The sequence below is a fragment of the Gasterosteus aculeatus genome, chromosome 5 (genome assembly GCF_964276395.1).
Source record: "Gasterosteus aculeatus chromosome 5, fGasAcu3.hap1.1, whole genome shotgun sequence".
In the NCBI taxonomy this organism is placed as follows: Eukaryota; Metazoa; Chordata; class Actinopteri; order Perciformes; family Gasterosteidae; genus Gasterosteus; species Gasterosteus aculeatus.
In genome coordinates this window covers 7112259-7253987 of record NC_135692.1, presented here as the reverse complement: position 1 = coordinate 7253987, position 141729 = coordinate 7112259, and the positions used below count along the sequence as shown (strand labels likewise).

The 141729-nt window shown below is 47.5% G+C and overlaps 8 protein-coding genes and 1 long non-coding RNA gene across 17 annotated transcripts in view; 6 read left to right on the top strand and 3 right to left on the bottom strand.

The window, feature by feature from the left end:
* The window catches only part of shisa9a (shisa family member 9a), a 41757-nt gene extending 26896 nt beyond the window's left edge, over positions 1-14861 (bottom strand). The window contains exons 1-2 of the mRNA XM_040175978.2: positions 13907-14861; positions 13111-13217 (exon numbers count right to left, since the gene is read on the bottom strand). Of these exons, the coding sequence (XP_040031912.2) occupies positions 13111-13217; positions 13907-14421 (622 nt within the window). The 5' untranslated portion in view covers positions 14422-14861. The remainder of the gene's footprint in view (positions 1-13110; positions 13218-13906) is intronic.
* A 945-nt stretch (positions 14862-15806) lies between these two features.
* cpped1 (calcineurin-like phosphoesterase domain containing 1) lies at positions 15807-40038 on the top strand. 3 transcript variants are annotated; one of them, XM_040175979.2, is made up of 6 exons: positions 15807-16084; positions 18301-18519; positions 27588-27760; positions 28038-28160; positions 28233-28365; positions 38088-40038. In XM_040175979.2, the coding sequence occupies exons 1-6, from the start codon at positions 16021-16023 to the stop codon at positions 38312-38314; spliced, it is 939 nt and encodes a 312-aa protein (XP_040031913.2). In that variant the 5' UTR covers positions 15807-16020; the 3' UTR covers positions 38315-40038. The 3 variants fall into 3 exon arrangements, with proteins under 3 accessions (XP_040031913.2, XP_040031914.2, XP_077958990.1); XM_040175980.2 differs by having other exon boundaries at positions 15874-16229; XM_078102864.1 differs by lacking the exon at positions 15807-16084 and adding an exon at positions 16171-17821.
* Positions 40039-56982: 16944 nt separating this feature from the next.
* Positions 56983-66855, top strand: LOC144407959 (uncharacterized). Its single transcript, XR_013467687.1, has 2 exons — positions 56983-62116; positions 62193-66855. It is a non-coding gene; the product is annotated as an uncharacterized LOC144407959 (long non-coding RNA).
* Positions 66856-70140: 3285 nt separating this feature from the next.
* LOC120818877 (uncharacterized) lies at positions 70141-79334 on the top strand. The gene has a single exon (XM_078103211.1). It carries the CDS (start codon positions 74449-74451, stop codon positions 75400-75402), a length of 954 nt encoding a protein of 317 aa, XP_077959337.1. The 5' UTR covers positions 70141-74448; the 3' UTR covers positions 75403-79334.
* Positions 79335-86574: 7240 nt separating this feature from the next.
* Positions 86575-92440, top strand: ercc4 (excision repair cross-complementation group 4). 2 transcript variants are annotated; one of them, XM_040176516.2, is made up of 10 exons: positions 86575-87010; positions 87496-87676; positions 88558-88753; positions 88900-89107; positions 89601-89781; positions 89885-90016; positions 90116-90220; positions 90526-91177; positions 91265-91377; positions 91506-92440. In XM_040176516.2, exons 1-10 carry the CDS (start codon positions 86834-86836, stop codon positions 92249-92251), a joined length of 2691 nt encoding a protein of 896 aa, XP_040032450.2. In that variant the 5' UTR covers positions 86575-86833; the 3' UTR covers positions 92252-92440. The 2 variants fall into 2 exon arrangements, with proteins under 2 accessions (XP_040032450.2, XP_077958989.1); XM_078102863.1 differs by having other exon boundaries at positions 86686-87099.
* A 544-nt stretch (positions 92441-92984) lies between these two features.
* Positions 92985-110443, top strand: mrtfba (myocardin related transcription factor Ba). Of its 6 annotated transcripts, none has more exons than XM_078102860.1 (18): positions 93032-93210; positions 97170-97247; positions 98755-98971; positions 100750-100821; positions 101323-101388; positions 101557-101612; positions 101699-101774; positions 101952-102113; positions 102312-102484; positions 102585-102728; positions 102817-103064; positions 103401-103572; positions 104066-105121; positions 105250-105363; positions 105987-106112; positions 106279-106413; positions 106514-106574; positions 106690-110443. In XM_078102860.1, exons 3-18 carry the CDS (start codon positions 98818-98820, stop codon positions 107184-107186), a joined length of 3312 nt encoding a protein of 1103 aa, XP_077958986.1. In that variant the 5' UTR covers positions 93032-93210; positions 97170-97247; positions 98755-98817; the 3' UTR covers positions 107187-110443. The 6 variants fall into 6 exon arrangements, with proteins under 6 accessions (XP_077958987.1, XP_077958986.1, XP_040032445.2 ...); XM_040176511.2 differs by having other exon boundaries at positions 101952-102137; XM_040176513.2 differs by lacking the exon at positions 97170-97247 and having other exon boundaries at positions 93037-93210.
* LOC120819267 (uncharacterized) lies at positions 110306-113273 on the bottom strand. Its single transcript, XM_078102862.1, has 4 exons — positions 112901-113273; positions 112008-112319; positions 111236-111362; positions 110306-111092 (listed from the first exon to the last, which is right to left on the bottom strand). The coding sequence occupies exons 1-4, from the start codon at positions 113136-113138 to the stop codon at positions 110984-110986; spliced, it is 786 nt and encodes a 261-aa protein (XP_077958988.1). The 5' UTR covers positions 113139-113273; the 3' UTR covers positions 110306-110983.
* Positions 113274-117387: 4114 nt separating this feature from the next.
* On the bottom strand, positions 117388-133035 carry ubald1a (UBA-like domain containing 1a). Its single transcript, XM_040176686.2, has 3 exons — positions 132415-133035; positions 131741-131800; positions 117388-119626 (listed from the first exon to the last, which is right to left on the bottom strand). Exons 1-3 carry the CDS (start codon positions 132520-132522, stop codon positions 119306-119308), a joined length of 489 nt encoding a protein of 162 aa, XP_040032620.1. The 5' UTR covers positions 132523-133035; the 3' UTR covers positions 117388-119305.
* A 2973-nt stretch (positions 133036-136008) lies between these two features.
* Positions 136009-140337, top strand: foxj1b (forkhead box J1b). Its single transcript, XM_040177387.2, has 3 exons — positions 136009-136433; positions 136580-137239; positions 137947-140337. Exons 2-3 carry the CDS (start codon positions 136652-136654, stop codon positions 138829-138831), a joined length of 1473 nt encoding a protein of 490 aa, XP_040033321.2. The 5' UTR covers positions 136009-136433; positions 136580-136651; the 3' UTR covers positions 138832-140337.
* The last annotated feature ends 1392 nt before the right edge of the window (positions 140338-141729 follow it).

Genomic DNA, 141729 nt, shown 5'->3' with positions numbered 1-141729 from the left:
ATCTTGCGCATGTCATTTGTTTTTGCTTCGTAACTTCAAGTTTCCTTCAACAACGTTCTAAACGCAATCCTGTTTTGTCTTTTTGATCTCTCTCAATGTTAGTTTGTGCACGCTCGGTGCACAAAGCAACTCAACAGCGTGAGACTACCGAGGGACCAGGTAGAGAGGCTGTTCTGGGGTACCCTCTCCTCCGCCTCTGTCTGCGTTTCTACGCATGGGCATGATTGATATCAGCACATGGTAAGCAGCACAGTCCTATCCGCCTGTTATTTGTGTACCTGCTTCTTCTCTTTCTCTCTGTGCCTCCTCTTCTCAATCAATCCCCCGTCTCCTCAGTCCATCTGTCTCTGCAGAGGAGGCGGGTCAGCTGACCATCACCGTGTATTCAACATGACGCTCGCCTCATTCCACCCGCTCATAAAAGCGGGAACCTTTTAGGGGAGACAAATAATCTTTCATGAGCCCCCGAGTGGCCTCGAGGGATCGTCGCACTAAGAGCGACAGATTAGCCTTGCGAGTGAATCCCACACTACCGCAGGACCTGTCTGTTCGCGCCCCAAAAGAGGCCTCGCTGACGTTCTATTGTGAGCGCTGTGAACTAAACGTGGCGCTTATTGATGGCACGCGCTGCAGGAATTGACTCAAGGGAGACATCCGTGTTCCCTTGAAAGTTTTAGGGATGCCTGCGGGAGGAAGGGGCAAGGCGGGGGAGGGAAGAAAAACTAGGTTACTGAAAACAGACCTACTGCCTCGCTCCATTTGTAATCAGGAGAACACATGGTGCAACGAGCCTTTGAGTGTTTGCCCGTCTGATGATGCGTGTGACTGTACGAACTGTATGACTGCACATTCTCAGATGGGTGGCTGCACCCATTGTCCATTTGTGCAGTTCACAGCTGCTTTTCCAGGGAAAGTGTATTTTTTTTTTTACATTCACGTGCCCTTGTTAGTATTAAGTTCCGTTCATGTGATGTCTGTTGCGCAACTCATCACACTCTGAAAAGCAGGCCCGTCAGAGTAGATGACCACCGGGGAAAGAGATACTGTATGTAACTAGGGGCTAAATCGCTAAAAACTATTTTTCTATGTCAAAAGATTATTTTAGCACCCAATGTCTTCCAGGGGGGCTGTTTGTAACAAAAAGGGCGACGGGGTGGGACAATTAACAGTAGATTTAGTTAGAGAGCTAATGTGTCAGCGCGTTACTTTAGTAAGCCGAGGTACTCTGATGTGTCCACATTCTACTGTGGCATAAATTGCATAAAACTGGATTTTGAACAAACTAATTGCAGCAAATGTAACATGTTAGGCACACTAGGGGTCAGGATCCCACACTTTTCCCATTATTTTACATATTTTTGTGTGTACCCTGGCAGTTTTTTGATTTTGCACTTTCTAAAACATAGGTTTGTGTTCTTTAGCGTGTTGGTACGGCGTCTGACAATCAATCCAGTGACAAAGAAGCAAGTTCCACCGCAATAGAACAATCCCTCTGGCGGGAGTTCGACACTCCATCTCTATGGTCCCGCAGAGTGCCAGTGTAACTGTCGGCTCTTCTCCTGCACCGCCTAATGTCTTGGCAACAGTGAGTGCGAGGGAAGCCCCCCCGTCCCCCTTTCCGCTTAACAAATGCTGCAGAACTGGGAGGCAAAATGTGGTTTCTTCTCGACAGCATAGTGTGGGGGGTAAGAAGTGGGTCGCAACATAATGAAATCCCCACATGGACGACCCCCACAGCCTACCTGGCCGGGGCGCTGCCTGCACTGCCAGCTGCTCACCAGAAACTAACCCAGAGCCAGTTTATGAGGAGAAATATCCGCTTCAACACCTGTCACATGACCAGCACTTCTGCATCAGTCGCTGTTAGCCCTGACATTTAATCAGTTGGTGTAATAGTTTTCAGTGAGGCAATATTGTTGGTGATTGGCCTGTTGAGTCTACCTTCCCCTATGTTGATTATTGTTTTGGGCCGTGTCCGTAATCTCAAAGGAATGGTGTGAGCAAATTGCAGCAACTTTGTGGAAATGTTGTTTTCTAAATGGTACAACCACCATCGGACATGTAACCCTTGAGCAAATGATCCAGTGATGATGTCACATGATGTCATCCTCAAAAGGAGAAATGAGGTGCAATGCTCTTGTTTCTACATTATCCACAGTAGGATCCCACTGCCGGGATTTCTGCACGCTGAAAAAGGGCTCTGGCAGCTAAAAACTTGTTGTCCCGACCACAAGAGAGGACAACATGACAAAGAGAAAAAAAAACCTCGTCTGGAGAGTCACCGCTGAAATAACAGAAACACCCACCTTTGCAGGAATGTCTGTACATATATGATGTCTCTGTGATATTATCCTTCTCCCTCCCTTCTGTTGTGTTTGTGTGCGTACTCACACACTTCTGCATCCGCCGCCTCATACTCACGTCTTCCCAAATGTAAACTGGTTAATTATGAGATTCATCGCTGTTAGCACCTGTTGGGTAATTAATGCCAATCACTGCCTTCTGGGTAGGAAAATTATCCTCCATAAAAACACTATTCAGCTAACCTCCCTCTTCTCTCTTGTTTCCTCTTTCCTTTCTCTCTTCCACACTCATTACCTTCAACAACCTGTGTGCCCTGCGCCTGCTGTTAGCAAATCAACCCAGAAAAATAAATAAGCGCTGCTATAAACAGATGCTGCAGCGCTGGCCTTGCTCGTGGAGAAAGCGTTTTTTTGGAGTACCGTCAACCACAGATTGGCAGAACGTGTAGGTGTGTGGATGTGGCGATGGAGAAACCCGAGATGTCAGCTTAGCAATCAGAAATTGGTAAATAATTCAGGGCCGGGCTAATGCCTGGGACGGTAATGGTGGTGCTGGCCAGACTGGCGGTTTGCAAAGCAGAGAACTGTGCCGCAGCTTCATGAGTGTATTTTGATATTCAAACTAATCATATTCTATCAATTTTAAGACCTTTTGCAAGTTTAATTTTTAAAGTTAACCACTTGATATCGAACTGTGTAGTCCAGGTCTGCAGCAGTTGCAGTGACGGTGAGTTTCATCACCGTCTGCAATTTTGTTGATTTTTTGTTTTTTACGGCTTTTGAGCAGCTCCTCCATTTTTTTTGTGCATTTTCAATAAAATGGCGTCAACAGCACACTTTTAGTCGCATACTGACATCTTTGTCTTTTCATTTCCAAATGAGTGAATTCAACAAGGGTATTAGTTTGAATTCTGATTCTGTGATTCTGTTTCCATATGCCCAGGTCATTTGTCTTGTTTTGTATAATATTGCTATCACTCAAAATAATAAAAGCCAGAGCAAACCAGAACTCAGCAGTAAACACAACTAGAATGTTATATGTGAGAGAAAATTGACTTTGCAGGATATTGAACCCCAAATACTGTGGCATTTGGGGTGTGAATGAGGACCCAACTAAACAGGGGGCACCTTTTATTGCAGCCTCTGCCATCAGTGTGTAAAGGTGTGTGGGAATGTAAGAAAAGAGTAACAGACAGCGCTTTGGGCGGTCTGATTGCTGGAAATGTGATTTTTCCAATTTCTTTCACGCATCTGTGCACCGGTTACCTGCACATGCACACAATTCCTACTCATTTGTGCGACCAAACAAAGTTGTGTACACCCTTTTTTCAATTCCTCTCATTGCCTCCCAGCAAAAAACAACAAATCAATGTCTCTCATCTACTACCCGCTAACTAGGCAAGACTGACAGACCCTGTACATTCACATCAATACTGTTTATTCACACTTGTATTTAACAAATGTGCCGATGCCACAGAAAATGGGGACCAATTCAAGTATAAGTTAATGCCAAAGCACCAAAAGCCCACAGAACCACATCTTCAGAATGCTGCCATTGCGAGCTTGAAGGCGAAAGGCAACATGGACCTCTGTCCAAATCCGTCCTGCTCTATGTCCCCCCTAACTTACATATCAGGAGAGGCCTAAAGGACGGATGGTCTCAGTATAGGTCTCCTCGCTCCATCTTTCACCAAACACACTCAGCCTCCCTGCAGTGGGATCTGCTTTTCCTTTTCCACAATCTCTCTCCTCTCAAGTCTGGTCCTCCGCTTGCCTTCCACCTGCCTTGAATTTCGGTTCCCGTTCTCTATTTATCCCCTCAGTCCCTATCTTTAAGACTTGGCATGTAGGACTACTCTTAAGTAGTCTCTGTTCATCCGGATAGGATGGGAAAAAGGCGCTTTTCAGATCCCCTCTGCTTCAATTTCCCAGGGTTCCTGAGGGGGGCTGATTCAATTGCTGCGTGCTGGTAAAGTTGACAGTGACATCTAAAGGTACTTCTCCTTCTGGATGCCTGTCTCTTATGCTCCTCTAGAATTACTATTTGTTTAATCGGTGAAGCAATCTCTGCAATTGCTCTCTAAAGTGAAAAAAGTCACTTTCTTGTGTGATTGTAGATGTCTGTCATACATACAAAGTCATGCAAAGTCAGAGTTGCAGGATTACAGGCTGTGGCTAGACACTTAGAGGAAGTATTGAATCGGCATGCAGATGCTCTACCGCGGTAAAGCTGCTGCATCATCACAGGCTGAGCACTGTGTATTATATGTTACTGGGCAGCCAACTATATTAATGTGCTCTCTGATTCTCCAATAAGGTAAAGCCCGTTGGTACAATGAAGCTCATTAAGTTGCTTTGTGCACTGACCCAGTGGCAGGCTGCTGGCTGTGATCTGATGAGAAGATGAAATGGAGCATTTGCATATATATATATATACATGATGCCAAACAGTGGCCAATGAAAGGGCAGGAATGCATTTCAATGTTCCATTTTTAGTCCACGGGTTCATCCTAAGGGGGCTTTTGGCAGGAGAAGGTTATGATCTGTTACATCCTTAGACATTTTCTTGTCTAACATTACGTTGCCAGGCAACCACCAGCTGTTTCCCCTTCATTCCGGTCTTAGCTAAGCACCTCCTAATGTGTTGTCGTTTTTTAAATCGGACAGCCATTAAACTGTTAGCAGGAAGGCAAATGAGCTCATTTTGTTCCGTGTCAAGCGATTCCTTAAATGCGACTGGATGAAACGGCGTCACAGAATTCCAATCGTTACATGACTGGAGTCTTCCTGCAAGACAGCTACTAGATTTCAAAGCAACGTTTCACACTAACAAAAACTATATAGGCTTTTGACAGATCAGTCCTTCAAAAGATTTCAAAGCAAGAATTGAAAGTCAAACTGATGATGTATTCAATGAGTGTGTTCTCCTTCACTCCCTCCTTGTACACTGAGGTTGTTCAAGCTGTGTGAAGTTTATCACTATCAGGTCATGTGTGGGCCAAATACATTCAAACAGCATGACCTTTCCTGAAGCAAAAAACAGTTTAAATCCTCCAAGGAAGGAGATTGTAGACTGTCTTCTAATATTACAGCACAGCGATGTGCAGTATCATTCTAAACATGCATGTTAATACAGTAAATGGCTACAGAGTAGAAACACACATCTGTTTCTCTCTGGGCTAAAATGGTGCGCAACAAAAACAGCACAAGGAGAAAGGAAGACATGGTGCAACCGACTCCTGCCTAAAGGGGCAGGAAATGGCAAGAGAACGAGGCCCGAGTGGCCAGAAGCCGAGGGGGAGCTGAGAGCAGGGCGACGGCTACACCCAGAAGGGCGGAAAAACAAAACTCCGTCTCGTTTTTTTTTCCTGAGTCGTTCCAGGCCGGTGATTTGCAGGCGGCGCAGACAGGCACTAGATCTGTCAGAGCATCGTGACGCATTTCGCCCAGCCACATGTCCCCTATCCATGGGCCAGTGCCCAGCAGGATGGGGGGCGGTGTGGGCGGGGGGGGCTGTAAGCCTGTCCACGAGCTTGTGTGTCCCGGTGTTTGTGTGTGTCCATATGTATGTGCTAGCGGCGGGAGGGCTGCCAATGTGTCCCTACCTCCTCGGGGCAGCGTGGTGAGTGAGCCAGGCCATACTGAAGCCCGCGGGCCAAAAGAGAGAGAAAGAGGTGCAGTTGGTAATGTGCCAGTGTGTGTCTGTGTGGGGAGAAGGAGAGGGGGGGGGGGGGGGGGCACGGATGCCACATGGGGACGGGGTGGGGGTGGGGGGGGCTTCACAAACGTGGCTCCAGCGTGAGATTTCCCTTCCTGTGGCTTAACATTGCTGGTGGCATGAGCCGGCTCGCCAAACAAAATCTGCTGCTTGCCCCCGGGTTGTGTGAAACACAGGCCTGGAGAATACAAGAGTGTGTATACGGAGGTTGTACACGTGTGGGTGCCTTTTGGTATCCATATATATGTGTGTGTGTGTGTGTGCGTGTGTGTGCATATGGAGCATAAAGAGGCCTCGGCTCCTTGGGGACATGGGAAGTGTTGCTGAGGCCAATTCATCCCAAACAGACTGCTCTCTTTCAAAGCCAAGACTTTGGAAATGCACACACATGGAGATGTGACTGGCCGACATACAGCTCCTATAATACTGGAGGTGTGACAATGATCCCCCCCCCCTCCCCCCCAACCGGATCCGCCCGGTTCAATTCATTAACGCAGTCTGGATCCTACATAAAAGCAAACCATTTTACAATGTATATGAAATGACATTTTCCGTATTTAGAATGGTTTGGTTCTACCAGTAACATAAGCTAGACGTTTGAACCATTGACCCATTCACTTCAGATGACAATTACAACTTTGTTTTGTTATTAAACACTGGAAAATACGATTTTGTTTGATTGAAATAAATGAATCAAAGTAATTGTTGATAATTCATTCATAGCCTTAGTCTTTGCAAACCTCATGTTAGCCAACCATTTCAACTGTAAACTCTATCCATCTTCCGTTATCTCTCTATTTGAACTATATACAAATTCAACCATTTATCAATTACATGTTTTATATTAGCCATCTATTTTCACCATTTAATTCCAGCCACTTCACCCTGTGTTACCCTTAGGTTACATTCCTTTCAGATAACTGCACCGTGTATCCGTTACTTACCAATCGGCCTGCTTGATAACTAGTTTTCAGGCATCCAATGACATTCAGGTGACGCAGACGTCTGTATGAACGTCAGCGCGTGGATATATATTGTATATCCTTTCACATCAAATCTTTTTCCTTGACTAGTTGGACTCATGGGGAACTGCAAAGGTACCCCTGAGGTGCAGGCAGCCCTAGCTGGGGATGGAATCACTACCAAACCCCATGAGAGGGATGTTTCCACTGTGAATATCATCAGAACGCAGTTGGGAAGTGGCAGGGATGTATATGTAGTCAGCGCGACAGAAGATTAGAGCACTATTTCCCCTTTACAAGAGGAACCATGTGTTATAATTCTAGTAGATTAAAGAGGATTCCACGCGGTGTAACACGGCTCCATGTGAGGGGGCATAAGTAGCTTCACAATGCTTCCACTCGCCGCCCTTTAGGGTACGTCTGACAGACATGGAACTGGTTTTTACTAAAAGGGACAAAAGCGTTTCCTCGGTAACTCCAATCCTGCAATGACAAAGGATGCATCCTCCAGTAAATTAAACACAAACAAAACCCTTCACTTAAAAACTATGTTTAACCTTGTCTTCCTTAATATATATATATTAATTTTTTTTGCCGCATCCAGAAAAAAATCCTAATATTTGTGAAAGGCTTGACTCCCTCATTTGAAAAGTCGATTAAGAGGAGTCAGTGTAGCAGTTAATTACAAACCAGTGCTGATAACCACCTGTTCAAACACACAAATGGGACGTCTGTCTGCTGATCCCGCCGCTGCCTGCGAGTGCTCCAGCACTCCAGATATCCAAATGCAAATGAGTCCGATGGATCGATGGATGGGACGATGGTCATCCCGCTCCGGGTTTCACCGAGGCGTCCCGCGGGTTATGTCGCACACTCTCACACAAGCGCACGGCCGCAGACGTAATTACCTGTCAACTGCAAGATGTGACTTCCTGGGAGCAAATGGAGTGATTAATATTTGTGAGGACGGCGGAGGGGGAGCTGGGAGGGGCGGGGGGGGGGGGGGGTGGATGGCTGATTAGATGTTAAGATATTCCCTGTCCCTATTGCTTCTTTTATTACAGCAGCACAATGACAAGTTGGCAAATGACATGCCCGGGGATGGGAGGGAAACGGCTCTTGATTGTTTTAAATCTCCACAAAATGAGTGCTTGTTCCAAACGTACACTACCTTACACAAATAACTGTGACGCTGAGGTTTGCTGAGTTTATCTTTTTTCTTTTTTGGAAATCATTTGTCTTCCGTTCCCCGGGCCAAGCCTCCCTCCCCTCGGCCACGTTGACACCTCCCTGGCCGGAGCTCTCTCTGCGCCTAAACTAAGTGGCTGTCTGATGCCGGGGCGAAGCCTGCCGGCTGCGAGGCCCCAGAGACCTAATAAACAGGCATCTAATGGGGTCCCCGGGCGACTGACGGGGGCCTCACATTAAAATAACTAGGCAGAGAGATGGTGCAGAAATGAGGCCCCGGAGAGGAGGAGGAGGAGGAGGAGGAGGAACCACCTCTGCACTTTTTGAGGATCTGAGTCTGTGGCTTAATGACTTTTTTTTCCTTGTTGCTCTCTGTAGCCCGATTTGCACCTTTAGTGTATTTCAACCCAGTCTCACAGCGAGACGTGTAATAGCTACGTTGTGGAACGTGGTATAACGCTTTATCTCCAAAATTGTGACAATACTACGTTTTATTTTGGCCCATTCATTTACATTGGCTTGCAACTACTAGAAACTAATAAACGGAAGATCTTCTACATTCTCTGACAGAATATTATGAAATTAATTATACATACCTCTCACTAGAAATGCCATCGAAATGCATGCAAATGCTTTCTTAAAATATTGTGTTTTCGCACATAATAGACCGACAGTCCGCCATTTTCATGTTCACACAACGTAGCTATTGCACGTTTTGCTGTGTGACTGGGTTGTGTATTTTCATTGTCGGGTCTGTAGCTGTGTGGCACCAAGGAGAGACAACAAATTCACACCAAACAAATGGTCAATTGTGCCAAAGACTGCATGCAAGAGTATCATGAGTTGCATTATGTTCACTGACTATTTATTATGTTCACTGACATTATGTTGTCTTTTAGTTCAACTTGTAAGACGTGTATTTCTAAAGGCCATTTGTATTGGCTTCTCAAGAGCCAGCTTCACTCTTCGAGGTAACTGGTGGAAGTTTAGAAAGTTAAAGTCCATATCGTCAACATATTAAGACCTCCAGCGAAGCGCCATTTGGGGCATGTTAGCCTTGATTGACAGGTATCTCAGATGTAAACTCTCAATCCCCGGGAGGCTGTGGTTTGTTTGCTTGGACCACCTGAACCCTTTACCACGTAGTATGTTGGTGAAGGCACAGACCTTGCGTCCGTCTACACAAAAGTAAGACAATGCCTCCAGTAACAAGCACATGGGCCATTTCCACAAACACACTTTAAGTGACTTTTTCTGTCAGCATTAAGACGTCACTTTACACAGATACGGAGCAAACAAGTGTCACAGACAAACATGGGGATGTGGCACTTTGACTTCTCCCGCTTTCTTTTCCTGTTAGAACGCGAGTAGAGAAGCCGGGCTTAAACACCTAACTGCTACCAGACGACCACCTCCAGCCCTGTCATTTCCTCTATGGCGCGGCCTCCGTGCACTTGTTTCTATACGGCGTGCGCAGCCGTCTGTGAGTCTGCACGCCGGAGCTCCTCTGTCAGCTCCGACACTCCGCAATCAGTTCTGACGCACTGAGGGCTCGGCTGACAGCTGGGAAGAGAAGGTCACACAGTCACCTACTTTTAACGAAGGATATGCACAGCTCCTTTTGACAGGCCTGCACAGGGCGCACGCATAAACACACACACACACACACCCTCGTACACACAGTCGGAAGGCGGAGCGGGAGTATTTTGCAGACGGGGCCTTTCCTCGTGCCTGTGCAATCGCAGACGCAATTATCTATTAAAATTTCATCCTTTCCATCTCAGAATGTTTAGGGAAAGATTATAACTGCTGGGGAGGTAATTAAGCCTTCAAATGGTGAATTGAGTTGTGAATACAGAGTGCTCTGTGTGTGTGTGTGTGTGTGTGTGTGTGTGTGTGTGTGTGTGTGTGTGTGTGTGTGTGTGTGTGTGTGTGTGTGTGTTGGCCCACCTTAAGGCTCTATGGTGCAGGACTAAAGAAGCACTCTATTGGTCGGGGGGAGTTGTAGTAATTTGCAGGGATAAATAGAGTTTTACAATTACATTTCATCAGTAACTTCTTCATTAGATGGTACAAGATTAGCTTCTGCCTGCTCGTCGATTACACTTAAAAGACCTTCTGGTGCCTTGAACTGTAGCGAAAGTCACCCTGAACTCGCCGCTCGGCTCAAGATGTTGTCAGACTGTGTTTCGAGCATCAATCCAAATATGAGCGGAGCTTTTTTTGCAGACAGATACGGAGGCAAAGCCCCCGTCCTTCAGAGCTTCAGGAAGGGCACCCTCTGAGATCTCTCGACTGGCTGTTGACTCCCCCCACACCCCTCTTCTTCCTCCCTTAACCCACCCTTCTCTGTCTCCTCAGCTCTCTTTGATGCTGCAAGCGAAGAGACGCAGGATTTTCAGCCTTTTTAAAGATTCAAACAAAGTCTCTGGGTTTAGAGGAGAGATGAAAACGTGCTGCGGGCCGGCCCCGCCTGGGGGGGGGGTTGGTGGTTCAGGCTGGTTCTGTTCGAGTAGCAACCGGGGTCCGTTTCCTATGACGGAGTCGTCCAGCCACGCAACATAAGAAACACGGGCCCACTAATTGCTACTTTCTCACTTGTGTGGTAATGATTATGGACGTCCAAAGGGCGTGTTGGGGGTCGGGGTCTGCTTGTTTTTCTCTGCCTCCGTTGACACACGTATTGATCAAAGAGGAACCCTTGTAAACGATAAAGCAGCTGGGGTCATCAGCGATTCCTTAACAGACAAACGGCACTCTGACTGACTGATGGAAGCCGAGGAGCCATTTCGCTCCCCTTTGTAAGCAGCCGGGTCTTTTAGAGATTAATCAAAGTCAGTCAACGGGGCAGTCTAGCCATAAGCTGTAATCAATAGAGGCAGTCAGTGTAAGAAATTTATTTTGCAGTATGTCTGGACAAACTCCCTTTGCGGACACATACAGGGCCGTTGAACCCAAGCACTCGTCTTTGTACATCCCCCCCCTCCCCCACCCTCCCTTTCTTCTCTCCTTTCTCCAGTCCGTCGGCTCATCCACAGCGGCTCTCTCAATGAAAAATCGCCCTGCCCTTTTCAGTCTATTTATCTTCCGCAAATGACTTAAAAGAGGAATAACACGGTCACATCCAGCCAATCCATATCCAACCCCCCCACCACCACCACCACCAACACCACCACCACCACCGCCCACCCCAGTGATGAATCGCCCTCCTCGGCCCGGCGGAGTCACGCGTGAACCGATCAGGTGGCCGTAGCGTTGTATCCGGGGAGATCCTAGAGGTTAATAACATTCCACATGATTACCCACAACCCCCTGGGGAGGGTGGGGGGGGGGGCGGGGGGGGGGAGCGGGTCCCATACTGTAAACAACAATCACTGCTTCACAGCAGCGTTCGCGCTGACCGCTCAGCTGAAAGGCCGCTTCGCTGTAGCTCATCTCTCCCACGGGGACGGAGGGAGGGGCGGAAAAGAAAAAGACTCCAGTGGACCCCAACACCTACCGGAAGGGTTATTCGTCTTTTCATGGCAGCGCAGTAGTGAGACTGAGACCCCCTCCCCCACCTGACCCCCCCCCCCCCTCTGAAACCAAAGCATTTTAATAAATGCAACCTTTTCAATGAGATGGGCTCTCCTCATGATGTTGATGGTGTCCGTGGGCGTAGTGCTTCATGCTGAGTAGGGTTATGTCACCTCGTCGTTAGCTGCGCTAGGATTACATGTTTATCTCATTCTCGCAAAAACAAGGAGTGACTCAGCCCCTCCCCCACCACCACTTCCTGTCCATCGTAGGACTCCACAGATATCCTCAATAGCTCTTCTCCCAACACCATTCTGGAAGGCACTTTTATTTGCAAGGTAAAAATGATCTCATCCAACTGGCGTATCCTTTCACTTTTCCTCTACCACACACTAAACGAATGGGTCAAATGCATTGGGTTCCTTTTTTTAATATTTGCTGGGCACCAAAGGCTTGCAGTCAAAAAAGGAAAGAGACATTTTGTTTTTTGATGGTGTTGCATGGAATTTTTGACTGCAATTTCATCATCAGTCAGAAGGAACTGCAGAGAGAGAGACAGTCCTCTAAAGGACCAGTTGCTATTTATCTGCAACACATTCATCTCAGATCTGCCTTTTGTTTTGGCAAAAGACATATGATGCAACTTTGAGAAGATTGGAATGCCGTGTGCTGACTTCATTCCACGTGTTTATGACGCATATGTACCGTGTGCTCGGGTCTGCACATATTTGAGTGTGTGTTTCTGTGTGGATGCATCTGTTTGATCTTCGACGTTAAAACACAAAGAAGCGCTGTACTGTATAGCAGCCCACGGGACGCAACAGAAATAGATGGCATTCATGCGCTCTGTATTCCACCACCACCGCCACCCTTCAACCCCCCCCCCCCCCCCTCCCCCAATCCCCCCTACACGCAAACACACATCCATCACCACCACTTACTTCCTCGCCGACTCGCACACACACTCCCACTTCCCTTTCTCTCTCTCTCTCTCTCTCTCTCTCTCTCATTATATCATGTGGGCATGAACCAAAATAAAACGGTGAATAATGGTTGGATTGGAAAAGCTGCACAAAAGGCAGGCAGATATTCTCTTTCCAGCACGTTGTGAAATGGATGGGTATCTGGCCGATGCGAGATAAAACAAAACCCAATGCTGTCATTTGCAACAAAATAGGAACACGCCTGCGGGGATGTGTGTGTATATTTGAGGATTTCAGTATGAGATATTGAGCCATGAGTGAGTGTTGCATCCTTACATCACTCCAGATGACTTCACTGGGGCCTCTGACACCAACCTCGACACACACACACACACACACACCCTCCCCAAAACCCACCTCTGTACGCTGCTTTATGTTCACCAGTTCACAAAACTCAATAGAGGGCTGTCCACACAAAAAACAATAACAAAAACACTCACGGAGGTTTGTGGCCCTGGAAACATAGTGCTGCGTGTGCATCCCAAGGGCCTCCTCCCCGCGATACTGCTCACCTGGACACCCGCCCTGCAGCACGCTGGCGACAGCCCTGTCGGACAGGGGAGAGAGAGAGAGGCACAGAGGCTGTGAGGGACACACACATAACATGGCTAATTGAAATATTATATATCCGGCTGCACAGAATCTTTTTTTGTATGTAAGAAACTGTGATTTAGAACAAAAAGAAAAGTGATTCCCTGTGATGAATGAGAAATGTCTAGTTTCAACGGTGCTGTTTCTGGAGCACATGACACACTCTTGCCTGTATTAAATGACACCGTGAAAGTGTAGAAAAGTGTTTTCACTTATCTACAGTCACACACAAAGGAGCGCGATGCCGCCTTCACTCTAGTGAGAGAAAACCGCCCCCGCTTGACGAGGGAAGAGTAGGCAGCTCACGTAATGTTATTCTATACCACAGCGGATGATGGACACACACATACTTATGAAAATTAATACAGACTATGTCCTGAGATGCTTTGGTTGCCACGCAACCACATCCTGTGTGAGAGACATTAAATGCATGATGCATTATTTCATAATTGATTCTTATACTTGTGATGTGCACATGGGCAGATAAGGAAACGAGCGAGACGTTGCGCGCTCCGGATCTCTGCGTGCGTAGGCTACTACTGCAAGTCTCTTTGTAAACAAGCGCACTGAGAGAGAGAGAGAGAGAGAGAGAGAGAGAGAGAGAGAGAGAGAGAGAGAGAGAGAGAGAGAGAGAGAGAGGTTTACCTGGTCATGTTCTCTCTCTGAGGCCGGTGCGCCTTCTCCAGCCCTAATTTGGTGAAAATCCCCACGAGGGCCATGATGGCCACTACTCCACATATGATGTAAACAATTAAGTTCGTCTTGTCTTTTGTGCTGTCGGCGATCTTGCTGATTTTTTTGTAGGGCGTCTGTCCGGTCTTCATCCACACCGGGGTGTCGTAATTCTTACAGGTGCTCTGATCCAGCCGCGAGTGCTTGAGGGAGCAGCAGAATCGGAAGCCACAGGTGCCGCAGCAGTACAGATAGTCGCTCGTCTTGCAGATAAACGGCGGGTCCCACTGGCCCATCACGTCGTAGTAACCCCGGCACTTGTCCTCCGTGTGCGGGGTCTCCTCCGACAAGCTTTCCTCCTCCCTGGAGCCGTTGGAGGTGGCGATCATGACGAATCCGCCGAGCAGTCCCGGCTCCCCGTCCGCCTTGCACACGAGAGCCATAAGTTTGAGTAACAAGAAGCCGAGCAGAAAGTATTTCCCTTTCATCGTGCTTCCTCCGCCGTTCAACTTCACGCAGACACGAAAAGACTTGGAGAGAGGGGAAAGGGCGCGCGGTCATGATATGCTGAAAAGTCCAGAAACACGCATCCAAAAAGCAACGCACCGTCATCCGCGCCGACGGACATCTTCATTACCACATCATCATCCACAAGAGAGAGGCGCAACGGGCAGAACAAAATCGGTCTCCGTGAAATGAACTTGATGTAAACTAACAGCGCTCCGACGCGCGCTTTCCGCTGCGCGTTTGTTGGTCTCTCACTGAGGCGTTTGCAGGCGCAGATTTTTTTGGCGTTTTGAGGAGTGCATCGCTTTGCGTATCCTTCGGGTGCGCTCTTACGCACGGGAGCAGGCGGAGACACGAGCCGCGCAGAGGACGGGAGCGCAGTGAGCGAATGGAGGAGGCGAGATAGTCTGGTGCGCAAAAGGAGAGGAGGAGGAGAACATGGGGAGGGAGTGAGACTGTGGAGAGAGACACACAGAGGGAGGGAGAGAGAGAGAGAGAGAGAGGAGGAGAGAGATACAGATGGAGAGAGACAAAGATATATACTTTATTGTTGAATATAATTAAGATAAAAGGATAGGCGCTTCTCTCTTTAAGTTTGCCGTCGAGGAAAGGTGTTTCCCCCCTTTCCCCTCTTGTTTAATCCATTTTATTTATTTTCCGTATAGTGGGTTGCCGTTGTTTTCACGAGTGGCTTAATGTGCTGAGAGTGTGCCTGACATGGCTTCTAAATCAGGGAATACATTTTCAAAAAAGACCCCTTCAACAAAGATGTGGCCCCATTTCGCACTGGATCCCTTCTGAAAGGTTGTAGGCCGTTTTTAAGATGGAAAAGAGAGAGCACGTCAAATGTGCGAAAAACGCCTCTCCCATAACTAATATTTCAAAAGAGAAACATGTTTGGCTTTCTAAATCGAACTGAAGGGAATAATTTTCTTCCTGCAGAAATAAGTTGAAGTTGCTAAAAAACCTCCATGTTATTTGTATGCTTTGGATGAAATCGAATCCCGAAAGTTAACTCTCATTCAAATGCTGAAAATAATTAAGCAACCGGAAAAGCAGTTTGTCCAGTAAGATGAGAAAAATACTGATGGGAGTATCCTTCCGACAGTGGGACCACCTCTGTCCATGGTGCTGAACGACCCCAAGGTCCTTCCCCGAAACCTGTCACACTAAATGCAAAAAAAGTATTATGACTATTAGATGTTCAGTCTAGTTTCTGCTACATCTGCTGACGAAAAGAAATGCATTTATAATGCAAAAAAAAAACAAAATGCCCCAGGCGTAAAAGTCTAGATGTTTGTTTTCGTAAGGGCATGTTGTTCGAGCGGACACACGCTCCTTACTGTGTAAAGACCGCTGCGGCCGCACTGGGGGCCGCTGCAGCGAGGAGGCTCACACACTCGCCAGCAGGCATGTGTAGTCGATCCCCGATTAGTCACCGGAGGGATCGAGCCGTAGAGAGACCGCCGGGGCGACCGATCACTCACGCAAACAACCTCACGCCGTCCGCCTCCGCAGGCCCCCGCAGACGGGCTCGCGAGTAGCGAACCGGTCAGACGGCTCTTTCACCTTTGGATGTCATGGCTAAGAGCGAGGACCTCTTTCTCAGAGCCAAACATCGGACCTTCAGCGGACTGACCGAAGGTAGCCCGCCGGTTAGCCACCGCCGGGCGCGCGCCGGCTAACGCCGCCTCCAACTCGGCCGTTCCACAAGTGGTTGTCGCGCGCTGCGGGGGACAGTCACGGCGGAGCGACGGCAGCCGCCGGCGGGCCGCTGCGTAGCGCAGGGGTCGGTAACCGGGACACGGTTGTCCGCCGTAGCGAGGCTAGCATGCTAGCTTTCTTTCTTGCTTTTCTCTAAAAAATACGGCGTATTAGCACCGTTGCCTGTTTAGGCAGGATTAATTAGTTCAATTAAATCAGGCGCAGGACGACAAAGGTGGGCCTTGCTGTTGTTTACGAGGAGTTGTTGTTGTCTAGAAGTTTAGTAGCTTGTTGTTAACGGTCACACAAAACGACCGTTAGGTGTTGGTGGTGTATTTAGAGTGGGCTCACGTTATTATTTCACACTTTTGATGAAATAAGACACGTTTGCGTTGGTCTCTAATGAAGACTTGTCAACGTTTCCTCACGTTTATCGAAGGAGTTGCGGTTAAACTGGTTTAAAGGGCCTGACCTCATTTGAGTCAATTGAATTAGTGTAAAAAAACCGCGTCATTACTAAAGTGGTCCGTCGCTGGAGTCCACAGTAATCGCACTAACATGTTCATTTACGTGCTTTCAGCCTTTTGCTGCCTGTTTATTTTCTTCAGCACCGGCAGGAGGAAACCGGTTAGGTTAAAGGAACTCCAGGGAAGACATTTAAAATGTTCACAATCGTATTATTCTCTGCAAAAGCCAGCCTCCCCCCAGTGTGCCTTCATCTCATATGATGATTCATTTTGTTTTGGAGGGCACAATCCGCCACCTGAGAAATCTGAGCAATTTTCTGTTTGAAGTTGTTGCTCAACCTGCCTCGCATCTCCTGTCGCGGGAGCCTCTGCGGCTGCTGCGTGTCCGTGTGTCTTTTGTAAATGTGTTTTTTCATTTGTCTGTGAAATATTTCACACCGCAGGCTTCAGAGTGAGAGAGAGAGAGACGCTGTGCTGTGGAGTCCGCCCGGTGACAAAAGGCCGGTAGGATCTGAGTGAGTGGGGACGGATCGAGACCCACGCGCACTGTGGTGTACAAGCTCGTATCGTGTAAAATGTGTGACTTTATGGTCACCTGCAAGAGTTTAAGACTCGCTGACGAGAGCTTTCGGGATCTGGTCTGCCTTCCCTTAGTAGATGCTGACTGAAGGAATCTTAACTTTATGCTTCAGTGGTCACAGCAGCTGTTGTTTAAATGCATCCTCGGTCCTCGCCGCGCAGGTATCAGTTGAGATCGAAGCCCGGCCAGTTTTACACGGAATGCCCGCGAGTAATCGCGTTGACGAGACAATGACGACAATCGACGAGGTAGAATGTCTTTCCCCCACCTGGGGTTCATTGTTATCTTTGTTTTACTCGCCTCGGATGGGAGACACACGGAGGATGCTGAGCAGCTCCTCGTCCCCCCCCCCCCCCACGCCCCCCCCCCCCCACCCGTGTGAGTGATGGGGTTTGATCAGAGAGCAGATGCGGCACACGCCGCTTCCCGCATCCTCCGGGAAACTATAAACGAGTGGAGCGGGAACCCTTCACACCTTCTCTTTGCATCAGGTCCATTTGCGGGCAACAAAGAGGCTCCACTCCACAGACGCTGCGTTTTCTTGTGTGTCCTTTGTGTCAAAACCGTGTCATTACCGTCTGCCAGTCGAAGCGTCTGCTTCCCTTCTGTACGCGGAGAGCCCGGGAAACGGTTAGCCCTTTTTTAATGAATATTTGAGAGGGATCGGATCGCGGGGACCTTCTGTTACGCAAGTCCGGGATTATGTAAAACACTTGTTCTCCGGCGTGCTCGCTCTAACATGTAGCTTTGTTAATTATTTAGCAGAGGTTCCTGATGGAGTGAGCCTGTGCATGTTTAACAGAAGGCCGTACATGTTCATTCCAGTTTCTGAGGGGATGTCTTTAAGTGTCTGGCTTTTCCCAAAGATATTCAGTTCAATCAATTCAATCTGATGTAGAAAGAAAAAGAGGGAATCGCAAATTTGACACTGAGAATGATTTGATTATTTGGTAATAGTTTAAAAATAGGGGTTAATTTCCCTCTGTACGTAAATGTAAATCTCCATTGAAATGGTCTGTGCGCACAAAGCGCTCTACCTGTAAAGAGGCACGTCTTATCTAGTTTGCTCATTCGTGTCTCTGCTGAATGCGTTCTTGCCTCTCCTTCAGATGCGGAGCGGGAGTGGAAGGGGCCGTTTTTCTTCATCCAGGCCGCCGACCCCCAGCTGGGGCTGATGAAGGCCTGGAGGGACGGCGACTGCGACGGCGGAGGGGACGAGTGGGGCGAGGAGGTGGAGCTCACCCAGCGGGCCGTGGAGGCCTGCAACCAGATGAGGCCCAGGCCCAGGTTCCTAGTGCTTTGTGGCGACCTGGTCCACGCCATGCCAGGTGGGGGCAGAGCGCATAAACGCATGCATGTTGTACTGCCGGCTTATTTTTCAAGTGCCCTCATCATTTTAAGTGCTGACTAAAAATACATGTTATTCACTCAAAAACTTCTCTAAAATGTTGCGGTTTTCAAGAAGCTCCTGAGGGGGCTTCGCTACCATCTCTCCTCTAAATAAAGAGGTTTTTGTCGTGTCTATGCAACTACTTATCAGTTAAATAATCAGGCTCACACGGAGGTTTAGTTCAGCCGCGAGACACCGCCTTGTTTATTTGAGGTTCTGCACGCAATGTATACATGCGCATGGCGAACAACCAATAGGAATTGAAATGCGCAGGGGCGTGCTTACGCATAAAGAAGCAGATTCCTAATAAACACTACAGTTTTCACTGTATTTATTTCTCTTTCTGAGTCTTTAAAGAGTGAAGATTGTTTTGTCGTGCTCTTTGGAAGTACATTGGTTTTCTTTCTTTTTTCGTTCAACATTCAACTTCTCAGAGCTAAGGCTGTGCGGAATGGCCAACATTCATATCACGGTATTTAGAAAGATTCTGACGGTATTCCAGTATATAGAAGTAATGTTTTTTTCAAGTCAACACATTAATTCATTGAGCCCGAAAAGGACCGCCCGCTACCCAAACAGCTGTTCACGGCTCGCTGGCCGGCGAGTTAGCTTGTTAAGATAAGTGTTAATTTCGTCGCCGAAAATTTTTCGTTACGAACCTTTTTTCCATGACTAACACGTGACGAAAACGATCTTAAATAATAAAAACTATGACTAAATCTATTCTAACTTTCGTACGCTTGATGCGAGTTTGAATGTGGCTTCGTTAGTTTAGCTCAGCTGTCTCGGTTTAGCTGCCTGTTAGCGGGCTGAAGCCGCGCTGCTTCACAGAAACATGAAGAGCCGTTTAAAGACTGTCGGACCTTTCTGCTCTGTTCTCTGGCGACGGCAGGCAGCGTTTCCTCGGTGGATGAGACGCTCCGTCACAAACACGTCTAACGTAATAAACTCATTGCAGGTTCTGAAGCCAAGAAAATAATGTATTGCACCGATTGTAGGACGTTAAGGTCTCTTTTGTTGGGACAGTGGAAACAATAAAGGACCATCAAGTTTCCGGTGGCCATGTCAAAAGCATTGCAAGTAAACAGACAAAGACAACAAAGTGTTGCGTTTAGGTCCCTTAAGTTGTACACCTTTGCCAATTTGTTAAACTTCCTTGCAAATAAATGCTTTTCATGTAATGATTTTTCACATGTCATCTATATTAGCTCACACAAACACTTTGTTCTTGGCCCGGCTCCTCCGTCAAATTTTACAACCCATTGTGGCCCGCGAGTCAAAAGGTTTGCCGACCCTCCTATAGACCTGTCCTAGGAGGGACATCTGATGGACAACCAAGTACTGCAAGCTACACTATTATGCAGTTATAGACACAACACAGGGGGTCCCTGGGCCTGAGAAGGGAAGAAAAGGAGTTTAATATGGCTATTAAATGTGACTAAAACTAGACTAAAACAATTACATTTTAGTCTAGTTTTCGTCGACGAAACCTAGACTAAAACTAAGAAGGATTAAAATGACTAAATGTGACTAAAACTAATAAGCATTTTTCGTCTGAAGACTAAGACTAAATAAAAAAAACCTGCCAAACTTAACACTGGTTAACATGTTAGCGTGTTACCTTGTTGTTATAAGCACGACTCAATCTCAAGACACATAAGACAAGTACATGGCAATCCTAGCAGCCACAACAGGCTAGCACGCTCACCAGCTAACAAGCTAACTGGCCGGACAGTTACGAGCAAGGTGGCCAGCGAGCGGCGGCGGGGTCAATGAATCTTTCTAAATACCGTGGTAGGGGTATTTGCCCACACCTATGAGAAATGAATACCGTAAGGAGATGTTAGCGGTGTACCGCCCCGCATTACTCTGAGCTATGAATGTATGCTGAGTGGTGTGAAGAAGCGACAAGCTACAGGCATCAGCCACTGTAGCCACCAATTACCCGCCAAACGTCGGGAGACACAATGCGACCCACGGACGCTGACGGAGTTTAAACTCTGCTCGCCTTTTTTAGTGCGACCACATGACACAGCAGCGGTCCCACGGGCGCCATCGCACAGCATCTGGTGCGTCGTGCTGGCTTCCACGCTGGTCTCAAAGTGTGTGCCAAAGGACTCTCCCGAATCACAAGAGAGCGCGCAAACCATTCAGGGAGGCGAGCTGGGACGTCACGCCGTCTCACCGACCGACTTGATTTATGCCTCCTTTGTGTTCAGCGCTTCCAAAAAGCGGCGCGTTGACAGATTCAGCGCCCCAAAACTGACAGATCAAAGGGTGGTTGAGAGCACCGTTCGGAATGATCAACAACCACCAGCCGAACCCTTTAAAGTGATTGATTCCATCAGCCTTCAAACCAATGTCATATCTTTTTATTTTCTCTCTCACACCTGCTGACTTTTCTAGCTGTGTGTGTGTGTGTGTGTGTGTGTGTGCGTGTGCGTGTGCGTGTGCATGTGAACATAAGAGTTGTTCTTACTCAGATAATGAGGCCGCGTCCTGCTATCGTACACACAACACAGAGTTTTAATACAACCGTGAGCTTTGATCAGTCGGTCTGCTGTGAACATAAAGGGAAGTGAAACTTTATCTGGAGAATTTGAATCCATGATGTAGATCAAGGCACAGACATTAAAGGAACAGTTGGTTGGATCTGCTGGCAAATTGCAATCAACTAAATTCCCTCCAGTTGTGGAGCGACGGCAGGAGGCGGTCCGGCGGCTGACGGGCGTGTCAGAGAACCACGGCGGCCTTCAAGACTCTCGATGAGGTCATTGTTTAGAGTGTCTCCTCTGGGTTACCTTGGAAACAGGGCAGTGCAAAACCACTCCTGCGCCAACGTGGACATGGCTCTAATGGGAGTTCCACACGATGCGCCGCGTCTCCGTATCGCTGTCCTCCAGACACGCTGTTCCATCGCAGGAACACGGAGCTATAAATCCACTAAACCGACACTCACTGGTGCACCGCGAGCTGAAGAGCGCACGGCCGACCAACCGCCGCCGTTGCTGAGGGCTCCCGCTCACTAGTGGCCTTTGCGAGGTGGAATATCATTCCGTTTTAGACTGCTATCTGAGGTGTATTGGTGGTTCACCTGCCTGACGCGAGATGACTCTCCGATTAGGCGGGAAAGCTGCTCTGAAAGGAGCTATTATGTAAATGCTAAATGGATTTGTCATAATGGCAGAGTGTGACAAGAATGTTTCTGACTGAAACCATTCAAATGTCACAGCCTGTCACCTTTTCTCTGTCGCATAGGCAACCGGTGTAATCTGACTCTCATTGTGCGAGGAGGCTGTCATTATTATTTATTTATTTTTCGCCCCGGGCAGAATCGTTTATTTGTGACCCCGGTGCAGCTGGTCGCTGAGGCTTTTTTTTGGTTTGTTTTTGTGACGGCACGCAGAACGAATGCATGTCGGCACCTCTGGGAGGAGCAGAGGGCACTGGACCAAAACACTTGTCAGAAAGGATGCGTACCGCAGACGTGTGTTGTTTTTCTTCTACCCAATTCCTATTTACGCATCTGGCTTTATGGAAAGCGTGAAAATAAAGTTTTGACTGCAACAGTCAAAGCTCCTCGTGCCGGAGACTCTCAGATATCGACAGAAGTCGAGGTTCTGAGAGAGTCCTGGTCTAATTAATGGACCGCGCGAAGAACTTTAGCTTTGGGAAGTCTTCCTCGTCAATGACCGACCTCTTGTGTCAGCGCGGCATAATGGTCCCCACACAGCACCTAGATTCAATCATTTGTGAATAATTGGTGAGAGCGAGTGCGCCGCTGTTTTCCCTCCATCGATTCACCGGATGCTTCCGCCGTCCAGCCAGACAAACAGATTGAGAGTGTCCTCACTGACGCGGGCGCGTAAAGCAAAACACGATGCCGCTGCTCACTTTCCCGCCTTGTTAGGAATGGACACGCTGCGCTCGATTGTGCTGCCCCTCGGTCTGCCGCCGTCTCTGAGACGCGATGGCGAATGGCGAGCTGTCGACATCGAGCCAAATGATTCCACCTGTGAATGAAGCCGTGTGTTGGGCTCGGGACAATGGCCTGGATTTGTCAGCAGAATGCGTTCGCTGTGCCGCTTGGCAGGCATTGGTGGCAAGCGGAAGCTTTCATTCAAAGTAATGAAGTGACTACAGCGCCGTCTGCGTGTTCCTCCGTGTCCAGCTGTCTGACTTAATAACAGGATAGGAGGGGGCGGGCGGGCGGGCGGGACCCACAGCACGGTTCATTTTTTTTTTGCAGCTAAAAAGGACCAGAAGCTGCCAGCTGATGCAAACAACCTTGGCACGGCAATTGGGGAGCAGGGTGAGGGGCCTGCCTGGCCGCCTGACCTTGATGAATGGGCACAAAGAGAGAAGAGAAGTCAGCGGACTCTCTCTATTTCTCCCCCCCTTCCACCTCCTCACTTCAGCGTCCGTTTATGTGTTTGATTGGCTGGTGTTGGGGGAAAAAAACATGACTCGATTCTGATTCGGAGACGTCTTTCGCAAGAACATTTTGCGGTATGGGGTTGCACCATGTCCTCTGTAAATTGTCCTCTCGCTAGCTCTGCTTAGTCACAGGGCGACTCTCGCCTCCCGCTCCTCTTTTTTTGGGGGGGGTCATAACTACAGCCAATTTTAGCTCAACACTCATGCGGCCTCCCGCTATCATCTGAGAGCTCTGCCGTTGGCGTTCGAGTGTCCTCATCATCTCCACTGGCTGCACCGTTTAGGCCACAACATGGCTGCCATCCGTTCCTCCCGCGCCGCCATCCTCCCCCCTCTTATTAAGCCCCATTTCATAGGTGGCGGGTGAGATCTGTTTCCCGCGCACGGCGGCGAGGAGCGCGAGGGAGGGGATTTTAAGCGGCGAGTCCCCGGGGACCCTTTAAGTGCCGCGGCGTCGGGCCTTGTTACTGTCAACCTCCCAACGCGACAGGTGGCGCGTGCCATCCTCATTACTCGCCACGTCCGTCACTCGCCTGGCAACCGGGCCGCGGCATCAGCAGGGAGGAAGGGACGAGATATTAGAGCCAGAGCCGCTACTTCCGTCTCCCGGCTGACATTTCCCCTTAAACTGTTTATTTACAGTACAGAATGAGAGGGTGGCGGCCAGGGGAAGCTGGCTGTCAACCGGCATTGTCAACACTGCTGCCTGTCGGCGACAGGAAATTGGCAACTGTATTTCTGTTCCCACGGATTTCGCTCCCTATCGCTCCTCTGCTGCCGTCTGTGTGCTCTCCTCAGCAAACAGCTGCGGTCTCGTGCCTCGTACCTTGTTTCCACATCCTTCATTGGCAAGTCTGACACCGCACACGCATTCATTTAGTCTTGGGACGTGAATTCCGTCTAACGTGGCAGACTGAAAAAACGAACCCTGGTGGACTTGAAGGCTTGTATTTGCACTGCACGACAGCGGGCAGCGAGGTACCATCCCATCCCTCAAGCCTCAAACACACAGTAAAATTGGACTTTAAATAAAAAGTGGGTTTAAGAGGCTAGAGGGATGTGTTCTGTTACAGTAGATTATATGACCTCTGTAGTTTGAGTCTCAGTGTAAATCATACAGTAATGTGGTACCCTTAACTCTATTTATTGTTGCATGCATGATAATATCCCCAATAGTTTCCTGTTACAGTGAGTGAATATATATCCAGTTTTAGTGCTGAAATACAGCTATTTACATTAAAGGATTTGTTTCATACGTCCCGTTCTTGCCATACTTCATGCAACAATCTGTTTCTAGTGCTCTTGCACCACACAGTTCATCAGCACTGATAGTGCACGCTAACAGATAAAGGAGTAATGACACAGTGCATGCTTGGAATTCGGTCCAGCTACGTGATCTCAGTAGACCGCACGTCATGCAGCAAATGATAAAGCGTTCTTAACAACCGTAGCTGCCTCAGCTTGGACTTGAACAATGACTAGTATACAGGGATTCCTGTAGAACTGCTGGCTGGCGTTTGCTTCCATAGATGTCCATCCTGTGTGACCTCATTCCAATTCCCCGTCTCCTCTCCAAAAACCCAGACAACTCCCAAGAGATGCCTTATCATCTCAAGGACTTCCTTCAATCTCCTCATTCACTTATTTTCAAAGCTGACAAATGAAGAGGATAAAGAGGAGGATGGGGGGGGGGGAGATGGAGAGCTGATTAGATTAGGGAAACATGCTGGACTTAACACCCTCCTAATGAGCACTACAAAGGATCCAAGCTTCGTCTCTGGGGTTTTCAGGGGGGATATTACGCATGATACAGCGGGAGAAAACCGCTCAAGCATGTGTGTGCGCATCTGCATGTGCATCTGCGAGTCAACCTCATAAAGTGGAGGTGACCTTGGGACTTCTCCGTAACCGCGGAAACCTGTTTAATTGTCTCTCCATGGGATTCCGAAGTAGAGGAGAGTTGGAATTTGTTTCAAGGATAATCTTTTTGAAATGTTCTTCTGGAGGTCGGTGGGTGATCGGGGAGGTCCTCCGTGTGATTATCTAATGGGATCGCCCAGAAGCTCCTGCAGTAATGGCTTTCTAATGGAGTCATGGGGAGAAAAGTTTACAATTCACTTGCTACGACATAAAGATGCACATCGTTGTGTCGTTGAAAGACCACTGTGGTAACTATCAGGGTGGTCCTCCCACCACCCGTTTTTGACTGCCCATCAGAGATCAGGTTGCCCTTGGCAACAATGTAAAAAGGGTAGTTCAGACATCTGCCTCCACAGCCATGTCCTCCCAAGTCCTCAAAGGGAGACATTCTTCAGACACTGGTCTCCTCCGTTAGAAGTGATTGGCCGGCTGCACAGAGATGAGGAGACACTCCCTCCCGCCCCCTTCACACAACTACGTCTGTCACTTGTCATGGGAGTATGCGAGTGTATGCGTGTTAAAAATGTGCTTTCTCAAACACACACATTGGTGGGGGGAAATCTCTGCTCTTTCAAACAATGAAAATCTAATCATTTGGTGGATGTGGAGGATTTTTGTCCCATTCTATTTTTATTTTTCACCCAAACTGGACCTGAAGTCCTGTAATTTAGGCTTTCTTACCGTTTTGAGTCTGCACGTGCTCCAGTCACAAATTCACATCTTCAAAAAACAGTTCTTTATGTGTACGAAATGTATCATCGAGGACTCGCCAAAGTCTCTCGTCGAGGTTTGGCGATTAAATCAGGAGCCTCTTCAGTCAGAGCTCCGGAGAGAGAGAGCGTTCCGTATCCCGTGCTCAGTACATGTGGCGCTTATTCTGGAAGAGGAAACCAGGGCAAGAAAACCTGTGCATAAAAGGTTTGTTTTTCAAATACATCATGAACCTAGGATGAACCGAATACTTTTTTTAACTAAACAACCTACAAATTTGAAACTGACATGATGTCATACCCGTGAACACATCAATCCAAAGCGCGGCGCCTTAAATACACATTGATGGTTTATGCGGCGCAGCTCTGAAGGAGGATTCGTGGATAGCGGGCGGCGCATTGGAGAATCCAAAAAAACAAAAGTTAAAACTGTCTACACGGTGTCGTTGGGCCCAACCCTCCTTCCCCCTCACTGGATCACGCAACTTCACACTCGGATGGTGTCAAGCATGTAACATTTTTCTGTTTTTAGCCACCAACAAGCTCCACCGGAGCAGGTGACAAGGTCCCTTCTGGAAGTCATCCAAGCTTGTTGAGTACTCTGAGAAGCCGACCTTCAAAATAAAAGCAAGACATTGCTCTTGTAAATAAATAAATAGGAATCAGTTGAGATCCAATTGACCACATCCGCGGCCCCTCCTTTCCCTTCCAGTTTCATTTGCCTTTTCCTTTTGTTTGTCCTGAATATCATCGTGATATTGTGGTTGTGGAATAATGACTCCACGTCGCCTCATTGTTTTCATCGAGACTCGAGACATCGAGAGTCTGTCAGACTCCCCCGGAGACCAAACCACCTTAGTTCTTATTAAACGGCACCACATGCTGGAAACCATCCTTCTGACCACTTTATCTCTAAGCAGCTAAAGCATTAAAAAATGTGTGCACATGTGCATCGTGTAAATAAATATATAATATATATATATATATATATAATATATACCCATGTATATACCCATATATATATATATAATATATATATATATATGGGTACGATAGTTTCTGTTTTATTTTGAGAATTTGACTGCATTCCGCAGTAAAAGTAAAACATCTCTGCATATTGCAGCCCTGATCCCTCACATATTTAATTTGCCAGTAGTACATATTGACCAAGAGGCTTGCTGGAAGTGAACTATGAACATTTTATGTGACTAACCCGTTGATCTTGAAATGCAAGGAGGAATTCACCACTTCCGCTCTATACCGACACGTTTTAAACTCTTGTGTTCATGGCAGAGCGAGAGAATGCATTGTTCTGTTGGGAAAGACTCTTGTGTAATGATCCCTATCCAGACATCCGAGGAAACGTTTGCTTCTGAAGTGGGCCAGTAAAATAATGACTCAGATGAATATAAAGTAATGGGACCTGAGAAGAGAGAGGCGAAGGCAAGACTCAAGATGAATGGCTGATAGTTTTGTTTTGATATTCATTATAAATTATAAATAGCCTGGACTCTCACCCTTTCTCTGTCTTCTACCTGTGCTGGGGTTTAGCTTTGTCTTTTAGCGGAGCGCTACGGTAAACTAACCGATTGACACATGCACCTTGAAATCGTGAATCTGACTCTGCAGAGTCAGATTCAGAGAAACTCTGCAAGTTGGGTTTGCTCGGGGACTCGAGTTTTTCCAGCAGAAGACTTCTTGTCACGCCAGTAACCATGGTGATATGAAATCTTGCTGTACAGACTATCGATCATTCTCCGGCCTGTCATCGTTATCATCTGAATAATCCCCCTCCCTTCAGGCGACTCCCACACGTCTCTCCCTTCCAGCTCGCAATCCGACTGCTGCCGTCGAACGTTCGGATCAATTTCTTTCTCTTTCTCTCTCGCTCATTTTCTCTTCCCCCCCCCTCTCCCTCTCTCCCCCTCTTCCCTTCCAGACACTCCGTTCAGAGAAGGTCAGGAGCGAGACCTGAAGGAGGCCTTGAAGAGGACGGATCCCTCCATCCCGCTGGTGTTTGTCAGCGGGAACCACGACCTGGGCAACACCCCCACCCCCAGGACAGTGGAGCAGTACTGTAGCGCGTGGGGCAACGACTACTTCAGCTTCTGGGTGAGCAGAGAATTAGAAATCAGAATTGGACATCACGGTTTACGCTGGCAGGATTTTAGTGTGCACATACGCCGGCGTCTTCTTTGCTTAGCTCCACCCACTTGTAAACCTATTTTAGGCCGTGATCCCTCCCTCACTGAAAGGCGCTGCTCGCGTGCTCATTTTGCCGATGACGTCATGAGAAGCTCGTGCATCTTTTAAATGACATGATTCATGTTGTTGGTCATCGTTGTGTGAGAAATGAATGAGCTGTAGGATACGTGTCCTCTCGTCTCAGGTGGGTGGAGTCCTCTGCCTGGTGCTGAACTCCCAGTTGTTCTACGACGCCTCGGCCTGCCCTCAGCTGAAGGACGCCCAGGAGACGTGGCTGGAGGAGCAGCTGAGCAGAGCCGCCTCAACGGTAGACTGGCATCACTGACGGAGGACAATGTCTTCCTCTGAACCCAATCCGCTCACACGTGTCTCTGCTCAGGAGCCCAGACCCAAACACGTCCTGGTGTTCCAGCACATCCCTCTGTACCTGAAGAGCCCCGATGAGGAGGACGACTACTTCAACCTGCGCAAGGCCGCCCGCCAAAACCTGCTGGCTCGGTTCAAGAAGGCCGGTAGGACAGCAGGTCTCCTTTCCCCCCTTTTTTATTCCATCTGCTGCAGTTTCGATGCAGTCCCGCTCGCAGTAAATCCGTGTGCAACATACTCTAACTACTCGGTCCTGTCCATCCAGATTTGTGCGTATCAATTCCCCTTTCACATTTTTTGAGTTAGAAGTCACCAAAAAGACGTCGTATTGTTTATGCAGCATTTGTAGTTTTTTTCTGTATTGATGGATTTAAGTCTCTGTGAAGTGGTCTTCAATTTTAGTTTTTAATACCTTGGAGAGGATTCATGTGTTATTAGCGTCTCGGGAGGAGCTCCTGGCGCACACGCACACACACACACACACACCTCAGGGGTAATTTAATGAATTAATGCACTGGCTAGCTATGAGAATAATCATTTCCTAATCAAATCCATTGTTATCGGCTTATAAGAGTCTGATACAAGGGTGTCTGGCCGGGAGAATCACAAGGACGATGCGTCTTCAAGAACACACACACACACACACATTGCACTGTGTCAGGCTACCTGGTCATGCGTTAAGGTGACTGTCTTGGTATTAATTTCATGTTCCAGCCATTATTCCGGCGTGTGTGTCACCACGTTGTTCTCCCGTTACAATCGATTGAAGATACAAAGGGCGCACAGCGCGTTTACTCCTACACCCACATTGCAGTTCCCACGTGTCCTGCTGGACATGGCTGTTGATAATCGATGGCGGACGTCGCTGCTGTTTTGCAGCGTACACTTCGTTACTGCCTCGTGTTTGCCAGGCACATGTGTACAACGAGTACAATATGCGCTATGCGATTCAGTGCGTCGTGTCGCGTTTCCGCTCATCGCGTACGGGACGATGGGCTCCGTCGCTGGGAACGGAGAGTTTCACTGCCACTGTGACGTTATCCTTCACTTGGGCGTGTTTGTAGGGATTTAAGATCATGGGAGATGAGATTGCGAGAATAACAATGAGACGTTTTGAAACGGGGCCCAGCTTTGTCACGTAAGTAGCTCTTGATTAGGGAGCTAATTGTAAAAGAAAAAACGTGGAGGCATGACCACAAGAACCCAACCAGTAGTTTCTGAATTATGCAGCCTTTGTCTCTTTGTTCTTTCTGCTCCGCACTCATTTCTCTTTCAGGCTCCTTCTGCTCTCTCCTTATCCTCCGAGGAGTCCCTGTAACGCCTGAGCTGTGAATCTTCTCTGTAGTGATGGAGGCATGCTAGGCTGTAATCATGGGTGTGCTCAGGATGGAGCTGCTGCTGCACATTCGGACCAGATGTTAGGCAGGAAGCAATCAGGGATTTTTCAGCCTTGGTCACTTCGTGGATCTCCGAGGACAATTTGGAGCCAATTTCCTTTGGCTTTAATCAGAAAGTGTGGAAGCGAGGCGAAGGTACTCGCCCTGCGTCTCAAAGAATCGTGGCGTTTATAGTCCTATAAATGGACAGCACACACGCTGCACTGCTGCCGTCACATCTGTGACGTGCTGACTTAACAGGTCAGTGACCAGCGCGGCCCTCTCTCGCTCTCTCGATCCCGACGCACCTCAAAGCATCTTACAAATCCAAACGTTACCAGGAGTGTAAACAACCTTATGTAAAACAAATTAGAACTTTGTGGATGGCTCTTGAAGTCATTGTTCCACTTAGACTTTCATTAAGTAAGCCGCTGAAAGGGATAAGACTCCATGTGTGTCCTGCTGGCTCTTACATAATATCCTTGGAAGACAAATGCAGGGGTATCAACAGCTGAAGGATTACGTTATTGAGTAGAAAATAATTTGGTTTCAAGGACCCTTAAAGAAACGCTGAAAAGCTCTTTGCGATACTTGAACAGTGCTCTTCTCTCAGGCATTTAACTTTTTTTTTTTTTAGTCCGTTCTTGTTGGAGCAAAAGCAAAAACAGCACGCCGGCAAGAGCAAATGTGTGTAATTGGACAGCTTTCTTCATTCTTCTTCTACTATCAATCGTCATTAGTGGGTTGTGTTGTGTTCCCCGGCCGCCGCTGAGTTTCTGTCCGTTGACGTCCAGCAGCTGAGGGTCTGGCTCAGCATTTATGGGGTTTGTTGTGGCTGCTTCCTGCAGGCAGCCCCTCACGACTCCGGGGACGAACAGTGTGAAGGAAACAGAGAATATAGTCCCCCCCCCCCTTGTCCTGCCTAAGGTATATTTCCATTTCATCCCTCCGTAATCCTTGTTTGTTTGGCTAATTATGTTTATTTCTCTGCATCGGTGCACTTTCCCCGTCTTTATTTTTAAAGCCTAACACACAGTGAGTATCTTTATGTTATCTTGGTTTCCGCTCACGGAAAAGGTGCGACACCAATTAGTCTCCCTGTGGCTCACGAGAGCGAGCGGACCCACCCGGGGAACTCCTGACTGCATTCCAGTTCATCTCAGCTCGATGACCCCCCCAGGGAAACTAAAGTAAGAAGCTTTCCCTTTCTTAATTGCACAAGCAATTACTCCGCTTTGTGATCTGACAGTGATGTGGTTGATTTTGTGCACATGTAGCGTTCATTTATCATCTTTATAGGGGAAACTAAGCTCATTTTATAAGCAAAGGGGCTTAAACCCTCAGATAACTTCAGTCATTATTGGTCGCTTTCAAAACTATAATGAGAAGCAGTACAAACAGCCCGGAAGATGTTCTCTGCTCTTATCGTGGATACGTCTGTGCTACCTCGTCACTGTCGTATCCGTAATCGCTGTAAATAACGCTCTCCTTGCTCCTACCTATGGCAACTTTTCACCGCACGAGTGCGTCGCGCCGTTCGCCTGCTCGTTGCAGATGTTGAATTTAGGGAGACACTGATTTACGCACAGCCAGGATCTCCTTGAGAGAAGGTTGACTCACTGCTTTCCGAGAGTCGAGTAGAGAAGCTGAAATCCCAAAAGTGCTCTCTGCCCATCCTCTCCTCATAGGTGGAGTACTGTAATCACATTACTCTCCTCCTCCGAGGTGGATATTCTCCATTCAGGATTCTTTCAGCATACATACAAACAAGGCCAAACGAGCGCACACACACAGATACAAACGTCCATCTGCCCGCGAACGCTGTGTATAAAAAACCCACGATTGCAGCTGAGAAACTCTTTGGAATTCCCAACACTGCTAGCGGCTGTAGATTTGTACATACAGCAGCTAATTAGCGGCAAAGATAAGCCTCTCTCTCTCTTTCTCTCTCTCTCTCTCTTGCCGCTGGTTGTCTTTATCAGCAAGGGTCCTACTCTGTTCAAAAGTGAAGGCACATTTCTCAGCCACTGGGGACTTGATAAGAGGCCACGGTTAAGCCTTTAACCCCATTGTTTTAATGATGAGGCTGAATAAGGCTTTCGCTTACTATTCTCTGCCTTTTGTCTTTCTCTTTTTCTCCACACACGGTTAACGTCTCTCTGAGCTCATCCATCACCTCTCCATGCCGACTGCTGCAGTGGACGACACCCACGGAGCGATCCTCGGCGCTTTATGTTCATATGCCTTGTTTCTGCTTGATTGCGGCGCTTTTCTCCACCTCCGCAAGTTGAAAGTCATCAGGATGTGATGCAAATCTCCCATTGCATCGGTTTGTGTACTTACTATGCAGCAGAAAGACCCTTATCGGAGTTTTATATTGTATTTTTTGCTTTTGATTCATTAGCTCCCATCAGTTTGAATATCACAATATCTTTTAGGAGCTTTTAAAAGGGAAATATTTGCAGGTTTTTCCAGGTTGACTCAATGCAAATTAATTACATTTGACTAAACAAACAAATGCAAAAATAGGCAAAAATAAGTTAATATTATGGTGTCAAATCCATAGTTTTGAAAAGTTTTATTCTTGAAATTTTAAATATTTGACCTATATTCAGACTAAAAATAAGTGTAGGAGGGGCGGCGGTTTTCACTTGGAGATTCTATATTTTCAGATTGATATATTCTCTTCCAACTCTTGGCTGACTTTTCCGGTTTCGGTCTTATGTCCGTGATCTGAAATAGGGGGCGTGGTATTGTCTAAAAGGGGCGTGAGTGACAGCATGAGAAGAGTGCTGTGGACCCGCCTCCACCACGTTGCCTTCAGGAAACTGCGAGAATTATGAATGATCACTTCCTATAAGCTATATTCAATGCTTGCTAATAAAATATTGGTGCCAGTCATAAAGTTCTGTTTAGCAAACAGTTTTACACCCTGCTTGGCACAATGAACTATGCCACATTACGCCGTTCATCAAGCGCACTTTAATATCTGACGTTTTTAAACTTCCCCATAACACTGTGATTGCAGAAATATTATGATGATGATGTACCAATGACATGATTTAATTCTGTGTCTATTCAAATAGCCCAGCAGCTGTATAAACATCTGTATGTAGTCAAGTCTTTTGTTTTCCTCCCCTTACTTTTTACATCATTGTTAAACATTTTGTGTTGTGATTCTGATCTAAAAGGGCACGTTTGCTCAAAAGAGCTGTGCTTTGTCTCGTAGTGGGGCTTCACATGGACCCTTAAAAGAATTTGAAGCACCTACTGTTTGAAAGGTACAATAGTTCAGTCTTTAAATGCTGTCTTGTAAGTTTCAGTTGATACAACTTCTAAAACTCCCTCAAAGATCTCCTCCGTCGCACCCCCCCCCCCCCCCCCTCGCATGTCCTTCTGTGATGAGCCGGGCCGAGACGTGGTTGACCTGCCTCCTTTTTGAGTGGAGCTGCTGCTCTTACAGCACTGTAATAGTTCACTTAATATGCTAATGCTGTCAAATTTTGCAGTTAAAGACAAACTTGAAACTCCCCGTCCCCGGGTCGGCCCCCACGGGGCTCAGTTCCATTGTTCCCCTCACTGCTGTCGTTCTTGTGACGGAATCACAAGGCCTTTCGCTGGGAGAATACGGGGCGATTAGGTACCACGTTGGTACCAAATGGCCAAGAGGCATGTGCGCTCTCAGCGGGATATATTACATGCGGGCTCCTTTCATTCCCCTGCTCCCTTTGTAATTGGGCGCGTGGGTGCGCGTGTGTCTAACTGGAGGACGCGGGAAGGAGATGCTGCATTTTGACTGATGGCTGAGAGTGATTTACGGGGCTGCAGAGGCGCCTCGCCGCGCTGCATCATTTTGTATCTCTCTGTCATGCAAATTATCTACAGGCCCCATTTGGTGATGAATTATTTCCAAGACCCGCACTTCGGCGGGAGCGCGTGCACGCCGCGCAGCGCGCTCCCGCCGAAGTGCCGATGACAGCTTTATTCTGAACTGCATCGAGCGCGAGGGGGAGGCGGGGGGTTGAGGGGGAACGGCTTCTTCTGGAGGTAATCCCTGATAGGCAGAGGTTTAGCGGCAGAGATAGGAACTTAGCTGGCAAATCCAATCTCGTGGCCTGCCAAATCAGTGACCAGGAGATGAAAGACGGGGGGGAGGGGAGGAGAGGGCACGTCGCTGGAGGGAGCACAAACATCAAACATGGTTTGATGGGTACCGACGTTTCTTTACTCCTTGTTTTTTATTCCTGTAATTTCCGCGGGCGGTATTAGCATTTGAATCGAACAGGTGTTTCGGGATATTCAGACACATCCAGCAATCAGGGGCAGCGTGACTCCAACGGCTGCAGCCCGAGAACATAAAGGACAGCGACATCGGAGAGGCCAATCGCTTCCTTTCTCTGCACTTTTTTATTTTGCAACTCCTGCCAGGATTCAATTTGACACTGGGTAATTTTCCTCCGTTAGCATTCAATATTTTTTCATCACTCTTGACTGCTTACTGTGGGTATTTTCGGAGCGCCCCCTCGGCCCCCCCGCCCTCCCTACCCCCACCTCCCACCACCGCCTGTCACAGCAAAAGGCCAGTCCCCAGATGGGAATCTTTATCACAAAGGAGGACGACTGTTCCAAGGCAGACGAGTAAATGGGATTCCCGTAGAGACCGAGACCCGACACTCACCCTGTGCACGGTTATATGTTCCATTCTCCATACTGCTCGACGGGTTTGGGTGGGTAATGGCCAGAGCCGCGGCTCCACTTTGGATAATAAGGAGTGCTACTTCGATGGGAGTGAGGCGGAGTGAAATGGGCGCTGTGGGCGCTGGTTGTCACGCAGGCAGCGATGGTTTGCAGCTCAACGACTGTCGGATGGATTGTGATGTAAAATCAGAATCCACTTTTTTCAGCCAGGTGTACGTAGACATACCGGGAACTTGAGTCCGTTATTTCCTTGGCTCTTAACTACATACCCAGAAAAAGATAAATAACAACAAAGTAGAACAAAGGCATGCAAAAAGCAAAATAGATGTTGTGCTATCAGGGCTGGACTGTGCATGTAAGCCACGCTGTGCTCAGGTGAGAGGCAGATGTCATGTGGGGCGAGGGAGAACTAAACGTGTTGGTGTGCGACCTCCTTAACGCACCAATGCAGTCGGCAGCTTCGTTCATCCCTCATCACTGACAGGGATCAATGGCAACGAACCAATAGTAAATATATTATGTCAAGTCTTAGGACCAATGCTGGAGTACTTGGGGGTTTCAAATTGTTTTTTGGGGCGTATTATTATTTATTTTGTGTATGTTTTTTGTTTGGTGCAGGCAATCTTACTGAATCTTATTGACTCATCCCCTCGCTTAAAAAAAAAAAAAAAAGCTTTCCACAGTTATTTTCTGGCAGAGGACTTCAGAGGTCAGCTTCATCTTCTGTCGGCTTTGCAAAGTGCCTTTTTCAGCTGCTTTATTCTATTCTCTTTTTCTCATGTGTTTATCTTTTATTCATGCAGAAAATATTCTGGAGATTGAAACGGTTTTTCTTTCTCCAAACGGGCCACCTTTTTCATTTTCATTAAAACAGACAATAGCCCAGGTGGAGTGGCCTGACTCCCAAAGCCCGCGTAATGACGGCGCTGTGGAAAGGGACGCGCTCTAATGAATTCAGGTCAGCGCGTTATCTCTGGCCTTCTGCTAAATTGTTTCTATGAAATCGGTTTCGCTCGGTAAGAGCCCGTTCATTCCCTCCACATACAATCGCTCGGTGGTTGAGTCCACTTCAGTCGTCGGCTGTGCTTCAGGAAGCAAAGGAAGCAGAGCTTGGCGGTGCCGAGCTGACAGGACCTTTGTGCGTCTGTGCAGAAAACCAGGCAGGCATCTGCTAATGCTGTATTCAAATAGAAGGGTTGTAGAAAATAATAAAAAGGTAATCCTTGCTGACCGATGTTTTAAACTATACCTTTTTTGTGGATTTTTTTTATAGATGGATGTTACTTTATAGTGTAAAAATGCCTTTTTTGCAGCAGTTTAATTGAAACAGCACCAGTCCAACACTTTGGGAAATGCTTGTGGAGAGTCGGATCGGAAGATTGATATACTGCTAATATGAAGCTAAGCTAAGCTTAGCATGAAGCTGCCTCTGTCCAAAGCTAACGAAGTCCACCGACCAGGACAGCCGGCCAATAAACACGTTTTGTATCAATGAACTTCTAATCGGTTAAGGAGGAACATTACAATGCATCTCACTCGCGTAGCTCCTAATCAGGGAGTTTAAACCGGAGCAAAATGTACTAAAAAAACGTATATTTAGTGTGACTACCACAATTTGTCGTAGCCAGCTGCTCGTAGCTTCATAATTAGCAACCGGATATCAGGCTGCCATCGCTCTTCAAACGCAGTTTGTTCCCCAAATACTTAATTCATGTCGAGCGGCCCTCCATCTGTGAATGTTCTGAAAGTGCTGCACATTTTCTGACTTATTTCTTCCTATCGAAGGCTATAAGAAACAAACGCACCCCCTACACGGATGGCTCACAAACGTGTCACACGCATACGGGGGGGGGGGCTCCCTGGTGCTGCGTGGTGGTCTCGTGTGGCGACAGAACTCGTACGCGTTCGCACATGTACACATATGCGCACATACACGCTCCCACACAGCGTGACTAACCGTCGGCGTCTCTGCGAGTCTGAGAGGAGGTTAAGAAAGCAAAAACACATTTCAGCTTTTTCTTTTCCAAGTTAGTTGTCATTATTAATAATGCAGGATTGTTTCCTGTCTGATGTTTCTCTGCTATTGCTGATTTACAGTCTTCCTCCCACCACCTCATCGCTCTCCGAGGTGATGAAGATGTCAAAGCGCAGCAAGTCCAACATTTCCACCATCAGCGCCGTCGCTTCAGTCACCGGGTCCCCTCCAACTCGCAGGGTTTGAATGAGACGAGAGTGGGACGGATAAAACAACACGACCCAGTGTGGCCCACCGTGGAGGGTCTAATAGAGTCATACAGTACAATGAGCACATGCTTTCTGCCAGGGGCCATTTGTGGCCCTACATCTAGAAATAACATCAAGGGAACATATTGTTGACTAGACAATGTTGAGCTAGGAAAGTTATTCGGTCCCCTGCAGCAGCGGCAAGGTTACATGAAAGGCTCGCATTCCTGGCCTCACACGCACGCACACAAAGCCACTAGTGAAACGCGCCCGTGATGGTACAGCTGCAGGGGGGGTTCCCACAGCGTGCCCGCCCCCCCCGGGTTTGATTGTAAATGAATTACGCCCAGAAATGCACGCATGCCGGCCTAAACCATCAATTTCCATCATTGAAGGATTCATTATTTAATGGTCCGGCGTGTGCAGCCGCTGTCCTCTCATAGCACTGAATATTAATACACATTTAGGTCACATTTGTATTCCGGTGCTGTTTGATTATGCAGAGCGGCGGACCTGATAACTGGGGGCTATTTCACTGTGTCGACATCAAGTCGGTATCAGCGGCGTGTACTTTGGGTTGTTTCAGAGGGATATTCCTCTTCTTTGTGGCGTACATTTCTGGGACAGGACGACGTCTTTCTTGTGCACAGACTGCAATTTATCCTCCTTTGTTGCCAGCTTTTCATGACTTTCTCTCGAGACGAGGCAGCGAGCAGCAGGACTTCCATCTTCAGAAACACTTGCTGTTAAAATAGAGTGGCTCATATTCTGTGCTGAAGACCCATCACCTACACATTCATGCACATTGGAGCGCGCAAGCTCCCACGTAGGCAGCACACACGCATGTATTTTGTTATTTTACTTTAGCTGAATACCAACTATAACCTTTATTATGTCCATCTCACATTCATCTATTCTAGTCTTAAAGCATAGAAAACTGTAATAGCTCATCCAAGAACATGTTTACTGCTTGTTCAAAGGGAAAATTGGCCACAAATTACCAACCTGCTAGAAATTCAAATTGGTTCATACAAGTGGTACCTTCACACAGCAAAAACAAGTCAGTCAATTCGTCTGTAGTGACGGCGCTTCGGTGCCGCGGGGCCGAGGCGAACCGTCCTGGTGACGACGTCGTGCGTAATTGGAAATAAATGGAAAAACGTCGCTCCCTTCAGGACAGATCCCAAAGGTTTTCACAGTATGCTACGAGTGGAGGGCTCCAGAGTATACGCTCCACTTCATGTCCTTCATGTTCTTTCCTTATTCCTTCCTCGCCCTCATCTCTTATTTCCCTCCCACTTTTCCTCATTTCCGACTTTACTTTGTCTTCACCCCTATATTTCTTCCTCCCGTTGTTCCTGTCATCCACGCCTGTGTTCATGTCCTCCAGATACCTTTTGCTCTTCCTTGCTTTCCTTCCTCATCTCCTTCAGACTCAGAATGCTTATTCATTGTAACGTCCAGGTTTCGTGCGGCGACGATGACGGAGACGAAAAAAACAGGCCGCTAAAAAACAACAAATTTAAGCCGCCTTGTCTTCCGCATCTGACACCTGTCTCGTTGCCCCGCAGGGGTGAAAGCCGTGTTCTCCGGCCACTATCACCGAAACGCCGGCGGCTGCCACGACGGCCTGGACATGGTCGTGAGCTCGGCCATCGGGTGCCAGCTGGGCGAGGACACCCACGGCCTCAGGGTGGTGGTGGTGACCGCCGACGCCGTCGTCCACCGCTACCACAGCCTGGAGCAGCTGAGGGACGAGGGCGTGGCCGACGACCTGCGGGAGCTTCTGCAGGGATGAAGGCGGGAAAAGAGGGGGGCAGTTTGTAAACTGTTTGTTTTTTGTTTGTTTCATTCCTCGTAGTCAAGGTTTTTTGGAGAGTGGCGCGTTCGTGTCGGCAGATCTGATTGAGATATTACAAGTACTCCTTCATTCCTAGTAGATGTATGATTAGCTCTAATGTAATCCTTACGCCTCTGATCTCACCAGTGTTATTGAAGTGGTCCAATGGGAAGTGAAGGAAATGACTAAGATGCATCAGTGTAGAGAAGGAACAAATCCATCCATCTATCCGACTGGTGTGCACTGAGTGTTCTCCTCTTTCACGATTCAGCCGTTTTACTGTGTTCCTTGTCGTCTCTTGTCTGATGCCTCGTATCCTATGCAATATGTGTGTGTTGACGTCTTCATGTGGTGCGTCGTTGAGCTGACCTCTGATCAGCCTGATCTGTCTGTTTAAAGCCTTTGCAGGAGAGAGATGGTAACTGAGAAGACTTTTCTCACTATTTTCTGTCAAGCCGGAATAAAGCTATTATTAGTATTTCAGTATACGCTGGTTTGAGAGGTTGTTCTTTATGCATTTTAATTCAATTCTTTAATTCAGACTTTTCTGCTATTTTAAGAATAACGTCCACCCCGTCTTTTGCCACGTCACTAATACGTGAGTGAGGACACTCACGGGGGGCTGGTATCCGAGGAAGCGCTACTAAATACCCTGATTTCATGTGTGGGAGTCAAAGCCAGCGCTTGTAAAACATTAAGTTTAACATTAAGTAAACCTTTATAGATTTCATGTACGGAAAATCTCTTACTTGATCCTTTGTTGGACAGCAGACTTTATTCTTACCCATATCCATGATGGCGGACTAAACCCATCTAATGTGTTCAGAATGGCTGCTGTGAACTGGGTAAATACCATGAAGGAGGCCGGGCTCGTGTTGTTGTAGGACCTGGTGTCAGCCTGCTAATACCCAGTGATACTGACGTGATTAATGGGAGGAGGAGCGCGGCGCTTCCGGCCCGTTTAGTCATGGCTGAAACGACCTCTCAGCGTGTGCGGCCCACCAGCCGCGGGCTTACTTAGTAGCTCGCCGCTTTGAAATGGTCTTTTAAAATGGACATTTGTGTAACAAAACGACTTTGTCTGTGAGCTCTAAATGACTCTATTCAATTACGCTTCGTCTACACACACACACACACACACACACACACACACACACACACACACACACACACCGACTCAGACCGTAAGAGTGCCGTCATGGCAACACATCTGTGTGTGTGAGCGCATGAGAGAAAGGGTACTTATTACCCAGCTGCGTGTGCGTCCGTGCTGGGCAGGTTACTGCGGGTGATTTACCATCAGCAACGCCATCGATGACCTCATCGCACACTGACGGATCCCGTCTCTCCTCCAAAGAGTCAGCGTGCGCTGGAGGGCGTCTGAGAGGGATGGATAATGAGCATGATGTGTGAAAGACGACTCAGTCCATCTCCTTCATTTCCTGTCTGAGAAGGAGCCTTATGTCCTTATCTATTTTTATATCCGCAAGGAGCTCAAGCACGCTGCTCTCCATCTCTTCTCCCGAGCTGAGTTTGTTTTGAGCACGGACGGGGAATCGGGGAACATCACACACTTTGGCTCGTTCCCTCGTCCAATTGTAATGAATCACCATGGTGGACAACTTGATTGTGACCTGATTTGTTGTATTTTTGTATAATAAATATACATTTTATCAAACGATTGCAGGGTGTTGACGGGTTTTTCATACTGTGTTCGCTGTTCTTGGCATTAGATTACAGGGAGACCTGCCAGAGGCTTCAAATGCTGGACTTGTATAAGATTCTTCCTGCATGAACACTCCTGTTCTGTTCATTACATTCGGTTGCACTCAACCAGTTTCTCCGTCATGTCTTTTAGAAGTGCCATGTGCCAAGAATAGACCATAGACTAAAGAACCCAAACTTATCCCCCTCATCTTCATAGAGCCAGATAACCAGTTCAAACAAGCTCACTTTGGTTAATCCGTCTATTTTCAAGAAGTTCTGTTTCATCGAGGTTTGAGTGAGTCCGACCTCATTTCCGATGGTGAGGTTCAGCCAGGCTCCTTATCTGCGGCTTCCTCAGTGACCCCCGCCGGTCTCGTCACAATAGACTGTGCTTTTCTTGTTTTTGATCGATGACTTCTGGCATTTTTGCCCTTTTATTAGACAGCCGTTGCCCTGCTTTCCTGCGCCGCCCTCCATGACCGCGAGCGATCCCTGTTTTGGGCATCACATGTACACCCAACTTATATTCAAGATGAGTGTCGCTTGGTTTTAATATTTATGTGAGAGAGTCTGTATCTCATCCTCAGAATGCAGAAATACATGTCGCTTAAAACAAGAAAAACGCCTCATTGATTTTGCCTCCTTAATGTGTGATGATGATCCTCACAGCGACTAACGTTTCAAGCTCCAACTTTCCAACGTTCCATACAGAATAACATTTGGTACCGCCGGCGCCGCGGGACAAACGCACCGAGGACGCAGATGAGACGATGAAGAAGAACATAAACACCTTCATTTTGAGACTAAACCCAACTCTCACGCTGCATATTGTATTCACATTTTTTCCACACTTGAATCTGAGATCAGCGGACTCCAGCGCACCCGCGAATAAGTGGCAGAGATTGAATGTACAAGTGATTGCTAACAGGACAAAAAAACTAAATTAAGAATTACTTACTAAATTAAGAAAAGCACATCAAAAATGTCTAATCTCTCACTTTACCTACCGGAGAAAATTAAGCTTTTTTTTTACTGCTTAGAAAGAACATGTTGGGCATTGCAGGCAAATAGTTGACACAGAAAAAATTCCTCACAGAAGTCAACTTTTCGGACGGCGGCCGTTTATTCTACAGGCAGGTAAAAGCTAGTCCCTGTTTATTGATCTTAAGTGCTGTTGAGGTTCCCCCGGTGCCCACAGACCTTCACATGAACACACTATACGCACAGATACAAGACACATGAATCATTCCGCTCTGTTATCGCCTGGATATGTGTTTTTTCACCAGTACGTGCAGGGGTGTCAGGTCATCCGTCACCTGCTTTTGAACATGCACGAGCGGCTTAGAATGATGCCTTGAGGGAATGTTCTCAACCAGAGACACGAAAAGGAGCTTGTTTCATCTTCGTCTGAGTGTTTTGGTTCCTAATGGAATCCAAGGAGATCTCATTACACGGTGGCTGGACCAATTTGTCCGTCAGATATTCGTGGCTGCGTGCTGTTAGTGTTTGAGAATACTTACAAGAAGCACTGTGGGTGAAGTTTAAAAGCAAAGAGCGCTTTGATGTAGTGCAATGTTCATCCAAAGTTAATCAAGGTTTTTCAACTTTGTCGTAAAGACGAGACATTAGAATGACGTCCTCCATTCCCATCGGTGGAATACAGAAGACTTTATCACACACACACACACACACACACACACACACACACACACACCTTCTGCCTGGACTTTAATCGAGTCTGTAATTTAATCTGTAGTAAACTTTTCAACAAGGTAATTCAAAGAGCTTTTCATGTGAAAAGGGCACACAAAAGACATATTTTATGTTTATCAAATATAATGTTTACATATATACATCCATCCATGTAGATATTCATAGTGATATATATATAGCGTTAGGGCCTAACCCAGCTATTTTCCTGTTTATAACCAGATCAGCCTTCAACATATATTGAATTCAAGTAAACCTCTTTACATAAGCTGATAATCAAGGAATTATGCCATTAAAAAAAAAGAAAATCTGTTTTGAAAGCAATTCTATGTTTGGGAATACATTTTGATTGGGTTCTCACTCTTTACAGCACAAATCTCACATTTATAGCAGAGCCCGTTACTGTTGAATTGTTAATGTGTTCCTGGTGTCCAAACATCTGCAGGCCACCGTCACAGTGTGCAATTAAAATGCCATTGTTGACAATCTGTTCCATCATCTGCATTGATTTTGGTGATTTCATGTTAAAAAGTAAAAACTGGGACAGTGGCAGCAACTGTGACTGTTAATGTCGATTCATGTGTTTTCATTGAGATGATCGCTGTGCACAAACATTGTTTTAATTAAAAAAACAGTTAGTCCTTCCTTGATATAACTTTGAAAAACGTTGATAGTGATCGTGTCTTCTGTGACACACCCTGGATTTACATCCACTGAGTCAGGCCATTCATTTGTCTTCATACCAAGTATCACGTCTGTATTGCTCCCATTTAAGCAAATAAGCATAAAATGATTTGATCCAGTCAACTGAAACACATCTGAAGTTCTCCTGCCGCTTTGATATTCTATCTGGAGATTTATTTCAAATGTCAGCGCTCAAACACCCACTGAGATACACATCGCACAGGCTTTGAAAACTGCAGTTATTAAAACAATGTCATGACAAAGGGTCTTGCTCCTGGCAATAACAGATTTCGTTTGGCTACTTTGGTGTGAGAGAAACAAGTTGTGAACACAGTTCTCACTCACAATCAGCTCAAAGTTCAATGTTATTTGTCATGGGGAGTTGTGCTTGTCAAAGAACAATCTCTGCTCTCTCATTTTAACTTGTTTTTATGCTCCACAATTTAACCTTTCACACCTGGAAGTCCCAATTGAGGTTCGCCGTTTTGTTAAATGTGCATGTGACAGCTGTGCGCCTGGTCACAATGCGACAACGCCACCCTGAGAATACAGGTTCCTATGGTTTAAGAAAAAAAAGAGCAGAGGTGAATTTCTAGTTTTAAACAATGTTCAGTTTTTATTTCCCGCTAAGTTTCACGTTGGTTAAATAACAGGAGGTCTCAGTTTAAAAGGCTTTTATTACAAAATATACTCTCTATGCTAAAACTGATGTTGCTACACGGAGGTGGGGGAGTGAAGGGGAAAGGGGCCACCACCAGGTACCAGAGAGACAAAGTCACACACACACACACTGCAAAGCAAAAGACACAAATTAGAACACAAGTATAACACATGCTAAATAAACTAAGAATGAGGAAGCCCTCCACCTAGTGAGCCCCCACCTGTAAACCTGTGACCAGCCCACCTGGTATGAGGACCCCAGAGTAGGACTCACTCCAGTTGGTTTCCAAAAGAAAAAAGAAACTAAACTCGAACTTGACTGGGAAGAAAACAAGTTAACTAACAATCCATAATGAAAATACTAAATAAAACAAGGTAACCATAAGTACATCCACACATGGTGAGTGCTGCACAGATGTGGTGGCAGCTCTGCAGCTCGTCCCCTTTAGCGCTCGGTCCTCCACCCTGACTGGATGGAGTCGTTCCTGAGACCAGTGTGGAGCTGGGAAAGCCTCGGGCAAAACCTACATTTAAGGAGATCCAGGAAGTGATCCGGCCTCACCTGTTGGGAATCACTGATTAGGGTGGTGTGGCCAAACAGGTAGAGGAGGGAGGAGGAGCTCCACCCATCACATGGACATTGTCAAGCTTAAGCGCACTAAAGAACTGCTTCCTGTAATTAGTGATCCTCTTTATCCGCTGTCCAAAACAGCGATACCAAACACATCTGCTGAAGACTGCTGCTACCGAATGGACGTCTTGGTGTTGTCATTTTGTCAACTTTGCTTCTCCAAATCCAAAATGGCAACAGTATCCACAGTAACCAATGAATGCTCTCACGCTGCGAGTATCTAACTTTAATTGGCTCTTAAAAAAATAATTACGAGTACATGCAGGCACACCGGGCCCGGCTCCAGCACCACCGCCCCTTCATATCTCCACGCGGCCCACAGGTGTTTGGGGGATGGGGGGGTAGTTGGCATATCCAGCCATGGCCTGACGTCAGGGTACCGCCCCTCCTGGTGGCGAGCCCGCTGACACAGCGAGCCATCTGGGCCACAGAGAGCCGGCAACAGGCCCACCCGTCCCCGGGCCCGGCCCCCCGGGGGGGGCCTCCAGCCAGCGAGACAGCCCGGGAGGGCGAAGCGCGTTTTGATGATTCCACCGCTCGGCTGGGTACAGAAATAGGCATGAGTCACTTTGTTTAACGCGATGGATGGATTTCCGCCCGGTAGTCTGACCAGTCACAGATGTGTCCCAACTGTTGCTTTAGGCCTGTAAATAATCCGTCATATTTTTATATAAATATGTGTCAGTGAATGTTTGGTCACATTCAATTAGCAAAGGATATCAAATAGCCATGCTTGATCTTTTCTTTTACGTTCACCAACACGCCGATCGTGGCCGACAATCACAACAATCAGTTGGACAACACGCGGGAGAGTTCGGCGCTTCGGCTGGATGAATCATGTGTGACAGAAAGGTGCCGCCCCGTAACTTATTGAGTTCACCGGGTGATAATTGAGAGGTGGGGACCGGGCGAGATGAGAAAAATTAAAATGATAATCGTTTTTTCCGCTTCAAAGTAGAAGCTTTCTTCTTCTCATTGGAAATGCAGAGTAAAAACGTTTTAGCTAAAAATGTCCCGCTCAAAGCAGCGAGCGGAGCGTCCCGGAGAGGAGCGCTGTTTAAACATTCACGACGTCGCGCTGCTCCGCTGTTTGAGACTCTTTCTGAGGCCGAAGACCATCAGCTTAGGAACTGTTACGTGTTTTGTGCTGATGGGAGAATTCTGCTGCTGAGCGTGTTAGCATGTTAGCATGTTAGCATGCTGACGTTGACCTTGAGGCGCCGCTCCGGCTACACACACACAGCCTTGCAAAGCGGCTGGCGTGATCCTTGAGTGTCCTTGGAGGAGGACAAGTCTCCTTAGAATGTCCACCACCTGTATGAGCTTTGTCCCTTGTTACTCAGCAGCTAATACTGTCAGACTGTCTTGTTTGTGCCATCGAGATTGTAGACGCTCACGTCGGCGTGCATGTTTAAGGGTGACTTTGCTTTTGGCAGAAGGGAGCATGAACAGACCTTAATAATGATAATAATAATTAATAATTTGCTGTATATAGTGTACAGTGTATAATAACCTCAAATCTAAACAAGAAGCCGATCATTTTTCTAATAAACGCGTCCATTTTTTCTTTTTCAGGGAACATTTAGAAAAGGATTTTAACCGCAGTTGCATATGTGTCTTTGTACTAAAAATATTCCCGCGACAGTCATTACTGAAATTAGATTACAGAAATGTTACTGTTTGTTATAAGAGCAGTGACGGATATGCCCATGAATTGTTTTTCTTTCCCTTGTTCACTTAGTCAAACATTGAACAGAAGGCTCTCTGTGACATTTACCCACAATACTGTTCTTCACACCACCACCAACTGGACTCCCACACTCTCGATGTGAAGACGGAAGATCGTTTCAACGGTTTGTGTGGACGTAGAACACAACCTCCCCATCAAGCAGCCACCTGCTGACTAAACATGGCCTGATGCTGTTATTCAGCAGCACGCAGGATGTGATTGTAGTGGCTGAGAGGCAGGAGGAGACAGGAGGGGCTCATCAGGACAACAGGAGCACCTACAGCTACACAACACTGTGTGTGTGTGTGTGTGTGTGTGTGTTTCACTGCATGTGTGTGCAGACGAAAGGCATGTTTGTGGTGGAGCGGAGAGGACAAAGTGTGCCTACGTTGCACCAGTACATATTGCTGGGTGACTGCCATCGTTTCTGCATGTTGCAGGCTGCACTCAAATGTCTTTTTTTTCTCCACGATTTTTTGAATTGAACCACAGAAGTCAACCTCTTTTAATGGAAGTCGGCGGCCCAGAAGTGCTTCGTATGGAGCGGTCTTGCGTAATTGGGGCCCATCTGAGGTGCAAACCCGACATCGTCGCCTGCGATTCCTGTGATCACAACACCACAGTTATGTGTTAACGTTCAGCTCATTTGCCGTGGAGAACACCTTCTGAAGAGCCGCGCTAAAGACGTTAGTGTTTCACGCGTAACAACGTGGACAAAGGAACCTTTCTCAGGGATATTTTTACCAAGTGCTCAATTCATTGTCAAAAAGTCTGAAGACGGAAACGACTACTATTCGTATCATGAAACGGTTTTAGACAAGGTCTTATTTGTTTAGAGAAATTACTTATTTAGAGTAACATGAATTGAATTAGGGATATTTTTTAATGTAGATGATAGTTTTTTGCAATTCTGTGACAATGACTATGACTTATTTGAAAGTAAAATACATACGTCTGCATTTTTTGGTTAAATGCCCATTTTATGGAGTTGAGTGAACATTCCCTGCTTCAGGAGCGCTTTCTTACAGCACACGTAAAGGTTTCCTTCATACCGTGGAAATGAAGGATCAGAGTTTGAATGTAAAGGAAAGACTGGATATATCTTTGGATCTTTTATATTAATTTTTCTAGGTGAAGGGTGAACAATTATCTCTGGGCTTGGTAAACACATAGTGAGTAAATAACCCTTTTAACTCCATTGTATTCCCGTAATTTCTAATTAATTCCTGTTGATTCCAGCAGGTATCACAGTGTGAACAAAAATGCGTTATGAACTTATTTCCCAATTGATGTGTCAATAAAAGAAAAAAGAAAAGAAGTGTGGGACAGCTATTAGAATTTTCTATCAAATAAGGGGGACATCATCAGCCAGAAACATTTGATTGGCTTCTTTCTGCCTCTTTTTATCCCCAGTCACCAGTTTAAGAGGCCTGTGCTCCCGCAGGTCAACGCAAACCGACTGAAGTTGCGTTCAGCCAGCAGAGCGGCATTTGTTGCGTGTCCCATCGTCATGACAACGCTCACTCACTGCTGCGTCGCTTCTGTAAAACCTCCAAGGAGCAGCAGAGTGTAACAGAACACGTCTCCTGAGAGGAGACTGTCCACACGGAAACTCACACTTTTTCCTCTCTCCAATGCACGCACACACATGTACAAACATTGAGACACTCACATGTGTGGAGGCTACACATGTTGGCAATTATGGTACAATAGTCCATAAACACACACAGTGTAAAGTCTTGTCTCCCTGTCAACGTTCGCTCACACAACTTGCTTTAGCGCACGCCGTTACTGTGCGCTTGGACGCTAATGGAGCCATTTTAGCGAGCAATAAGATGTAGGGGAACATTAGCCCCCAACACGCAGTCTAACGTCGCACTAAACTGACGGGCGCTGAAGTTGCGTCCCTGAAAGCGCCTCCGGGGCGAGCCGATGCAACAATGGTTCTTAATATTAATAGCCTTTAGTTTCCCAGAGAAGGAGGAAAAGACGAGGAGGAAAGCTTAATGTTCATATGGACTTCAGTCAATCACAATCCTCCCTTAAAGTGGAACATTACTGAAAAGAAACGTCTACAGTCTGTGATCATACACGCACACACCTTTAAAATATGATACGATACATATGATAATACATGATAATATGATAATACAAATAGTGTCTGAAAGGCCTCACACCAGCCTGTCCATCAACCGAGGTCACCGTATTATACTTATATATAAGTATTATTATACTTATACCTCAGTCACAGTAAAGTAGGTTGGTGCAGGATAACAATATATTAAATATAGACTACAGCCTTCATTATGAGTGTTTCATGAGGCCTGGTGAGGGTCACTTAACTGTTAAAATACCACCGTCAGGAGGCAGAGACAACATTTGACTGTTGACATAAGACACGACTGAGTGAAATGTTTTAACTTGTTCTACTACTCCTGACTTTGCTGCAAGTAGGTGAAGAAGTCCCTGTGAAACCCCTGCACCTTCCACAAGCCAGAAAAAGGACTTTCCAAAAGACAAGCACGCTTCCTGCTGTGTTTTGTCACGTACTTTTGCACAATAATCCAATCACGCTTTCCTCAAGGTCTCTTTTTAGGTCCCTCAGAAGCACATGTTGATACGCCCGAGTCACGTGTGACTCATTCATTCAGCATTATGCAGTGATTGCATGCCTTTAACATGTTGACATTCAAATTTAATCCGTCCTCGTAATTAGACGAGCCCCCACAACATAAGCAAAAATAGAGGCAGAGTGATTAAAACAAGCAAATCCAATCACACACGCTTCTTATGTCAGCGCACGTTCACTGATGAGCTGCCGGCTCCACATACAGGATATAATACTGTGACAATTACCCCATCACGGACTGTCAAACGCACAAACACACACACACACACACACACATCCACGCAGATTCACAGGTTCAAGCAGCTGTACAACCAAACGCACACATACGCTACCGCAACAATACTAATTAATCCAGATATCTTTTCCCACACAGGATATCCTCGGCTTTCATCCCCTCCTCAATTAGACTGAACTTCCTACTGTTGTGTTAGTCTTTGGATTAGGAGGAATTATGGCGGAATGCTAATGTTTGAAATCCTCCTTTGCCTTTGACTTACTGCATCAGGCGCTTGACGGCAACGCCGGCTTTCCTACGGGGAGGCGTGTGCTCCTTTGTGTGTGCGCGCGTGAATCAGTGTTTGTGCTGCAGGAACACCTTCGCTGTCTTCTTTTCATTCTGCTCAGCTGAGGTCGGTCCAAATGAGAGCAAAGGATCCCTAAGATGTTACGTAAACTTTGACTTAGGCTTTTCGTCTCCTTCTGGGGCCTAAACTGGAGTCTTAATCACAAAAACAAACACCACTGCAGACGATTTCACTGCAGTCACAAACGCTAATGTAGTAATGTAACGTATGTGTCAGTTAGCAACATCTGTGCTAATAACCCGATCAAGAAAGAGAGACAAAGTTCAGAAGTCAATGCAGCAGACTCCTGACGGCTCTCACTTTGCATAAATAGTACATGTATGACCTTTGACCTATGAAAATACATTTTAATTAGATAAATGTGCAGCAAATATCAGAAAGAGATGCTGTCAACGTGAAACACGCCTGTACCGAGACGTTTTCCGCTCAACACGAGCGCTCTCAGCCTCCCCCCCCTCTCTCCCCCCCTGCGCACCACGGAGAGCTTCTGGGTTCGTCTGTCCAGGACGTCGCTGGTGGGGATCAAATCAGCCTTTGAGCCGCCTTGATCCAGGAAGTCCAGCATTGTGAATTAGAGGCCTGCCGGGTCGATAACGGGCCCCCGGGAACCTGTTTGGGATTTAGGATGTATTGGTTTTATGTGTGCGTGTGTGCAACATGAAGCCTCGGCCCGTGCTGGGGAGAAACACCTATAAAAAAAAACCTGTGTGCAGTTCTCCCATGATCGCTCATCAGAGGCACCGAGGGAGATATGCTAATGGTTCCGGAAAACTCTGCGTGCGACTCCCTCTGCGGTGTGGATGTTTCTCTGTCGGGTTTTACGCCTCGTATTCTCTTCTCAGGTTCTCACCAAACACTGTCACACAGACAGGCGTAGCCGCCCGTCCCACCAGCAGACCAGGAGGAACGTGTGTCCCCCGTCACCTCCCCACCTCATCCTCCGAGCCAGTCTGAATTATTCATCTGATTTGACAAAGCAAAAGGGTTTTTTTCTCCGTCTCTAAGCGTCTCACTCCTTCACATTTATTGTCCTTCCCTCGGTTCCTCCTCCTGCTCCTTTCGCACAAATGCCACATTCCCCTCCTGTTTATTGCCTTACGGTCTCACAGTGATTTGCTGATTTGCAGCTCCGTGCATTTTGTTAAATAGAAAATGTTTTCTTCCTTCTTTTGTGTGTTGTGTTGGAGCGGGAGAGTGTTTTTTTTTTGATTTTCACTGATTCGATGTTTATCCCTTGTTTTTGTCACTTATAATATATGCAAATTGCAGCCCTGGAAATGGGTCTCTTCGCTTTTAGTAATCAGCTCCCACGTAAACAAAGAAATTACTTCTGTGAGCATTACAGAGTCTGACTGGTGCTGCTTGACCCGGTTCTAAGAGCCAAAATGCTCCTCTCTCTCATCTATATTTCAGGCCACTGATGGTGCTCCGTAATAATCCCAATTTATGAACATTGCAGGCACCACTCTGTCATTTCCAGGCACTGCAATCTGCAGTCACATTGGGCCAAGGTGCCGCAGTAACAAGGGTCATGAGTACCCGAAAATGCTCTACGTGTGGCGCCTGCAGCAGCCACCTTCTGGGCTGCTGGAGTACTTTTATTTCCACTGAAGCTTTGTGACTGCTCTTATCGGTAAAAGGCTCTCAGTAAGCCGTACTTTCCCGAATCTGACCTTGAGTCGGTTGGTTCAAACTTGAGAAGATGTAGTACTGCGGTTTGACGGCAGCAAACTTGCTGCGATTAACTGTGGAGGCACCACGCTGGTAAATGGACGCTACAGCGCTTTAGCATTTGACATTGCTAAAAAAAAAACATGGCATTTGTACATGTTGAAAATAGGTTAATTTGAATTAATTTACATTGAGTCCTTGTGTTTGCATTCCAAGCGGCATGCAGACAATGGGCCGCAATTCCACTTCTATAATTTGATGTATTTCAGTTTTCTTTATCTTTTCATGCAATTACAAGCAATACATCATAAGATGCAAGTTTATTTATAATCATAATATAACGAATTCCATCTGGCAAATAACAACAACTTCTCCTGATTACTGGGAAACAAAGCAAGAATGTAAGCACATCTATTTTGACTTCATCCAAGGGCACGTTTGCTGGTGATTGACCCACGTTCCCATTTCGTCACAGACTCAATGTGAAAGTGTGCAGCAAAGGTGTTTTATCCAAAGTGCAAAACACATAAATCAGCGGGTGGATTTGTCTATGGTTTGTTGGAAATTTGCTTTCTTGCTTTTATTGAGAGAACTGAGTATTGACGTGGCGGACTTATTTAATGACCGGACGGCTTTCTGGAGTAAATAATTTAACCACAGGTAACTTTATACAAATGCTAATTAGCACGCTTAAGAGGTGCTGGTGTATTTTCAACATGACATACAGAAGAGTGGCATCAACTTTCTGATCCAAATCCCTGCAAGAAAGCCAACAAGTGTGTTTCCCAGAATGTCAAGCTATTCTTTTAAAGAGTGTGTGTGTGTGTGTGTGTGTGTGTGTGTGTGTGTGTGTGTGTGTGTGTGTGTGTGCGTGTGTTAACCTCCAGAGGCGTTACGCTCGGCCCTTAGAGCCCAGTTGGCTCTCAGGCTTAACCCTCCATTTACAACAAGAGCCTCCTGCTTCCCTCTTTTTCTAATGAGGGCTGGATGGATGTCGTACGGGGCGCCGTTTGTAAAATGTTGCTCGTTCTAAAATCCTGCGCAGTTTTGGTACATTTAGCATTATCATAGGGGAAAAAAACCACGGCAATATTCATATGTCACTTTTTCAAACATTTAGAGAGAATTTATGTAAATTCATGCAATAACTTTTTCAAGGATAATGTTTGGCAGTAAGACAAAGTTGTTAAATAATATAAATGTTAATAAGAACCATGGTCAAGGACGAAGTTGCTGCTTTCATGTCAGAGACTCGCTGGCTTCGTTCGGTCAGTGTTTGTACAATGTCGGGGAGGGTGAATTTACACCCACAGTGTCACAGTCCGCTTTAGAGTTTGAATTAAAATTTTCTGGGTTAACACAGCTGCAGTGACACAGATTTGATTAACAACTTTTCGTTTAGACACTCGGTTTTGACACCAACTATTTGTCACTGAGAGTTACATATAAAAGATTTGTCTCTATGTGGAATCAAAATAACTCAAATATAACATATGCTTAGATTTCACCAACACCTCTTCTCAGTTTGCTGTGTTCCATCACTGCAACACCAAGGTGCGGCCAAGCTCACCATCCGGGCTGCTTGTACTTAGCAGGCTGAATATGGAGTGTTTTTCCTGCATAGATTTGGATTTCTTCAAAGTAAAAGCCCTATTTTTTTAAAGTTTAAAAAGAAGGTTTCTCCATATTTGGACTCCAATAAAACACATTTATCAATAATTACAGACAAAGAACAATGTACTTGTGTTAACGACCTCTGATTACTAGGATGCTGAATATGAAACATTTTTTATGTACAAATTTAGAGATTTCTCCAAAGTAAAAGTCCCATAAGTACAGTGGGTATGGAAAGTATTCAGACCCCTTTAACTGTTTCACTCTTTGTTTCATTGCAGCCATTTGCAAAAAAGTTTATTTCTCATTAATGTACACTCAGCACCCCATCTTGACAGAAAAAAAACAAATGTTCATTTTTATTTATTTTTTTAAACCTGAAACATTCAGACTACGCATTACTCAATGAGCTTTGCTCAGTTTTGAGTATAGAAGTAGAAGCACCCTTTTGAGCTAGTACAGCCATGAGTCTTCTGGGGAATGACGGAACAGGTTTTTCACACCTGGATTTGGGGGATCCTCGGCCATTCTTCCTTGCAGATCCTCCCCAGTTCCGTCAGGATGGATGGTGAACATTGGTGAAAAGCCATTTTCAGGTCTCTCCAGAGATGCTCAGCTGGGTTTAAGTCAGGACTCTGGCTATCGGGAAATTCGTTTTTATAGCAGTTTGGAGAAATCTCCAAATTTGTACTGTACAAATATGTGACAAAGTGGGTGACAACTCACCTTTGTCCCCATGATGGTGTGTGGTTGAGTGCTTGCCATGCTCTGCAGGTGTGCTGGAGGCTAGAGGGGGCAGGCAGTGAGGCCTAGTGTTTGTGCAGGGGCTGATGTCAGCAGTGACATCATCGGGTGGATTGTCATAATGAGTGTCACCTGTGCACATTGATTGACGGCGCTATAAAGGTGGAGGACATTGACGGTTGGGGGGAGGAAGGGTGGGACATGTGTAGCTGAGGGCTGATGTCAGATGAGGTGATGTTAAGTTTCTTCCGTTTGGTTGTTTATCTGTTTTAATCAGACCTGTTGTTATGGATTGTCTCTGACCCCAAGTGCACGACACCAGACACAGCTTAGGTTTAGCCGGAAAACGGCGTAGTTTATTTCACAAAATAACCAAATACGAGAAACAAACCAAAAACAAGAACTGCCTCCTTAATTGGCATGGGGGAAAAAAAACAAAAAAAAAGGCAACTCCAAAAACTTCTCTAGTCCGTGGGCGCTCTTAGTCCAATCAAAAAATGAAAACTCACACGATACTCACAGGGAAAACAAAAACTCTGCGTAGGGAATTCCGGAAGGGTTTCCAAGAGGAGCACAGGGGAAGAACAATCAACCCTCTCTGGGGAAACACAGAGCACGAACTCACAGCGAGCCACTGGCAGATCTGCTTCTTAACCTCCCTGTGGGATGAGCTGACGAGCTGCAGCTGTGGCGATGAGCAGAGCGGCGTCAGGTGTGCGACTCTCTGGCTGGTCGAGCCCTAACACTACCCCCCCCTCCAAGGGAGCCACCCGGCGACTTGCCAGGCTTCTCGGGATGGGCTCGATAAAAGGCGGTCAGAAGCCCCGGGTCCATGATGAGCCGGCGAGATACCCAGCTACGGTCCTCCGGGCCATAGCCCTTCCAGTCCACCAGGAACTGGTACCCTCGCCCCCGACGCCGAACGTCCAACAGTCGGCGAACCCTCCACTGAGGGTGCCCATCCACGATTGTGGGTGGAGGTGGGTCCGGGGCAGGAGGCATCAGAGGACTGCAGGTGACGGGCTTAATCCTTGATACGTGGAACACAGGATGGATCCGCATAGAAGCCGGTAGTCTCAGCTTCACTGCGGCAGGACTGAGCACCTTCGTGACCTCAAAGGGGCCCACGAAACGGGGGTCCAGCTTCCTGGCGGTTGACTGCAGGGGAAGATCCTTGGCGGACAGCCAAACTCTCTGCCCGGGGTGGTATGTTGGCGCTGGGTTCCGGCAACGGTTGGCCCCCCGGCTACTACGTTCAGCCGCTTGGAGTAGAGCGGCTCTGACGACTCCCCAGATGCGACGACATCTGTCCAGATGAGTCTGTACCGACGGAACTGCCACCTCAGGTTGTTGTGCCGAAAACAGCGGTGGCTGGTACCCCAGCGACACCTCGAAAGGGGAGAGACCTGTGGCAGAGCTGACAAGGGAGTTAATCGAGTACTCAACCCATGGGAGGAACCGACTCCAGGAGGACGGGTTCCTGGCAGCCACACAGCGGAGTGCCGTCTCCACACACTGGTTCATCCTCTCCGTCTGCCCGTTAGTCTGTGGGTGATAACCAGAAGAGAGACTGACAGAGGCGCCCAACCCCTTGAAGAATGCCCGCCATACCTGGGATATGAACTGAGGTCCTCTGTCCGAGAGCACATCCTGGGGGAGGCCATGGAGCCGGAACACATGGCTCATCAGGAGGTCCGCCGTCTCTGACGCCGAAGGGAGTTTGGGGAGGGCCACCAGGTGCACCCCCTTACTGAACCGATCTACTATTGTTAATATCACCGTCCTACCCTGGGAGGCCGGTAATCCAGACACAAAGTCCAAGGCCACGTGGGACCAGGGACGGCTAGGAACAGGGAGGGGTTGCAGCAGCCCGGCAGGTGCCTGGTGAGAGGCCTTGCTGCAGGCACAAACGGGGCAGGCCAACACAAAGTCCCTCACCTCGTTCCTCATTGTGGGCCACCAGAAACGTCGAGCTAGGAAGGTGAAGGTGCGGTGGACCCCGGGATGACAGGCAAACTGGCTGGCGTGGCCCCACTGAAGTACCCGGGGCCTGACAGATTCCGGGACGAAAAGCCTACGTGGGGGTACGCCACTCGGTGCAGGGTGGGAGCGCAGCGCCCCCCTCACGACAGTCTCGATGCCCCAGGCCACCATGCCGATCACCCGGGTCTCGGGGACGATGGGTGCCGACTCCTCGGTGGCCAGTCCCCCCCCCTGATGTAGTCGGGACAGGGCATCCGCTTTGATGTTGCGGGAACCGGGACGATAGGTCAGGGAGAAATTGAACCGACTGAGGAAACCGGCCCAACGAGCCTGTCGCCCATTGAGACGCCTGGCCGCCCGGATGAATGTCAGGTTCTTGTGGTCTGTCCAAATGGTAAATGGCTGCTCTGCCCCCTCCAGCCAATGGCGCCACTCCCCCAGAGCAGCTACTACTGCCAGCAACTCCCGATTACCGATGTCGTAGTTCATCTCCGCGGGAAGAAAACGCCGGGAGAAGAACGCGCAGGGGTGCACCTTCTGATCTCCCACCGCCCGTTGGGAAAGGACTGCCCCCAGCCCGGTGTCCGAGGCGTCCACCTCAACAATGAACTGTCGCTTTGGGTCGGGATGGAGCAGCACTGGGGCGCTAGTGAACCTCCTCTTGAGTGACCGAAAAGCGGCGTCGGCGGCCGGGGACCAGATGAACGGCTGGGAAGAGGAGGTCAGCCTGGTGAGGGGTTCTGCCACGACGCTGTAGTTCCGTATGAACCTTCTGTAGAAGTTAGCAAATCCCAGAAAGCTCTGCAACTTCTTTCGCGACGTAGGGCTCGGCCAGTCTACCACCGCCTGGATCTTGCGGGGGTCGGCCCGCGTCTGCCCTCTCTCCACAATGAAACCCAAGTAGTCGACAGAGGCGGAGTGGAAACGGCACTTCTCAGCCTTGACAAAGAGTCTGTTCTGGAGGAGACGCTTGAGCACCCGACGAACGTGCTGGACATGCTCCTCGAGAGTCCTGGAGAACACCAGGATGTCATCGAGGTACACAACCACGAACTCATCCAGCATGTCGCGGAGCACGTCGTTCATGAGCGCCTGAAAAACCCCCGGGGCGTTGGTAAGGCCGAATGGCATTACATGGTATTCGTAATGACCTCGGGGTGTCTTGAAGGCGGTCTTCCACTCGTCCCCCTCTCTGATCCGGACCAGGTGGTAGGCGCTCCGGAGATCCAGCTTGGAAAAGATGGCAGCCTGGGTCAGGGGCTCGAGGGTGGAGCTCATGAGGGGGAGGGGGTACCGGTTCTTGACCGTAATGTCATTTAGTTGGCGATAGTCAATGCAGGGTCGGAGACCCCCATCCTTCTTCTTCACAAAGAAGAACCCCGCTGCCACCGGTGAGGATGAAGGCCGAATGAGCCCTGCTGCCACTGACTCCAAGATGTAATCATCCATGGCGGCCTTTTCAGGAATGGACAGGCTGTACAACCGACTGCTGGGAAGGGGGGCCCCTGGGCGGAGGTCGATTGCACAGTCGTATGGCCTATGTGGAGGGAGAGACTGAGCCCGAGACTTGCTAAAAACCTGTAATGGGAAAATGATATGTGACCCTTTTAAATGCTTCATTTGTATAACCAGTTTATTAGTTGCAAGTGCTTAGATCACAAAGGCCCTGACATACGAACTGATGTCTCCCACTTGGATTAGATGTTTCCAGCGGCATAGCTGTAGAGACTGAACAAAGTGTTCGTTATGTCTATGACCACCTTTGTTTAAGCATGTTGGGAGAGCAAGGACACGGTCAAAGAGCTGACGTGTCTCACATGCGCAAGGTGTTCCCAGTACCCTGGCTGTAGAGACTCAAAAAGATGGTTAACGGTTTCTGTTGACGCCACCGATATCTAAGTTTAGGTATAAGAACTGCCTCGATGTGTTGAGAGGAAAAAAGGAGGTTCTTGACAGTCTACTGACCACGTAGCTGTTGTGACCCTTTTTCCCTTGCAAGGAAATAAACGGAGAAAAGACATACTTGACTCAGAGCCTTTGTTTCTTACTTAACGATTGTCTGTGCAAAATCTTCCACCACAATTTGGTGTCAGAAGTGGGATCGTTTGAAGCTCCGTCGGGACTCCGAGGACGTCCGGGAAGGGGCCCCTTCAGGATCCACCAAACGTGATTCTGCCCTATTCCTCATCACACTCAGAGAGAGGGGACCGGCGAACAAAAGAGACCTGATTGGCTTCAACACGATCCGATGAGGAAGATTTTCACACGAATCGGGTAAGAAGTTGATATTCTGATTTTCAAACGGGGCTTCCTGAATTATAACGGGTGGTAACAGATTACAAAGACGGGTATTTAGTACTTTAGGATTTTTTCTCTCTCTTCTTAGAAAATCCAAATTTCGGTTATTTGATTGGGCTTCTAATGATGATAACTTGTCTTTTTATCCGGTTATTTGAAAAATGTGTATAAAATTATAAGAGTAATTGTACAGTATTTCCGGTTCATCAGCATCCAACTTTTTACTGAGGAAGACAGGGAGCAATGTGCGCATTTACGATTGTATTCAGACTAACTATCTGAAAATCGCATAATTGTGACCCTTGACCAAAAGGGGGAAGACAGGGAGCAATTTGCGTATTACGATTGTATTCAGACTAACACTCTGAAAACGCATAATTGTGACCCTTGACCAAAGAGGAAGACAGGGGCAATTGACAATTGTGACCCTTGACCGAAGGGGAAGACAGGAGGGATTTTGAGAGTTCACTGAAATCGCAAAATCTCAGCCCTTGACCTAACAGGAAGACAGGAACAATATCGGGGTTTTCGGACAGAAGTCTGAAAACAGATATTTGCGCCCTTGACCTATATTTATTAACCAATAGTTCTGGTTGGGTTTTAACTCGTATTTTTCCTACGTAAAAGAAAATCAAGACTTATAGTGACGACTATATTTTAAGTAATAAAAAGTATACTTCACCACGCCTGAAAGATGGGTGGTGTACACGGTAAAGGTAAAAAGGAAATGGGTTCTCCGGAGGGACCCATTGTGGATCTGATGAGAAGGAAATATGGAGATCAATCTCTAGAGTTTTTGCCCGAGTGGTCAAAAGATTTTGGGTTCCCTGCAAATGGTTCTTTCAGTAGAATAAAACTGAACATGTTACGAACAGGCTTAGAGGGAAAAGAGAAGGGTATAAAATCTCAGAGGGTGATAAAAGGCAAAGACTTGGAGAACATTGAGAAACAAAGTAAATGGTTAAAATGGTGGGAGGATGAATGTGAATGTAGAGAAAGGAAACAAATGGCTAAAGAATTGACATGCGCAAAAACCACATTGGTTGAAAAACCAGATCCAAATGTTATTGAACAAAATGACCGATGTGCTTCTTCTCCCTTGTATCCGAGTCTCACAGGGGCTGGCGGCCCTCTCCTCAACACATGCCCACCGCCGTACCCTGCTTCATCTACGAACCAGCAACCTTCGTCTGCATGGTCACAAGCTCAAAAAGTTCACTACACCCGGCAGAGGGAGGAAAAGGAAGCGGCAGTGAAAGCAGCACAGGAACGACTCCTCGGCGAAGAGGAGGAAAAGAGACAGGCTGCTCTCCCCACTCGATCTCGCTCTCCAGGAGCAACCGGAGGGGACACTTCTGCCATCAACAAACTGATTGCAGAGCAACCATCTACATCAGATGTTTTTTCCCCCTCCTTCGACCCAGAGGGAGTTCCCCCGGATGCAAAATCTGTGCTCCAAACCCCAATGATTTAAGTACCAGGACACTCAGGTCCCATACTTGTTTTCCGGCCTTGGACTGATACGGACATTAGAGCTGCAATGGCTCATCTCCCGCCGATACAGCACTCAGGAAGACTGTTTGCTGAAGCATTCATGGACTTCTGTAAGCAATTCCTGCCCAACTTTGCTGAAATTCGACGTGTTCTAATGAGTCACGTGGGTCCGACTCACTACCAAAAGCTCAACCAGCTGGTTGCAGGAGACACCAGTGCGGCCGATGTTGAATGGAGTTCAAATCAAAATAAGCCGTACAGAGACGCACTCACGGCTTTGAACGACGGCATAAAGACTTTGTTCCCTGACAAAGTGGATATGACTCCCATCAACAATACCAAGCAGGCAGCGGGTGAGTCCGTCCATGATTACTACCAAAGACTTCTCACAGTGTTTAATCTTAACAGTGGCATTCCACAACCCGCCGCGTTAGGAGACGCTCTGGGGACGTGGGAATCACACCTGAAGAATGCTTTCATGAATGGACTATTGCCCGACATAAAAATGAATGTGCAGCGCTCTGTTGCTGGAATGGAAGACTCGCGACTCGCGGATGTAAAGAAACATGCTGCGCATGCGCAATCCATGGACATAGAGAGAACTGACCACGAGGGGAAAAGGCGCTCACGTCAGATTGAACTCGCCCAACTGACTATGCTCCAAGCTGTCACTCAACTTGCCAGAAACGACCGCCCACGGGATCCCCACCAACGGGGCGGATTCAGGGGGCGTGGTCGGGACATGACGAGGGGACGCTCCTCCTGGAACCAGGAGGGATCACAGCTGTCTCCACCCAATGACTATGATACGTGTTTCCGCTGTGGCGAACAGGGACATTGGCACAGAGAATGTCCACAAAATGCACCTCGTAGAGGATGGGGGCGTGGACTGGCCAGACGAGGAAGGGGTGGCAACGCACATTCCGATTGACGTGAGGCGGAGGGGGAGGAGGCTGCATGTGAGGGGGAGACGGCAACCACGCTGAGGCCTCACATGATAAGGGAAGTAAAACACACACACACCGCAGCCTGCAATGAAGAAACGCTTTCTGCACTAACTCCCTGCACGCACACTCACACTCACACACACACACTGGAGCAACAACAAGCTCTCGTGGACATCACAGAGCAATTGAGAACACAACAAAAGCTTTCACTTAAACACACATATGCAAAGTTTTCAGGAAAATCATTTGAAAATATGCCCACCACTATGGTGCAAATTCAAGGGAAACTTTTATCGTTTTTGGTTGATTCGGGGGCTACACATTCTGTAATACAACAAAAGTATTTTCCAGGTCAGAAACTTAGTGGAAAACAGGTTTTCTCACAAGGAGCTTCAGGGATGACTATTGTAGAGAGATTTACGGCACCTATGACCAGTACACACACTGACTCAACTGACCCTGAACCAGACATCACAGTAAAACATTCCTTTTTGCTGTCCTCTTGCTGTCCCATTAATCTAATGGGCAGAGACCTCATGTGTTCCTTCGGCATTAGCCTCATCTCCACTCCTACAGGGTTGCAAGTGGTGAGATGCAGAGCCATTGACCAGATGGCAAATACAGTTATAAGTGATCCAATGTTTGTGTACCAGTGGTGGCTTCCGGTTGACTCACAATCAGAACTGTCCCACCTGGCAGCATCACGCGTCCAGCCTGAGGCAGAGTGCATGGATGCTTCATATCTCCACTGCACAGCTCATGTGTCACATGGGCCAGATAAGCAATATGATGCATTATTTCTACAGGATCTGAATGATCAAATTGCATGTATGACATTGTTTTGGTCCACACTTAAATGTACTGTGTCCGTTTCTCTCACCCCCTCTCAGCAGCACCTCTTTAATGTGGACTCTTCTTTCCCACACATCTCCTTGTCTAAAGCAGCAACAGACCAATGGAGAGATTTGGGACCCTTTGTCGCAGCGTGCGAGGCATTGACAGATTGGGAGGCTACACCAGATCCACTTGTGATGCGCTCTCCGTCGACAGGCTTCTTTAAACAGCCATTCGCATTTTGCACACCTGCTCTCAGATCTGTTTATGTCATGGATGAAAATAACATATTTTCTGACACACACACTGATACATTTTTGACTAATGTCTCCTCTATTTCTCCTGCCCTCAGTTCTGTCCCAGACACCTTGTGGGCAGCGCATAAATATGACGTGGGACTCATCAAAAAATGTCAACCTGTGGTCATCACTCCTCGATCAGACTTCCGTCCCCACAAACATCAATACCCACTGCGCCAAGAGGCCATTGACGGTATAACACCGGTGTTCAACTCCCTCTTAAAGGCCGGAGTCATTGTTCCATGTCCTGACTCGCCGGTAAGAACACCTATTTTTCCAGTTAAAAAGATCAGAGATGCAGGCAAACCAACTGAGTGGCGCTTCGTGCAGGACCTAAAAGCAGTTAATGCAGCCGTCCACGCACGAGCCCCAAATGTTCCCAACCCTTACACCATTATGGCACAGGTTCCACCTGATGCTCGATGGTTTTCCGTGGTTGACCTCTCAAATGCTTTTTTCAGTGTCCCTGTGGACATTGACAGTCAGTTTTGGTTTGCGTTTAATTTCAATGGCAAGCCTTACACTTTCACACGCTTGTGTCAGGGCTACACAGAATCACCTACGATCTACAACGAGGCACTCAGGGAAAGTTTGGAGAGCCTCACTTTGTCTCCAGGAACAGCTCTTTTGCAGTATGTTGATGACTGTTTAATTGCAGCTCCAACACAAAAGCAGTGTGAACAGGACACACTCAAATTGCTTCAACACTTAGCAGCGGAAGGACACAAGGCCAGCCTATCCAAACTACAGTTTGTTTCACAGAACGTTCATTTCCTAGGCCATAACATTTCCGGTGAAGGGAAGACACTATCACCAAAACGCATCGCCTCAATTGTAACACTTCCAAAACCACAAACCAAGAAACAGATGATGTCATTTTTGGGAATGTGTTCCTACTGTAGGTCATTTATTCCAAATTACTCCCAACTCGAGCAACCTCTGTCCTCATTGATACATGGGAAAAATCTCAGCGCGCATGATAAAATTCAGTGGCTCCCTGCAGCCTCTCAAGCTTTCACGGACATGAAATGCGCGTTACAAGTTCCTCCGACTTTGGGTCTTCCTGATCCTCACAAACCGTTCACACAAACCGTTGACGAACGTTCTGGATGTATGACATCAGTGCTCCTACAATCCCATGGCGATAAACTACGACCGGTAGCTTATTTCTCCGCAAAACTCGATCCCGTAGCAGCAGGCTTACCACAGTGCCTTCGAGCTGTGGCAGCTGCTGAAAAGGCACTTACAGCCTCTCGTGACATTGTAGGCTATGCTACGCTAACATTATTGGTTCCACATTTGGTTTCACTGATTCTTCTCGAACAGAAGTCGTCTCATTTATCTGCAGCGCGTTACCTTCGATATCACACATGTCTCCTAGACATGCCGAATGTTACAGTAAAACGCTGCAATGTCCTCAATCCTGCATCTCTTCTCCCCACTCCGGAGGATGGAGAGGAGCATAATTGTTTGGCTGAGCTGGAAGCTCAGTGCACACCTCGACCAGACCTCGCAGATACACCTCTGCTCAACAGTGACATGGTAATGTATGTTGACGGATCTGCTACACGGGATCCCCTGACTGGTTCTAATCTTGTGGGTTTCTCTGTTGTTTCAGACTCAGCTGTTCTGTGTTCCGGCCCTCTTCCATGTCACCTCTCAGCCCAAGCAGCAGAATTAATCGCGCTAACAGAAGCTTGTAAACTAGCTAAGGATAAAACGACAACCATTCACACTGATTCCAGATACGCTTTTGGCGTGGTTCATGATTTCGGCGCGCTGTGGAGACACAGAAATTTTCTCAAATCGGATGGCAAACCAGTGTTACACCACACTCTGATAGCAGAACTATTGGATGCCATTTTGTCGCCCACAGCTATTGCCGTTTGTAAATGTGCAGCGCACACATCCGGCACAGGCGACATCGCAAAGGGGAATGAGCGAGCAGACTTAGCTGCAAAAGCGGCTGCTAGACGTCCTCTTCCCAAACCATCACGCCCAGTTCCTGCCATGTGTTCTCTTCCCTCCTCTCTTGCAGCCGTGCAGTCCCTCTCTACTTCAGATGAGAGACGTTTTTGGTCCTCCTCAGGCTCCAAATTCATAGACGGCATCTGGTATGGTCCGAATGGTAATCCATGCTTACCTAAACATTTCTTCCCTCACTATGCGAAATTGACTCATGGGTTAGACCATGTGTCAAAAGGGGGAATGTTAAGTATCATTGATGCAACATGGTTCACAAAAGGTTTTGCAGCTTACGCACAAAGGTTCTGCCAAGCATGCATAACATGTGCAACTCACAATGTAGGTCGTTCAGTACAGGTGTCACATCATGCAGCACATCCACCGCCTGCAAGACCATTTGAACATGTAATGATGGATTTTGTGGAACTCTCCCCATCGGAAGGTAAGAAACACTGTCTTGTAATGGTAGACATGTGGTCCAAATGGGTTGAGGTGTTTCCCTCCAGTAAGCAGACAGCCTCCACAGTGGCTAAAGCCTTGATTTCAGAGATCATTCCCCGCTGGGGAATCCCAAGCAAAATTTCTAGCGACAATGGTTCACATTTTGTCAACCAAGCAATCACAGAATTAAGTGCATACCTGGGTATTGACTTAAAAACACACTGCGCATACCACCCAGCTAGTGGAGGAGCGGTAGAGAGAGAGAATGGAACATTGAAAACAAAACTGGCCAAATGTTGCACAGACACAGGCCTACCGTGGACAAAAGCACTGCCCTTGGTTCTGATGTACATGCGGATGAGGAAACGAACACGCAGCAACCTAAGCCCATTTGAAATCCTTTTCGCAGTTCCTCCCCATATAGGTGTGGAAGCTCCAGGAACACCACTCCCTTCCACCACAATGTGCGAGAATGACATGTTAACCTATTGCATTCGACTGTCTTCCACTTTGTCTGATGTAAGAAAACAGGTTGTAGCTGCACTTCCAAGAGAAGCAACGGGTCCACTACACCGACTGCAACCAGGTGACTTCGTGGTGGTGAAGGACTTCAGGAGGAAAAGTTGGAAAGCTAAACGGTGGCAGGGTCCATTCCAGATTCTCCTGGTCACCCAAACAGCGGTCAAAGTAGCTGAAAGAGCAACTTGGGTCCACGCATCCCATTGCAAGAAGGTTCCAGATCCAGTACCAGCACTGGGCTCAGGCGACCCTACCTCCACAAAAAGTGTCAATCAACCGACACCACCGATCCAGTGACCACGGACGGGCAGTTGACCGACAGACACACAGTGCATTGTGATCTGTGTTGACTGTCTACAACGCGGATGCCTCACAAGAAAGAAGGTTGGCAGACTCCACATCCCAACGTGTACCTGCGGACCAACACAAGAAGAAGAACACGGCCAGGACCCCTCCACATAGACACAGTAGTCGTTTGTGCCACGACAGTTTTATTCATATTATTGCTTGCTTCAGTTTCATTATATCTCAGCATCTTTTTGTGATTCCGTAGTCAGCTATCTAAAGAGTGGGTCTCTCTTATCATGGAACGACAGCGTTCATGGAACCCCCTCAGACGACTGGGGGGGACTCGTGTAACCATGTGTTTATTTGCAGGTGTCACTTTATTTGTGTTGATTCCATATTTTGTCCTCCACCAGAAACATTTAGACGACTTACTTGACCGACGCAACAACTCAACTCACTCTAACTCGACCATTCGCAACCGCACCAAGCGAGCACTGACCCGCCTAGACAACCGGTTCGAAAATGGGATGAACCCATTGAACAAATATTCTGCAAATATGTGGTGGCGCTATGCTCAACACGTAGCGACAAAAGAAAATGCTTCCGACTGTTACGTATGTTCTCCGCTACCCATCAGCACTAATCAACCACGGCTAGCCGTAGCCCCCCTGGGGAAGTCTGAAGGATGTTTCTGCGGGCTCTCGGTTAGTGGGTGGTATGTGCCCCCCATAGTCCTGTATATATCCAACGATAGCGACAAAGATTCTTTGTTTATTTATGAGTTATCCCCATGGGAAACAATAGATGATTTGGACTGTGCACAATCTCACGATATCAAACGATACACGGCTAGCCAAACGTCTACATTCGCACTCCAGGCTCAGGAAAGCCGAACACGGTTTCCTCTCTGCTATGCTCGTGATGGGACACATCCAGTGGGGAAAACAGACCCTGCAAGGTGTGACACGATCCTCATTGCAGGAAACCATGCGTTTAATGATTTAAATTGCAATAAAGACCATTTCCCAACTTTCCGAAACGACTGCGCCAAAAACCACAACAGGAGCTTTTGCCAAGCTAAGGGCACTGCAGAAAGGGCCGCAAAAGTGCCCATTCATCTCCAAAAATGGTCGTGTTCTGGCTGGACTTTCACTCCAGTAAATCCACGAGATTGCCCGCCCAATGTTAATTGTTCTGTTTTCCATTTCACTTTCCTCCCTGGGAAGAACGGTACTTATCCAGTGACCGAGGGATGGTGGCTGTGTGGCACCACCCTCCGCGTGTCTCTCCCCCCTCAGTGGAGCGGAATATGTACTCCTGTTCGCGTTACTGATCATACTTTTATTCTCACAGCTACAACAGGGACAAGCAAACGAACAAAACGAATGGCCGCATTGGACACTGGCCTTAACCCGGAAGTCAATTTTGCGCCACACGACTCAATCTGGGGCAGCGATGTGCCTGACGAGTTCAAACACGCCAGTACGTCAGTTAAAGTTTTGTGGGGACTGTTTCCATGGACAGGAGTGGGAAAAAACACGCTACGACTTGAAACCGTTGATTACCGTTTCAAAAGCTTTGTAAACATGACTCTAGCTGGCCTTAAGGGTATTCGCGAGGAAATGACCGCCATGCGTTTAATGATTATGCAGAACCGCATGGTACTAGACCAATTGACCGCTGCCCAAGGAGGTGTTTGTGCTATCGTAGGAGAATATTGCTGTACGTTTATCCCTGAGAATGACAAAGACGAAGGCATAATCCATCAGGCGATACAAAACATGACAAAACTTCGGGAATCTATGACAAGAGATAAATCTCCCTCCCCAGATTGGCTCACACGGGTGTGGTATTCATGGAAAGGAACACTAATACAAGCAGCTACTATCCTCTGTGTTCTCTTCGCATTCGTAATTTGCGGTATCCCATTGATCCGTCATACGATTGCCCAACTCCTGGCGAAACAAATGGCTATGTACAGCCTGGGGTCACCTGATGACTCACCACCAAACTTGTTCCCTAGACGCGACTCTGACAATAACCCCAACAGTGACTCGGACTCCCTTGACGAGCTGAACACTTACGACCTCGACACATACGCATAGTGACATAGTGACACACTGTCTGTGTGCATTCCTGGTGTTCTAAATGTTTTTTGTTTCACAGTAGCTTGCTAAAACAATGAGAAATAACATTCTCACAAAAACAGCTTTTATCCTTGCATTTATTAGTATGTAACGTAAATATGATTGATATAATGACCTTTCCACAATATTCTATATCTGTATTGTGTGAAAGGGGATCAAGTTCTGGTATTGTGATTTAAACATGTTCTCATTTCTTTTTTATTTCAATACTGTACACATGACATCTGGGGTGTAACGCTCAAATCCTGTGAGAAGGTTTCCAGTCTTTATCTTCTCCTAACAGATTTCTTCCTATTTTCCCATTTCGGAGGGTTTTTTTAGGGAGTTTTTGTTCTGTGGCAGGAAAAGTTTTGTGAGCGATGTCCGGATGTTCATGTTTTGTGATATTTGATGTGGTAGATATCAGCTAGTGAATTTTTAGAGTGGTCATTCTAAATTGATTGCATAGTTTGTGATTATTATGTAATCAAAAGAGTGGAATGTAATGGGAAAATGATATGTGACCCTTTTAAATGCTTCATTTGTATAACCAGTTTATTAGTTGCAAGTGCTTAGATCACAAAGGCCCTGACATACGAACTGATGTCTCCCACTTGGATTAGATGTTTCCAGCGGCATAGCTGTAGAGACTGAACAAAGTGTTCGTTATGTCTATGACCACCTTTGTTTAAGCATGTTGGGAGAGCAAGGACACGGTCAAAGAGCTGACGTGTCTCACATGCGCAAGGTGTTCCCAGTACCCTGGCTGTAGAGACTCAACAAGATGGTTAACGGTTTCTGTTGACGCCACCGATATCTAAGTTTAGGTATAAGAACTGCCTCGATGTGTTGAGAGGAAAAAAGGAGGTTCTTGACAGTCTACTGACCACGTAGCTGTTGTGACCCTTTTTCCCTTGCAAGGAAATAAACGGAGAAAAGACATACTTGACTCAGAGCCTTTGTTTCTTACTTAACGATTGTCTGTGCAAAATCTTCCACCACAAACCTCTCCCAGATCATGATATTCCCGAGGGACAGCGGAAAGGTCCGGGGAGGGGGCACGGGGAGTCGGGCGGGGTGACGGACTTGGAGCTGCCTGGAGGCACTGGGCGTGACAGGAGGCGCTCCACTCCAGAATAGTCCCAGAGGACCAGGCAATGTGTGGCTCGTGCTGCACGAACCAGGGGTACCCGAGAATCACTGGGGCCAACGGGGACTGGATGAGGTAGAATTGGCGGGTCTCTACATGGTTACCCGCCACAGTGAGGGAGACTGGGTGGGAGCATTGGGTGATGCGGGCTAGATGACGGTCGTCCAGTGCAAAGGCCTCTAAAGGCTTCTCCAGTGTCCTCAGTGGAATGTTAGCCTGGACAGCGAAACCCAAATCCAGGAAACAGTCATCCGCCCCTGAATCGAGGAGGGCCCCTACCGTAATCCGTTGATCTGCCCAAGCCAGGGTGACGCTAACCCGCCGGTTAGGTGATGCAGGACTACGGGAACACGAAAGGCGGCTCACTAGGATCTCCCGGGGTCCTGGTGAGCCTAATCTTTTGGCCGTGTGGGACAGCCGCTGATGCGATGCCCCTTCTGGCCACAGTAGAGACACAGCCCTCCCCTGAATCGGGCCTCCCGTTCGGCTGGGCTGATGCGCGTGCGTCCCAGCTGCATGGGCTCCTCCTCGGTCGCTGTCTGTGACGTGGAAGGCCGGACGGGACTGGGGGAAGTCGAATGGGCGACCGGGTTCCTCTCCCGTGTGCTGAAGATGTGGGGGATAGGGAGGGGTCCCCGGGGAACTCGCTCCCGCCTTCTCTCATTAAGGCGTCCATCGATGCGGATGGCGAGACTGACGAGGTCGTCGAGGGAGGCGGGCTCCTCCCGTGTAGCTAGCTGGTCCTTCACTGCCTCGCAGAGTCCCCTTCGGAAGGCAACCCGAAGGGCTGGGTCGTTCCACCCGCTTTCTGCAGCGGCCAGTCTAAAATCCACTGAGTAGTCCGCCACCGAGCCGCTGCCTTGTTGGATGCTGGCCAACCGGGCGCCGGGGTCCTTACCCCTTACTGGATGGTGGAACATCTTGCGGAGCTCGGCCACGAACTCCCTGTAGGAGTGACGGAAACTGGCACCCATGGACCAGGAAGCGGCAGCCCACTGGGCGGCCCGGCCGGTAAGCAGGTTCGTCACATATGCGACTCGGGCAGCGTCGGAGGTGTAGCGGCTGGGTTGGTGAGTAAACACCAACTCACACTGCATTATGAAGGTGGCACAAGTCTCGAAGTCACCCCCGAACGGGTGTGGGCTGGAAAGGCAGGGTTCCCAGGGTAACGAGGCAGGTTCCGCAGGGCTACTTGGGAGGGGATCCCCCGGGGGCGGGATCACTGCCCTCACCGGCGGAGGCTGGTTCGGCGGCTGGGTGGTGAGAGCCGCCGTCAATGCCCGTAGCTGTATTAGAATCTCGGCTTGCTGGGCCGCCGACGCCACCTGATGCTGAGTCAGGCTCTCCACCGAAGCTTGAAGGGGCTGGACCTGGACCTGGAGGTTCTGCACGGCAATGGCGGCCGCCTCCAGCTGGTGAGTATGATTGTCCGTCAGCTGAAGCTGTCTATCCAGGGCAGCTTCTAAACTGCCACGGTCTGTGTCGGCTGGGGTCATCATGGTGAGTTCGTACTGTTATGGATTGTCTCTGACCCCAAGTGCACGACACCAGACACAGCTTAGGTTTAGCCGGAAAACGGCGTAGTTTATTTCACAAAATAACCAAATACGAGAAACAAACCAAAAACAAGAACTGCCTCCTTAATTGGCATGGGGGAAAAAAAACAAAAAAAAAGGCAACTCCAAAAACTTCTCTAGTCCGTGGGCGCTCTTAGTCCAATCAAAAAATGAAAACTCACACGATACTCACAGGGAAAACAAAAACTCTGCGTAGGGAATTCCGGAAGGGTTTCCAAGAGGAGCACAGGGGAAGAACAATCAACCCTCTCTGGGGAAACACAGAGCACGAACTCACAGCGAGCCACTGGCAGATCTGCTTCTTAACCTCCCTGTGGGATGAGCTGACGAGCTGCAGCTGTGGCGTTGAGCAGAGCGGCGTCAGGTGTGCGACTCTCTGGCTGGTCGAGCCCTAACACCTGTATACGGAAACTTCCTGACTTTTTACAAATAAACATATTTTTTACCTGGACCAAGTCTCGCTTGCCTGCCTCCTAATTCCAGGATTCCCTCGGTTGTGACATCCTCACAAAATATTTCCGTTATTGTACACAAGTAGTCAGAGGGGTCCTGTATGCACATCATTTTCCCGGAATTTGCTATTTAAATAGCCTGTATTCCGGTTACGTGTTTAATACCGTATATGTCAGCATATACGTTCACTAAAATTCAGTATCGGCTAAGTTGACCGCAGTAGCTCACTGCAGTTCACTTAAAAGACCCATTGTACCTTCAGTCACATGCAAGAATGAAGAAAAAGGGAACACACACTTCTTGTGAAGCAGGTATGTTCCTTTTTATTTCTAAACTAAAAGGAAATTTAAAACTCATATGAGTGCTTTGATTTCATTTGTGTGAATTCCTTTAAAACTATGTACATTTATAAAGAAGAAAAAAAAACATTCTTCCTGTTATGAATTAAAAGCTGCATTTATGGCAATGCAGGTTTTGCATGTCTCATGTCTGATATGACCGATACCTTATGGCGGCTAGTTGTAGCTAAAGGCCGGCGCATGCTTCTGCATCGTTGCGTCGACGCACTCGTTTCAATTCATGGTTCTAAAAGTCTTGCGTGTGTTGCAGAAAAATTCACCTCCAGAACAACAGGTGGAGTAATGTGTTTCTGTCGAATACGATCTAGAGAGTCACGTCTTTGTTTGTGGAAGTCGTTGGTTTGTTTAATTATTTATCATAGACTTTATTGCCCCGTGCATCGACACTGCTGCTTTTCATCGCGGACACACTTGCCCCGTATTTTCCTCCACAACTTTGTGCACCTCTCGACCGGCAAACCGGGGTTTGCGGCGATCTCCCTCCATGAATCCAACCCGCTTCTACAATCCGCCAATGACGGCTTGTATAAGCGGTCATATTTACGCATTTCTTCCGGCAAAAGCTGTTCAATCTGATCCGTTCTCTCGTAAACATTATTTGTTTTAATAATGGCGGTATCGGGCTATGAAAGCGGAAATGTGAGACTCCGTAAAGGATGTAGTTAGCGCACCAATCACAGCCGTGTGCGCTGCGGGAGGCTTGCGTCGCCGGCGTCGAAAGCAACGCAAGCCTAGAAAAATGGGTCGACACACGCAAGGAGGCGTGAAAAGACACGCAAGGGACACGCAAGGGAGTCTTGCATCTGCGTCGCTCTGAATACGCAGAAGCATAATCTAGGCTTAACCAATTTCCTTTGTATTTCAGAATGTAAATACAAAGGAAACAAGTAGAGAAGCAACCTCAGTGATCCTCCTCTTTGTGAGTCTGTGACGTCTGGAACCAACAAACTGCTACAGGTTACATTTAGACATTATATTTTACAGCATCGTGCAACACAAATGTTTGACAGGATGTACGTAAACAAAGAAGACACGTTGGACAAGCGATATCCCTCCAATAGGAGTAACATTTCTTAACTTGTTTCATGAAGCCTAAATTAAATACAAATATCACAACAACCTAACGGTATGTGATTTTTTTTAGGTTTCAAATAGATGAATGTATCAATGAAAATATAAATAAGTAAATTCAATACAAATACAGCAACATCTTTGTAACCGAATAAGATACATTTTTTAGGTGCAAAATAGATGAATAAATGAAACAGATTAGTTGATTTGAGAGGTTCAATTCAATATTAGACTGAAGCTTAAAGGGTTATTTAAAATTGTATTATTTCATTTATTTTCCACAAACATGGGGAGGCCTGCATAGACCAGTGTTTAATTGACCTTAATGAAGGCTTACAACTACACTGTAAAATGTAGTAAGTTGACTTTTCTTGAAAAAGTCAGGACACTGAAATTTTCTAAGTTTCTCATTAATTTTAAGTTGTTAATACTGAAAATAAGTGAGTTTTAACTCATGTAACTGCAGTATAGTTAACTTAAAATGCATAAGTATGTGGACAATAAATAGTATGTGAACTTAAAGATCTGAGTTATATTAAGTAAGCAGTACTAATAAGAAAAGGTTCCATCCATCATCAAACCGCTTATCCTGCACACAGGGTCACGGGGCAGGTGGAGTCCATCCCAGCCAACTTCGGGCGAGAGACGGGGTCCACCCTGGACTGGTCGCCAGCCAATCGCAAGGCTACACAGAGACACACAACCATTCACACATCTACGGGTAATTTAGAGTCACCAATCAAACTGATGCCCAGAGCATGTCTTTGGACTGTGGGAGGAAGCCAGAGAACCCGGAGAGAACCCACGCAGACACGGGGAGAACATGCAGACTCCACACAGAAAGCCCAGTGACAACCTTAAACTCTGTTTGACCTAGTTCACACGCAAACACAGAAGAGTTTTTAGAAACGATCATTTCCGTGATAAAACCTTCGTTTGTGTGTAAATGAAAGGCCAAAGCGCATAAAAATATATGCGTTTTCCCATATGACCCGGTGTCTAAGAAATAATCAGGAAACCGATTGCCTTAAAACTTTCAAGTAAGCTGAACTAGAAACTGTAAGTTTCGGAAACAAAGACAGAACCATTATAATGGAAGACAACATTTATTTCTAAGAAAATTCCTTACACATTTTCTTATTCTAAAACATGATTCAAAAATGAAAAATGACATGTTTTGAAATGTGGACATTTAAGATATCTTGACATTGCAGCAAAAGAAACTGATTCCACAATATGAAAAAAACATGCCTTGCATCATGAAAAAGTAAGACTATGGTTTGAAACAAACGGATAAACAAATGCAATAGTCAACTGGACAACATGAAAAAAACTATTTCCATAGTAAAGAGTAAGGGTGAAGTTCTTGGGTCTAACACAGCATGTCACAGACCATAAAGATCATGAAAACAATCCCTCACTGCATTCGTAGGTTTTTGAGTAATTGTAGTTTGGGTCGAAGTGAGAGAAGCACTATTTGAACAAACCCAAAGATGTTCCTCGGTGTCTGAGGGTAACAGGCACATGGGATGTGGCAGATTTTGACAGTAATTTATCACCAGTGTTCCTTCCAAAATGACGGCAGGAGTTGTGGATTCAAGGTGCAGTGAGTGAAGAGAGGCGGCACCGTCTTGGGCAATCACAGTCAGGATCCTCATGGAGGTGTGCGACATGTCCGGAGAGTCCTAAAAACAATAGCAGCATTTCAATCCGGAGAGACTTGTTGAAATGTGAACCATGCTTTATTATAACAGGCATAATATGATATTGCAAGTTGTTTGGGGCTTGGACTCCATCCTGCCGCAGGATAGACCAGGGGCCGGGATCTCGAGACGAGGCATATCCCCCCCTTTGGGAGTCCAGACACTGGTGGTGGTGGTAGAGCCCAAGTTGCATAAATCTCCTGCTATGCCAGGTTCTGCTGTAGATTGGAGGTGTCAGGGGTGGTGGCGGATCACTTTTGGAGCGTGCTGAAATGACAACTGACCGCAAAAGAGAGGAGAACAGTTAACGTTTGCCTGCACCAATGGATTGGCAATTTTTGCCTAAGGTTCATTTAAACCACAATTGCATGTTAAATTGCATTTCTATGGTGGAACACACAAGTTATATGAGCAAGTATAGCTGCAGCAATTGGAAGATAAGTAACATACCAAAAGATTACTAGAGGAAACATTAGATAATAATTTTGAGTAAAGTCTACTTACAAAGCATGTCTTGAAGAAGTCTGTGTTCTCATCTCCAAGGATGACAGGAAGGCCACGGAGGACTGCTGTTCGCATCCCAGTAACATCTGTACTCTGAAATTATTTTCAAACACACATAATTACTAAGATAGACAGCTATGCATGCGGTGGCATTACTTTGGTCACCCCATGATTATTATTACTTTGCTTGAGAAACTTACTGCCGGAGTGACTTGTTGCAGATATTCCGGCCAACACTTCAATTTACATGTGTTCTGCAAAGCTGCAAAATAAATCAGTCAAACTGTAAATAACCCATGCAGATGCACGTTTACAGCTAACTAGCCTTCAGTTTAATGGAAGATTTTAACATTTGACTCATTTTATCTGCCCCCTGACCAATTGTCTGGAGGAAGATGGAGAGCTTAAAGGTTCCTTCTTGCATTTGGCTAAATGTTGTCATTTCCAGTAAGTATTAAAATAGAAGAGTTTTTATAACGTTACACTTGTCTTTACGCAAAGACTACCGTGACTCCCGTGATGCGGTGTGGTAATTTAATAACGTGCACGCGCTTTAGGCGGCCCCGTTGTTTAACCGTTTTTACGTTAATAACCGCTACTGTCCTGTCGCACATTGAAAAAGTTAATACATGTTTCAGTTAACTAACGTTAACGTCAAATGTAATAGCGCTAAGTGAAACGTGACGTCATATAAGTGCAGTGCAAGTTAACGTTACTAACGTGTTGTTATATTTAACGGTAGCCTACATTTATTCTAGAAGGTTCCACACTGTATCGCCCGAAGTTGGCTGGGATGGGCTCCAGCCCCCCCCGCGACCCTGTGTGCAGGATAAGCGGTTTGACAATGGATGAATGGATGGATGGATGGATGGTTCCACACTGACGGTCAAGCTAACGTTAGCTTAAATGTTAACAGCTAACGTTAGCTTTCAAAATCAAAGAGATAAAGTTAACCCCCAAAAACTAAGGTTAACTAACACGTGAAGAATATGGCAAATGGACGAGTAAGTTTGCTAGGTAGAACGGTGCAAGTAAACGGTAACATTTTATCATGTAAAGTTAGCTAAAGCTTACCTTCTGGACCGAGCAGCGCTTTCTTCCTGCTTCCAGCAGCCGCCTCAAAGGAAATCACGTCTTCGGTGGTAAGTGCGCATGCGTATTAGAGCAGAGTATCTCCGGGTTTTGGGGAAAGTTCTTCGATACTCATCCTTTTAAGTAAACGTTACTTGAAATCCTAAGTTTTATAACTTTCCGGAGCAGAAAGTGTACGTTACTAAGTTTCCTTCCGTATGGTCAACAAATTAAGCAGAAATGAGTTAAGGGCACTCATTTTTTTAAGTAAGGTCAACAATTACATTTTACAGTGTACCAGTGTATTTTTTCTCTAAGTTTGATTGTAAAGAAATGACCAAATAGCAAAAAAGACAAAGCTCTGATGTCATCACCAAGGTTTTGGTTGTCATGGTTGCAACAGAAGGTGATGACATCAGAGGCTTTGATGTGAGAGTCTAGTTATAGGCTTCAATCACTTTCTGATAAGCTCCAGAGACAGACACTGGTTTTTGGCAGAGGTCATATTTTTCCAATTAAGTGTTTTCCAAACAAGGCACTCTCTGCAGCAGGATAAAAAGGACCTGGAGCCAGAAAGGAAGAGGGAACTGAAAGCAGAGTCTACAAAGAAGACTGTTGAGACAAGTCAGCGCTTCAAATCGGACGAGATGGAGGCACAAATTCACCCACTGGAATCAGTCATTTCGTATCTCTACAAGGAAAATGCGGTTCTCTCTGAAAAGGTTGAATGCAGAACTATGGAGGCCATATCCACTGCAGAGCTGGTTCAGAAAGTCCAGCTGATGGAAACGAAAGAAAAGCAGATGATGAATGAGATGAACAAAAAAATTGACAGCCTGGAATCAGTCATTTTGTGTCTCAAGAAGGAAAATGCGGTTCTCTCTGAAAAGGTTGAATGCAGAGCTATGGAGGCCATGTCCACTGCAGACCTGATTCAGAAAGTCCAGCTGATGGAGACGAAACAAAAGCAGATGGAGGACAAGATGAAGGAACAAGAGAAAATGTTAAGGGACTTTGAAGAGAATAATCAGTGCTTGCGCATGAGAACAAACATCAAGAACGACAAGGTGAAGAGCAAGGAGCGAACGTTCGCAGACAGCATTAAAGAGTTGGAAGACGAGCTGGATGAACAGGAGAACATACATGAAGAGGCCATCAAACAACTGACAGCTGAGAAAAAGGAACTGGAGGACCGCTGTCTCCATGAGCAACAGGAACAAAAGTTCACAGACAGCATTAAAGACTTGGAAGACAAATTGGAGAAACAGAAGCAAATGTTCAGAGACTTTGATGAGAAAAATCAGGACTGGCGCATGAGAACAAACATCAAGAACGACAAGATGAAGAGCAAGGAGCGAACGTTCGCAGACAGCATTAAAGAGTTCGAAGGTGAGCTGGATGAACAGGAGAACATGAATGAAGAGGCCATCAAACAACTGACAGCTGAGAAAAAGCAACTGGAGGACCTCTGTCTCCATGAGCATCAAAAGAGAAGATACTTCCGTTTTTTCAGAAGGACGGAAAACAGAGATGAAGAACTACAGAGAATGAAAGTCAAGATGCTGGAGGGGCAGAGAAAGAAGGCAGGAAAACAAGGCTGATTTTTGATCAGCTACATAGTGAAGAAGTCATGAGTTTTCTCCTAGTTGAAAGGTTTGCCCATAATCTATTGACTCATCCAGAGTCCATAGACATATAAAAAAAAGCAGACACCTCCCTCCTCCCCCCTTACCACCTGACCTCTACCCATCTTTCTACCCACGCTACCGCCTAGTGTAGGTGTCTAAATTGTTTTTTTCCTGGTTGCTCAGGTTCACCCACAGCCCATCAACATGTAAAAAAACACACCCCTCCTCCTCCCCCCTCCCTCCCTGCCCTCTCCCTTCCCCGCTACCGCCATTCCACCTCTGCAGCTCATCCAGAATGCAGCAGCTCTACTGGTCTTTAACCTTTCGAAATTCTCCCACACTACTCCACTCCTCCGCTCTCTTCACTGGCTACCGGTGGCTGCCCGCGTCCAGTTCAAAACATTGGTGCTCACGTACCATGCTGTGAATGGATCGGGTCCAGCTTACATCCAGGACATGGTCAAACCCAACATCCCAACCCGCACTCTCCGCTCTGCATCTGCAAAACTGCTTGTTCCTCCCTCACTGAGAGCAAAACACTCAACTACACTCACCTAGGAAGGATTATTAGGAACACCTGTTCAATTTCTCATTAATGCAATTATCTTATGAACCAATTACATGGCAGTTGCTTCAATGATTTTAGGGGTGTGGTCCTGGTCAAGACAATCTCCTGAACTCCAAACTGAATGTCAGAATGGGAAAGAAAGGTGATTTAAGCAATTTTGAGCGTGGCATGGTTGTTGGTGCCAGACGGGCCGGTCTGAGTATTTCACAATCTGCTCAGTTACTGGGATTTTCACACACAACCATTACTATGGTTTACAAAAAATGGTGTGAGAATGGAAAAACCATCCGGCAGTATGCGGCAGTCCTGTGGGCGAAAATGCCTTGTTGATGCTAGAGGTCAGAGGAGAATGGGCCGACTGATTCAAGCTGATAGAAGAGCAACTTTGACTGAAATAACCACTCGTTACAACCGAGGTATGCAGCAAAGCATTTGTGAAGCCACAAATGGATGTTTTCTTGGCACACTTTAGGCCCCTCAGTGCCAATTGGGCATCCTTTACTGTAAATGCCATGGCCTACCTGAGCATTGTTTCTGACGATGTCCATCCCTTTATGGCCACCATGTACTCATCCTCTGATGGCTACTTCCAGCAGGATAATGCACCATGTCACAAAACTGCAGGGGCAACCACCATCAGATAGAACCACCATCCACAGAAGCGGAGAGGGTCATGTTGGTTTATGAGTACAGTAATATTAATATTTAAAATAATGTTGATGATGATGGCTCAAGACTCCCATGAAAAAATGGAAGAGGGAAGGAGTTACCCGGCCCGGAGGAAGCCTGGGGCCCCCATTTGGAGCCAGGCCCAGATGGAGGGCCCGACAGCGAGCGTCTGGTGGCCGGGTTTACCGCGGAGCCCGGCCGGGCACAGCCCGAAGGAGTGACGCGGCAGCCCAACACTCTACTCCCCATGGGCTCACCACCTGTGGAGGAAACCGATGGGGTCGGGTGCGCTGCTACAAGGGTGGCAGTGACAGTGGGGGGTCTAGACGGAACAGACCTGGGCAGCAGATGCTGGCTCTGGGGACGTGGAACGTAACCTCTCTGGGGGGGAAGGAGCCGGAGCTTGTGCGGGAGGTGGAGCGTTATCAGTTGGATCTGGTGGGGCTTACCTCTACGCACAGCCTTGGTTCTGGAACCACACTCCTGGATAGGGGGTGGACTCTATTCTACTCCGGAGTGGCCCATGGTGTGAGGCGCCAGGCGGGTGTGGGGATACTCATAAGTCCCCGGCTGAGTGCTGCTACATTGGAGTTTACCCCGGTGGACAAAAGGGTCGCCTCTCTACGCCTTCGGGTGGTGGGGGGGAAAACTCTGACTGTTGTCTGTGCATATGCACCAAACAGCAGCTCAGAGTATTCGGCCTTTTAGGCGACCCTGAATGGAGTCCTGCATGGGGCTCCAGTAGGGGACTCCATAGTCCTACTGGGAGACTTCAATGCGCACGTGGGCGACGATGGAGATAACTGGAGAGGCGTGATTGGGAGGAATGGCCTCCCTGATCTGAACCCGAACGGGTGTTTGTTACTGGACTTCTGTGCCAGTCACGGATTGTCCATAACAAACACCATGTTCGAACATAAGGATGTTCATAAGTGTACGTGGTACCAGAGCACCCTAGGCCAAAGATCAATGATCGATTTTGTAATCGTATCGTCTGATCTGAGGCCGCATGTTCTGGACACTCGGGTAAAGAGAGGGGCAGAGCTGTCAACTGATCACCATCTGGTTGTGAGCTCGATCAGAGGATGGGGGAAGACTCGGGACAGACCCGGTAAACCCAAGCGTGTAGTGAGGGTGAACTGGGAACATCTGGAGGAGGCCCCGGTCCAAAAGATTTTCAACTCACACCTCCGGCGGAGCTTCTCTCACATTCCTGTGGAGGTAGGGGACATTGAACCAGAGTGGTTCATGTTCAAAACCTCCATTGCTGAAGCCGCGGCGGTGAGTTGTGGCCTCAAGGTCTTAAGTGCATCAAGGGGCAGTAACCCTCGAACCCCGTGGTGGAGACCGGTGGTCAGGGAAGCCGTCCGACTGGAGAAGGAGGCCTTCCGGGTTATGACATCCGGTGGGACTCCAGAGGCAGTTGCAGTGTACCGACAGGCTCGAAGGGCAGCAGCCTCTGCCGTGATGGAGGCAAAGCAGCGAGTATGGGAGGAGTTCGGGGTAACTATGGAGAAGGACTTTCGGTCGGCACCAAAGTGTTTTTGGAAGACCATCCGGCACCTCAGGAGGGGGAAACGGGGAACCATCCAAGCTGTGAACAGTAAGGATGGGACCCTGTTGACCGCGACTGAGGAGGTTATCGGGCGGTGGAAGGAACACTTTGAGGAACTCCTGAACCCAACTACTACGCCCTCGTTGGTAGAGGCGGAGCTGGAGGCGGAGGAGGGATCATCGTCAATTGGCCTGGTGGAGGTCACTGAGGTAGTCAAACAACTCCGCAGTGGCAAAGCCCCGGGGATTAATGAGATCCGTCCAGAGATGCTAAAAGCAATGGGGGTTGGGGGGTTGTCTTGGATGACACGCCTCTTCAACATTGCGTGGAAGTCTGGGACAGTGCCAAAAGAGTGGCAGATCGGGGTGGTGGTACCCCTCTTCAAAAAGGGGGACCAGAGAGTGTGTGCCAATTACAGGGGTATCACACTACTCAGCCTCCCGGGTAAAGTCTACTCTAAGGTGCTGGAAAGGAGGGTTCGGCCGATAGTCGAACCAAGGATTGAAGAGGAACAATGCGGTTTTCGTCCTGGTCGTGGAACAAGGGACCAGCTCTTCATTCTTTCCAGGATCATAGAGGGGGCTTGGGAGTATGCTCATCCAGTCTACATGTGTTTTGTGGACTTGGAGAAGGCGTATGACCGGGTCCCCCGAGAGATACTGTGGGAGGTGCTGCGGGAGTACGGGGTGAGGGGGTCCTTGCTTGGGGCCATCCAATCCTTGTACGCCCAAAGCGAGAGCTGTGTTCGGGTACTCGGCAGTAAGTCGAAGGCGTTTCCGGTGGGGGTTGGCCTTCGCCAGGGCTGTGCCTTGTCACCAATCTTGTTTGTGGTTTTCATGGACAGGATATCGAGGCGTAATCGGGGGGAGCAGGGTCTACAGTTCGGGGGGCTGCGGATCACATCGCTGCTTTTTGCAGATGATGTGGTCCTGATGGCATCTTCCGTCTGTGACCTCCAAGCAGCGGGTGTCAGCAGGGTCACGGCAAGTGTCAAGAGCAGGGTCCAGCAGGAACTACGATCTACGGAGACCTGCTAGGGGAGAAAGCACAAAAAACTCCCGGAAAGAGGCTGAATTAGTCATGTGCATTAATAAAACATGAATTATTGTAGAACGAGAGCGTGAGAGAGGAGCTCGGTGTGTCCTAAGAAGTCCCCCTGCAGTCTAAGCCTATAGCAGCAAAACTAAGGGCTGGTCCGGGCTAACCTGAGCCAGCCCTAACTATAAGCAAAATCAAAGAGGAAAGTTTTAAGTTTTACTTTAAAAGAGCTGACCGAATCTGCCCCCTGGACTGAAAGTGGATCCTGGTTCCACAAAAGAGGAGCTTGATAACTGAAGGCTCTGGCCCCCAGCCTACTTTTTAAAACCATAGGAACAACAAGTAACCCAGCATCTATGGAGCGCAGCTGCCTTGTAGGGCAATAAGCTGTTACAAGCTCTTTAAGATACGACGGTGCCTCACCAGCAAGTGCCTTGTAGGTGAGGAGAAGTACCTTAAAATCTATTCTTGATTTAACAGGGAGCCAGTGCAGAGAAGTTAATACAGGAGTAATATGATCCCTTTTCTTGGTTCTTGTTAATCGTGGTGTCACGAGAGGCACCGCCGCTCTCTCCGGGGTAGTTCAAATAGTGCGAGGACACCAGGTTCAAAATTTAAACAAAGGTTTTAATTTACGTCCTTCAGATTCAACAGAAAACAGTCAAAACAGGGGGTAACTCAGGCTTCGGTCAATCTTCGCCGGTAAAACTTAACTAATGTCTTGACCTTGGAGGGGAAACCGAAATCCACTTCTTTCTTCTTCTGCAGTGGGCCCAATCTGCAGCTCGTCTCTTCCCCCTCAACGGTGTGTATTCCGCCTTTTGTCTTGTGTTTCTTTTGCAGCTTTGCAGAACACATGTAAATTGAAGTGTTGGCCGGAATATCTGCAACAAGTCACTCCGGCAGTAAGTTTCTCAAGCAAAGTAATAATAATCATGGGGTGACCAAAGTAATGCCACCGCATGCATAGCTGTCTATCTTAGTAATTATGTGTTTGAAAATAATTTCAGAGTACAGATGTTACTGGGATGCGAACAGCAGTCCTCCGTGGCCTTCCTGTCATCCTTGGACATGCTTTGAAAGTAGACTTTACTCAAAATTATTATCGAATATGTTTCCTATAGTAATCTTTTGGTATATGTTACTTATCTTACAATTGCTGCAGCTATACTTGCTCATATAACTTGTGTGTTCCACCATAGAAATGCAATTTGACAAGCAATTGTGGTTTAAATGAAGCTTAGGCGAAAATTGCCAATCGCATTGGTGCAGGCAAATGTTAAAAACTGTTCTCCTCTCTTTTGCGGTCAGTTGTCATTTCAGCATGCTCCAAAGGTGATCCTCCACCACCCCTGACACCTCCAATCTACAGCAGAACCTGGCATATCAGGAGATTTATGCAACTTGGGCTCTACCACCACCACCAGTGTCTGGACTCCCAAAGGGGGGGATATGCCTCGTCTCGAGATCCCGGCCCCTGGTCTATCCTGCGGCAGGATGGAGTCCAAGCCCCAAACAACTTGCAATATCATATTATGCCTGTTATAATAAAGCATGGTTCAAATTTCAACAAGTCTCTCCGGATTGAAATGCTGCTATTGTTTTTAGGACTCTCCGGACATGTCGCACACCTCCATGAGGATCCTGACTGTGATTGCCCAAGACGGTGCCGCCTCTCTTCACTCACTGCACCTTGAATCCACAACTACTGCCGTCATTTTGGAAGGAACACTGGTGATAAATTACTGTCAAAATCTGCCACATCCCATGTGCCTGTTACCCTCAGACACCGAGGAACATCTTTGGGTTTGTTCAAATAGTGCTTCTCTCACTTCGACCCAAACTACAATTACTCAAAAACCTACGAATGCAGTGAGGGATTGTCTTCATGATCTTTATGGTCTGTGACATGCTGTGTTAGACCCAAGAACTTCACCCTTACTCTTTACTATGGAAATAGTTTTTTTCATGTTGTCCAGATCACTATTGCATTTGTTTATCCGTTTGTTTCAAACCATAGTCTTACTTTTTCATGATGCAAGGCATGTTTTTTTCATATTGTGGGCAATTGCATGTTTTTTTGCAAAAGTTTAGTTCATTCTAATATTTGAAACCAACAAACAAGTAACAGAACATTGATTCATATTTGATTAATTGCCTATAGTCTTACAGTTAAATTGGATAGGACAGCCTTTTTTTCTTTGGGTTTCGTTCAAAGGCCATTATGAGCACCAAAAGGAGAGGCAATCAGATATTTTAAATGTCCACATTTCAAAACATGTTATTTTACATTTTTTTCATTTTTTAATCATGTTTTAGAATAAGAAAATGTGCAACTCTTTGGTTTTGAGAACACGGTGGCGTGGTGGTCAGCACTGTCGCCTCGCAGCAAGAAGGTCCTGGGTTCAACTCCGCCCAGTGGCCTTTCTGTGTGGAGTCTGCATGTTCTCCCCGTGTCTGCGTGGGTTCTCTCCGGGTTCTCTGGCTTCCTCCCACAGTCCAAAGACATGCTCTGGGCATCAGGTTGATTGGTGACTCTAAATTGCCCGTAGATGTGTGAATGTGAGTGTGAATGGTTGTATCTCTGCGATTGGCTGGCAACCAGTCCAGGATGTACCCTGTCTCTTGGCCGAAGTTGGCTGGGATGGACTCCAGCCCCCTCGTGACCCCGAGTGCAGGATAAGCGGTTTGATGATGGATGGAACTTTTTCTTATTAGTACTGCTTACTTAATATAACTCAGATCTTTAAGTTCACATACTATTTATTGTCCACATACTTAATCATTTAAAGTTAACTATACTAATGTTCCCTACAGTTACATGAGTTAAAACTCACTTATTTTCATTATTAACAACTTAAAATTAATGAGCGACTTTACGTAGAATTTTTTTTAGTTTCCTGACTTTTTCAAGTAAAGTCAACTTATTACATTTTACAGTGTAGTTGTGAGCCTTCATTAAGGTCAATTAAACACTGGTCTATGCAGGCCTTCAGTCCTCCCCATGTTTGTGGAAAATAAATTAAATAATAACAATTTTAAATAACCCTTTAAGCTTCAGCCTTATATTGAATTGAACCTCGGAAACATTTTGCATAGTGTTGAGTTTATTTATATTTTTGATCTAAAAAATGTATATTATTCTGTTTCAAAGATGTTGCTGTATTTGTATTGAATTTACTTATTTATCTTTTGATTTATACATTCATCTATCCATCCATCCATCCATTGTCAAACCGCTTATCCTGCACACAGGGTCACGGGGGGGCTGGAGTCCATCCCAGCCAACTTCAGGCGATAGACAGCGTACACCCTGGATTGGTCGCCAGCCAATCGCAGGGCTAACACAGAGACATACAACCATTCACACTCACACTCACACATCTACGGGCAATTTAAAGTCCCCAATTAACCTGATCCCCAGAGCATGTCTTTGGACTGTGGGGGGAAGCCTGAGAACCCGGAGAGAACCCACGCAGACACGGGGAGAACATGCAGACTCCACACAGAAAGGCCACTGGGCGGAATCGAACCCAGGACCTTCTTGCTGTGAGGAGACAGTGCTAACCACCACGCCACCGTGCCGCCCCTACATTCATCTATTTGAAACCTAAAAAGTAATCACATACTGTTAAGTTGTTGTGATATTTTATTAAATTTACGCTTCATGAAAAAAGTTTTAAGAAATGTTACTCCTATTGGAGGGATACCGCTTGTCCAACGTGTCTTCTTTGTTTACGTACATCCTGTCAAACATTTGCCTGCAACTGTAACGCATCCTTGTTGTGCCGTCCTTTCAAGTGTTGCACGATGCTGTAAAATATAATGTCTAAAGTTAACCGCTAAGTCCTGAAAAGGGCATGAATACATACGTTAAGGTACAGCAATGAAAAGGTACATACGTTTGCTATTGAAATGCTCTCGCGCACACTACCGAGACACTCTTAACTAAGAGCATCTCACTAGTGAGACGTGCACGAGTGTTTCATTAGTACGTGTAGCGGTTGTACCCTTGTGCGTTGTTTTTTTCAATTACCACCAGGACACAGACCACATTTGGGTCCAATTGGCCGTTTATTTCCCAACGTTAGACACCCTTGCGAACATACAGGAAGTTAGCCTCCTCACAAAGTACCTCTTGGCATCACTCGTTATAACTGTTGAACGAAATAAACAACAAGAGCTAGTTGAATTAGCATTGGCAAGGGAACTTTCTACGGCCAACTTACCGGTTACACACCCTGCAGCAGACTAACTTTAGCTACAGGGTGTCACACCCACGTCCGCAGGGACCCACTAGAGGGCACCCACGTGACACCCTGTCATGATTTGTAGTGATGGCAAGTGGAATCAAACACCTGTGGTGCGTTATACGGTGGCCCTGAAGTGCAAAACACAACGGCAAATAGGAACGCACAACGCAAATAGGAAAACACAACGAAATTAACTCCTTGCGGAAAGGGTGGGGCCTTATTGCAGAGGACAGACCCTTCTGATTGGACAGACGGACTGTCTGTCGGCCTTTTAACAGGAAATGATGCAGGGCTCTCATGTGTCACGCATTGAGTGAGACTGCCCCGCACTCCCGCCACACATCCAATTCCTCACGCCAAGGAATCGGACTCCGGTCCCCGAGTCGTGTCGGCCATAGCGTCCGCGCCACCCCCCCATTTTATTACACCTAAATATAATTGAACAACAAAACACTGGTAAAAAAATGGTGAAACACTAGTATATGGCGGCAAATCACTGTCAAAATTTGAGAGCGCGTAAATCAAACGTCCGCGAGCAAATCTCTGTCTTGCGCGAGCTATTTGCTCGCTCGCGGGAACGTGAACTTCGTTGCTCGCGATCTCTGCTCGCGCTCGAAGGTGTTTTCTACACGCTCGTTGTTCTTTTTGACAGTAAGGAGGCGAAGCCAGTCACCATGGTGTCTACATCTGATTGGTTACAAACCCCGTCTTTGGTTTGGCTGGAGTGATGCATTCACACAACTATAGAAGCCCATTTCCGCACTGAAGAAAGGAGATAGAAAGTCGAAATTATGAGATAAAACGTTGTCAAAACACAAACGATATATTTCACATTTAACATTGCGTTACTGCCAAATGATATCCTTGGAAAAGTTATTGTGGATTGAATTTCACAATGAATTTTTCTCTAAATGTTTGAAAAAGTGACATGTGAATATTGTACCAAAACGGCGCAGGATTTTAGAATGTGCAACATTTTACAAACGGCGCCCCATAGTGTCGGATCTTCACCTATTTTATCTCCTCCCGCTGCGGCTCTATTTCCCTCCTGCACCGCAGTCAGGCAGGAAGTGTTTTCTATTTCAAGCTGTTGCTCCTCTCATTTGAAATGATGCCGCATCCTCCATGATATGGGGATGCTCCCCAACCTTTCATCCATCTTGCATGTTGCAAAGAGAAGTAGAGTTTTCCTGGGAAGCCCGTCACATGTGCCAAACAACCCGACGCTCCTTCTCTGGCAAACAAGCAGCTTCCTCCGAGGCCATTTATGCATCGTTTGATTCAATTTCATCTACCACAAAACTGTAACAACAGCAGAATCAATTACATTTTTATTCCTAATGGCGTCGTCCCAAACGCATGCTTCAGGTTTCCATCCTCGCATGGAGCTGCAGAACAAACGTTCTGTCACACGCAGACAGTCCCAGAGGTAAAGCGCCTGGGGCGAGACGTGTGTTTGCCGAGCGCAGCGCTCCACTGCTCTCTAAAGGCCCGTTCATGACAGTGCATCACTTCAGGCCTCCAGGAGACGCTCCTGAGCCGGTGCACTCAACTGGCCGACAGTTTTGTGATTTAATCACTTTCAAAACCCACCGGGTTGAATCAGAAACATGGTTGTCAAGGTAAACACGAGGCTTTCAGCACGGCTGTGTACATTTTACTGCCTTTTTTTGGGGGGGATTTTACTCTCGACTGAGCACCAACACAATGACACTTCTATTCGCATATTTCCATTTACCTCATCGAAACCTTTCACACCGGAGGTGTAGTCTCATTTTTTCTTTTCTTTTTCGGGTTGCAATTATAGGCGCCTGTGAACTCCCCCAGCAGCATTGTGCAGGCGAGGCACGGCGACGTCTTGGATATTTTAACACCTCTGTCTCTATTCCACTGCACCAGCCGCCGGTTTTAATCATGTGTATGGACTGACTTGGGACAAATAAAGCAATAGAAGTCAGAAACGGGACATGGGGGTCTTAGTGCTTTCTCTACAAGGGGATTGTGAGCCATAATGGTCTGGAAATAACTAGTTTAACCTTTTGTATTTCATAATCTTATTGGTCACATACAGTAAAATATTTCCCTCTGAAGTTTTATTCAAATTGTAAAATAGCTTGGACATACATAAAAAAAGTACTATACCTGAAAACTAATTATGTCCAGGAGTAAATGTACTTACCTACTTGACACAGCTTGATTGTGTCGATTACTTCTGGATTAAGGGTGCTCAATGGGGTTGGACAGAAGGGCAACACATATTTTGCCATGTTTTATTCATCAAAATATTTTTGTATACTTTGTGAGTTGTAATTAATATAGTCCTTCACCCATCATTTATTCAAACTTAGGATACTGAAGATTTTTCTTTTTCGCAGAATCTCCAGTGTCACTTCAAGGATAACTTCAACTGACTTTGCAAACAAGGACTGAATGGAAAGAAGGAAGATAGAACGTCTCGTCCAGATAACTCATTCAAATAAGTCCCACCTTCGGGTGTTGTTTTACATAATCCGTACGTCTGAGTGAACGAGTGACAGACATGAACATCAAAGTGGTTCAATTCAAGCCTGAAGTCTCACTGATGGTGAGTCAAGTCAGGGCCTCCGTATAACATCATCTTTGTGAGTCTGTACGTTTGTGTGTGTATCTATATATACAGTGTGTGTGTGCGTGTGTAGCATCATCCCGCTCCTCTGCTCCTGGCTCATGAGCCTTCCTCTCTGACGGCAGAGTAATGAATGCTGTCCTATTTTGCTTATTTTATTTTTCTGAACATATTGTGACAGCATTACTATCGCATTATCGTTCCGTTTGAACACATTTGAGAGCAGAGAATGTCATGTTTCATAACCTGTGCGTTTACATACATCTGACAAGTCAAAACAGGGGAGAAAAGATTCCATGAGGCCCGTTTTCATACTGGATTACATATTTATGAGACTGCGAATAGGATATATTCATGGTTTAAGGACATAAGATAACTGAAGAGACGTCGAGCTTTTCTGCATTGTTTGAATATTGAATAAACCATCAGCAGCCTGATACACAACAGCTTGGCGTCACCGGAAATGAGTGGTGGCTTTTATACGCTTCTCTCTACCGTCCTCCGGGTCGCCAGGCGGCGCTGCTGAGCCTGAATGTCATGCTCACTGTCGCTCGCTGGCTTGTTTTTTGTGTCACGTGACCGGATGCGCAACTTCAAAACAAGGGTGCAATAACGGGCTCTGACGGCCGTCACTTTGTGCGTCGATTAGCTTTATTTTAAAGCTAACTTTTATAAGCGGGAGTGAGAGAAGACGTGCCGGTGGCGCTCTGGCCGACATGGCGGCGCCGCTCCTTGAGTTTGAGACCGAGATGTTTCTGAGTCTGTTTGAATGCGACGGGCTGCTGGTGGTCGCGGAGGGCTTGGGCATAGACCGCATCCTGCTGCAGTTCATGCGCGTTTACTCGGAGCAGGGCAGCCTGGTGCTGCTGCTCAACACCACCACACCGGAACAGGTGAAGAGCACGCGTCAGTGATGGAGGCTGCACGCCTTGTCCCCTCGCTAGTGACGTCACGGCATTTGGTGCCGCGAGGGCGCTAAGATGTAAATAAACCGCTGCTACACACTTAATGACCAGCGACACTCAATGGTGCTTTCGTTAATGTTATTAAACCGAGCCTTACCTGCTTACATGTTTTCGAGAAAGGTTTGTTAAAAAATAGTCACTACACACTTCAACCTGTTTTGAGCATAAACTAAAAAACTGGTCAAATGCATTCCTTCAAGGTCAGATAGCTTACGTTACACAATATGTTTACATTTCATTTCACATTTTGTGTTTGTTTGTGGAAAAATTGAGTCATTCTGATGTAGCGTTTCATTAGTAAAATCCCCCCCTGTGCCATCTCGAGATCACACTCACAAGCCAGTTTCTCTATTCAGTTTCTGTTCAATAAACCTTAGTTGCAGCATCAACAAACTCTTCTCTTGTCTTCTCAGGAGTATTTCACGGAGCAGTTGCGAGTGGAGGGGGTGACCCACCTGCCCAGGACCGTGACCAGCGAGGTCAACAGCGCAGAGCGCTACAACGTCTACACCGAGGGAGGCGTGCTGTTTGTCACCAGCCGGATCCTGGTGGTCGACTTCCTCACCGACCGCATCCCTGCTCATCTCATATCAGGTCAGACTGATGGGAGCCCACGTTTGATTTTCACGCAGTGAGATTTGTTTGGTTACTTTGCATCTGCGTCCTTTGATATCACGTCAGTAATCACTCATTTGTATGCACCCGCTTACTGTTATTGTTTTAAATGGCCTTGGAGGATTTGAGATCGATCATTTATACCAGTGGTCCCCAACCACCGGTCTGTGGGCCGTTATTTTGAAAATTGACCGGATTTTCTACTAATTATGTGCGCTCGTCCCTCTGACAGATTCCCCACACGTCACCAGGCGTTTTTCTTCACGTTTACAATTGTCCTCCTACCGTGCACGTGCACAGCAGTTTCGCCCACCAGCGAACACACAGCGTGCGACTACTACACCCTCGCCCCCGTCGGTCGCCCCCCCCCCCCCCCCAACCCCCCGTCGGTCGTTTTGCCCGCAACGACTACTACCCATCCCGTTATTCCACCGGACCGTCTCGACCGGTCCACGAAATATTGTCTGACATGAAAACAGTCTTGTCTTGGGGACCAAGTTATGCAGGGATAATAATAATCAATAAAGTTATAATAATAATAAAAACAAGCAAGACCACTTCATTTACTTTGCTATTAGAGCAAATATGGTGCAATACTTTAATAACACTTTAATACTTTAAGGTAATATTCATGTTATTACTTTGTGTAATCCAAGAGTCTCAAGCTCCTTGGTTGTAAATATATTAGTAAATGATTTCTAAAAAGTGTACAAATTAGCAAGCATTTAAAGTTAAGTCGGTTAAGGTTATTAAACAAAAAAAAAATTGACTCGCTGGATAACTTTTATTAAGTGATCTCGTATTTCTTGATTACACTTTCAGTACCGAGCCGGGACCCTGACTCTCTCTCCATCCCACAGGCATCCTGGTGTATCGGGCTCATAAAATCATCGAGTCGTTTCAGGAGGCCTTCATCCTTCGTCTTTACAGACAGAAGAACAAGACCGGCTTCATCAAGGCCTTCACTGACAAAGCCACGTCCTTCTCCTCGGGCTTCTGCCAGGTGGAGCGTGTGATGAGAAACCTCTTTGTCAAGAAACTCTACCTTTGGCCTAGGTAAGAACGAATGATGTAAACCTTTTTTCACAGCAGACATTTAGACGTGTTGGGCGGGAAATGCTCACGCGTCTATTAAATAAATCTATATAAATATTAAAGACCGGGATTCTTCGCTCCTCCTTGTTCTCCTTTTTGGATTTCAGGTTTCAAGCATCAGTGAACACGGCACTGGACCGCCACAAGCCGGAGGTGGTGGAGCTCCACGTGTCACTGACGCCTGCCATGAGGGCCATCCAGAGCTCCATCCTGGATATCATGAGCGCCTGTCTGAAGGAGCTGAAGCGCTACAACCCCACTCTGGAGGCTGAGGACCTCTCAGTGGAGAACACGCTAGGCAACGCCTTCGAAAAGGTTCGTCACTAATGACACGGATTAGGAGGCCTTGGTGAGGTTTTGATGTTCGATCAAAAAAAATGAATCCGCTTCCGTTCGGAAAAAAACGGGCCTAAGATCATGAAAAGGCCTCCAAGCATGTCATTCCTGTGGCCGATGTTTTCCTTTAAATGGCTATCGATGCTAAATAGCGAGATGATTCTCCTGGATTTGGGAGTATCTATTGAATTTGCACCCAAAAATGCTAATAATGTGTATTTTTAAAACACAACCTACAGTAGTCGCCTTTTTACACGGGACGCATATCATCAGATCTCCCCTGTTTAATAGTAAGTAAGTAAGTAAGTAAAAGTATTCTGTGTCATTGTTCACAAAGACGATCTTTGCAATCATTACAAATAACAGGAAAGCCTCGTGCTAAATCAGACTTTTAGCAACACACTTCCTGTTGGGGTCCAACAACTGTTGTTGAATTGGGTTTTAAGGTTGTATTTTTCTGACTCCCATCCAGACCATCCGTCACTACCTGGACCCCCTGTGGCACCAGCTGGGAGCCAAGACCAAGGCCCTGGTCCAGGACTTGAAGGTGCTGAGGATCCTCCTGCTCTACCTCACACAGTACGACTGCGTCACCTTCCTCAATCTGCTTGAGTCGCTGCGCTCCAGTCAAAAGAACTTTGGATCCAATTCAGGTAAACGAGAACTTAAGAACTCTTAAGTACTGATACCTAATCATTGTGGTTAATCAGCTTTTATCCATGTTTGATCGCATGCCCCTGTTTTTGTAACCATCAGGGTGGTTGTTCCTCGACTCCAGCACCTCCATGTTTATGAATGCCAGGGCCAGAGTGTACCGCTTACCCGAGAGCAAGAAGAAACTCAAAGTGGGCGCGGAGGAGGAGAAACCGAAGACGTCCTCTGCATGCGGTACCTTCCCAACAGACCGATTAAGAGTAGATGTCCGCCACGATGTCTGCTCGCACGGGTAATGACTAAAGGCTGTGTGTGTGTGTGTGCGTGTTTCAGGGGTGAAGCGGGAACTGGTGCTGGAAAACAGCCCCAAGTGGGAGGCTCTGACTGAGGTCCTGCAGGAGATGGAGAGGGAGAACAAGAGCTCTCAACAGGAACCAGGTCAGAGCTCTGTTCTGTTAGAGCGCTGTGCAGCGGTGAAGGATATCTCTGCTACATGGATTTGCATTTAATGATCTCATCAAAACGCTCTTTTAGTTTTTCAAAAAGGTTGTTTTGTCGATCTACATGTACACGGGGAAACATTGGATCTCCATATTTAATTCACTTTGAGATGAAGAACCAGCCGCGAGGCTCCGCCCACGCGCTGCTGACACTTTGTGAAGTCATCTTCCTGGTGTGCTGGTTTGCCCTGGTCCACTGCTTCAGGCCCAGAGGTACAGTGAATCTGTCTGACTGTCCCTCAGGTCGCGTGCTGATCTGTGCCAGTGATGACCGGACGTGTGCCCAGCTTCAGCAGTACATCCGGCGCGGCTCTGACCGGATGCTCAACCGACTGTACGTGCGCACAATCGGGAAACGGGACTCTTCTGCGGCCGCCTCAATGGATTTTGAGTCGCACAAAAAGGGCCACGGCTGGCCGAGAAAAGGAGCCAAGGGGAAGGAGCCCGCACAGAAGAAAAAGTCCACCAAGAGTAAGAACAGGCCGTCCTTGACCCTGACCCAGATGATGGGGAAAGACGAGATGGACAAAGCTGCGGGGACGGGCAGCAGTGGAGATGAGGGTGACCCGATGGAGGATGAGGAGGAGCAGCTGCAGCTGGATTTGTCGTCGGATGCCTACTACGGTGTCCTGAAGGAGCCGCTGACCGTCCTCCACCCGCTCAAAGGTCTCACAGACCCGCACAGCTTGACGCGGGTGCTGCACGAGGTGGAGCCCAGTTTTGTGGTGCTCTACGACGCCGAAGTCGGTTTCGTCCGCCAGCTGGAGATCTACAAAGCCAGCCGGCCTGGGAAGAGACTGAGGGTGTATTTCCTCATCTATGGAGGCTCGACAGAAGAACAGAAGTACCTGACGGCGCTGTCCAAGGAGAAGAAAGCCTTCGAACACCTGATCAGGTCAGAAGCTGTGTCCTTTCTTCTCTGGCCGCCGTGGGAGTATCTCTTGATGAGCGTTTCGTTTCCTATGCGTGTGTTTCTCTGCAGAGAAAAGGCTACCATGGTCATTCCCGAAGAGAGGGAGGGGCGAGGAGACACCAACCTAGACCTCGCTAGACATTTAGAGCCTGCCAACGCCACCACCAACACCCGCAAAGCAGGCACGTCCATTTTATGTCATTGTCATTTTTGAAAGGACGAGATTGGTTTGTGTTTTTTTTTTTTCATCCTCTTTCCGTTACTTATCTTTGTAAAAGAAAGCGTCTCACTGTGTTTGACCAATCACCAGGAGGCCAGGAGCAGCCCAAAGAGCCCTCCCGCGTCATCGTGGACATGCGGGAGTTCCGCAGCGAGTTGCCCTCCCTGTTGCACCGCCGCGGGCTGGACATCGAGCCCGTCACCTTAGAGGTGGGGGACTACATCCTGGCACCGGACACGTGCGTGGAACGCAAGAGCGTCAGCGACCTGATTGGCTCGCTGCAGAGCGGCCGCCTTTACACCCAGTGCCTCTCCATGACCCGGTACTACAAGAAACCGGTGCTCCTCATCGAGTTTGACCCGGCAAAACCCTTCTCCCTGATGGCCCGGTCCGATTTCCGTCATGAGATCTCGTCGAACGACGTTTCCTCCAAACTCACCTTGCTCACCTTGCACTTCCCCCGGCTGCGTATACTGTGGTGCCCCTCCCCGCACGCCACAGCGGAGCTTTTCCTCGACCTGAAGCAGGGTCGCTGCGAACCCGACGCCGCCGCCGCCCAGGCGGTCACCGCCGAGTCGGACATGGTGGCTGAGTCGGCAGAACTCTACAACCCCGGACCTTATGACTTCCTGTTGAAAATGCCCGGGGTCAATGTGAAGAACTACAGGGCCGTCGTGAAGAATGCAGACAACCTGGCGGATATGTGCAAACTGGGCCAGGACAAGCTGGCGGAAATACTGGGGAACGCTAACAACGGCAGGTTGCTGTATGAGTTCCTGCATAACGTCGCCGATGTCCCCGCTCCCGTGCAGAAAGCCAAACACACATGTTTGTAGTACACGTCTGACATTTGTATCGCAGGAGTCATCCAAAGTGAAAGGTGTTTTATATTAATGTATAGAAGGAACTGAAATAACACTTCTTTCTATTGTCTGAAATTTAGCTTTTATTAAATTTGTTATAACATTGAATAAATGCATTGTTTTATATTCCCGTTGTTTAAAAATAAAGCTTTCTGTAACATGTGTTTTTGAACTCTACGGGGTACATAGTGGAATGTGAAGCTGTGGTTGGGGGACGGTGCCTTTTACTCCAGTGTTATTCAGAGGAGGAACGACCACAAACCAGTGGTCAAGAATTGTAGTTGACGCCGCTTTGATGGACATTTGTGTCTAGTTTTACCATCACTTGAGTATTTTATGCAGTAGATATTCAAAGGGTTTCTTGCTGAAGTACTGAACTACACTCGACATCACCCATTGCAGAGCCTGGCGGTGCTCCTGTGATCCGTAGGAAGTACTTTCCCTGCAGCGAATGATCAGTTACTGCAGCACACAGGAGTGATCTGGCTTTACCTTTCACATTTAACTTTGTGCATCTTTTTCTGAATGCCAACGTGTAGTTCCACGCATGTGCATTTGTTTGTGCTATGAGGTAAAGGTTGAGGCAAAGGTGTCTGACTTTACTGTCCACGGTGTGAATGCAGAACTAAAGCTACCAAATGCACGCGACACGGGAGAGAATCATCTTCATGCATGACTCCCTGTGGCATCGTGAATGAGGTCTGCGCGAGAGGACAACGACCCCTCCGAGGCGTCCTAAAGCGCAGCGTCATTACGTCACTGCAGCCCGAAGCCTTCGCAGCCATTTTACTCCGCGGAACAAACTTCCACCTCTCGGCTAGTTGGGGGGGCAGGACCAACAACACACACAAGACCACCCCGCCGACACCGACTGCTGTCTCAATGTGAACCGGAGCTGCGACAGATTTGGACTCCCGAGTCTCCGCAAATCGGTGAGACCGCGCGCCGCTGTCTTGTTTTTAGCATGTTAGCGTTAGCTAAACCGAGCTAAGGAGCGTCAGTTAATTGGCTGCTGTTGGGGAATTGTTGGCTGATACGCGGACGGAGACCGGAGACGAGGCTGTCTGTCTGTCACCGCGCCGGGAGACGCGGGCGGTTCCACCGCGACAAACCCTGAGAGTTTGTTCATTCGTCTCATTCCGTCAAACGAAGTCCGCGTCATTCGAGGTGACGTTATGCGTGTTAGCGCTCGCGCACCTGTCAGGTTTAAAGTTACGTTAGCTAGCCGACGTTAGCTTGTCCCACAACCACCATCACACAGACACGCCGGCCAGTGATAACTTTTCCTCCCAAGGAAGGTGTGTTATTTCGCATTTAGTTGTCACGTTGTTATAATGTGAACACTGCGGGTCTCGTTGAGCCATTTCCTCCGGAGCCCGGGATGCTCTCTGGATGCTGCGGCATCCGGACAGCAAAGCTCCTCCCGGCCGTTCAGCGACCATCCGATGGCGTGAAATGATTGACGTCAGGTAATAGTGTGTGTGTGTGTGTGTGTGTGTGTGTGTGTGTGTGTGTGTTATGCAGACGGCTGGGACCCACCCGGTCAAAGTCTGTCTCTGTGAATCATCAGCGTTAAATGAGGCACTGCGCTTATGGCACGATGGGGTCATTATGCCCGACAAGTAGTTAAAACATCGGTTTGTAGGTCGATTGTCTTCACCTCACATTAGAGTTTCCGTATCTGCCTCCATGTTGGTGGAAATAACAATTAGACCAAATATTACAATGTGTGTGTGCATGTTGCTGCAGTACAATCAGAGTTTTCTCTCCCACTTCGCATCCGACACTCCCTCAGGAAACACTTCCACCAGTTCAGTCTCATTTGTTTGGGTTCCTCAGAGAGTACTTTGCATCACCGGCCTTAACAAGTCTTCATTTCAGGCTGCTGCTCGCTGTTTGTCTATGTTACCTCTTCTCTGACGGGTTGATCCTTTCCACACTGTTTTTAAGGAAAGATCTTTCTCAGCGAAGTCCACGAGGACGGGAAGGAAGGAAATGACACCAGTGGGAGAAGTGCACAACAGTAACTCGGGTGGTGTCGTCATTACGGTCTTCTCTCTGGATAAAAGAAGAGATTTTTGTTGGAACCAGACGTGGTCCATTTGAGGCCCAGAATAGTTCAGCCTGGTTCTCACGCTGTGTGCTTCATGCGTGTGCATGTGGTATGTATGTTGCGGTCAATTGCAGAACGAATGGTTTATAGGGCTACTTCGTCATTTGCGATGCTGGAGATCCAAAATCGGATTCATTTGGATGTGAAGCCTTTATTCATAACCGAATGTTGTCACATAAGGTGACGTGCATTGCCTTGAACTACTCCTTATTAAACCAATGTGTTTTTTAAACAGAAAACCAGACCCCGTGACAATTTATGATTTATTAGCTGCGGTTTTCAGCTATCTCAAGCTGTCGTTCAGAGAAGCACAATAACGACGTACAAACAGCAACCAGGAATTGACTCAGCTGAGATCAGCTGACCTCACTTTGAGCTCCATTTCTGCCAGATAAAAAAAGTCTTTGCTTCAAGACTTGAAGGCACACGCATTTAGTCCCTTGTCGTTAGGAACAACAAGGATTATGTAATCTACAACTCCCCTCGAGACTGCAGTCGCGACATTTGGGAACATTGTTCCCGGGCTCCCCGAACGTGAAGCCTGTTAGTTTAGTGCTGGAATGAACAGTTTTGATTGGTTGATTCCATTGATTTAAATTGCAGGATGCCGAATTTTAGATGAATTGTGCAGCCGTAGTGCTTGTGGCTACTTTATCATGTGAAGGATTTGCATATTGGTAGTGAAAGTGTGGCGGTATCTTATCTCTCTTGTCTCTATTCCATCGAGCGTCTGAACTATTCACCATTTGTTTTGATGAAAACCAGATTGTGAAATACTGGTTTTGATTTGGAATCAGGAATTCACACTGGCACACGTGGTTCTGTTTAGATGTACAAGACAATCAGACAGATGCTTTCACTGCTGCGGAAAGTGAACGCCCCTCACCTGCACGGCGTATGTCTATGCCGAGTCGTTTGTGAGGGTACAGGGAGAAAGAACCGATACCATCGCTGCCCTGCTTAAATGTTGACTCGAATGATTCCCTAGCTGGACTCTGATCGTCTGGTGGCACAGAAAATACGGGCCAGATGAAACCCCGGCGGGTTTTTGCGTCCAGTTAGTCCTAGAATCCAGCCTGCTTGATGTGGCACGGTCTGAGATGGCAACCTTTAATTCAGCTCCGCGATAATCATCGGCAATGTGGAGGAATACCTCTAAGCCACAATCTGGGTACTGGCAGCGAGGGCGCAGGCAGGTGGCCCGGTGAGTCCGTTTGTTGCCTCCATCAGTTGAATATCCAGCCGGCCTCTTTGACTTTTCGGGGCACGTTCAGGTTCAGCGGCGACACTCTCAAGCGGCGCTTGACCGACACTCCAGTGGTTCGAAATACCGGTTGATTTAATAATCATCTGTGTGCAAGAAAGCCGAGCCGGTGCCGACGGGATGTGCGCGTTGTTGTCTTTGGTTTCATCGTTCACCAAAGCGTGGGCCGCTGAAACGACCCGACACGTCACCTCTGGGATCCCGAACACGCCGAGGGGCCCAAAGACGGCAGCGCTCCTCGCAGCGGGATGGTTTGGTGCCGCGGTGCTGACGTCGGTGTGTGCTGCATCCATCTCCCCTTTGATGAAACACATGGTGCCATTGAGGGAGCACAGCAACAGGCCATCTGGACCGGCCCTTTGATTCTGCTTTTCATCAGCCGCGACCCTTGTCGGCTCCTCCTCGTTTCTTTTCTGCAGCCAACTTTCGCCAGCTCGTCCTCCCACGATGTAATAGCCCGTAGAACTGTCATTCCATAACTGGCAAATATCAGAAATGTCAGTTCTGCGTGTCAGTAAATGGACTGGTGAATAAAACAGTAATGTGTTTATACGAAGCACGTGTCTGAGAGTCCTGAGAGCTTCTGTGTGATTGTTATTGTGAGAGTGTCGCTCTCTCTCTGCAGAGCGATGCTGCATTACAGGTCTTGAGTCATCAGTAAGGAGAGTTCCATAGAGACCCGGCAGGTTTTCCTAGCAGCCTGTGAACATCAGTAGTCAGACCTGGAGGAACTCATCATCTGTTTATTCTCCACTCACTGATCCAAGCAACATTGGTGTCTGGTTTAGTACCGTGTTTTCATGTGCTTTTGTATCACAATTCTTTAATGGATTGAGGTGGTTGGTTTAGTATCACATGGTAAATGGTAAATGGACTGTACTTGTATAGCGCTTTTCTAGTCTTCTGACCACTCAAAGCGCTTTAACACGACATGACATCATTCACCCATTCACACACTGATGACAGGAGAACCACACACAGTGACACCTGCCATCAGTCAGGAGTAGTGACTAGTGTAGTCGCAGCTACAGGAGCAATGTTGGGTTAAGTGTCTTGCTCAAGGACACAACGGCATGCGGGTTAGCCGGGCCTGGGATCGAACCGACAACCCTCTGATTGGAGGACGACCGTGCTCCCCACTCACACACAGTCGCCTCACATCTGTTTATTTTTGTGCGTTGATTGAGTGTATTTGTAGGATTCTTTTTTGTGTGTGTGTGTGTGTGTGTGTGTGTGTGTGTGTGTGTGTGTGTGTGTGTGTGTGTGTGTGTGTGTGTGTGTGATTCATCTTGCTTTCTGTAAGTCTGTAGCTTGACATCTTTCAAAATAAACTGCATCTAGAATTTCCAATGCCAACAGTTATTCTCGGTGGATAAACCATGCGTGGCTGGGTGGAGCCTGAAGGGAGTGCTGCCTACACAAACTCCCCTTAGAAACAGAAGATAAGACATTACAGGACACGGAGGTCCTGCTGCATTTGTGATCTTCATGTGATCCTCTGTCTCTCCCACCAGGTTTGACTCCATGGCTTAGTGTCGCTCTCCACAGCCGCTACCCACAAAGTGTGTTTCCTCTTGTATCGGCTTCTCCAGGTGGGCATGAACTCATCCGCTGAAAGACTATAATAACCATTGTTTCTACAACCACTAGTGCACAAAGGCTGCCATGCCGTCTCCTAGTTGGGCCTCTCCAACACGTTTAACAGGTTTTGATGCACTCTGGAATATGTTGTAATTGATTCCCTCATCATCACTCTTTCTGTATTTGAATACTTCCTTAAAGTTGAAACCAATATTTTCAAACATTCTTTTCAAAATATGTAAATGGGAATAAAGACGTGGTCAGTTTATTCCATCCCATTAAACATCCAAGCTGTTGACTTTTAAATGGATGACAAAGTGTGGATGACACATAGTTACATCATGTAGCTACGGATGTCAGGCCCATAAAAAGGGAAATCAAGTGCCGCTTATCTTTCAATCGCAGCTCTTCTTTGTTGGAGAAACTGAAGTCAAGATTATGCTGCAGTGGAGAGTGAAATCCAGCAGCTAAAGTTCGTTTACTTTCACGGAAAGACAACGAGAAGGAGGTTTGGTCTCTTTCCAAAGGCTCTGCCTGGCCTAGAAAAGTCCGAGCACAGGATGCATCCTTTGATTGTTATCTAAAGGAAGTACACGCTGCAGAGCAGGTCGCTGCCTGCTCACTGAAGATCTGCTACTGCCGTCCATAAAGTGGAGGCGACACTCGGCTTCGTGCCCCCGGCACAAACCGCAACAAGGGTTCATACAGGATGGACCACAGCTCTAAAAGAACAGTTCTAAATGTATGCGCTTATTGGTGACCTTATCATGTGAAACGAATGAATGCTTTCCTCCCCACTTTCTATTACCACAGAGATATTAGGATCTTCTCGTTGAGAATGTTAAGCGGAATCTGCTGTGACCACAAGTCGGAAAACTGCGTTACACGCCAAGAGACGATGAAACACGGCCTCTGGGACGTGTTGTGTCAGGACACATTACATCAGCCTTCAGCGACCACAATGGACAACGCTGAGACGTGTCCGCGGTCTCACTGGGCCGTCTGCTTCTGGCACTTTTAGGACCTACGGGAAGAATAAAAGCAGCCGTAGGAACGAAGGGCTCCTCGGCCAAGAGCAACACATCAACGCGGTTGGTAAAGAGCGCCGAGGTCCCGCGGGTTCTGCCCCAGCGTCTGCTGCTTAAGAGGCCGCTCGGAAACCCAACTGTTGGTTTTGCACCCCGTCATTTTTCCGCCCCCCGCTCCCCCCCCCCCCTGTTTGAAAACCGCCAAAGTGACGTCACATTACAGATTATGTCTGGGCGGACGGAACATTCTCCGTCGAGCCGGGCGGCAGTTTGAAGCGGTTATTCGGTGTGATTTTGCAGAACATTGAACATTTTGAGCTGCAACTGGGGCCCAAAGGAAACACCACCCGCAGCACTTCACCAGTCGGGTGAAGCAGTCGCACCAACGGGATGATGGCTGTTGTTACCGATGAGGAGCCCCGTAAAACCTCCTCTCTGAGTCAGACGCCAACTCTTCACTGTCTCTCCTTGTTTTCTTGTATCCACAAAGGTAGCGGCAAAACGCCACCAACAGGGGGCACAGACCCATAACCGCCCCCCACCCCGCCCCCAGATGGAGCTCCCGGCCTCTTACGGGCAGCTTGGAGCAGAGGGGGATTGCGAGATGTCGAGTGTGCTGCTGCCAAGTCCCCAGAGCGAGGCGGTCACCCACGAGATGGAGGAGCTGTCGCTGCAGCCGCTGCCTGCGCTCGGCGAACGCAACGATGGTGAGCACGCGGCGCCCCATGGACCTGAGGGACGGGGGGGGGTGTTGTCAAACAGGCCCCCCGGTGTGAAAGAGTGAACGAGCGCAAACTCCACTGAAAACAAATTCCACATACAATCAGCGGTATAAACATCATGCCCTCAATACCTGCATGTCCTACACGATAATGATGCATGTAAACACGCAAACAGGCACGCAACAATAAATTCAACATGGGCCATGAAAGTGGGTGAAATACCCTCATCCTTTTTGTGCAACATTATTCCAACAACAGATGCAGATTGCAGCTTTGGCTTCATGTTAAACTCCCCACGTTGGTGTTGTTCCAGCGACTGACTGACTGATGGATGGATATGTGATCTCCAGACTTTGATAGTGGAGCGATAGGTGTGTGGGGGGGGGGGGGGGGGATTTGCCAGTTCCTAATCACGGCTCAGATGTGATTAGGAACTGTGAGATTGAACACTTTGCTGTATATTTGTGGCTGCTGGAACGTTTACAGAAGCAGCAGCCGCTCATCATCTGTGCAGTGAAAACACACGCCTCATACTTTCCACCCACTGAGTGGGTCTCACGTGTTGGTTCCAACGCTCAAGTGTTTAATCTGTCTGCCAGCGTGGTCGGACTGAGACCACTCAGGAGGTCGGAGGTCAGGGGGCGGAGAAGGGCTCCGTCAGCAGAGCGGGGCGTCATGAGAGTCTGCCCAGTAGGAGATTAAACAAAATCAATATTATTATTGATGACGGCTGAGAGCCTGCTAACAGGACAACAAATTAGATGTAATAGTATCTATGTATTATATTATATTATACCTCCAAGATGCTACAACAAGACCCATTTTCATGCCAGCCTGTGAGTCCTCTATTGAGCCGGCCTGTCACTGCATCAACAGCTCGTCACGTCGTCCACTACTCTCACCTCGGCTTGCTAAGGTCACAGGTCGGCATGTGCTGGTTGGCTTGCTAAGGTCAGGGGTCGGCCTGTGCTGGTCAGGCTGAGCAGCATTTCCCCGAGGAATTTAGAAAATGCTGCTGACTGGAAGTCGATCACCTCAAGCAAACACGTCCCCCTCCGCATCGCTTCTTCCCAACTATTTACTGGTTAACTGAGACATCTGTTCAGAATTCTTGTGTTTTTCTGGCCATTTGTCAACATAGAATCAAAGAATTGCACCACTCTTGCAAGTGTCTATTATTTTCCAACCAGCCCTCCCACTCGTCCTTCGTATAAAGAGCTATTTTCTGTCAACGCTTTCTGTAATTGTTTAACCACTGCCCTAGTTTGAGTTTAACCTGCCGCACGCCATGTATGTGAACAGTTCGCACATATTGATGCATGACAGTTTTACATAGCCACCAAGGTGATGTCAGTGGTGGGGGGTGGGGCAGAGGGGATTAAAAATGTGAAGTTATTCAGGCCACCTTCTTCCTGTTGGACCACGAGAGCCATTATTTCCCCATAAGTTTTGACGCATCCTTTCCTGTGAATGGAGAAGTGTGTGTACTCGTAGTCGCCACTTCATTCCTGCAAATCTCCAACTCCTCCCACTGACTGTGACACATCGTCCGCAGGCCTTCTGACAAATAACACCCCAGCTATAAAGCACACACAAGTCCATCTGGTCCGCTTACATGCAAAGTGGTGCTTTGTCGTGCTCAGTCAGACTCTTGACCGATGCTCTGAGGTCTGATGTTTATAAGTCTTTTTAGGCATTAGTACCAGGCTGACTCTGTGCTGAAATGGCTTAATCACCGAGTTGTGTTTTGGACCGCCCTACAGGCCAGGACCCCCAGACGATGGCCTATTCGGAGGTGGAGACCCCGAGTGACCGCTGCACCAGGTTCAGAGCAGGTGAGCACTCCTCTTGTGTTCCTTCGACGGTCATTTCTCAACTCGCGTAGGCACAATCTGTTGCATCAGCTTGATGCCGTTGTTGCGATTACGGGGCAGCAGCGGTCCAAACGTAAACGACATGTAGAATGTTGTATCCTGGTAAAGAGAGGCTTTAAACGCCGTGAAGCACCATCACATCCTCAAACAGCTACTGACCGCAAACAATAGCTGCTCGAGTTCACTAATGTTCAGAACAATTGGGCCGAGTGCAAAATGCTGCCTATAGAATGATGTCAATGTGTGTTTTTAACCAAATAATTAAAGAACAGGATGTGAGTCATTTCTCAGAAGAAGTCTTTTACATCTCGCAGATCATTTTGTTCCCGATTTTAATTTGCGTTTTTGTACACAATACCTTATGTTTGTCTGCTTCCACTCATTTGTCTTGTAACATCATATGTACGTGTCACCTTTATAATATGATTTAATATTTCATGATAATATTGATTTTGCTTGCAGTCCTGCAGTTGAGGCTTCAGCAGAGGCGAACCCGGGAGCAGCTGGCGGATCAGGGCATCATGCCACGTGAGTACCAGCAGAGTTCACCATCACTCACCATCCCCCTAGAGCTGATGTAGTGGGTGCGCATGCATGAGGACAAATGGGCCTCCGGATGGCTGAGCCAATAAATATGATTGATTTGTCTTTTTTAAAACGGTGATTTGACCCTTATGAAAATGTAATGTGTTGCAGCTCTGAAGAGCCCGGCAGCGTTCCACGGGCAGATTCGCAGCTTGGAGAGAGCCAGGGTATGTTGGAAATTAGAGCGCTAACACTTCTGGACTCAATTAAGACAATTAGCCTTTAAAAAGACTGTCTGTCTTCCACCTTTTAGACTGAAAACTTCCTCAAGCACAAGATCCGCAGTCGTCCTGAGCGAGCAGAACTGGTCAGGATGCACATCCTGCAAGGTACTGGAGATTCTCAAATTCTCACTGCAAACACATCTAGTGTTTCATGTGGACCTTTTTGTTAAGCATCATAACCCTCCTATTGGCACCGGACACACCGCTATCAACAAACATGTTTCCAGCCACCAAAAACCTTCCAGCGGCCGTTTTGCAGTGACTTCTCGTCTGTTTCCCCAGAGACCGGAGCAGAGCCCTCCTTACAGGCCACGCAGATGAGGCTGAAAAGGGCGCGGCTCGCCGACAACCTCAACGAGAAGATCGCCCAAAGACCCGGCCCCTTGGAGCTGGTGGAGAAAAACATCCTGCCTGTGGATTCCAGCGTCAAGCAGGCAATCATCGGTGAGAGGCAGCGAGACGGCGATGGTAAAACTATTCATGTTGCCATATCAGACAGCCATTGCTTTCTAGAGCCTTGATGGCCTTTGTCAGGAAGAAGTCGGTCAGCGGTGGAGGGAACCGGAGGCAAATGAGGATGAAAGTGGCCTCGCTTTCCCGCGGTGGGTGATTAGGCGCTGCACTTTGTCCTCGTCTTTTCAGTGGGTCAGGTGAATTACCCCAAAGTGTTGGACGAAGACAGCTGCGATGCGCCGTCGCCGGAGCATCCGCCCGGGCAGGACCCCCACAGCTGTGTCCCGTCTCCCGCCGAGAGCAAAGTGCCCGAGACGCCTTCTCCCGCCCCAGCGCCGCCGATACCCATCACCCCGCTGCAGGTCAGATACAGGGCCAGTAAAGCACCGGGGCCCGCCATTTTAAACTTCACAACAGTGCTGTATCTGAAGTTGGCCGTTCGCTCTGCCGTTACTGGTTCAGGTCTTCCCCGTCGCCACACAAGCGCCAGCGGACTTTGTGAAAGTTGTCCCTGCGATTGAACAGCCTGCCGCCCGCCCTGTTGCCCCCCCCGCCCAGCCAGTCGTCCCCGCTGCTCCCTTAAAACCCGGCCCGACACTGGTGAAAGTAAGAGCAATTTCCTTTCCCCCCCCCACCTCGAAACGTAATATTAGAATACCGCCGAACAAATGGCACGTCTCCTTTTTTTTGACAGCAAAGTCAGCAGAAGTCTCCCTCCGAGAAGAGCCGCAGTAAGAAGGGCAAAGAGCCCAAGTCCAGGGTGAAGAAGCTCAAGTACCACCAGTATGTTCCCCCGGACCAGAAGCTGGAGGCCAGTGAAGCCCCCATGGACTCCTCCTACGCCCGGCTGCTGCAGCAACAGCAGCTCTTCCTCCAGCTGCAGATCCTGAGCCAGCAACAGCAGCACTACAACTACCAGACCATACTACCGGCACCCCTCAAGTATGTGTATACAAGCATCAGAACTACTAAGGGCAATATTTGAATTGTAATTTTTATGGCCTGAGTACTCTTGTTTTCAATGACGGCCACCAGCTAGTTTCCAATAACAACTCTTCATCTAATCGTATTAACAACTACCCGGATGTTGCGTCACCAGCTGCTGTTTTGACGAGCTCCCCCTGAACCACGGCTTTGTCAATGGGACGGTCTGCTCCCACTTTGAACAGACTTCCTGTCATTCTTTCCTGGCTCCTGTTTCCCGTTAATGTGATAGTCGTGTATTGTAAATCCCTGACGATGACGTTGTGTTTCTTTTGTGTCTCATTGTCACTGAAGGCCTGTAACTGAGGGTCAGAGCGGCGGCGCTGGCGGCCTGCCAACCTCCATCATGGTGTCTCTGCCCACTGCGCCTCCACCTCCCCCCCTGGCTCCTGCTCCGGCTCGTGCAAACATCTCGCTCTCAAACCGCAAGCCTGGGGTCTTGCCTGCCAATATGGAGGAGATGAAGGTACTTATGAAACCCACTGGTACCAGCACACCATTTGCCCCAGCACCTTTTTAAATGGAAGTTATGATTGTAGGCTAAAAGTATAAATTACCCTTATTTCGGCCGACGCAGCTGTTGACATTGAAGCGCGAGATTTCAGACCACCGGCAGAAGGAATGTTTCTGTAGAAACACAAGAGATCTAACAAGGATTTGCTTAGTCATTAAGAGAAGGTTGATGGAAAACCTGAAGGCACAGGCTTCCAATTTTTCAACTTCAACTCTGCTTCTCTCACATTTTAAATTGTGGAATTCGGGGGGAAAGCAGCAGGATCCGCTCTGTCCGAGGGGAGTTAAGTCTGCCCATCAGCACCCGTGAGGCTCACTAATAACCAGGGTCTCGTTTACTTTGGACCTGCTTCCAGCCGATGTGCTGAGCTCATCAGCTGAATCCATCCAGCAGCACTAGTCCAAAATGTATTCAAGTTTATTTGGTCACATTTGTCTCTGTGTAGGTGGCTGAGCTGAAGCTGGAGCTGAAGCTGCGTGGCCTCCCTGTGTCAGGAACAAAGACTGATCTGATAGAAAGACTGAAGCCTTTCCAGGACAACCCCTGCACCTCTGCTCCTACCACCATTCCCAGCCCTGCCGTCCCCACCCTCTCCTCCATGCCCATGGAGGTCACCACCACCACCACCACCCCTGCCACTAGCACCCCCGCCATAGTCCTTCCAGTCCAGCAGATGGCTCCAGAGAACATGAACCAGACACCGCCGGTCTCACCCGCCCCCGCCGACCGCTCGACCCCCCAGCAGGATCCGAGCATGTCCGAGGCGCTCGCCGAAACACACATGCTGAGCTCTGGCTGGGCAGGTCCGCAGTCCTCACCTCTCTCCTCCTTTCAAGTCCCGGAGGAAAAGGACCGGCGGCTCCATGAAAAGGAGCAGCAGATAGTGGAGTTGATGAAGAAGTTGGAGCAGGAGCAGAGGTTGGTGGAGGAGCTCAAGATGCAGCTGGAGGTGGAGAAGAGAGGCCAAGGGGGCTCCAACGATGATGCTGCATCTCCGAAACCCAATTCTGTGCCGGTCAGGAACCCCGTTCCTGCTCTCCTGAGCTCAAATGTAGTGAAAATGGAGGGTACTGCCAGGTCAAACTGTTCATCCACCGCCGCTACAATCCCCAACTCTATTTTCGGCTCCCAGGCTCTCGCCTCCCTGCCAACAGTAGTCAAGTTGGAGGATGTGACCGTTTCCTCTGGTAAGCCTCTCCAGCTCCAGACCCAGATCCTCACCCAGATCCAGCCCCCGAACCAGCCCCAAAGAATCAACAGCCCTCACCTCCCCTCCCAGTCACGGAGAAGTCCCAAACTCCAAACCCAGCCCCAGGTGCAAGCTGCCGCGCCGAGCCTGCAGCAGTTCTTCATCAGCCACCAAGGCGGCGTGTCCCAGGTGCTGAGTCAGCCTCAGACCTTGTTAACCGCCACGGGCCAAGCTGGGAGCATCCTCCTCCCGCTGTCGCTGCCTGGCGGCTCGACAGCAATCCAGCTGCCCAACGCCAACCTCAGCCTGCAGGTGAGATGGAAATGGAAGAGCGACGTCATATTGTCGCGTTGTTAGTGGTTGCTTGTTACTAGTTAAGACGGCTGAATGGTTAGACTCCCGGTCTTCTTCTCACGCTCCTTCCTCCCCTCTTTCTTCAGCCTGGTCTTCAGGCCACCATCTCAAACCGAGGCTCCTCGGTTTCTCAGCGGCAGACCACAGGGAAGGAGACGGCACCCAACCAGCGGCCATCCCACCACACCCCACTGCTGCAGGTCAGCCCCGACACGAAGCTACTTGCCTTTCTCTGAGAAATCTGTCGCTTTGCCTCGCCTGAAGCAAGAATGCTCATTCGTGACTGTGGCCTGACGGTAATGGTGATGGTAACTAGAGAAGTACCGCTGAAGCTCGTGTGGTCAGTCGGCCTCCACCAATGAGTTTCTCTGATTCAGTGTTTGGACGGTTTGTAATGTCAGAAGCCAAGTTTTAAATTGTCATTATAACTTTGTGTTGTACAACAACTGGCTAATAACCCAAAGATATTTCACTACAATAACATATGATATGATTGATCAGGATATTCAGCAGTATGTCAGGCTTTCTTTTAGCTCAAGAAGTGTCTAGTGACGTTTACTGTCAGTAGCTTGTGTATCATATCTCTTACAGATTGAGCTTATTTCACATTTCCACAGAAATTTTTAATGTGTCTTTTTTATGATCTGTGTCATGTTTCAGTTCCTTTTTTTTCATGATAGTGGTCTTCATCCTTTTGGCTTTGCATTTTTATATCGTCTTGCGAGGAGCACGAAGCTGTACGTGCCTCCTCCCGTGGCCTCCATTTCCTATTGCTTCTTTAAAACAACACTGATGTGTCTGATTGCGTCTTGTGTCCGGACAGACTCTGACTATGTGCAACAACACGACTGAGAAGAGTCCACAGGCTTTCCTGAGAAGCACCCCAGAGAACCGGGTCTCTCCACGAGCTTCACCCAACCCTCTCCTCTCCAGCGGACCCCTCCATAAGGTATCCATGCCTTCACTAGAGGGTTGTATATTCCTGTCCTACACCGGTATCAATTAAGCTGAGAAGAGAGTATTTAGTTTGAACAATTTTCCATCATCAAGAGTTTCTTTTTCATGCAGACATTTCCTAACTCCGCCCACGTGTCCTGCATCTCTTATTCCTCCAGTCTCCTTCCCCCCAGCCCACTTTCGTCCTTCAACCCGCCTCCCTCGTGACCCAGCTGCCCAAGGCCAGAGAGCCTCCCGGCTACGAGGAGGCTGTCAGGCAGAGCCGCAACTTGCACGTCCACAGTGTTTCCCAGGTTGGAGACGCCACAAACGCACCCGTCAGAGCACAAACCGCTGCTTTCGCTTTTGATTTAGCAGCCTTCAGTCTCTTGACTTTGTTGACTTTCCTCACAGGTTCCCGCGGCAACCAGCCAGCAAATGGATGACTTGTTCGACATCCTCATAGAGAGCGGAGGTAAGGACACGGAGCCGCACGCACCCGGGACGTTTAGGACGAGCAAGACGTTTTCAGTATTGTTTGATTTAAAAGGGCCTCAGTATTTTTTTTTTCTTTTTTCTCCTTCCTCCAGAAATCACTCCGTTTATCCACCAGGACCCTCACGTGTCTCACACTAAGACCCTCCCGGTCACCGCAAACATCTGCACGCTGCCGGTCATCACGGCCGTCGCCAGGCCGCCTGCGCACATCCAGCTGGCTCCTCCCCCCGCGCACAGCCCCGTCACGGGCCTCTCCTCGCTCGCCACGGACAACCAGCTGGAGGCCTTCCTGGAGCGCACCCTGGCCGACACGGCGCCGGTGTCGGACCCGCGCACGCGGGGCTTGATGGAGGAGCTGCAGGCCCAGCTGATGGAGCAGCAACCGTACTCGCCCATGGACACTTCGGACTTGTCCTTCTGCGATTCTTCCTCGCCCTCCTCGCTCAACATGGGCCTGTCCGACCCGGGCCTGGACAACATGGAGTGGTTGGACCTCACCATGCCGCCAGGTCCCGCTGGGGCCCTCACACCGCTGGGCATCCCGACAGACTTCCTGGATACTCAAGACCTGCAGCTGCACTGGGACTGAGGGGGGAGGGAGGGATGACCACAAGGGGGAGGGTGCAGGGAGAGCAGCTGAGCCAGGAGCGAGAGGTTGGTGGATGAAGAAGATCCCTTTTCAAAGGTCGCAGAGAAGTTCCCACATTTTGTTAACAGAGAGAAGTGGCACTTTTCACTGGTGCATCCCAACCAGCCGCAATATTCACAGTAAACTACAGTGATTCAAGTTGAATTACAAGCAGGACTTTACACAGCTTTACAAGAGGGCCTCAAGTCCCCCAACAAGAGCCGCAACAAAGCTCACCGATCATATCAGTGATGGAGCCGTTCTCACAATACTAGAATACAATGTGTGATGTCGAGACGGAGCCAAATGAATTCACAGTGAAACAAAGGGCAGAGAGCCCGCATAGAGGTGATGCCGTTGTCTTACAGTGTGAATCTATTTTACTGTCACAGCCCGGCAACTAAGTATGAAAGGGTCGAGGGGGTGTGGCTGCTGCTCTCCTGGAGCATATTGTGCCGTCCCAGCCTATGAAAATGTGTCTCTGTAGAGGACAGACTACGTTGTAATTAAATTTATCTTCTTAATGAAAGCTGGCCTGAGGCTCGGTCTGGGACGTCCTGGCGTCTGTGCAGCCTCAGGGTTCCCTCACCGAGAGCAGACCCCATGCTGTACGTTGCACGTATGCCGACCGATCTGACACGGCGCATTAGATGCCGCTGGTTCCCCCCCCCCCCCTCCCCCCTCCTCTCCGCGATCGAGCCGGTGAACCTTTTTGACTCTAAAGCAACAACTTGGCTGGCGAGAGGAGGAAGCTCCCCCGCCCCGTGTGAGAGCTATGCACCTGAGAGGCGTCTTCACCCTCAGAACGAGCAAACTTTGCATATCCAGGCCGGTCGGGCTGCCACCGAGCGATCGGACCGTTGTGATCGAAGTCGAGATTGCGTCGACATTTTCCTCTAGAGATACCGCGGGTGTCCGAGTATCTCGTTTTGAATGTAATTTAGAAAAATGGGACTTTACTCAGAAAGTTGGCAGCTTTTTTTTTCTTTTTATAGTAAACTGATAAAACGGTGGAAAGGGAAATGTTTATGTGACACATCCAGAATAGTTCTATGGAGGAGATGAGCTTTATGTCTAGCTGTTCTACTTTCTTGTGTGTGTGCGTGTGCGTATGCGTGTGCGTGTGCGTGTCTGCGTCTGCATCGGTAACCCACAAATGATCTGGTTAGAATTTCTTGTAGCTGGGAAGTGAATCGGCTCATTGGTTGAGTGAATCAGACTCCTCTGAAGGGCGAATAGTTTAAAGTTCCAATTATTATGTTCACATTTCAAACCAACATTTTAACGCTGCACATTTTATTCCCTTCCGAATGTCTGGTGTTTCTGCACAGCTGCAGACAAAGGTGACAAACATTATTACTGCTGCTGATGAGTAGAATTCTATTCCAGTGGCATCTTACAAAGAACATGAAACACTTATTCAAGAGTTATTGACGTAATTGTTTCCAAAATGTTTGTTTCCAACAACATGTCATGTTGCCATTTTCACTGGGATCTAAAGCAATCTAATTAATTGGGTTATTGGAGCAGTAATCTCACAACACCAACAACATCTATACACCCCGACAATAAAAAATCTTTTACTCCTTTTTTTTTTTTAAAAGACGCGACGACAGATAATTAAAGCTGTCCAAAACTTTAAAGGAGGAAAACGTTCAGTTCCCGTTCTGATAATGGCAAATCACTGTGTGTGTGTGTGTGTGTGTGTGTATTTTGTCTCCCTGTTTTTTGCATGTACACCTGTGACTCCGTGTGCACGATCGTATCCTTGTGAAACGTCTCAAGCTCCTCGTCCGTTGTCCACATCTTGTCTGAAGAAGTTGCATAATCGCTATGAAATTCAATCATTCTGTGGATTCTATTCTATTCCAAACTCTTCTCAAGGCTTCTGATGACTGTTTCCTGCTTCCATCTGTGTCCAAAACGCACCGCCGCCTTCCAGCAGCGACACATTGAAGAGGGCTTCGCTTCTTTTTAAAGCTCTTATCAATTCTAGATGATCATTTTTAACACATTGCTTCATATCAATCATGAATATTGAGTTACTGATCCGGCGTCTCGGTGAAGGATATTCATTTGGCTTTGATGCCGTCTCACTGTATAGCACTTTGAAATGAGATTTTATATTTCTTTTATTTTTTATGTGTTAATGGTGCACATGGACGTTAATGTGTCATTGCGTCCATGTGCACTAGAGGGCGCTGCTGGTCTCCAGCACGCTCTTACAATCCGACCACATCGATGAGCTCAGACCCACAAACATTGGACTTGGCTTTGTTGTTTTACGGTTCTTTCTCGTATCAGATGACCGGCGCGTCTTGTGGTCGAGGACCCGGAGGATTCATGTGTACACTTTATTTTCCACCAGTCAACTTTAACGCTGACAAATCAGGAAATCTGTCACCAAAAAGACTGTGGAACATTTTATCTACTTTTGTTTTTCTCACGTTTTGTTTTGTTTTGCCCGGGGGAAAATGAAAAGAATGTGTAATCTTGCTTTCATTCCTGTAAAATCTGTAAAAATAAGGTGGGTTTTGTTTGTACATTTCGGTTGTGCAGAGTTGCGTCACTTTGTTCCGTATCAGACGTCTTGCTGCAGTAAATCGTGCTCCGTGTGACGGGGACCAACTAAAGCAATACTAGCTGCTCCATTCGAGGCCAACGCCCCCTCCTCCTCCGTCACCTCCGTCACCTCGGGGACTTTCACCGCATGTGACCCGACCTCGATAAGCCGCGCGTCACGTCGGCTCCGCCCTCCACGTGTTATTACTGTTGGAACCTTTTACTCCAGAGCAACACACTTTATAACTTCAGAAGCACTTCCCGTCGGAGTAGTTTGTTCTAATAAGCCTCCAAAGTCTGACGTTGGTGGAGGTTTCCTCTCGGCGTCTCCACCCAAGTAGTTGGAGTAAAACCGCCGTCGTCACGTAAACACTGAACATGTTGGTTGAGCAGACGAGGCGTTTGGTGACGGTCCGACTTTTCCATCGCTCGCTGCGTGTCTCCTGTCTAAGCCTCTCGTTGTCGGCATGCCGTATGTTTTGCACATTGTGTACATATTTCTATAGATGTAATGCATATTTTTCTACATGTGTAACATCCATGCGGTCTCTTTAATGTAAATACTCAAAGATGTATATAAGTGCCGTATGCCTTTCTGTGTCAATAAATCTGGTGTACTGTGAACACCTCTCCGATTAATGACGGAATAACACACATTTCTTACGCGATTGTGTCTGTATTTTTAAACAATTTTTGGCTCGTGAAGGCAGGCAGAGCATTAGAACTCTTTTGTCTGTGTATTTACACTGGCTCCTATTTGCATACAGTCAGCAAAGAATTTGCATTTACCTCCCCGTGGTTAATGGATATTTCTGGATATATATTTCCCTAATACCAAGGACAGCGTTCATAAAGCTCATTAGATTGTTGACAGAAAAGCCAGAAGGCCGTGTCCTAATTTCAGCAGGAAAAGGCCTCAATCCCTCACTTTGTAGCATCTTACGTTTACAGTTGGGTTTTCATGAACCATAAAGCTATTGAATGAGAAGTCCGGCTCGTGGGGAGAGTTTGTCAGTTTGGTTGCAGCCTGCACTCCAGATCTTAAGTCATCAGAGTCTTTGTGCAGGTTGCACCGGGGGGGGGGGACTCGACCACCGAGTCAACATCCCAGACACTCGACGGTCGCTGAATCACGCCAGCCAGGCGTCGTGATCCACGCTATCACGCCGGGGCCTGTTGACGTGGCGACCTCCATGTCAAAATGGCGTGTGGGTGTGTATCTCCGCGTGGCACTTGGGACACTGGTGCTGGATCGTACTCAGGCGGCTCATGCAGAAAGGGATTAAACAGCAGCCTGCGACACACCTGGGGGGGGGAAGAGGATGCAACGGTGTCATGGATCTCAGCAACTGGTTTGCCTCAAACATCTGCTTCCTTTACACAGCCAGTGATACCAGTTGCACAGCGAATGTTCTTTGTTTGACCCCTGCGGCCCTAAAGAGACTCACCCTGAGAGGACGCACAGGAAGCAGACGAGCCACTTGCCCTCGCCGACTTTGCTTCTGGTTTCCGTGAGGACGACCTCGTCACAGGACGGACACTTGGTGACCGCTGCGGTTTGACTGAGAAGGCCCACTTTTTCCAAAAGAGAGAGACGGAGAAGAAGTGTTTAGCGGCCAGATGTAGACGACACAGGTATGACAAATAAACTAACTTTTTATTGCATACTTTGACTTGTGTTTTGTTTGACATTTCCATGACACACACTGACATATTTGCGACGTTTTATGTCATACTAAAATGTTACATTTTAATGTCATGATGTCAGGTTTTGGTCAGTGCCGGTTAAAATAGATCAATTAATCAATAATTCTCAAGTCTAATAACTTATAGGACCAGTAAATTAGGTTGAAAATATTTATAGAACCGTGTGTCAAAAAAGTATTGTATGTACTACTGTATGTTTGAAAAGGTCAGTATAAAAAGGTTATTGTAACATACATGGTACAGTATGTCAGAATTAGCGCAAAGAAAATTCATACACTATTATGTCGATGTATTGAGTTGAAAGAAGTAAACAAAAGTCAAATGTCACAATGTAAGTCGTGGTCAAATTTAGAAAATCCAGCATGTCATGTCAAACAACATGAATAAAATATTCCATAGTTTTACAACACACGGTATAAAAAGTCCCTTTCTACATCATTGTTTTCAATCCCCTCACACGCAGCTCTGCACGACCCGTTTCAATCGTTACATGTGTACATGCGTGTAACTCACCTGGAACGACGTCTGCTACAGTCCGAACCTTCCCCCTGTCTTCCAGTGTAACTTCCTCCGGAGTCGGCTGGGGAGGCGGAAGGGTGTAGACCCCCCCACGGGGGGTCTCGGTTTTATACAGAGCGGGACTGGGGGCTTGTTGACCTGATTTCAATCTGTGTTTCTCCAACTCTCTGCTGACCAGCAGCTCGTCGAGCTCCTTCTGGACGGCCTCCAGCTCACACAGCTGGCCGCTGTCCTCCAAGGCCCCCGGCGACGACTCGCTGGCCCCCGGCGACGACTCGCTGGACCCCGGCGACGACTCGATGGCCCCTTTACGACGACACACAGGGAGAACAAGGTAACAAACTTCAACGGATCAAGCTTGCCACGGTACCAGATACTCTTTTTTTTAAGTATTGCGTTGGTTTATCAAAAGGCCCGAAACTGACTAAATGTGGCAAAACGTTAGAAATGTGGCAATGAATAATATTGAAAAAGCAAATAACTAAGATGAAGGGTAAAAGATCTTCTATAATATAATATGATTATTATTTTATCAACTAAATGCTAATGACATTTTTTTCAACTTTGATATATTTGTTAGATATGGCTAGCAGATAAACCCGTTGAATTGTTATTTATTTTACCGGTTAGGCGTGAAAAGAAAAGCACCATATTTTATATTTATTTTTACATTTCCAGTTTGAAGTTCTCTGAGTGACAGAGGAGGCCGAGATGTTTTCTCCTCTGGTTATTGTTTTTACAAATACATTTTTAATTGAGTACAACGAACCTCATTTAGATATAAAAAAAAAATGAAAGAAAAATGGCAATAACATGATTTGACATCTGCGTCGATGAGCCGGATCTACATTACGTGCTCATTCCAGGGGAGCGATTCAACGACTCACCTGTGCTCCTGTGTCTCTCCGTCTTCTTCATGAAGCGCTGCATCTCCATCAGAAGAAAATGCCGGTTCTGCAGCTCCTTAATGCGGAACTCCATGTCGTTCGGTGGTTGGGGCCCGTTGGATGTCCCCGAGGCCCCCTGGTTGGACTGGGTGGTGTCGGGTTCGGGGTGCTCGGTTATCGGCCCCGAACTAACGTCTGTGTGGATCCCGGAGCTGTGCAGCTCGTCGTCGCAGTACATCCTGCTTTAGAGACCCGATCAAGGCGTTTTCTGACTCCCCGAGGTGATCGTAAGCAGTAAAAAGTGATCGAAACCAGAGCTGCTGCAGGCTGGAGTCCGTCCGGGGACGTTTAGGAGGATTCATGCACAAACAGATGATGCTATAAAACATGCAAATGTGGTCAGTGTGTCGCAACAGCAGGACAATGGACAGTAGGTGTTAACCGTCATCATTTTACTCTTATTATTATTATTATTATGTTGCACAACATTTTTAAGCAGAATTTTAAAACCATTTTAATTGGTGCATATTTCTACATCCCTTCAGTTAGCAACCAAACACAACTTTCTTCAATCAGCTCCTTCGTTATGAACTTTTTTTTGAACCTGTGAAATCGTTATGAGCTGTAAAACTGACACAAAGAGCTTAAATAGGCCACAATTCTCTGTAGAGCTGAGGGGAAGTGGAGAGTCGCACGATGGTTCATCACTACTAGCAAACCCTTTCACATTACATTCAGACAAATGTAATATCCATCAGTGCCGCTTTAAGAAAACAAAAACAGCGTACGATGAGTACCTCAACGTAACGTTTAACCCGAACATTCCTTTTCTTTCCCAATCAAACACCCTCGAAAAGAATGTGGGTGTTATGCTGATAAAGCTGAGTTCAAAGGTCACAGCCAATCAATGCGCAGTTGTCCCCACGTGAGAGTCGCCTGTGGCATCAACAACGGCCGCAGCCGCAAGGTAGCATCCACAGAGCAGATGATGTCCGGCCTACTACACACACACACACACACACACACACACACACGATCCCTGCGTGCTCTCACGTCGGCCTTTTTGAAAATTACAACCAACAGCCTGTAAGCCTGTAACACCCATGCAGATTAGTTCATTTCAGGGGCCTTATCTGACCTCCAATGTTTCTCTTTTTTTTTTTATTCTTTCCGTTTCTACGCCACTAGATGTCAGTCTCCTACGGGCCACCAGAGCATTGTGTCTTTAGTGTGCGGTGGCAGAACTCGATCCAGCCATCGACCCATCGGGGCCTTCGTTCACCCCTCTGTGCTTCTGCCCGCCTGAAATATTCAGGAGCCGCGGCTGGATACACGGCTGCCGTCTTCTATTTCAGCCTCTCTTCATACACACTCACCTCTGCACTCCCAACCTGCGCCCTGCCATAGACACACACACACACACACACTATCATTCAGCTGCTTATGTATTGGTGCGTGCATGAGTGTGTGTGTGTGTGTGTGTGTGTGTGGTTTAGATGCACACAGATCAAGTGACAGTAAAGTATGTGTGTGAGCACCACCTGTCCGGGTGTCACGTGGGGCAAGACTACAAACATTAACCGTCAAACCACGTCATTCTAAAGCAGGCAGGGCGAGTTAACAACACAAGAGCCAGACGAGCAGAGACACGGAAACAGAGGATGGTCTTCGGCTTCTGAGTTGACATGTAAATAGTATCAAGCGGCAGCTGTAGTGCAATGAGTACGATCCAATACTGTAAATGAGTACATGACAGAACCCTGATAAAACAGTCCTCTCGGACTCCTCACAGACGACTGCTTACATAAGTGTATTGATTTAATCTTTCACCATAAATGCCACGATACCTTCGGTGCACTGAGGTCAGCGCGTGTTTACCGGCTGTATTTTTACTGTCTGCAACAGACGATGCAGACGGTCCAGTGTGTCCATTAGGCAACATCTAGCACTGTGTTGCTTCCTCCCAGAGGACGCTTCCCTGGTGTTGACATACAGTTACTGAGGGGATTGCGTCATGCCTGGATCAGTGTGTTTGTGCTTTTTTCACTGCACCATTCAGGCTGATCAGATGCAAGGAGGGGGGGGGGGGGGTGTCAGGCACGATGCCAGCATGCAGGTCCAATGTGAAAAACGATGCAGCCGCAGCGACAAGCGAGAGAGGATGGATCCAGTTCTGCATCAGAGACACTACATCACTTTCCTCACAGACGTCTATCTGCACACGAGTGATGTTCACACGCACACCCGTGCTGTAAATCATCCGTCGCCACGGGAGCGTTGCGTAACGGAGCGTCTGTGAAAATCTCTGTGCAGCAGCAATCGGCTGTAAAAATGGAAAACTACACGAAAGCCGCACGGCACCTCGTTGTCGCGGCTCGGAACGCAGCACGACAAAGACGGATCACCAATAGTTCCTCCCCGCGGGGGGGCCACTCGTTTGTCTCAGGTGGATTGACCTGTCAACACACCTGCACTCACATCTGCTGGCATCGTCACCTGTTAAGGCCCCGCTGAGGAGCCAGATGGAGCGTTTGAACATGCGTGCATCGGCAACACGGTGACCAGCAGGCGAACACAACGTCCTGCAAGATGTGCACAATTCCTTCAGCCACGGAATATCTCAACATCTCGTACCTTTTGTCGGTTCATGGTGACGATGCATTTGCCGACCTTTCTGCCGGATGCACCACGAAAGCTATTCTCCTTCTTCTGCATCGCTATTCAAATCTTTACTTTAAGTGTGGAAGTTGTTAGCTGCATGTTTGCAAACACCCGCTTATAGGCGGTCTCTGTCTTTGCATCGTTTGTGTGCTCGCGGTGATGGTCTGATTCCCCGGAGGGATCATTAATGTTTCATCTGATCTAATCAAACTCCTGCTGTCGCCACAGAGTCAAGACGCCGGCACGGATCTGCAGGGCAGAGTTAACACAGAAGATCATGTTTTGAAGTAAAGCAGCGATAAGATCATACTGAGTCGTAGAAGTGTGTGTGTGTGAAGACGGGAGAATGGAAATATGCCATCGTGTCCGTTTGCCAGCTCATGGTTCACTTTAAGGGATTTCCAGATGCTTCGTGGAGTAGATGTGAAACACGGAGGGTTAACAGCCACATTCTCCTCCTCCTGCGCCTGCGATGTCCTGCAGTGTAACAACATGCTCATTCTCCTGTAAAACAGGTTTTATTATCCTGTGTCTTTTGAAAATCTCTTTTCCCCACATTCTCTCTGTGAGGCCGGGAAACGGTTACAGACGGACGGAAAGTGAGAACAAAAAGATCTCGTGCATGTCGGCGAAGGGGAAGTGAAATTGAGTGCAACCCTTTGATTCATAATGTTTTCACGAGGGCCGTCTGACCTGTTCAGACACACACACACACCCACCTATGGCCTCAGTGATGCTATGTTGACATGCACACACAGCAGACCATGTTACTTCCCAACATAACATGCCAAACATTAAACAACACACGTGTGTCTCTGTAACTTCCCCTGGTGGTTTCAGATTCAGAACACACACACAACTACCCCACTCCCAGTCTATGTGTAATGTGTTGTTTTAGTACTGCTGTGTGTGTGTGTGTGTGTGCGCCTGAGGTGGCTGCTAAGTCTGGTGCTAATGCGTCCAGCCAGGCAGCACTGATACAACAGTGAGCGCAAAGATAAAGTCGGCTTTGTGCCCGACTCAGCAGCTCGGCTGCAGAGGGGCTGAAATGGCACACAGCCATTGTTCCAGGGTCACTGCGGACACACACACCAATTGCCACACAGTTTAAGGTCAGTGAATAATTGCCACACTGTCTTTAGGAGACATTCATATAATTACTGGAAAACAAACGTTCAACGACGGATGGAGCTGCACTGTTTTTTGATGAATTGAAGTTAAAACAGCACAGACATATTATCACTATTTGGAAAGTTAAAACAAGGCAGCGCTGATCAAATCTAGCCATCTTCTAAATACATTTAAATATAGCCTTCTTAAGTGTCCTCTCCTTTGACTACAGAAAATACATAACGTTTAAATTAAGGCCAGGGGACCTGAAGCAGCGAGCCCATATGAACGCTGACCTGTGGAGGGAGACGATCGGTGAGGCTGCTTTGTGTCCAACGCCCAGAACAGCATCTACATCTACGACAGCACAGTAATTGTGCTTCTCGATTCTCCTTCATTTACGGCTTTTATCAACTGAACTGAGTTCTGCAAAATAACATCAACACAAAAGAAAGTGATCCCCACACACACACACACACACACACACACACACACACACACACACACACACACACAGACTTTGTACTCTATCTTGTTGACTGTATTCACTTGGCTGGCTGAGATGTAGCCAAGCGGGATATTATGATGTAGCCATCGTCCCACGGTCAATATTTAACAGTGTCCTGGTGTCTCCAGTTCTCACACACACACACACACACACACACACACACACACACACGATCAATCGACCGTAGAGCCAATATTCCCACACTGCATTTAGGTTGACATACAATATTTATTAAGGTTCACAAAAATGATAAGTTAATTATCAGGTAGTCCACAAATATTGTGGGAATGGTCTCATACAGTCATACAAGTGGGGAAACATACATGAGAATCCATTTAGGAACAGGCCCACCCAGAAACGCGTGATTTAACCAAATAAAGTATGAAGCATGAAAACTCGAACATCAGTTTAGTCTAAATAAAAAAAGGAAGTTGCTTGTTCATTGTTAATTACCAACTTGGTAGTTTCAATTGAAGAAAGGGCCCCTTGGCTATTCAAAATATCTCTTCTTACACTCTGTTGTATCCAAGGAAAAAAGAACCCAAACAGGACCAACTAATAGAGGGGCCGACCTAGTATTAAAAATATTGCCATACATCAGGTTCATTCCTAATTGTTGAAAAAGACCCTCTGCAGTAAAGTATCTAAAAGTGTCACCAAATAGCCCACCTGGGGCTTCCCCTCACACATTTGTTTCTCCCAACAAGACACTTATTTTCACTTTTCATTTTCTGTCCATTTTCATCCATCGAGAAACTGCTGATTTGACTTGTTTGCGTCTATATTAGCATCGAGAATGAGACCTCCCACCCACCCCCAATAAACATGTCTCGGCCTCATGTATGTTTTCTACAAAAGAAGCTATGAACACATCATGCGGAGTGACAAAGATGGAGTAGTCATGTTTTTTTTCTTTTAAACCTACAGCATTTTAGATGCTTTTGATTCACTTGTCAAAAAAAGCAAAAGGTCAACCTGAAGTCCCGCCCATTTTCAAAGCCCCGCCCATAACCTTTCAACAAAAACAGAACAATTAGCATTACAAACAATATCATACAAACCATGATTGCTCTTTTTTTCTTGTGATAACCCGAATATAAAAAAAGTGTACAGTGGATTTGTTGTCGGAGTCCAGGTTTAAAACTGTATCAGGAAGCCGTTGCTGCTAAGACCAGTGAGCGTAAACCAGAGTGGCTGCTGCCTTTAAGAAAAACAAAAAGAACTTTTAAAAACATGTCCTGTGGCAGCAACAGTTGGTTTTAGAAGAATCCCTGATAGGCTGAAAGAAGTCAGGTGACCACCAGGTGAGGTAAGAAAAGTCCCAACCGTGACGATGGGAATGACGGTATAGAGGCGTTTCCTCTAAACACGAATGTGTGGGTGTTTGGGTCTGCATGTGTGTGTGTATGTGTATATATATACACACACATACATGCATATGTATGTATATATATGCATATGTATGTATATATATGCATACTAACGCACATATATATATATAAAATGTATGCATGTTTTATTACAAACTAATCACCCGCTCACATGCGCGCGCACTCACTGAAGTGCGTGTTGATTTCGGAGTCGAGTCTCAAACACGTTGCAGGTTCCTTTCTCCTCATGCAGAACAGACAGTTGCAGAAACACAGAACACCAGTGGCAAAAAACACTGGGGGGGGGTGGGGAGGGGGGGCGTAACTAAACAGAAAAATAAAATTAAGTTTGCTGCCTTGAATGTCCTTGAACATCACAGAATCCTTGGGCGTGACAAATGATTTTTTTTTCATTTTTGTTCCTGTTATTTTTCAATAATATGTTCTTATCTATGCATTGACTTAGGAAAAGCTAACAAATATTTCAGTTGCTCTCTTATTACTATGTGTGTGCGTATCTTTTCTTTAATATATATTTGTATCAACATTTGCATTGGTTTTCTCCTCTTCTTAATCCGTCCTCATTGAGTTTTCTTGGTTTACGTAGTTTCCATCTTTTAGAAATCCATCCTTCTTTTGGGGGAAAAAAAGACCAAAACCCCTTCTAACCCATCATCATCATCATCATCTCCCACCCTAAGCCCCCGCCCCTCCCTCGGGGGGGTTGGAGGGGCCGTCTAGTCCCGTGCTGCCCCTTCATCTCTCGGCCTCCATCGCTACGCTAGCCTTTTGCTCGGCGCCTGCGTGGGGGTTCACGCCCATTGGCCACACGGGGCAGGGCTGCGTGGGGGGCTGCCCGTGAGTCCAGAGTCCCTGTGGAGGTTGCGGCACGTTAGGTAGGTTCGGTGAGACCCCCCAGCCGCAGACCTGGGGGGGCGGGGGGGAGGTGGCCATGGAGGCGGCCATGGGACTTCCGCCGCCGCCGTTGAAGCTCTCGGACGCCCTCAGCCTGGAGAACATGGTCAACGCGTCGGGGAAGTTGGGGGGCGTCGCTGGTGTGTTGGCTGGGGTGCACATCTGGGAGGGACGAGGAGGGAGAGTGATTGTTATTATTACACTCTTCACTTCTACAATCACCCACTTGGGCTGAAGAGATTAAATCAACCGACCGACAGGAAATGTGTAGTTTAGACAAGTGATTAAACAAAAGTAGTCTTTCAAGGTTCACCGGACACATATTTTAACACTGGCTAGTTTTCTTGGGCATCTATGAAAATATCTTGAATATCTTTGGGTTTTGGACTGTCAATCGGCCCAAAACAAGCAAGAAGATGAAGGGTGAGACTCTGGTAAACTAACCCACAACTTCCCCGTGTGATCAATCCACAGATTAGTTAATAATGAGAATAATAATTAGTTGGGAGAATGATTTTCTACAGCCAACATGTCTGCTTTCGGCTGTGTGTTTTAGTGAACTGTAGTTCGTATCAGTTGAGACATTTTGAGGGAACTTTTGCTCTTTTACAGCAGAATAACACCCAAACAGCGCTGAAACGGCAGGTTATCTTCAAAGAAACAATGTGCCACAGGCCACAAACTATTAGTTCAACAATATACATATCATGGGATAAAGGGAGTTTGGAGCAGTGTTTAAGAAGCAGATTTCACTTTAAAAGGAACATAAAAGTTCTGTTCAACAGGCTGGGAATTTAGGGGAATCCCAGCTACTCTGCTTCCCCAGCAGACAACGCGAGTCTTTGTTTACGTCCACTTCCTGTTCCAAATGTTATATGAAATTCAATCTGATTCAACCGACCAGATAAAGAACGCGCACATATGTGCCAAAAACAACACTGCGCTTAGAAGACCATGTGAATAACATGTTTGGCTGCTCAGAAATAGTAAGACTTCGTGCTCCTCCTTTGAAAAACAACTGCATGGCTGCTTCCTTCATGTCCCGGTCCGCTTGTCACCAGGAAAACAACAACCTGCTGTTTTCACGTTTCCACGTATCAACCAGGAGGCTTGTCGTCTGAAAAGAATCGCCCGGGCTGAGAGGTTAACAGGGGAGGCTCTACAGGACTGTGACCCCAAATCAGCAGGCAGCAACGGTTCAGGTACAAGAACCGGAATGACAGAATCCCACCTCGAACCGGATTGATTATCCATCTATCGTGCCGTCTGCCTGCCCAAACCTACACGTCATGTCAGGATAAATACGAGATACTTTCAGGGGGCGGGGGAGGGTTGGGGGAGGAGAGGGGGCATTTCCTGGAAGTGGGAGTCAAGTAAGCGGGCAACAGCAGCTGCAGTACACGAGTACTGGACCAAAAATATGTCCACATGCTGCAAGGGGCAAAAGTAAAACTACAGTTTCCCGACCGACGAGCGGGACTCATTTCCACGGCTCCCTTTTGGTACCGGGCTCTGTTCTGTTTTCCACTGTGTATTGTTGGTGTAATTGGTCACGGCTGTCACTTTTTAAATATGTTCTCCAGCGAATAGGGAAATGATTTAGGGCGGCACGGCCATCTGACCATGTGGGTTTGTGGCAGCATCTCCGCTGAGCTCTGTGACGATCCTCTCGGACCGACCGGAGGTTCTGCCGTGTCTCAACTTCATCTCACTCGCCACCCAGACTGGGTGGTACTGAAAAAAAGTAACAGGTATCATCTACAACTCCGGCCCCAAAAGCAGCCTGGATGAGTAGGGGCGTGGCCGCGGGTAGGAAAGGCAGCACGATGTACCCTTTGGGCTCCGGATGCTCGGATTGTGAAACGCAGCCCGAGTAGAACACAACAGCGTGCAGGAACACCACCCCTTCCTTGAGGGGGTGTAATCGGACCGCCGTGTCCCCTAAAAGTGCTGCGGCGTGCGATCAGCCCTCCGCTTACAGTGCGGAGCCGGGCCGAGTAGGGGCTCCTCGGGGCGGCACGCGGTCGTGAAAGCGGAGCGCGCCGCTCCGCATGGCGACAGGAAACGCCAGGCTCGTGTTTCCGAGGCGGCTTCCTGCGGTGAAGAGGCGCTCTGCGGCTGAGGTGACCTCCGTGACTCGCTCGGTTCTTGGCGAGCGGCGTTTGGGTTTCCTAAACCTGACGACCAGCTAAGGGCAGAAAAACGTAGACAAGCTGCACCGAATAGCCGGTATGAATTTACGCCTGCGGCCCATTTCACTTTCTTTTTTGGGCTCTTGCTTCACAGTCATCGGTGACTCAAACAGGAAGGATGTGACGCGGACCACAAAGCAAACTTTGAACACCGTGTATCTCCTCTCACACTCCTAGTTATTAAATAACACAACACGCCTCCAAGTGTCTGCAAGCAGTGTGTGTGTGTGTGCGTGCTTAGGGGACCTTGGACAGAGTCACAGACGGTATCAAAGGGGACCTGAAGAGGATCTGGTCCAAAGAAAACACTGTCTGGGTTTGGATCTCAGCGCTTTTCGGACACCAGGTCTGATAAACTGACCTCACACCTCCCAGCGTGCATCTAACGATGATCCACGTTTGCAAAGAAACACTTACACAAATACGGAAAATGTCCTCTGCCGCTTTTTAAAATCAAAGCATGTGACCCGGGTGTTGCGTTATAAGTAAAATCCTCTTGTGGTTTCCTGCACAGAGACTAAAGCCAAGTTTGTGTGTATTGAGACCAGTTGCAGATCAACTGAGGTGCTGGGACCAGAGCATAGAGAGAGAAGTGGACATAATGTGCGAGGCGTGGCCCTTGGTTTTCTATGAAAGTTGCTTAACGGTTCCTGAAGCAAAATAAATCGACTTCCTGGTAAAAGATTAAAATAAAGCCGGATGTTCTTCTGATTTTCCACGTTCATGGGGCCCACTGGTGTGGCAAAATAACTGTGGATTCAGATGAAGGGACATTTTCCTGGGTGCTTGTTACTTATTACCTAAAATATTTTGGATCTGATTTACCTGCATTCACAATCATTCCCACACAATAGTCCCTCAGTCCCTTCAGGGACCCTATTATCATGTCAAGGACCCAGAAAGAGTCATTTCCTTGGTTCGCCCACTACTTAAAATTGGCTCCAAAGCCTAGCGCAATGTTTACGTGTGCACATAAACATGTGTGTGAACAGAAGGTGTAACGCTGTGTCACGAGTAGCTCACTTAAAGGAAGCAGGTGGAGCAGGAAGCAGGTGGAGCAGGAAGCAGGTGGAGGTTCCATGTGCTGTCTACATGAAATAAGTAATACGTTTCACTTTATGTTCAACTGGCCTTTTAACTAACTTAAGATACTCAGTAATAGAAGTATGGATGATGTACAATGAGTGAGTGCTGTCGGGTATGAGACATTAGAATTAGTCACAAATAGTGCAAGTGATAAAAAATAATCAAACCGTCTTTTGTTATAAATTGAACTAATCTTATGTCTTTCTAATTTGTAATAAAACATGACAACATAATAAAAAATGAAATGTTGCATGAAATCAAGTCTGACTCAGAAACAATAAAAAACGATTAAGGCAAATAATAAGCCGGCGAGATTACAAGGAGTTTGACTCAGCTTCGCTCGCCACACTCAATTACATTTGCGCAACATCGGCTAAATATACAGTGATTGGGCAAGAAAAACTACTGTTTATTCTGAGGATTCGTGCAATTCAGTAGAACGCCAGAGGTCTGCTGAGGGGAACTTGTGTTTAAATAAAGGGCACCGTGACACACTAGATTGTTTCCAAAATACTCGGGAGTTGTAATCTGAGAAGAGTCGGCTGGGTAACAGAAACAAACGGCTGTGGATAATTAAAGATCCTGCGTGATCATCTTAGAGAAAAAGAAGTTGTGCAAATGTAGCGCCATGTGGTTCCCGCAGAAAGAAATCTACGTTCCGAGACGGGCAGGCGTTTATTGAGCACCTTCTGAATGACGGACACAGAGGAGTGTGTGGGTGTAGTAGCGTTTTATCCACGACATGGAGACAGATGGAGAGACCGGTGGGAGTAAAAGACAGTGAGAGCAAGTCAAAAGAGAGCCAGCTGAGAGGCATTGCCATGGCGACTGTTGTTATGAGGAAGGAGTGAAGATGTACTAGCTCTGTGGTCACATGGGGCCTGCAGCGAGGCGCCACAAACCTCCAACACTCCTCCGTTTGTGTACATACGTGTGCGTTTATACACAAACACAGATGAGCTGGTGTTATTAAGTCTAACCGACTACATTCCTCAGAAACATTAAGTGCAGACCAAAAAAAGAAAAAACGTACTCTTTCATCCGCTTGCATACCTGTGCAGAGGCTCCGGTTACGTCCCGTGACCTTGACCGACCCCCTCTCCCCCGTGTAGCGTTTACCTCGGTGCTCCTCCACCACGCGCACGTCCCGACTCGCCTTCATCCGTCAGGATGTTTCGCCCCCTCGTTCAGAGGAATTCATAGACATGCTTTTGTTTTCCTTTTTAAAACTTCACGATGTTGAAAAGCCCAAATTGGTCCACCACACCTCAATATCATTCGTTCTCTCACTGAAGAGAGACGTGTGACACCGGAGGATGGCGGTGAAGAACTCGGTGGTCAGTGTGGCGCACGCATGTTGTACGACGTCTCTCCACCACGGAACTGACGGCACGCAACTCCACCCGTGTTTTGTCATTTTCTGTAATTTGAGAAAACTACCATATGTGGAGTTTGGGTCTTGCTCAAAAAAAAAAAACGTCCGTCCGCCGGCAAAACTGCAAAAACAAAGCCGGAGTCTGTGGATTGACGGCTCGGCGGCTGTGGCCGAGACGCCGGGCGCCCGTCTTCAGTCTGGCGAACCGATTTATTGGATTTGATTAGAGGCGGATTTGGGAGAAGCCGGAGCCACAGCTCCACAACGCATTCTACTTGCTCTATGACATGCGATCACCATCGCCTCGGAGGTCTCCCTCGCTTCTCCTCCGCTGGTGTCGTCGGAAAACAGACCTCGAAGAGGCACTTAGTCCAACCGTTCCGCTGACACCGAGGCTATTCATTTACGGGCAGCTGTTACAGTGCTGAAGAGGAAGACCACATCTGATCAGAGCAGCTCGAAGCGGACGGCCGATACAAACTATGAACGCACCTTTTAACTGCCGTTAAGTGCGTTTGAGTATGCCGGGGTTTCACCTGCCATCACGTCTGGGCCGGTCTTCCTGGGCGCATTCGTGTCACGCGTGTTCTAAAAGCATTCTGAGGTATTCGCTCCTTTTGTTTGGTGTCTTTGGGCGAGTGAGAACAATATCATTGGAACCTGGCAACACCAACGACGCAGGTCTCTGTCCTCTGGTGTCCAGCGCAGCGTTTCTGTCCATCGCACGGGTTTTTTGTAGCAACACGCTTCCAAAACAACAGATGACGGTTAAACGGTTTCCGACTTATGAGTGCACGAGGTATTCGATTACTTGACATTCAAGGCACATACTTATTAACTGGGCTCAATGGACCACAAACAAAGGTTTTCCATTCATCAATAGCACAATAGGCCTGTGACTAGAATCTGATGATAGGGTTGTGGTGTAAACGGACGGGCACGCCGGCTTATTGTCAAAGGTTGGATAGAGGAGAGGAGGCCCTGCTGGATTAACTACAGGATTCGGCCTGCATGTTAAATGCTTAAGCAGGGAGTGTTTTATGGCGAGGAGCCCGGCGCTGCTTCTTTGGAGCTGCAGCCCGGCAGTTTGACCCCAACGCGGCCGTGGTGGACTCAACAACGAGGTCATTTATTAGATATGAATGAGGACGGATTGATCTCATTTCTACGGTTCACAAATCAAATTCTATTGTTTTTGAAATAGTACTCCCATTTTTATTTGAGACTATTTTTAAACAACCGGAAATTAAGTTAAATAAACTCAGAGCCACGTGAGCCTGCATGGGCCGGCTTTGCACCAGTACATCAGTGTATTGATGGTACCTCTCTGTCGATTCGCCGCTATGAACGACCCCTTTTCATGATCCATGGAGTCACTAAAACAACGTAGTAACATCACAGCCAACCGGACAAGCGACTGCCTGCGCATCGGATTTTATTATCCCACCGCGTAGCTCCCGGGAGGAGACAGTCAGGTTTTTATGGGAGCGGCTGGGTGTCAGAACGAAACCGTCCTCTCCCAAACTAAATAAAGGAGGTTGACGGGTCCTGCAGAACGTTTGTGTACGCCCTGCTCCCCCCCCCAACTGCTCCAACCTCACCCACCTCCCAGCAGCTGAGCTGAGCCATGAATATTATGAAGGAACAGGGACCTGGTTAATCATTGGCCAAGCTGCGCTCTGTTTTCTGAATGCATTATCACGCTGTGCTGTAGGAAAGAGAATGGTGGAAAAGGACGCAAAGCGTCACTGGACAGAAGACGAGAGCGAGCGGGGACGGAGCTGCACAGCTCACAGCAACGGCTGATAAAAGGGCTTCTGTGGCCCACAAACAGGAGTTGATCGGCCAAACACCTACCGGGCCAAAGGTCATCCATCGTGAGGTAGAACAAAACACAACTACTATGTAAACACAAGAGATATGCATGTAGACTGTGGATCCACTCAACTTCCTCTTCCTATACACATGCCAGCCATACTTCAGCTGCTACTTTCAATCTGCTACGCACAGCACGTGTGGATCTGATTTGAAAGCTCAAAGTTTTAATGTAGGCGTTGAGGAGGGTCAAGAGAGTGAAGGATCACATAGGGACGGGTGAGGAGTCAAGGGTCGCCAATGTGAGTCGGGAGAGCAGGAAAAGGCCGAGGCGGAGGGGGGGACGGGGGGAACAAAAGGACGAGGTAGTAACTGAGCCCGGCTAGCAGTGCTACCGCTAACCTGAGAAAAGAGGCCAGGAAGACGCAATGTTACAACACTCCCTTAATGCACAGACAGTGTGTGTGTGTGTGTGTGTGTACTCAGTGACTGCAAGAAACTGTGGAACTCAATCCAACTCCAAAACTCAAAACACATCTGGTCCTCGCAACGGTCCCACTTGGATTCCCATTCCCAGAGTCCCTTGAGCCAAAGTTCCTGTGTGTGTGTGTGTATGTGTGGTTAGGGTTCTGGGAAGCCGTATTCTCGGAAACATGCAGAGCAACACGCTGCGACATGCAGCGCGCAGGCCGAGCCTCTTTCAGATGTGGGTAACCGCTTGGCGCGGCTGGAGGACGCACGGGCACGGCTGAGGCCGAGGCGGCACCAGAGTATTTACAAACCCTGACGGTCCGGTGTACAGCGCCGAGATAAATGCAGACGTTGGCCTTGTACGACGCTGGACTGACGCCAAAGTGCGGTCTACGTCACGGTGCAATGGGCAGCCGAGCTCGGAAAGATGCCGTCCCGAGTGCTTTGGGTTCGGTCTTCAAATCTTAAAAAGTAGTTTTTGGCCACATGATTTCACTGCCAGTCTGCCGCCACCACCCGCCCACCACCACCACCACCACCACCCGCCCACCATCTCTGTGCAGCACACTGGTGTGTCGTTGGCCTCACCACCCACTATGAGTGGTGTAACATTAGCAGGTAAGAAGCGATCGGTGTGCGTTTTTGGTCTCCTGGTGCACAAACTCAGGGGGACACTAAGGCGTCGCGGGGGGGAAGAGGGGGGTTTGCATTGTGGCCTAATTCATTGGTGACTAGTCGAAGTTGGCAATTATTGAGAAGACGATGTACGGCGCGACCCGAGACGTGCCTAAGCCTTTCGTTTTAATTGCCTCGGATTAAGGGCGTTAGCTCTGACGTTAGCCACCACTTTGGCTCAGGCTCTCGAGGTGGGCCAGCTGCCCCGTCCCGTCCCGCCAGCGGGCCAATACCCACTCGAATATGAAAACACTGCCTTTCACCTTGTTCTGCACTCAATGACCTTCTGTAAGCAGTGGCAGCGGGACAGAGAGCACCGTTGTTGTGGCTGAGACACAAAGCAGCACTTTGTTATAGAACCTTCAACCTAAATTAAACCTGAAAAAGCCTATTTCACCTTAAGTACCGGCCAAACCCGCTTCCTCACTGCTCCTTCTTGATTCCCCTCCCTTCCCCTGCTATTTGGAACCCAATTGAAGTGTCCTTTACATGCTTTTGTTAGCCTCCCTCCTTCTCCTGTAGTGTGGTGATAAATAAATAGAGGCCAGACAGAGAAAAGATGTGTTGTCACATCATGATTTGTGGAGGTAATTATACCTCTGCTCTCATGCACCACACACTTTAAACATCTGTGAGATCTTACATGGATGACAACGGCGAGGATTTTGAAGAAAGAAAAAAAAACTTGTTTTAAAGCCACACCCGGACTCCAAAACCAAATGTTTGTAGTTACCAGAAACACCCCCTCAAACACACACACACACACACACACACACACACACACACACACACACACACACACACACACACACACACACACACACACACACACACACACACACACACACACACACACACACACACCTTTCTTCTACTGGGTGTTTATATTGCCAGGAAACAGTGTTTAGTGTCCATCACTATTGTGCTACATCGCCCAGCAAGTTGCTGAACGTTGACCTTCATGAAGTCACTGTTTGATTCACCTTGAGCGTCCAGTGACAAACGGCAATTACAGGGGAGAATGAGAAGAAGCGGATTGTTGAAACGCGGAGGGGTTTGTGGTCATTGTGTCGAGGCTCGCCGTATGTAGGCCAGGCTGCTCAGTGGGAGGAGGAAGCTTTAAGTATTTAAATGGATGCAGTTTAAGATTACCTACTGCTTCGGTTTAGCTAATATGCTTATTTAAGTATAAAAATAATAGAAATCCACAGCAGCTATTTTTTGGTTTAATGGAATTTTTGCGAGACATTACCAAGAGAAGAAAAGGAAACGGGAGCAACGATCAAAACTACACGTGTTCTTCTCTAAACCCAAATGAAAACAGGGAGAACATGAGGCTGTTTAAAAGTGCAGACATGATTCAAGAAGAGGACAATGTAATATAGAGGAGATTGCTTTCAGTACCGTGACCTACTATATATATATATATATATATATATATATATATATATATATTATATATATATAAAAAACTGTAGCGGAAATCACACGCATGTGAAGCAAGCTTTGTGGCTCAGTACGGCCGTCCCCCCGCTCAGTCACATGACGGGGGTCTCGTGTTTCCTGACGGCAGCGGAAGCCGTCAAGCGAGGCGACTCCGGTGTGGTCACATGAGGATTAATTCACTTTATTGTGGCTGTATGTGGCCGGGGGGATTTGTGGGGGGAGATCTTAATCATGGAAACACTGATATTAGTGTCATGAATTAGTGTTTGCGTTTTTTCCTTCAACATTCAGAGACACAGTGAACACACAGACAGACGTAACTCTGTGCATACCTGCTCATTAAAAAAACATGGTGGCTGAGAAAATATTTCCACAAGTCGCTCATGTGTGTTCCAAGGAAATCCTTCTCTCGCACACCAGGAACCAGTTTAGAACAAAAGACCAATGGTTTAAATAAATGTGGAGTTTTTCTGGCTTCTTTACTCCTCGTGACAGTGAACTAAATATCTTTTATCTTAAGCTTTGGAAAACACTGATTGAAGTTCACCATTTTACCGCTGATGAAAATCTGAATACAATAAAATAAAATGTTAAACGTTAGTTGCACCTCTTCTCTATGTTTGTATTCTGCAAAGAGCGGAAAATATGGAAGAGCTGTCAACACGACGACGCCTGAACCGGAGGCTCGTTGTGTAATTCGGAAAATGTCCCGACAGAGCTAACAATGTTTACCTCAGGGGGACCGGGAGGTTAGGTGCTACGTTTCCGTGACAACCCCATCGCTCGGATAACAACACACACACAGCGGATAGATATTACTCCACAAAACGATTCTTCTTCCTCTTCCTACAGAGCTAATTGTTGCTTGCTGTTATGTCAATAGTAAAATGAATGAAAAGGCAAGTATACAAGAATATACGCATAATATTTGCCATGAGAGATTAGCCCCTAAAAGGCAAACCGCTTCTCTGAGGCTGGTAACTTGTTTGAGAGTGATCAATGATCAAGAATACAATTCTCCAACAGGAAACATAGGGAGCTCATCGCAATCTAAAGCCTTCTGTTTTGTATCTGTAAGCAGGAACAGACAGAAGAGTACAAGCACGGAGGCCAGGAGGAGTGAGTGTGCGCCCCACAGAAAGGGAGAGCTGTGGCTTCGGGTTATGCCGGGACACTCCGCTGTGAAGGGGTCCATTTTGGGACCGGTGAGAGCGTTGCGTCCTCCAGGAATGTGTTGTGGTTGCACCGTTTGTGTAGGCGGGGTGTGTGTGTGTGTGTGTGTGTGTGTGTGTGTGTGTGTGTGTGTGTATAGAGGAGGAAACTGGGAGTGGACGGGGAGGGATTGCACAAAAAAAAAGGAAATAAAAGACAGACGTGAGTTGGATGAAACTTTGGTGTCGATCACGTGACGGACGGCAAAAGGAAGCTTCATTCCCGGGGCTCTCACTGACGTACTTTATATACACCGATGAAGACGACAACAAACAGGAGTATTTCCTGCATGTCGGTGCAGAGATTGTAGCTCGCTTAGATGCATGTGACAAAGCACAGGCGCTCCCTCGGACTCTGCCTCTAAAAGGAAACAATGAGCGGAGCTTTATCTAAATCCTCCGCCCTGCACAGTATTATACAAGAGGCCCGCTCGCCTCCCTATTTGATACACAATGTCAATCTCTGATATAAAAGACACCACGGCTGGATTTGCCAACAAAAACGTAAACAAAACCAGACTGGACGTGTCTTACCGCCATCCTACTGACAAACCACAGACAGTGTTGAGAGAACGCCATTAAGACAACAGTGCTTTTGTATCAGAGTTTGTTTATCTCCCATGATGCCACAGTTGGACAGAAAAGGGAGGGGAACTAAGTGACCTACATGACGTCATAACCTGCAATGCTGCCAAGAAATGCGGCTACGGGCTGCTTGTTAGTGGCTACTGGTGTGGAGGGGGGGGGGCATTGTATGCGTGTGCGACAGAAATGTAACTTCATGTTGTCCATTCAGATAAAAAAAGGAGAGCCAGCACAATGTGGATCAGATGCCACCGGACACTGTGGCCCAATAAGCTGCAGGACGGTTGGACACGCTGCCCTGCTGTAGTACTGTCATGACTCACACACATCCAGCAACACACCCTCTATGTGTGTGTGCACAAAACACAAATGCATGCATGCAAGTACAGCGGGCGTGCACATGCGCGGTCGTTTGTGCAGAAAAAAAGGGAAACGAGAACGCGGGATTGCGCAAGAACGCGTCTGTAACAATAACAGCAGAGGCACCCGTAGGTGCTCTGCTTTCTGACTCTGCAGCAGTCGAGCTCAGCCCCATTCTGCACAGTGGAGCAGGACAGCTGTTGGCGGATGGTTTACTCTCTGAATTAAAAAGGGAGACATTTCGTGAGCTAAATGGAGGCCAGATATGCTCCAGAAGGATCGGCTTCCCTCGTTGTAATAAAAGCTGTAAGAGTGATGCAGCTCTCGCAAGGCTTTATATCTACATAATGCAAGAGAAGGTTTGAGCGCAAAGGGAAAATATTTGTGTCCCCCAAACCAAATCATTCCCACACATCTCTCTGTCGGGCCCTCCAGCAGGCAGCTGCTGCCTTGCATGCAGCTGCAAACAAAGACATGCGTGCTGCTGCTAAAGCGTGTCATAATGTTCGACCCCAGTGAGCGAGTGTGCGTATGCGGATGTCTTACACACCAGACGCCTTCCCAGTCCTTTCAACACGTTTACCCCTAACCCTAAAAATCAGGGCAAACGGACTAATACACCCCCCCCACCCCCAAGGCTAATGCAATTTCACCAGGATCTATTTGTGAGACGCAGCTGTCCTTCCTAGAAGAGCTAATTTTTTTTCTGCTTTTCCCAGAAACTGAGGGGCCTTTCCTTCCTTTATGCACGTCAGTCGAAAACAATGAAGGCTTATGGATTTCATACATCAACATCTGCCCTCCCATTCTGTCTTGCATACACAATGAAGTGGTGGCTGCTTCATGCACGCCAGTGAGTGTTTATTTCTGGAAGCTCACAACATGGCCGACATGTGCTTTGTTATTGTTAGCACCGCATCATCCCGCTTGGCCTATGAGGGCCGTTTATCCTCACCCATCCCACCCAGAACCTTAAAGATGTACGCGCTCCAATTTACGGGTTACAGTTACATAAACAGGACAACAAAGAGCAGTGATCGCCATCCTCCCAAACACTCACCATTTGATGATGATGGCCATATGGAATATTTGTTTCTTGGAAAAAGGCACTGAGGGCAGTCTACAACGAAACACACAGAACATCAGTGACATCGTATGCTTTTCTCTTACAGATCAATGCAAAACATATATAGTTCTGGGTTGACATGCAGTTTTTAAATAAATAACAACAATCCAGAGCGCGTGCTGTTACTAACGTTAGCTGGAGCCGTGTTCGCTTCAGCCGCAGACTAAACAACCCCGCGGGCCGGTCGACACCGCGCAACGGTCACGCGCGTTGCGTAACACCGGCCTCGCCTGAACACCGCTGTCACGTGTCGGATTATTAAGTATTTAATCTGGAGTCAAATCGGATGTGCTTAAATCGGCCCGCCGCGGCACATACACTTTATATACGGCCAAAAGTTGTAGCCGTGGAGCCGGCCGGCTTCTGTCCGGCTGACTGTTGAGTTAAAAAAAAAAAAAAAACGAGGACACGTTGCGAACACTGACGCTTTGTTTTGCACGTCGAGAGCCCCGGGAAGCGGCGACGGGCAGCCGGGGCGAAGCTCCGCTGTCAACCCGTGTCCGGTCGGACATAAACATTAGCATCGCGGCTACCGGGCTCCCGCAGACGCTGACGTATGTTATTGTTCCGTTCCTCTTTTCGTTGTTGTTTTTTTGTTTTTGTTTTACCTCGAACTGCCAATGCGCCGCTTGCAGGAGCTGCTTCGCTTGGTCCGCCGCGCAACCGGCCGTCAGGACGAACTGGTTAATCATGACTTGATGTTTGAGTTCATCCATTTTTTTTTTTTTTAACGACGAAGCCCGTGTCCTACTTCGCGGCGTCCGGCTTTTACGAAACAGACTTTCCGACCTCGTTCCTCTCGTCTTCCTTCACTCTGGTCGTGTTCCGTCTCTCCGCCTCAGTCGTCCACCATTACAGCCGCTCGAGCAAACACAAATATTTACTGTAGGAGCGGTTGGACTCGTTGGTCCCGTCGCGTGATTGACAGGACGCCGCGGCCAATCAAATGCGAGCACCGCCGAGTGGGCGTTTGTAATGCCGCAAGACGTAGGGTGTCGGGATCCGCGTGCGATTAACGGATGCGGAGTTTGTTTAGTGCTTCGGATGTACGTGAACGGAAAGGAGTTGATCGCGTTGGTTACATTTAACATTTCGGGAACGTGTGAGGCGATTATATTACCGCAGGAGAGGGATAGACCCCCCTCCCCCCCGCGAGTAGTCTCGGGTCTGTGGTTTGTTTTGGACTACAACTCCCACGAGCACCCGCTTTGTTTGTAAAACTCGCAGAGGGCCGGCTTTTGTGAATGACGGTCGCTCTCGTCCAATTCCCGGGCGCGCTGCGTGTCACCATCTGGCCAAATATGGTAAACGAGTCCACGAGCCCCAATGGCGTCGCGCGGAGTCTGAGGACAGTCACGGCCGCTCGCCGTCGTGTATTACAACACTGTCGCATCGCCGTCGTCCTTTGTGTCATAATCACAGGAGGCCTTTCACTCGCTTCGCTCTGCGCGTGCGCACCGGCGCTGCAGCGGGTGAGGCTGTTTTTTTAAACGGGATCACTTTGATTTCCGATTTGATCGCACGCTAGAATACATTGTTGAAATGATGGAGAATTCAGTATTTTGTCTTTCAAAAATAGGGCGAGTTAGAGAGTCAGCGTATTTTCTGCTAAAAAAGAAGAGAGATGTGAATTATGCCGTTTGTGGTCACGAGAAAGATGAACGAACAATATAGCACTTTAGCGTAGAATTATGCAATTTACACTCACGTGGCTCATTTTAATTGACAGTTTATTACAAACAAAATCCCGTGGTTTTCCATCTACACGTGCAGGTTGTGTGTAAAATGAGTTATCTGATATCAACACACACCGCGTAGGATTGTGGGTAACTGCGAACTGTAAACACTATCTTACTATGTTGTGGTATGGAGGACAATATTTTAAAACGCGCCATCTGCTGGTAGAAGGAGGCAACTGAAAAAAACAATGAAAAGTTGGGGCTCATCGACTATCCACTAACTTTTTTACAGACTGGTTGGTTTCCCAGTTAAGCTCTTGTGTGTCTGTTGACGGGTCGGCACTGGTTAACAATACACAGTTCTTACCAATTTACCGCTTTTTGTAACCCAGATACAAACTGTAAAAAACACTCTATAGTCTGTTGCTCATTTGTATGTAACATTATCTTTAAGAACACAAATAAGGGAATAGTATCCATCTTCAGATCTCATAGAAAGGAAGCAAAAAACTGTATTTAGTATCAAACTATTCCTTAAGGTATAATTCAACTCAAAATAATGTTAAGTTTCTCTCGTTTATTTTTGGGTGTCAAAATAGAATTACGTTCAATGTAAATTCTATTACTGTAAAACAAGAGCAAAGATCACACAAAATGTGGCAATAAAATAAATAAAAGGGAAGAGTATTCAGGACCTGAAAGCAGTGTATACATTAGGTCAGTGAACAGTTTTCTTTTTTGGGGTATCTTGTGTTCATCGGTTAGTCTGCTACAATTCTCCGAAAAAGTGTATTTGTGAGTTGAAACCACAGGAATTGCATGCAATTAAAACCCACCCAAAGCTTAACAGTGCTATTAAAAATAGATACATAGCCTATAGTATTTAGCAAACATCCTTCATCTCATCAGAGGTATTGTGGCCTTACTATGTGCTCAGTTGCAGCTCATGATGCACAGCAGGAAGCCCGGCAACAATGAGAACAGCTGTCCAAACATTTGGCCGCCTCACCGGCAAGCCCTTTGTCCAGAACCTCAACAAACATGGAGACATTTAAAAAAAAAAAAAAAAAAGCCTCCTTGAGAGGTAACATCAGCTGGCACGAAGAATCCAGCTCCTTTAAGTTCTCCAGCATGGCCCATCGAGGCTCGGTGCCACAGCCTCTGCACTCCGAACCTAACGTGGCAGACGTGTTGAGAAAATCAGTTCTGGGGAAGAGGAGTGATGGTATTCAGTGAATACAGTAGAAGGCATCATCAGACATGAAGAGAAAGAGGCATCGTTATCATCATCATGGGCCACGACGCATGAACAATTGACCAGTGGCTACGATGGATGTCATTGGAGGAGGTTGTCTTGTTGGTGTTTTGGAGGCAAATCATTTTTTAACCATGGAAGAGTGTGTTAGGATCTTCTGATGGTCACTAGTAGTAAAGATCGTTACATTACTTTCATTTTTGAGTATGTAAGGTGGACTTTCACTAAACGGAAGTGTCTTTTGTTCATGTTTGGAGAACAAAATAAATTACAATAAAATACTGAAACGTCTCAAGGATTATTTCATGCGTCAAAACGAACTTAACACCAACCAAGGTGACCTCACATTTGATAGGCAAAAGGGTCGCTATAACATCAATTATTTCACCAGTAGATCATCAGCACCGTATTTATGGTTTGGAACGGGACTCTGGTGAAGGTGCAATGCAGAATTGAGCCGCTGGGCGGCGGCGTGTCCTCATAATTCACATTGCGTCTTTCCAATCAGTCACACACGCAGCATCGGCCGGTACCGGCCTACAATCTGTTTACCATTTGTAGAACCTGACACTGACATTTAGTGGATGGTTTTTTATTGTGTATTACTCATCTCAAATGTAATTATGTTGCATTTGTTTGCGACAAGACCAACTCATACGATCAGAGGTATTCGTTCGATTAACTATCTTCAAAAGAAAACAGAAAAACATCCGATGATCGACGTGGCTCTTAAAGTACCTGCTTTGAGCAGCCGTGCTCGGTGGCTCCGCTCACTGGCAGTTCATTTCCCAAGGAATATCAGAAACAGTGAGTATTCTATAGCCTGTATGTGACATGCCTGATTGTGTTTTTGTTTTGTGATTTTGATTTATCGTAATGTATATGGTTGTATCCTATCTTCGCTCTGCTCTTTTTAGATTATTCGTTCGATATTATTGCAAGATATCCCTTATCTGACAGATCCCTCGTTAAATACTCCAACCGAAAATGTCTATTATGTGCCACAACTTGCTTAAAGTTGAATCTCTAAGCTGCACTAAAACATCTGGGTTTCAACGGATGCATTTGACCAGGAGATTATCGTTAAACGGAACACAACTGGTATTCAATCGCTCTTTTCACGTCTGCAAATAAACAACGATCAGCCTCGGAGTAAGTGCAGATCACTTAAAGGGGGCAGTTTGCTTTGCAGGTGCAAAAGAGCGCTCCAGGCGGGACCTGTGGCGCGCCTTTTCCAGCGCCGCCATGGGGGGCGGGAGAGGGTTGGGGGGGGGGGGGTGAGAGAGAGAGAGAGAGCGAGCGAGAGAGAGTAAAACAACCTAGAGAAGACACGATAGGCATCCAATCAGAAATCGCCGGTGGCGATTAAAGGGATGGTGCGCAGTCTCTCGGGCTTTATGAGCGACTCTTTTCACAACCTCCTCCGCACATCCTCACTTGTTGACCTCCCGCCGGACGCTCTGGCGGAGCTGCGCGTTTTGGACTCGCAGTCGGGTTCGTTTAGCTCGACGGGGATCTGTCCTCTTCCTCCTCTTTCCCCCACACCAGCTGCTGCTGCTGGATGCTACTCCCCCCACGCCGCACTTGTTGCGTAAAAACTGGATGCGCCACTGAGTCCTGAGAGAGGAGAGGCAGGGGCGGACTGCAACAGGTGCACGCGGACAACCCCCCCCCCTTGAAGGCTGCACAGTCGGTAAGCAGATTACGCATCATTGGGCAATTTAATATGCTGTTCATTTACATGTATTTTGACTACAGATACTTCCATCTTTGATGATTTATTAGAGTGTGATTTATATAGGTTCTCTTTTCTTTTTTTCCCATTTCAATAACTTCAAGATAAATAACTTTAAATGCCGATTTGACGATCCTGCGGCCATCTTCAACGCTCATTACGCGCACAGACCCACGATGCCGGTTCTCACGAGCCCCGACATTGCGAACAAGTTTAAGGAGAAATGGCTCGCGGTGTACCCGGAGGATCCGGTCAGCGGGTCCGACTGCGCGCCCCTGGACGACAGCCTCACCAGCCTCCACTGGCTCCAGAACTTCTCCATCCTCAACGCGGACCCGGAGCGGCCCAACGGATCCGGACCCGGCTGCACCTCCTCCCAGCACGGCCAGTTTCTGAAGCGGCTCGGCTTTCCCGGAGGGGGATCCGACTCCCCGTCCAGCCCGCCGGCCGGGGACACCGCCGCCACCGGGATGCCTCTGTACCTCGGGAGCCCCGTCACCTCCGGCAGCGACTGCACCGCGGCACCGCGTTTTACCGATTACGCACATCCAGGGAACACCTACCCGCAGATCCACATCCAGGCGTGCCCGCCCGTGGAGGTCGATTACAAAACCAACCCGAAGGTCAAACCGCCCTATTCCTACGCCTCGCTCATCTGCATGGCCATGCAGGCCAGCAAACAGCCCAAAGTGACTCTGTCCACCATCTACAACTGGATAACGGAGAATTTCTGCTACTACAAACACGCCGAGCCCAGCTGGCAGGTAACCGAGACCCGCAAAGTCCCCTTTCTATTATTGATGAGTCAGATAAATGGCCAGGCAGGGAGAGAAGGTTGAGCAATTGATCCCAGTGTCACCATCAGACACCACATGTTATCCTACAGGGCACCAGACAAGGCCTTTCTTTTATCAATGTGGAGAAACCAGAAAACAGGTGCATTTTATTCCTCCAGTATGCTTTTTTTTTTTTTTTTACAAACTATTACACAAAGTCTAATTTCCACCTTTGATGATTTAAATGACAAGCGTGTCTTCAAGAGTCTCAGAAATTTCCATCTTCCATGAGAGTACTCATATGGGTTTTTGTCTGAGGGGAATGGTGATGGGTGGAGAAAGCACTCTAAATGTGTGTGTGTGTGTGTGTGTGTGTGTGTGTGCGCGCGCGCGCGCGCGCGTGTGTGTGAGTGTGTGTGTCTGTGTGCGCGTGTGTTAATGAGGGCTCCTGAGAGAGATGGAAGCAAAGCACAGCTGATCATGTTTGAAATTCACAGAGCTGCCTGTTACTAGAAAGCCTCATTAGGTACATTTGCTTTCCTATACAAACAACAACAATACCCCCCCCCCCCCCCTCCCTTCTCATGTCCCTTAAAAAGACAGTCTGACAAATTGTGTTTTTGCATCACTAACCCATATTTTCAAGGCAATGAGATCATGTTACATATACTTTTTTGTTGTTGTATTCCTCACAGAACTCGATTCGTCACAACCTGTCCCTCAACAAGTGTTTCAAGAAGGTCCCCAGACAGAAAGACGAGCCGGGGAAGGGGGGCTTCTGGCAGATCGATCCACAGTATGCAGACATGTTCGTCGATGGCATTTTCAAACGCAGAAGGATTTCTGCCAACAACTACAATGGCACCAGCAGACCAAGCAAACTGGTGCTGGGTTATCACGGCACACAGAATGGCTGCCCTTACCAGGGGGTTGGCGGCAAACGGAAGCACCCGCCCGCCAAGAACGACGGCAAGGCGATGAGGACCACCGAGTCGCCTCTCTTAGCGACGGAGGCCCACAAAGCCGACATCCTGAGGGGGGACTTTGACCTGGCGTCCGTGTTCGACGACGTCCTCAGCGGCAACTGTAGCACCTTCGAGGATTTGGACATCAACACGGCGCTGAGCTCCCTGGGCTGCGAATTGGAGGTCTCCATGCAGGGGAGGCAGCATTCGGCCGGGCCGGGGCGGTGGTGCGGCGGCCCGGAGGTCGCGGGTCACAGCCAGCACCTCAACCCCCTCCAATCCTACGGTTACATGGAGCTGAGCGTCGCCTCCGCAGATGGCAGCGCTAACATGGGAGAGCTCCACGTGCTGCAGCAGCATCCGCTGCAGCTGCAGCAGCAGCAGCAGCAGCTGGACCAGGATCAGCTGCTCCAAAGTCACCACCACCACCTGCAGCAGTTCGACGAGCCCTCCGCCCTGTTCCCGGAGCAGCCCGGGGAGGCGGTGCTGCAGCCCTGGGAGGAGATCAAAGAGGAGGAGCAGGCGATTCCTCTGACGCTGGATCAGGGCTTCGGCCTGTGCGAGGGCTTCTTCTCAGAGATGCAGCCATGGGAGCGAGTGGAGGCCTATCTGTGACCTTTGACCCAAAACCTCATTGACTCCTAATTATCTTCCCCCGACGATCTGAACATGTCTGATTCCTGGTCCAACATTACCACCGAAAGGATAACAATGGTTAGAACTACAGCCCAGCTACTCGCGCATTCCCTCCAGCCATCCAGCGCGTCTGTAACTTATTTTTTGTAACATTTACTTTTCATACAATACAAACTTGAACTATCCAACAGTTATCAAAAGAGTCCTTCAAGACATCAATCTGGGATGAAAAAGCTTCCAGACACAGAGTCACCTGTCCAGTGTGTGCAGTGATGGATAGCAGCGCGTAACATGACAACATCTCCTTATGACCGTACAGCAGAGGAACCTTTACGAAGTGGACGGGATTATCGCACTCTGTAGAACAAAAGGCGGCAAACGTTTCCTTGAGAAGGAAGAACGAGGAGAAGACTGCGTGCAGAAGTAGGACTTTGTGGAACTGTAACGGCTCAAATGTCAGGCAGCTGATAAAAAGGTGACGCGTTCAAGCGAGTGCTTCTGATTCTGACCGAGGCAACGTGAAGATAACCCAACCAGCCTCCCTCAAAGCCCTCCTCCCGAACCAGCACGTCACTACAGGTCTGAGACGACGTGCTGGATTCTATTTTGCTACATTAGCATTCTTTTTTTAATTTTTATTAACATTGCAGCAAACTCCGCCACTCATCACGTTATGGGAGCAGGATATTGAAGACGTTGAATTCGTAGTCCCGAGATTAGAAATCAGTCACCTATGACTTTCTTATGTAATCGATTTAATATATATTTACTAAAGTATATAGCATGAAGCTGGGCAGGAATATTTGCCATTTGTCTACGTGAGAGGAGCAGAGGGGAAAACTCACCGCCTTCTCGACAGTCATGAAAACATTATGCACTTTGATAGGCAGCGGTTTTAGGAAAGCTAGACAGCAATTATTTCAGCGAATAGGTTTGGTTTGATTTTTTACCATATTAAAATGCTGTTTTCAAAACCATGGTTTACTGACCATTACGAACGTGATACATATGCTGTAATTTTCCGTATCAGTTTGTTTTTGAACATGCTTAACACTTAACACTGCAATAAGTCAACTGGGCAAGTTTGTCTTTTGCTTAAATATAATGTTTTCTTCTCAATTATGTACAAACTGGGCATTTGTTAATTATATTTCGCCAAATTTGATGAGAAGGAATATGCAGTTCATTGGTGTCTCTGTATTGATGAATAGGGTTCTGTTTTCTGTCACTGGGTGATGGATCTGTCCTTTTTCATTTGTATTTCGAAATGTGTTTGAGAATATATATTCACTTGGTTTCTTTGAGGGGACAAACTATGAGCAGATAAAGGCCAGATTTTCTTATTCTATCATATTGATCAAGTTTGATACAAGCTCTTTAATCTCACCATGTTATTTTCATTTGTACTTTTTTAAACTGTTTAAAAATGCAATCATGCCTTGATGCAATAAATGGTGTCAATTAAAGAAAGAACAATAACAAAAACGTATATTGTTTTCTTGACATTGTGACTTGGGAAATTAAAACACGGTGGAGTGCAGTACAAAGCGTTCTATCTGTGTGTGTGTGTGTGTGTGTGTGTGAGTGCAAACAAGTGATAAACAGACTTTCAGAGTCAGGACTCACTTAGTATTTGAAACACACAGCAGGTAGAAATTGTACTACAATGTAATGCAATCTGATACATTAGACAGCAAATTGTACCTTAATTATGAGCTTTGTTTAAAATGTTTTTAGAGTGTGAAACACCAAAGACACAAACTCAGGTTGATGAGGTCTGAGTGGCTTTTGTGAAGCGGTAACATATGAGTGGGTAAAGGTTGAAAATGATTTACATTTAAGCCATAATTAAGGAAATGTATAGCAGCAAATATGTAGCTTATGTAAAGAAACATATTTGGTCTTACACAGCAAAAAGTGCACAGTGCTGCTTTGAGCTAAATGCCAACATCGATGCTGGTATCCGGTTGTCTTGCATGTTAGTACACTACATGAAACTAAAGATTTCTGTAGAAAAATCTAAATATGTGCAGTATGCAACAGTCAGTATGAGAATACAAAAATGACACCTGACTAAGAATCTAAAGTCACGCTTGCAGCTTTGAGAGGCTGTTTGGTCTGTTAGCATACTAACACACCTCTAATTTGACTCAGAGCCCCTATAGTCAGTCAGGATCTACATGGTGTGTGAGGTTAAACTCTGCCAAAACGAACAAACTGCCTCGTGTTTAAAAATCCAAAAGGATTTAAACAGAAGCAAGTACAGTTACAATGTGAAATACGCTAAGAATAGTTTAATATTTGGGACAATAGAGAATCTCCTTCCTATAGTCTATATGACCAAAAAGTATGGATACAGGTAATTCTGTCTTTGCTCCACCGGGCTACGTCTTTTTGCGTTACGCAGGGGTGTGTCGATTATTTTACAGCCCCGTGCGATTGGCTGCACGGCCGTCAGTAGCTCCGCCCAGTTTGGTCACATGTGCCGTTCGGCCACACCTTCCTCTCTGGCTTTAAATAAACATATTATGGTATGCAATATGTCACTATTATCATCTAATATCTAACACACCCTAATCATGACGTGTCCTTCATCCTCATATTTCATAGCTTCATACACATAACATTTAACTCATTTTAGTCCAAAACATTTGCCACTCAACTGTACAGGTAAGACATCCTTTAATACCGAACTCGGGCCTTATACTGAAAAACCCTCTATGGGGATAAAATAAGAAAAAACGTTGAAGAAGAACTAGACAAAAAACCCTCTCAGGATGAACATTATGGATGTCGTGTACAGTTTTAAATTACTTACAAGATAAACAAAATGTTTAATTCATAATACAAAAATTGTGCTTCTATCTAATAAAACAC

Bases quoted from the DNA above. Each gene is read 5' to 3' on its own strand.
- cpped1 (XM_040175979.2), top strand. From the start codon at position 16,021: ATGGCTAAGAGCGAGGACCTCTTTCTCAGAGCCAAACATCGGACCTTC. The intron at 16,085-18,300 runs GTAGCCCGCCGG...CCTCTCCTTCAG, and splicing joins CTTCAGCGGACTGACCGAAG to ATGCGGAGCGGGAGTGGAAG. The intron at 28,161-28,232 runs GTAGACTGGCAT...GTCTCTGCTCAG, and splicing joins TGAGCAGAGCCGCCTCAACG to GAGCCCAGACCCAAACACGT.
- LOC120818877 (XM_078103211.1), top strand. From the start codon at position 74,449: ATGGAGGCACAAATTCACCCACTGGAATCAGTCATTTCGTATCTCTAC.
- ercc4 (XM_040176516.2), top strand. From the start codon at position 86,834: ATGGCGGCGCCGCTCCTTGAGTTTGAGACCGAGATGTTTCTGAGTCTG. The intron at 90,017-90,115 runs GTACCTTCCCAA...TGCGTGTTTCAG, and splicing joins GAAGACGTCCTCTGCATGCG to GGGTGAAGCGGGAACTGGTG. The intron at 91,378-91,505 runs GCACGTCCATTT...ACCAATCACCAG, and splicing joins CACCAACACCCGCAAAGCAG to GAGGCCAGGAGCAGCCCAAA.
- mrtfba (XM_040176511.2), top strand. From the start codon at position 98,818: ATGGAGCTCCCGGCCTCTTACGGGCAGCTTGGAGCAGAGGGGGATTGC. The intron at 101,613-101,698 runs GTATGTTGGAAA...TCCACCTTTTAG, and splicing joins GCAGCTTGGAGAGAGCCAGG to ACTGAAAACTTCCTCAAGCA. The intron at 106,113-106,278 runs GTATCCATGCCT...TTATTCCTCCAG, and splicing joins CCAGCGGACCCCTCCATAAG to TCTCCTTCCCCCCAGCCCAC.
- LOC120819267 (XM_078102862.1), bottom strand. From the start codon at position 113,138: ATGTACTGCGACGACGAGCTGCACAGCTCCGGGATCCACACAGACGTT. The intron at 112,320-112,900 runs GTGAGTCGTTGA...GTCGTCGTAAAG, and splicing joins GGAGAGACACAGGAGCACAG to GGGCCATCGAGTCGTCGCCG. The intron at 111,363-112,007 runs GTGAGTTACACG...TTTTGGAAAAAG, and splicing joins TGTAGCAGACGTCGTTCCAG to TGGGCCTTCTCAGTCAAACC.
- ubald1a (XM_040176686.2), bottom strand. From the start codon at position 132,522: ATGGATGAACTCAAACATCAAGTCATGATTAACCAGTTCGTCCTGACG. The intron at 131,801-132,414 runs GTAAAACAAAAA...GTTTCGTTGTAG, and splicing joins CGGCGCATTGGCAGTTCGAG to ACTGCCCTCAGTGCCTTTTT. The intron at 119,627-131,740 runs GTGAGTGTTTGG...CGTCCCTCCCAG, and splicing joins ATGGCCATCATCATCAAATG to ATGTGCACCCCAGCCAACAC.
- foxj1b (XM_040177387.2), top strand. From the start codon at position 136,652: ATGCCGGTTCTCACGAGCCCCGACATTGCGAACAAGTTTAAGGAGAAA. The intron at 137,240-137,946 runs GTAACCGAGACC...TATTCCTCACAG, and splicing joins ACGCCGAGCCCAGCTGGCAG to AACTCGATTCGTCACAACCT.